Source organism: Lithobates pipiens, unplaced genomic scaffold (genome assembly GCF_037356315.1).
Source record: "Lithobates pipiens isolate NorthernLeopardFrog02 unplaced genomic scaffold, aLitPip1_a1.2 Scaffold_3, whole genome shotgun sequence".
In the NCBI taxonomy this organism is placed as follows: Eukaryota; Metazoa; Chordata; class Amphibia; order Anura; family Ranidae; genus Lithobates; species Lithobates pipiens.
Genome location: NW_027507790.1, coordinates 115502229 through 115646407, shown reverse-complemented (window position 1 = coordinate 115646407; position 144179 = coordinate 115502229).

Here is a 144179-nt window from a genome sequence, read left to right as displayed (position 1 = left end):
AGTATCTAAATCAAGGACAGGCAGAGATCTGTTAATATCAAATGTCAATCAAAATATCAATGTCAGTCAAAATACTAATAGGGACCAAAAGAGCAGCAGTGCAGGGAGTTCATTTTTATTCTTCATTCTTCAGCTGGCTTCTCAGTAGCTTACAAGCATTTTAAGACTCTATTAATATTTGTTTGAGTATAAAATATTTGTATACATCTTATGCCCTGTACACACGGACTTTCCGATGGAAAATGTGCGATCAGATCATGTTGTCGGAAAATCTGATTGTGTTTGGGCTCCATCTGACTTTTTCCGTCGGAATTTCCGACACACAAAGTTTGAGAGCTGGATCTAAAATTTTCCGACAACAAAATTTGATCGTTTAAATTCCGATCGTATGTAGACAATTCCGACAGACAAAATGCCACGCATGCTCAGAATAAATTACGAAACTAAAGCTATTAGCTACTTGCCTCTTTATAGTCCCGTCGTACGTGTTTTACGTCACCTCGTTCTGAACGATCAGATTTTCCGACAACTTTGTGCGACCGTGTGTATGCAACACAAGTTTGGGCCAAAATCCGTCGGAAAAAATCAGACGGATTTTGTCATCGGAATGTCCGACCGTGTGTACAGGGCATAATACAGAATTACTCAAAAATCATAAAGCACACCTTCAACCATGTAAATTATTATACAGGATTTATATAGCTGTGACAGTTTACGCAGCGCTTTGAATAATGTCCTCTCTCCTGAACCCTCCCTCTATTTAATGTAAATATCTTATTTTTTTCTTATTTCTTCACTTTTTAAATCCTCCCCTGCTATTATGTATCAGGCCACCTGCTGCCTCCTGGGAGGTCCACATTATATATCTGAAAAGGCAGTTTGCAAGATCTCCCGCATGCACAGGCAAAAACCAATGGCATAATAAGGAAAAGAACATAAGTGGCTGGGACTTTCAAGGCACTCTAAATACTACAAATTACATGCAGAATTATCTAAAATCACGAAACATCTTTATTAACCACTTAAGGACCACTGCATTTAATTATACGTCGGCAGAATGGCATGTACAGGCACAAGCACGTACCCGTACGTGCCTGCCTTCCAGCTAGTGGGGGGTCCAATTGGACCCCCTCCCACTGGCTGCGGCAGTCCGTTTAGCCTCAGGAGCGATCCAGGATGAGGGGATGGCCGTTGGTTTCTGGCCATCCCCCCTTGATCGCTCCTGGCGAATGAGAAGCTTCCCCTGCTTATGTAGTATAAACACAGGCAGGAGGAAGTGATGTCACTCTCCTCGGGGCGTTTTTTTCGACCGGATGGCGTGGAGAGAAGACATAGTAAGTGTGCACCAACACTACACTGACATGTAGGTACACATAGGCACACTGTCACCCCCCGATCACCCCCCCTCCCAGTCACAGTGTCACTGATTGCAGTGATCATTTATTTACTGATCACTGCATTTAGTGTCAGTTGTGACTGTAAAAACTGTCAGGGCAGTTAGTGTTAGGTCCAGGGTAGCCCCCTACACCCCCAATAAAGGTTTAACCCCCTGATTGCCCCTAAAGTTAAGACTTTCACCCCCTTTTGCCAGTGTCACTAAGCGATCGTTTTTCTGATCGCTGCATTAGTGTCACTGGTGCTGCTAGGTAGCTAGTTATTTTTTAGGTTCACCGCCAGGTTTTTATAGCGTTAGGTACCCCCATATATAACCTAATAAATGTTTTAACCCCCTGATTGCCCCTAGAGTTAACCCTTTCACCAGCGATCACCGTATAAGTGTCACTGGTGACGCTGGTTAGCCAGTTAGTTATTTAGGTTCCCCGTCAGGTTTTTATATAGCGTCAGGGACCCCCATATACTACATAATAAGGGTTTTAACCCCCTGATTGCCCCTAGAGTTAACCTTTTCACCCCCTTTTGCCAGTGTCACTAAGCAATCGTTTTTCTGATCGCTGCATTAGTGTCACTGGTGCCACTAGGTAGCTAGTTATTTTTTAGGTACACCGCCCGATTTTTTTATAACATTAGGTACCCCTATATACTACCCAATAAAGGTTTTAACCCCCTGATTGCCCCTAGAGTTAACCCTTTCACCAGCAATCACCGTATAAGTCTCACTGGTGACGCTGGTTAGTTATTTAGGTTCCCCGTCAGGTTTTTATATAGCATCAGGGACCCCCATATACTACATAATAAAGGTTTTAACCCCCTGATTGCCCCTAAGTAACCTTTTCACCCCCTTTTGCCAGTGTCACTAAGCGATCGTTTTTCTGATCGCTGCATTAGTGTCACTGGTGCCGCTAGGTAGCTAGTTATTTTTTAGGTTCACCGCCAGGTTTTTATAGTGTTAGGTACCCCCATATACTACCTAATAAAGATTTTAACACCCTGATTGCCCCTAGAGTTAACCCTTTCACCAGCGATCACCGTATAAGTGTCACTGGTGACGCTGGATAGCCAGTTAGTTATTTAGTTATTTAGGTTACCCGTTGTAGGGAAATTCAGCTTCTAGGACCACCCAGATAGGTTCAGGTAATGCAGGAAGACTTCCGTAGACCCCCAGGCCCGGAGATATCAATAAGTGAAACAGGAAACTGGTTTGCTATGTTCACTTGTAATATCTCTTTATTCAATACCAGATGCCGGCTTATATGCTGTCTAGGGATAACAAGGGAGGAGTTTCTGAAGTGTTACACGTATACAGAAGAAATAGCTTCAGTCAATATTTTACTTATTAGCTGATGCCATGAGCCAAATTTTTACATCATCTTTACTACAAAATATATGTATTCTTGAACAGATGTCGTTATCTTATCTAAAACAAACGTAAGCCTGAGCTAAGTCAAACTCCACAGTCTTAATATATATTTAAAAACGACCTCGAGAACATTTCCATAGATAACACTTAGAAACATGTGTGAGTTTCATATCTGAATTCAAGAGTTGTCATGTAACACATAAAATCTAATACAAAATGGAGTCTATCTTGCTATCGTTCCTTACAGTTCCCCTCTTTGAGACATTTATATGACTCACTACCTTTCACAGTTATGTAATCTTTCTTCTATCATAATACATACTAAGATAAACTCTATTTGCAGCAGCAGGATCAGGGGTTCGGGATGCCTTAACAATTATGCACATTATAAGCTTATAACAGGCATATAGGAACAAAACAAAAAGAATAATCATAGTTATAGTTATGGCAGCACTTTTTAACCATGTAAGTATTCCTATTCCAGAACTTAGGTTTGCAAAAGGATCCCATGTTTTAGCAATGTTTCTAGCTTCATCTTGTAATTTGCTTACTTCTTTCCGGTGTTGTGCAATTATATCATAGTAATCCGGTACCTCAATACTTGTGTTATGAAACCAGGTACAACACTCATAATCTTCTGTGTTTTCACATATCCCTGTTAAAGCAGCACTCATGCTTTCTATGGCTAACTCGTGTAGTTCTAATTGTTTTCTAATTGCCCTAGTTTCTATATTTAAATTAGTAATATCCTCAGAATTCTTTTCCATTACTTCATCAATGATTCCAGTGTATCTATTCAACCTTTTCATGAAGTCTATTCCCCACCCAGTCCATGAGGGGAACCAAGCCCATGCCATATCTTTTTCAAGAAATAACTCCCTTTTATTGCGGTGTTTGAGGGGGTACCTGGGATGCATGCTAGCTTCAAGGAGGTGTCTTCCCTTGCTATCTCCTACTACACCCATGATGGGGACTAGGGCTGCGAGATAACACCATCCTTGGGGTTCAGTGGGGATCCAAGGGTGACAGATTTTTTCCACAACAAATATAAATACTGTTTCCTAGAGCTAAAGATCGTTTGTTGAATATTGTCATCATTTCATCAGAAAGACTGGAAAAGGTTAAACTCGACAATAATTGTCCTACTGTGGAACCGGAACTGGAGCTAAGAAAGTTTATCAGAGTGGTGTTTAGGTCAGATTCTGAAGTGTGAAAGAAAGGACTTTCAATTGATGTCATTGAAAAGTTAATGTTAGCTTGTTGGCAAACTTCAGCTCCGTTTGTGGAGTTTCCCAACCTAAAACACCAGTCTGGGAAATGACTTCTACCAATAATCTGGAAAGTAAGGGTATTATTTGAAAGCATTCTTGTGACAGTTGTAAGAACGACAGGAGGAGTGCCATTAAGGAGAGGGGTGAAGTTTAGAGGTACGGCCATTAAGGGGATCCTAGCCGTGCTAGGATGGAGTTTACTACATATCCAACATTTTTCAAATCCAGACTTCTGGGCGTAGCTATATTTAAACTTCAATAATAACATTTTATCGGTAAAACTTTCTGAGTATTCATTTCTCTTGTGTCTGTCATGTGTGTTATTCATATTATTCTGTTGTAGAGTGTTAGAGGCTCCACAAATACTCTTTATGGGTCCCAAATCTTCAGGATGATAAATACAGTTAGTTATCAGCAAAGTTGGCAGGAACACAATCAGGGCAGCCCAGCATAAGAGGCACAAGGCCTTCCCAGAAGTCAGTGGTGAAATAAGCAAAGTCATCTTGTTCAGAGTCTTGACTATCTGCTTCACTTCTCTGTGCTTTATCTTTGTCTTTGCCTTGCTTCTTAGGTTCCTGGTTGACCTTCTTTACACGACTTGCATGAATCCAGGCCTGTTGTCCCTCTACCAGAATAGCTGTGCGGGTAACTGCGATCACTGTGGTTGGGGGTCCAAAGGGATACTCCTGTTTCTTGGTGCGTTTCAATTGCTGGACCACCACGGTGTCACCCACCTGAAAAGGGTGTGTAGGTTCCTGTGAAGAAGAAGGAGAGGTGCGAGCAACGTTCCTTTCAACTTGATCCAAAGTTTCAATAAGTTTTTTTACATATTCTTCCTGAATAAGATCTAGGTCCCCTCTTTCTATCATAAGTGGCTGTCTGGCCCATGGGGTGGGGAATGGCCTACCCATTAAGACTTCAAAAGGAGAGTATCCTGTATTTTTAGAGGGTGTCATTCTTATCTCGGCTAGTACAGCTGGGAGGACCGTCTTCCAATTTGCATACGTACCTCCAGTGGCCTTCCTGATCTTATCCTTAATGGTTCTGTTCATCCTTTCCACTATACCTGAACTCTGGGGGTGGTAAGGAATATGAAATTTCCATTCTATTTTCAGTGTTTCCTTATCCAAAAGTTCACATGTGACTTTCCACCCTCTGTGACCTATCCCATGGTATTGTGAAATAAAAATGGGTGCGCTGGCTACAGGGATACATGGTCTCCCCTCTTGCCAGACAAGGTCAGTTTCTGGGCTTGTCTGCACACCTATTGAGTTCCATTGCTGGATGTCTTGGTCTGTGGCATATGCTTGGAGATCACGCAATGTTTGATCCAAAAGAGGAATTTCTGGTGAGAGTAATGGCATTTGTGTGTTTGCAGGCTGTGTGAATGCTGCTTCTCTTGCTGCTTTGTCAGCTAAGGCGTTGCCTTTGGCTATGTCATCCTGTTGCCCTGTATGTGCCCTACAGTGTAATATAGCTATGGACCTTGGCAATTGTATAGCTTCTAGCAAACTTGTGACAAGCGTGGAGTGTGAGATGGATTTACCATCTGCTGCTATGTAGCCCCGCCTTTTCCATATAACTCCAAAATCGTGTGCAACGCCGTAAGCGTACTTGGAGTCTGTGTAAATGTTGACATCCTGCCCTTCAAAAAGCTGACAAGCTCTAGTAAGAGCTATAAGTTCTGCAGCTTGTGCTGATTGGAATGGGACAGGGTTTGCTTCCAGTATTTTACCAGGCAGCTGAACAACAGCATACCCTGCATGGTATGTATTATCATTTGGTCTTGAACAAGACCCATCCACGAAGACATTCTGTGCTCCAAGGAGAGCAGTGGAAGACATGTCTGGTCTCGGGGATGTGTCTTGGTGGATGAGGTCCATGCATTCATGTTGAGGCACTACCTCATCTTCTTCACCTTTCAAGCCTAGCAAGGCATTTAGGATTGGAACTGGGCCAGAAGTGGGAGAGGCATATTTTATCTCAAGTTTTGGGTTAGAAAGTAAAATGACTTCATAACCGCTCAGCCTCTGGGCTGACATGTGCTGGGTATGGATGTTTTTTAGTAGGATGGATACATTGTGAGTGGTATGCAGTGTGGTGGCATGTCCTAGAGTGAATGATGTAGCCAATTCCACGACCATCGCACACGACGCAAGAGCTCTGAGACATGCGGGCATGCCCTGTACCGGCATAGGCACAACCTTTGAAAAAAACGCAATAGGGCGGAGTTTGCCCCCATGCTCCTGGGCCAGGACCCCCGCCATAGTTTTACAATTGTCCCTTGCAAACAAGTGAAACATTTTCCCATATTCAGGTAGTCCAAGTCCAGGAGCTGTGACCATTGCAGTTTTAAGATACACAAAAGCATTGTACATTTCATCATTCCATTTCACACAATCTGGCATGTCAGTACCTGTGGCTTGCCTCAGGAGATTATCATAGTAGGAACAATCAGGTATCCATTGGCGGCAGTAACCAATCATACCAAGAAAGGATAGCATGTCCTTCTTAGTAAGTGGGCGGGGCAGACCCACGAGAGCCTCAGCTCTCTTGTGACTGATTTTCCTTTCTCCTTTGGAGAGGACAAAACCAAGGTATTCAACAGTTTCCTGACACCATTGTAGCTTTTTCTTAGAAACCTTGTGACCATTGTCTGCTAACCAATTTAACAGATCTAAACCATCATTTTTACATGCTTTCTGGCTTGGACTACACAACAACAAATCATCAACATATTGAAGTAGGACGGAACCATGGCGGGGTACCCAGGACCGCAGGGTTGCTTGGAGGGCCACTGTATATACTACAGGGGAGTCTACATATCCCATTGGCATTCGACACCACGTCATTTGCCTTTTTCTGAAACTGAACGAGAAAATAGGTTGTGTCTCTTCGTCAACAGAAACTGAAAAAAATGCATTACAAAGGTCAATGACCGAAAAATACTCTGCATCGGATGGTATGGAGGTTAGGAGTGATGGCACGTCAGGCACTATGGGAGCAATGGGTATCACTAGGTTGTTTATAGCTCTGAGGTCTTGTACAAACCTGTAAGAGCCATCTGGCTTCTTTACTGGGTTAATGGGGGTGTTGTAGGGTGAGAGTATCTCTTTAAGAATTCCTTGCTGCAGGAACCTTTCTACCATTGGAGCAACTCCTTCCTCTTTTTCTTTTGAAATGGGGTATTGTTTGTGATAAACCGGCTGTGCCCACGATTTTAAAGTTGCCTTGTATGGGGTACAAGAAATAAGACCTACATCCAAGGAGCTTTTAGACCATACCGGATCATCTGGTGGAGGGAGATCACTATCCTCAGTGTAATATATTGGTATTACCTTGGAGTGTACGAAGACCCCTCCTTCAGTGGTCATTTTCAGTGTTATACCCAATCTTCCCATCAAATCTCTTCCCAAGAGGTTCACGGGACATTTTGGTATAATCCTGAAACAATGATGCAAGACTGTTGCACCTTCCCTTTCAACATCACTTACTGGTAAAGGCGGTGTTTTGTATGTTTTGGTAAGTATCCCATTAATTCCCATAGAAGGTTCAGCAATTTTGGTCTCACCTCTGTAGTAGTCCTCACTGAGGGTGCTCCGAGTCGCTCCTGAATCGGTTAAAAACGGAACAGGCCTATATTTAACATATAAGGTCACAATTGGTTGCTCATTGTAAGAGTGTGAGATCAAGGGAAATGCTGGGATACTACCTTCTGGGCAGCTTCATTTCAGTTGCTGTTGATTCCACTGTATAGGGAATCGGGGACCCTGTTGTTTTGGGGCAACTTGATTCTGTTGGCTAGATTGGGGTCCCTGTGTATGCATTTGATCTTGATCTTGAGTATTTAGGTTATTCCATTCATAAGGACATTGATTTCTCCAGTGCCCCTCCTGTCCACAGTTAAAACAACATGTGCGTGACTGCTGGGGGGGTTTGGAAAAACCATGCCCTTTCCCTCTTATTTTTCCTCTTCCTCTGCCTCTACCTCTATTTCCACTGTCCCATTGTCCACCATTAACTTGGGGAGGCTGGGCTTGCACTCCACCCTGATAATGGGTACTCACTGCTTTCTCTTTTATTACATCAAAACACCCTGCTGCTTCTTTCTGTATTAAAGTTTCCTGAAATTGGTCAATCGTCTGTGTGGTCCATTCCGATATCATCTGTTTGACCACCAAGGCGAACTGGGGTTTTAGATTATTCATATAAGTTTGAATAAACAAAGCGCCCACATCAGTAGTTGTAGCTAATCCAGCTTCTGTTGTCCAATTTTCATGAAACCTTTTCCAGAACTCAACTACAGTCTCTCCTGACTTTTGTTTGCATGCTATGGCAGTAGGGAGGGAACTTTTATTTTTAAATACTCTCATCATTTCAGTCTCTAATTCCGTCCACATGGTGTTCCTACCTGGTACTGTGTTTAACCCATATGTTCCCGCATTTCTAGTGTCAATTGTGTTTATAGTTGCAACATTTGCCCAGTTCCAGGAACTGGTGTGTCCTATGATGCCATCAATGATAAGACGCATATCTTCCTTACTTAGACATTTGGTGGGCTTTTTCTGTTTCTTATTTTCCCTCTCAAACCAATATGGGGCGTATTTTAACCAGTTCTCCCCTCCCTTTTCCATATAATCCATATCCCATTGGGGATCCCCAGGGTACCAAGGGAAAGTTCTCTTATCTCCTAAACACAATCCTTTAATCATATCCATATGAAAATTATCATTGTTACCATTCCGGGAAAAGGGGTCTACACTGTGCATGGTTTCGGTCCAGCCCGCTAAATTTGAAACCCATGGGACTATAAATTCATAATTAGTACCACAAACTCTGGCTACAAAATCTTTACATGTTTCTCCTGGGTTGGGAAGAGGGGGAGGATCTTCTTTACCTTGTTTCTGACCCATATTGACAGTGGGAGCCGACTGTTTTACCACGCAGCCTTCTGACCCACACAACAGATAATCTTAGTTACTAAGCAATAGAAAGAATAAGCAAAAGATTTTGGGGTCACCGGAGTCTATTTCCTCATTAACCTTCTCATATTTCTTCCCAAAAGAAATGTATCTATATATGTGTATGCAGTACTGCTTATCTTTGTGGATTTCCCAAAAACCCTCCAATATTAACCTCTGGCGTGATCCTATCCCCTACTAATTTACGGGTCTAGAAAAACATTAAATCAGAGCTGGGGTAAGGAATATTTTGTCAATAAAGACAAATTAAAAACTTACCCTTAAGCTGATGTTTGCTTAATGTTTTCTAATCCCGGACAACAAGCCCCCAGTTGTAGGGAAATTCAGCTTCTAGGACCACCCAGATAGGTTCAGGTAATGCAGGAAGACTTCCGTAGACCCCCAGGCCCGGAGATATCAATAAGTGAAACAGGAAACTGGTTTGCTATGTTCACTTGTAATATCTCTTTATTCAATACCAGATGCCGGCTTATATGCTGTCTAGGGATAACAAGGGAGGAGTTTCTGAAGTGTTACACGTATACAGAAGAAATAGCTTCAGTCAATATTTTACTTATTAGCTGATGCCATGAGCCAAATTTTTACATCATCTTTACTACAAAATATATGTATTCTTGAACAGATGTCGTTATCTTATCTAAAACAAACGTAAGCCTGAGCTAAGTCAAACTCCACAGTCTTAATATATATTTAAAAACGACCTCGAGAACATTTCCATAGATAACACTTAGAAACATGTGTGAGTTTCATATCTGAATTCAAGAGTTGTCATGTAACACATAAAATCTAATACAAAATGGAGTCTATCTTGCTATCGTTCCTTACACCCGTCAGGTTTTTATATAGCGTCAGGGACCCCCATATACTACCTAATAAAGGTTTTAACCCCCCGATTGCCCCTAGTTAACCCTTTCACCAGTGATCACCGTATACAGTAAGTGTTATGGGTGACTCTGGTTAGTTAGTTTGCTTTTTATAGCATCAGGGCACCCACCATTTATTACCCAATAAAGGTTTAACCCCCTGATCACCCGGCGGGTGATATCAATTAGGTTTTAGGGTCAGATATGGTCTGCGTTGCCCCAGGCAGCGCTAGGTTAGTGCCAGTACCGCTAACACCCACGCGCAAAGCATACACCTCCCGTAGTGGTATAGTATCTGAACAGATCAATAGCTCATCTGATCAGATCTATACTAGCGTCCCCAGCAGTTTAGGGTTCCAAAAAAACGCATTGTTAGCAGGATCAGCCCAGATACCTGCTAGCACCTGCATTTTGCCCCTCCGCCCAGCCCACCCAAGTGCAGTATCGATCGATCATTGTCACTTACAAAACACTAAACACATAACTGCAGCGTTCGCAGAGTCAGGCCTTATCCCTGCGATCGATAACAGTTTTTTTTTGGTAGCGTTTTATATTTAAATCCTGAAGGCGGTGCTTGGTTTTCGGGGGGCCCGTACGCGGCTAGGCTCCCAAAAAGTTCCCCACATGTGGTATCCCCGTACTCAGGAGAAGCAGCAGAATGTATTTTGGGGTATAATTTCACATATTCCCATAGCATGTGTGAGCAATATATAATTTAGTGACAACTTTGTGCAAAAAAAAAAAAAAGCTTGTAAAATTCCCGCAACTTGTGGCAAATTATAAAATATTTCATGGACTCAACATGCCTCTCAGTAAATAGCTTATGGTGTCTACTTTCCAAAATGGGGTCATTTGGGGGGGGGGGGGGGGTTGTGCTATTTTGGCATTTTATGGCCTTCGAAACTGTGATAGGTAGTGAGGAGTGAAATCAAAAATTTGCACTCTTAGAAATCCTGAAGGCAGTGATTGGTTTTCGGGGTGCGGCTAGGCTCCCAAAAAGTCCCCCACATGTGGTATCCTCATACTCAGGAGAAGCAGCAGAATTTATTTTGGGGTGTAATTTCACTTATGCCCATAGCATGTGTGAGCAATATTTAGTGACAACTTTTTGTAAACTCTTTTTTTTTTGTCATTATTCAATCACTTGGGACAAAAAAAAAATATTCAATGGGTTCAACATGCCCCTCAGCAATTTCCTTGGGGTGTCTACTTTCCAAAATGGGGTAATTTGGAGGGGGTTTGTACTGCCCTGCCATTTTAGCACCTCAAGAAATGAGATAGGCCATCATAAATTAAAAGCTGTGTAAATTCCAGAAAATGTACTCTAGTTTGTAGACGCTATAACTTTTGCGCAAACCAATAAATATAGACTTATTGCCATTTTTTTTACTAAAGACATGTGGCTGAATACATTTTGGCCTAAATGTATGACTTAAATTGAGTTTATTCGATTTTTATTATAACAAAAAGTAGAAAATATCTATTCTTTTTCAAAATTTTCAGTCTTTTTCCTTTTATATCGTAAAAAAATAAAAATCGCAGAGGCAATCAAATACCATCAAAAGATATGGGAAGAAAAGGGCGCAAATTTCGTTTGGGTACAAGATTACATGACCGCGCAATTACCAGTTAAAGCAGTGCAGTGCGAAATTGTAAAAAGACCTCTGGTCCCTAGGCTGACAATTGGTCCGGGGCTTAAGTGGTTAAACAGACATTTAAAAAAAAGACAATTATGGCTGTTCACAATCCAATATAAATAATTCTGAGAATTTAATCACTGCAGAATTCTACCACTGCTTGAGTTGGTATACAGATGGAAAGCTATAATGGTTTGTATTAAGCATAGCATATTTCACTTAAATTAAATATGCTATGCTTAATAGAATTACCGCTTTCCATCTGCATACTAACTCAAGCAGTGGTACAGTGCTGCAATAATTTAATTCTCAGAATTATTTATACTGGATTGGGAACAGCCATGTTCATCTTTTTTAATGCCTATTCAATCACTTGCCTACTGGACACTTTTACCCCTTTCTTGCCCAGGCCAATTTTCAGCTTTCAGCACTATCACACTTTGAATGACAATTGCGTGGTCATGCTACACTGTACCCATATGAAACTTTTATTATTTTTTCACACAAATAGAGCTTTATTTTTGTGGTGTTTAATCACCACTGGGTTTTTTATTTTTTCCCTAAAGAAACAAAAAAAGACCAAAAATTTTGAAAAAAACATTTTTTTTTTCATATTTTGCTAAAATAATTTGCGAACAGGTAATTTTGTTCCTACACTGATAAGCTCTGATAAGCGTGCACTAATGGGCACTGATAGGCTGCACTGATGGGCACTGAAGGGCTGCACTGATGGGCACTGATGAGGTGGCACTGATCGGAAGTGATGGGCAGCACTGATAGCTGGCACTGAGGGGCACTGGTAGGCAGCATTGATAGGCACTGTTGTGCACTGGTAGGTGGCACTAATGATAGGCAGCACTGATAGGAGACATTGATAGGGAGGCACTGATTGGCAGCATTGATGGGCACTGATTGGCAGCACTCATGAGCACTGATTGGCAGCACTGGTGGGCACTGATTGGCAACGCTGGTGGGCACTGATTGGCAGCACTGATGAGCATTGTTAGAACTGCACTGCTAATCAGGCACTGATAATCAGTGCCCCGATTATCTATGTAGATGTCCCTTTCAAACAAGCTGGTTACCGGCTCTCCTCTCCTCACACTGTCAGCATGAGGAAAGGAAGCTGACAACTGGTTTGTGTTTACATCGTGATCAGCTGTGATTTGACACAACAGACCTGGTAGTAAAGGGGTGCTGTGATTGGGCCTTTACCCCGTTCTGTGATCAGCTGTGTCCTAAGGACACAGCAAGCAAAGAGCGTGTCACCCATGCGCTGCAGCAGACATGAGGAGAGGAGCAACTTCATATGACGCCCTCCCAGAACTTGTCAACCGCTCTGTAGCTGTCATTCGGTTATAGTGCGGCTGGGAAGTGGTTAATAAAAATGTGATTTTTGTGATTTTAGATAATTTTGCACAAAATTTGTAGTATTTAGAGTACCACTTATATTGTTTCCTTATTATACTTTGGGGATGTTGCAAAAAAGAAACCCCCTTAATGGGACATTAATAGACTACCAATACCACCAAAATTGCAAGTAAAACTTATAGTTTTCTTCATTACACAATAAAAAGAGACACTCAGACACAAAGTGTCTCCAATAAAAATATACAGTCAAAGGAATATACAAAAAAACACTGATGTCCCAAACCCGACGCGTTTCCAGTCTCTGCTATTACAGAACTTTCATCAGGGGTAGAGAGCAGGAAAATAGCAATATCGTGGTAGTTCTTAGTAACAGCGCTCCTCCATGTATGTAAGGTGGGAACGCTTAACGATGCCGGGATCATATGGCCACACATTCAAGATATTTCATTGGAATAGTAACACACGGTAAAATCCTCCAGAATTGTTTCAGAATAGGGGATGTAAAATATACATCCACTTCCCCAAAGGACTATGGGTGGGTTTTTTTTATAATAAATAGCCCCTTAATGACATGTTTGTCGGCCCCAAAATGGGGTTTCCCAAGTCACCTATGGATACAAATACCAACAAAATGGGGGTGTGCGCTGCAATCTGTACTTGAGCTGTACCACCATGGGACCGCCATGCCACAGCTTTTGACACAGTGAACTTTTTGACTTTGGGGATGTTGGTACATAATAACTAGTGATAGTCCTTTATTATAGTATATAAAGATACCAATGGCATGTCTGTGCGTACGCATAATCCATACATATGCAGACACAAAGACCTGGCAGAAATCCATGGTGGTCTGAGCATGCACGGCGGGGATATGTTGCATGTGCAGACGCACCACAGCATTTTGGCAGTGCAGAAGCAGAGTAGAGCAGAGTAAGGAGATTAATTTACTGTGAGGAAGACAGCACTGAACTGGATGGACTAGTAAGTATGTTTTTTTTTTCTTTTTATCCTCATACAAAGACAAGTGTTGGAGAGATTTAAATTCCATGTAGGCTAGGTAGGGTGAAGTTCCTTTTTAAAACTTCTTTAAATGCTGGCTTTTTTTTTTCAGGGTTGCAAATTTTGAGTATCCTTTTTAGCTGAGATTTTTCAACCCCAGAAGTACTCTGTTAATGCCACGTACACGCAACCGATCTTTCCGGCAGAATAGGTCAGACGGATTCATTCCGTCGGATAATCCGATCTTGTGGGGGATAATCCGATTGTTTTTGTTTTTGTTTTTAATTCTGACGGACCTAGAAATAGAACATGTTTCAAATCTGTCCGACGGATTCAATTCCTATCGGGAAAACCGTTCGTCTGTATGCTGGTCCGACAGACCAAATACGACGCAAGGGCAGCTATTGGCTACTGGCTATTGAACTTCCTTTTCTAGTCCTGTCGTACGTCATCACGTTAAAAATAAACAGACTTTCGAACAGACTTTTGTGTGTGGGCAAGTTTGTTTGTTCGGAAGTCCGCCGTAACTCCATCGAAAGTCAGTCGGGAAGACCGTTGGACCTTTTCTGCCGGAAAGTACGGTCGTGTGTACACAGCATTAGGCATACCAGGTTAATAATGAATCTGGGCATGAATGACTGAGTGATCTGAATGTAATAACTTTACTCACAGATAGGGTTAATGGAAAGGAGATCTGTGATATGCAACAGCATGATCATAAAGCATGTTCCAGTTCATCTGATGTCAGATCTTCTGATATGGAGATATCACAAAACCTTCCTAGCTGGGCCCCCTTTCTACCCTTGGGGCCTCATAACAGCCACATGGCTTGCTCTGGCTATAGGTACACCATTGGGGATCAAATATTGCTCTAGACTACAAAACCTCTTTCCTGTGTTGTGGAAAAGAGGCTAGGTAAAAATGTTTTGTAGTTCTGTGCTAGAGTAACAATATAGGGAATGAGTGATGTCACTCTAGGACAGGAAGAGGGTTACTGGCTAGATCACTATGTGAAAATAAAGAAAAAGGGCCTGGATAAAAAAAAAAAAATTCAGCCACCTAAGATCTGGTAAACTATACAGTTTTCTTCCAGAAGGTGTATCCATCAATTACAATTGAATCTATATCATATCTGTGGCCTGTAACATATCTGTAAAAGAATTGTGTGTTTTACAAGGAAACCTAAGTGTAGTACTTGAGGTGATAAGACTATTTGGAGCCTAAAAGTATGTATGTCAGTCAATCCACTGACTACTCCACTCTCCTTCATTCAATTGTAAAATAGCAAGCTTTTGCTGGCCCCCAGGTATTTCACGAATTTGATAGTTGAAAGACAAATGCAGGGCTTACTGACACAACTGTATGAGGATTATTCTAAAAAAATAGAGAAGCTCTGTGTACAGCTTTGGCTCGAAAAAAAACATGGGGCTCCACAGGGATCATTTAAAAAAATGAACATAGGCAGACACCATACCATGTGTGCACTTCAACATTGTTGTTACCTAAAGCCCTCTGCACACTACTAGCTTCTTTTTTTTTGTTGAACAAAAAAAACTCACGTCTCAGGTCGGAGCCGCTGTACTAGCAATCTGATGTTAGTACAGTGATCTCCCTCGGTGTTGAATTGCATTCTGACAGGAGGACACCCGCCAGAACACTCTGGTCAGCCATTGGCTGAGAGTGCTGATTAGGGAAGCCGGTTGGCAGACCAATTCAGTGATGACCCTTCCTCAGAAGCTGGCCAAACTTCTTTCAGAGCTTATGTTGGGCCATCTGCCATACACACAGGCCGAATGTCGACCAGTTTCTATTGAACTGGACGATGTCACACAACATTCGGCCAACGTGTACTAAGCTTTAGGCATTTTTTAAAACAGGTTTTGTTCACTTTAAATCAATAAAGCAGTGCAAAGAGCCACAAGAATTTAGGGAGTGAAGGAACGGCAAAGACTTCTGTTATATCAACTCGTTGTAACAGTACCCCTGAAATGGCCCTCTGATTAAAGATGATCAAAAGCACAGTCACTACACTCCTCCTCATGGCAGCAACACAGCTAATGATGATGATGACCAAAGTTCCCCCCACTAGCGCAGAGGCTGCCAGCACACATGGAACACAGTTCAGGCACACTGACACAAAACAATCTAGGGGATGTTTGTTTGCGATTTTATTGTTAATAAAACTTGAAGGGGATACAGATTAGTATGGGATACCCCAGAAACACAAATGCAGCGTACACACAATCAGACTATCTGGCGGACAATCCGCTGGACTTTCCGAGCGAGTGGACTTGCCCACACACGCCCACACAAGACCAGACTTTTCCGGCGGACTAGGTCCAGCGGGCAATCTGCCGGACTATTGGCGGAGGCCGGACTTTTCAAATGAACGGACTTGCCCACACACGGAGTAAAGTCCTTCATTTTGAATGTGACTCCAGGTAGACGGGACTAGCAAAGGAAGTCAATGTTGCCACCTCCATCAGCGAGATTGACACCTCACAAGCCCCGTCACCTGGTATGGATTTAAAGGGGAACCCCTATGCCGAAAAAACAGCGTGGGGTCCCCCCAAAGTCCATACCAGACCCTTATCCGAGCACGCAGCCCGGCTGGTCAGGAAAGGGGGTGGGGACGAGTCTGGGGGGGTGGGTGCTTTGGGGAAGGGGGGCACCCCATACCAAAGCACCTTGTCCCCATGTTGATGAGGACAAGGGCCTCTTCCTGACAACCTTGGCCGTTGGTTGTCGGGGTCTGCAGGCGGGGGACTTATCGAGATCCAGGAGCCCCCTTTAATAAGGAGTCCCCCAGATCCCGGCCCCCCACCCTATGTGAATGTATGGGGTACGATGTACCTACCCTTTCACCTGGGGGGAAAAAAAGTGTAAATAAAAAGCACACAACACAGGTTTTTAAAGTAGTTTATTAGTCAGCTCCGGGGGTCTTCTTCCGACTTCGGGGACTTCTCGCCAGGCTCCTCCGCTATCTTCTGCTCTTTTGGCGTTCTTTTTCTAGAGGAGGAGCCCGGCTTTCTCCTTCGTCATCGTCGCTGTCCGGGGGACTTCTTCCGACTTTGGGGGTCTTCTTTCGACTTCGGGGGTCTTGTCCCACTCTTCGGTTCTTCTGCCGGGCCTCCTCTATCTTCTTCCAGTTCTTTTACTAGCGTTGACCCAGTCTTCTCGTTCATCGCCTTCTTCTTCTTCCCTTCTTCTCTTCTTCTCTTCTACTCTTCTTCCGATGTTAACACGATGCTCTCTCAAGCCGTAATGCCAGGGACGCGTTGCGTGGCGACTTATAAAGGCATAAGGGTGGGGTCACTGGGTGATGTCACATGGTGACCCCGCCCCTTATGATGTCACAGTCCTGGGGGATGCTGGGACTGTGACATCATATGAAGTGGGGCTTACAATTTGCCCGCCGGATAGTCCGATAGTGTGTACGCGGCATGACAGTAACCAAAGGACACACTTCTCTATGTACCATCCTCCTGTGATAGATCAGAAAAGGTTAGAGGTATGAACCCCTCAGGAGAGGAACTACTTACTCAGCTACCTATAAAATTTATATTTTATCAGAAAATATCAGAAAATATCAGAAAATATATACAAGTGCAACACTCCCCTCACTTTACAAATAATACTTTACAAATAATACAAATAATACTTAAGAACTGAAAACATTCAAAGTGCTATACTATATGATGCTTCTACACCAGCCTATATTGATGCCAATTTTACCAATCAGAACATGTGTTTTTAACTACTTTGCAATGTGCACTAAGGAGTCTTCTGTTCCTTTTGCGCTTGGCTTACTTACTACCTGAGGAAGAATATTGGCTAACTGGATAATGATTCATGCTGTTTATGACCTTCTATCAATTTGGAGGTCTGTTGCTTTGGTGAGTGCACAGCTGCACAGGTGGAATAGTGTGCAATTGATCACAAAAGATATTGAAACCTTTTTTCACAAATTTTTGAAAGGAATTTTTTTACTACAGTGATTATCTGTATTGCACAAACTGTGAACACTGTGTGAGCATTAGTAATATTTATTGATTTTTTTACTTTGAGATACATATTATTGGGCATGAATCTTTGAGTACACAGTACATAAAGTTATACATATATTCACATATTGGTGCTTTTGAAGTTTTGTTTATACATTTGCACATCGATTACACTATGGGGGTTATTTATCCACTTACCGACCAGTGCACGACGATGTACGTCCTATTTTTGAAGAGGGATATCTCAGTAACGGCAGCAGCTGCTGCCACAACTGAGATATCCATCTCTTCAGGCGTCGGTCGGCTGTACGTTAATGGTGGTCTCCGTGGCGGATCCGCCGCAAGATCACCGCTATCGGCGGTGGGAGAGGGTCCTTTCGGTAGCTGGGTATGGAGACGAGTGAGGCTAAGATGGCCCCCACTCGTCTCTATACCATAGGAGGGCGAAAGCGTCATCAAAACGTCACTTCCGCCCATACCTCTTAAAGGTATATTTTTTTTAAATGTAATTTTTTCTTATTTTTTTTGTTGCATTTTAGTCCAAATATGAGATCTGAGGACTTTTTGACCCCAGATCTCATATTTAAGAGGACCTGTCATGCTTTTTTCTATTACAAGGGATGTATATCAGAAAGTGAAGTGCTAAGGTACACCTCTATGTGACACTAGGTGTGTACAAACAATTAAAAAATATAGGTGAAATCAATCTAAGCACATAAATAAAGAATAGGTGAGATCAATCTAAGTACATGAACAACAGTGACCAGAGTTCCAGTACTGATGGATGAATGATTGTCCACTAATAACAATCAAACTCGTAAAAATTCAGATTTTCACACAGTCCAGAGTACTGCAGATTTTGCAACTGACTACTGGATAATCACTAGAAGAGGTGGATACTCTTACTGGATGGGTTGGACACAACTACCATATAGTAATGTGTCGTAAAGGCTCAGAGAGGCTCCAATGGCCCGAAAGGCAGGATTCCCGGCTAGGTGGTGTATCTCCTCAGGGTTGATCGCCACGATCCTCAGTTCTCCGCAATCCCCAGTTCTGAAAGTTGGATCAACTGTCGGGGTTCAGATGTCTATGGAGCTTGATCCGGAAAGGCTCGATACAAGTTCACCATGGAGAGGGAAGGCACAAAAAAGCGCTTTGCATAGTGAAGTTCAACCACTGAAGGTTTATTATAGAAAAATTGTATAAAAAGCGCAAAAATACGTAAAAATCACGTGATACATGAATAAAAGAAAAGCAATGTGGGGAGCAGAAAAATGCTATCCCTACGCGTTTTGACTGCAAAGTTGTCTACTGGGGCATAGTAGAATATGCCCTGCATTGGACTGAAAATCACCCGTCGCTGGATCAGATCAGCCATCGCTGGACCCCGGAAAGATGATCATCCATCGCTGGATAGCAAGAGTGGATTACCACCGCTGGAATCTTTTTTTTTTTTTTTTTTAATAAAGGAATTTTTCAAAAGTGTGTTTGTCTTATTTAACTATTTTTTACACTTTCTTTGTGAAATGGTAGGTACAAAATTTAATGGAATATTACACTTTTATTGTTTCACTTTAATCATTATTAAAATCACTGCTCCCGAAAAAACGGCCGTTTTTAAAACTTTTTTTTGCATTTATCCATGTCCCTTGGGGCAGGACCCGGGTCCCCAAACACTTTTTAGGACAGTAACTTGCATATTAGCCTTTAAAATTAGCACTTTAGATTTTGAATTTTCGAGTCCCATAGACTTTAATAGGGTTCTAAAGTTCACACGAAGTTTAGGTCTGTTCGCAGGTTCTGGTGCGAACCGAACAGGGGGTGTTCGGCTCATCCTTACTTGCAACACATCCCAGAACCCTGCACTCTGTAAATAGCTAATCCCAGAACCCTGCACTCTGTACATAGCTCACCATAGAACCCTGCACTCTGTACGTAGCTCATCCCAGATCCCTGCACTCTGTACATAGCTCATCTAAGAACCCTGCACTCTGTACATAGCTCACCATAGAACCCTGCACTCTGTACGTAGCTCATCTCAGAACCCTGCACTCTGTACATAGCTCATCTAAGAACCCTGCACTCTGTACATAGCTCATCCCAGAACCCTGCATTCTGTACATAGCTCACCCCAGAACCCCGCACTCTGTACATAGCTCATGCCAGAATCCTGCACTCTGTACATAGCTCATCCCAGATCCCTGCACTCTGTACATAGCTCATCCCAGAAACCTGCACTCTGTACATAGCTCGTCCCAGAACCCTACATTCTGTACATAGCTCATCCCAGAACCCTGCACTCTGTACATAGCTCATCCCAGAACCCTCAGTCTGCATGCAAACCCTCTTTAGTTCCAGAGTGAACTATGATAATACCGACCTTACCTCCTATTTAGAGAGGATAGACATCCCGGTTCTCACTTTTACCTATTCTGATAAATTAGATGCCCCCATCACGGTGGAGGAGATACAAAAGGCATTGGGAATGATGCAAACTGGCAAGACCCCTGGGCCTCATGGTATTCCTGTAGAATTTTACAAAGCATATGTGGAGTCATTAGCTCCTCCATTTCGTTCTATGTTGACTGAGTCATTGGAGGTGGAAGTGCTCCCAGAATCGATGAGTAAAGCAGTGATACTGGTGAATCTCAAGCCTGAGAAAGACCATTCTCTGTGCTCCTCTTACCGCTCTATTGCCCTATTGAATGTAGATGCAAAATTACTTTCTAAGATCCTAGCCAATAGGTTAAACATGGTCTTAACTGCATTGACACACCTGGACCAAATGGGGAACCTATGGGAATATTTTTGTTTGGGAAGGGGGAAACACCAGGGCTGCCTGTTATCCCCAATATTATTTGCCCTGGCCCTGGAAATGCTTGCCATCCTCCTTAAAATGGATCTGGGGTCAGGGGTATAATGGTGGGCCCACTGGAAGAAAAGTTTTCCCTTTATGCAGATGACTTATTACTCTACCTTGCAGATGCATCCTCATCTGTACGATCAGTATTGGCCCTCTTTGACCAATTTAGTCAATATTCTGGAATCTGCATTAATTGGGACAAGTCGGTGTTGTTCCCCCTACACCCGTCATTACCCTGTATAGATGCACAAGCACCTCTCCAATGGGTAGATGAGTTCCCTTATTTGGGAGTGAAGTTGAATGGTACCACAGCTGCTTACTTGGATAAAAAAGTATATCCAGTGTTGTTATAACTTACACGTAAATGTGTAGCCTGGTGCATTCTCCCACTGACACCGGTCGGTCGAGTAAATCTCCTGAAAATTATATACTTACCGAAATTTCTGTATTTATTCAGGAATACTCAATCCACATCCAAAAGTCCTTTTTCAGATGCCTGAAGGGTATTGTGACATCCTTCATATGGGCTTGGCGACCCCCACAAGTGGCAAAGAGGATCCTGTACCTCCCGCTTTTGAGTGGTGGCTTGGCGCTCCTGAATTTTCAGCTTTAATACTGGATGGCAGTGCTTGTCACTGTGAGGTGGTGGTTTTCCCAGCCTAAGCAGAATCCTGTGGTAGCCCTGGAAGCAGCTCTCTTAGGTTCATATGCAGCGCAGGGAGTTAGAGCTCATCCTTCTGCGACAGGTCCTATAAAAACTAAACTACAGGTGTGGCAATACTCTAGAGTAGCATACAAGAAATCATCTCATGTTTCCCCGCATACACCGCTATGGGCTAACCCTATACTCCCCCATCTATATACTAGCCCTGACCCTTCTGTTTGGGCCAGGAGAGGGATTACAACATTGAAATGTGATGGTGGATGGTAAAATTATGCCTTTTCAGGAGCTGCGGCATCTATACTTAGTTCCTAGATCCTTTGCATTTAGATACTGGCAACTGGACCCCATTGTCCTTGAGTCTGACTCTATTGAATGGCTCCTGATCTCCAGTGTGATGGGGAAGCTCTTATCCTCCCTTTATTTGTACCTAACTGCTACCTATGACACAAGCCAACTTGCTTGCTGAATAAGTGGAGGGTGGACATTCCAAATTTTGGGGAAGAGGAGTGAGAGTACTGTTTCTTCTTTTATCCCCTCCATGATTTTAGGTTTATACAACTTAGGTTTTTACATAAGGCATACTATACCCCACAGAGACTAGCTGGTATCTACCCCAATCTTGTCCCTAGGTGTACTAGATGCATCCTTGAACCTGGCACTTTTTGGCACATGATCTGGTCCTGTCCTAAGCTCCGTCCCTATTGGGAGGCAGTAGCCAACAACCTGAGTGACTTATGTGGCACGTTCATACCACTAGACACTATGCGCTTACTGTTGAGTTATTTGGAGGATATAGAGGGGGCAGGTAAAGCTTTGCCTTACCTTTACCTTATTTTATGCAAAAAGGGAAATCTTGTTAAAGCGGAGTTCCACCCAAAAATGGAACTTCCGCTTTTCCGGTTCCCCCCCCCCCTTTGGTGTCACATTTGGCACCTTTTAGGGGGAGCAGATACCTGTCTAATACAGGTATTTGCTCCCACTTCCGGTAAAAGATTGCCTCAGATTCCGCAGCGATCTACTCCATGTCCGTCCCCTCCTTCATCCCCCTCCATTGTCTGGGACACACATGGGTCCCAGAAGACAGCAGGCACCAGTGCAGATGAGCAGCATGACTCACGCATACGCAGTAGGGAACCAGGCTGTGAAGCCGCAAGGCTTTACTTCCTGATTCCCTTACTAAACATGCCAGCTCCTGCACCCAGGAGCCGAGGGATGGGTCGGCTTCGAGTGAGGACATTGCGGGCGCCCTGGACAGGTAAGTGTCCTAGTATTAAAAGTCAACAGCGGCAGTATTTGTAGCTGCTGGCTTTGAATTTTGTTTGGTGGAATTCCGCTTTAATATGGAAGTCGTGGAGCTCCCTATGCAAGCTTCATGGTGAAAGACTATTACTGCTGTGTTACCGTTGTATAGAATTATGTATGAGAGTAGAAATTGGTCGAATTGGATTGATGACTGTGGCTAGAGCCTAATAATATGTGTGATGTGACTATATTTACATGCACTTGCCTGAGATGTATCATCCCTTGCTCCCCTGCTCCTCCCCTCCCCTCTTTTTTTCTGGGTTGCCTGTCTCCCCCCCTTCTCCACCTACATCCTTTCACTGATCCCTTTGCTATCTGTATTGGGTAGTAGGGATGGCCGAACCGTTCGCCTGGCGGTCTGTTTGCGGCAAATTTTGCGTGTTTTTGCAACTATTGCAGCTGTTCGCCCGACGGACATATGTGTTTACAGTGTGAAAGAACTTTGACCCCCATGATGATACATCCATAAGGGGGTACAGGACAGCCAATTGAGACATTTCAGCACATGGACAATTGGACATACCCCCACCTTATAACCTGATCTGGCGGCCATTTTACATTCTGTCTTATGTTAGTGTAGGGAGAGGTTGCTGTGTGGAGCAGGGACAGACTGTAGTGACACAAATCGCTAGCTATTAGGTTCACAAAATAACTTTTAAGGACTGGTATAGGTGTAGTACAGTATATAGGGTTCAGTGCACTGCTGTGCTGGTGATTGCAGCAGCCTGTCTTTTGTCAGTGTAGGGACAGGACGCTGTGTGCAGCAGGGAGAGACTGTAGTGACACAAATCACTAGCTATTTGGTGCACAAAAGTCCTTTTGAGGACTGGTGTAGGTGTAGTACAGGATATAGGGTTCAGTGCACTGCTGTGCTTGTGATTGCAGCAGCCTGTCTTTTGTCAATGTAGGGACAGGACGCTGTGTGCAGCAGGGACAGTCAGTTTAATCACTAGATAGCTATTACTATTAGGTCAACAAAGGTCCTTGTAAGGACTGGTATAGATGTACAATATATAGGGTGCTGGTGCAGGGCTGTGATGCAGATTACTGTTGGTTTCTGCAGCAGTCTTTTATCAGTGTAGGGACTGAGGGACAGTCTGCAAATCACTAGCTACTAGATCCACAAAGGTCCTTGTAAGGACTGGTATAGGTGTACAATATATAGGGTGCTGGTGCACTGCTGCTGACTGTTGCCCTATTCTGCAGCAGTCTTTTATCAGTGTAGGGACTGAGGAACAGTCTGAAAATCACTAGCTACTAGGTCCACAAAGGTCCTTGTAAGGACTGGTATAGGTGTACAATATATAGGGTGCTGGTGCAGGGCCGTGCTGCAGATAACTGCTGGTTTCTGCAGCAGTCTTTTATCAGTGTAGGGACTGAGGAACAGTCTGAAAATCACTAGCTACTAGGTCCACAAAGGTCCTTGTAAGGACTGGTATAGGTGTACAATATATAGGGTGCTGGTGCAGGGCCGTACTGCAGATAACTGCTGGTTTCTGCAGCAGTCTTTTATCAGTGTAGGAACTGAGGTACAATCTGCAAATCACTAGCTACTAGGTCCACAAAGGTCCTTGTAAGGACTGGTATAGGTGTACAATATATAGGGTGCTGGTGCAGGGCTGTGCTGCAGATAACTGCTGGTTTCTGCAGCAGTCTTTTATCAGTGTAGGGACTGAGGAACAGTCTGAAAATCACTAGCTACTAGGTCCATAAAGGTCCTTGTAAGGACTGGTATAGGTGTACAATATATAGGGTGCTGGTGCAGGGCTGTGCTGCAGATTACTGCTGGTTTCTGCAGCAGTCTTTAATCAGTGTAGGGACTGAGGTACAGTCTGCAAATCACTAGCTACTAGGTCCACAAAGGTCCTTGTAAGGACTGGTATAGGTGTACAATATATAGGGTGCTGGTGCAGGGCTGTGCTGCAGATTACTGCTGGTTTCTGCAGCAGTCTTTTATCAGTGTAGGGACTGAGGTACAATCTGCAAATCACTAGCTACTAGGTCCACAAAGGTCCTTGTAAGGACTGGTATAGGTGTACAATATATAGGGTGCTGGTGCAGGGCTGTGCTGCAGATTACTGCTGGTTTCTGCAGCAGTCTTTTATCAGTGTAGGGACTGAGGGACAGTCTGCAAATCACTAGCTACTAGATCCACAAAGGTCCTTCTAAGGACTGGTATAGGTGTACAATATATAGGGCTGTGGTGCACTGCTGCTGACTGCTGCCCTATTCTGCAGCAGTCTTTTATCAGTGTAGGGACTGAGGTACAGTCTGCAAATCACTAGCTACTGGGTCCACAAAGGTCCTTGTAAGGACTGGTATAGGGGTACAATATATAGGGTGCTGGTGCAGGGCTGTGCTGCAGATTACTGCTGGTTTCTGCAGCAGTCTTTTATCAGTGTAGGGACTGAGGTACAGTCTGCAAATCACTAGCTACTAGGTCCACAAAGGTCCTTGTAAGGACTGGTATAGGTGTACAACATATAGGGTTGTGGTGCACGGTGCTGGTGTCAGTGCTCTATATCACAGTGCTGGTGTCAGTGCTCTATATCACTGTGCTGGTGATCATCTCCTGCACCCTCTTCATAGCCTACCCTGACCTTTCCTCTCCTCCATTTCCTTCATGCGCTCCTGAGTCCTGTATTTTCAAAATTTCACAGATAAAAAAAGAATGCTTGTAGTTGTCGATCCCAGTTTCACTTCATACATGTGTTATGTCAGTGGACATGTGGTGGGACTATGTGTGCACAGCTAGTAAGTATTTTGTGGCAGAAAATATGACCTGTAGGTTTTTAAGGTTCGCCTGCCATTGAAGTCAATGGGGCCCGGCGCAAACTTCTGTCCGCGTTCGCGGTTCGTGTTCGCGAAACGTCCCGTCGGAAGTTTATCCATCTCTGTTGGGTAGTGCACAGATAGTTATATCTTAATGCTTGAAAAGATATTCTGCTCTATTTTATATCTCTGGATACATGTTTTGTTTTGTGTAAGGTATAACATAAGTCTGGAATTTACTTCTGGAACTATCATTGTGGATTGTATTGTCATGCAATATCATTGAATTTTATTTTTTTGTTATTTTTTTTTATTGGTTGCTCAATAAATCACCTTCTGTTAAAAAAAAAGCTGACCCAAGGAGGCTGGCTGCTGCAATCTCCAACCATTAGCATAGTAAAAGTAATCTACTAATAAAAACAGGTGGGTGTTACCTTCCCACGTTTTCCTAAACCAGACAGCCTGCGGGACTCGACCTGGCCCAAGTCAAATACCGGAATGTCCAGACCGGGAGTACCATCCAATTCCATTCTGGATTTCCAACATACATTATTTTCCATCATTGATAAAGCACATGCAGATCAATTAATTACCAAAATTACCAGGGATTTTTTTTTAAGGTAAACTATCCACTTACTGCAACTTTTTATGCTCTCTTAAAAATGCTCAAAAACATTAAGTAGCCAATCAGAAGGCCAGTTGAATCTGGCATAGGATTGTTAACATATAAAGTGAACCAGTTAGTTAATGAATATCTGCGCCCTCATGTAGAGGGCATTTCTTTAAATTTGAAGGATACCATTCACCTTAACCATCCTTGAGAGTCTACATGTACAGTGCCTTGTGAAAGTATTCGGCCCCCTTGAACTTTTCAACCTTTTGTCACATTTCAGGCTTCAAACATAAAGATATAAAATTAAAATTTTTTGTGAAGAATCACCAACAAGTGGGACACAATTGTGAAGTGGAACAAAATCTATTGGATAATTTAAACTTTTTTAGCAAATAAAAAACTGAAAAGTGGTGCGTGCAAAATTATTCGGCCCCTTTACTTTCAGTGCAGCAAACTCACTCCAGAAGTTCAGCGAGGATCTCTCAATGATCCAATGTTGTCCTAAATGACTGATGGTGATAAATAGACATGTGCAGAGTAAAATATTTTGTTTCGGAATTTCGTTTTCGTCCGAAAACGTAATTTATTTAGTTACTCCCGAAAGTCGTTTTTATTTATTTTGTTTTTCGTTCAAAAATTGCATTCGTCCGAAAATCCACATGAATTACGTTCGAATCTGTCTTGGAAGGCTTATGGTGTCTGTCAATGTATAAAGAAGATTTGACGGAGCTAACTATATAGCATACTTTAGAACCCTATTAAAGTCTATGGGACTCCAACGTTCAAAATCTAAAGTGCTAATTTTAAAGGCTAATTTGCAAGTTACTGTCCTAAAAAGTGTTTGGGGACCCGGGTCCTGCCCCAGGGGACATGTATCAATGCAAAAAAAAGTTTTAAAAACGGCATTTTTTTCGGGAGCAGTGATTTTAATAATGATTAAAGTGAAACAATAAAAGTGTAATATTCCTTTAAATTTCGTAGGGGGGGGTTGTCTATAGTATGCCTGTGAAGGGGCGCATGTTTCCCGTGCTTAGAATTGTCCCTGCACAAAGTGTCATTTATGCAGGAAAAAAAGTCCTTTAAAATCACTCGCAGCTATAATGAATTGTCGGCTCCATAATACAGAGAACACTCATTGAAAGTCATTGATAAAAAAATAAATAAAAAAAAAATAAAAAAAGCGTGGGGGTCCCCCAAATTCAATTACCAGGCCCTTCAGGTCTGGTATGGATATTAAGGGGAACCCTGCCTCAAATTTAAGAAAAAATTTGACGTGGGGTTCCCCCTAAATATCCATAACCAGACCCTTCAGGTCTGGTATGGATATTAAGGGGAACCCCGTGTCAAATTTTAAAAAAAATTGACGTGGGGTTCCCCCTAAAAATCCATACCAGACCCTTTATCCGAGCACGCAACCTGGCAGGCCGCAGGAAAAGAGGGGGGGACGAGAGAGCGCCCCCCCTCCCTCCTGAACTGTACCAGGCCACATGCCCTCAACATTGGGAGGATGCTTTGGGGGTCTGTGACCCCTCAAAGCACCTTGTCCCCATGTTGATGAGGACAAGGGCCTCATCCCCACAACCCTGGCCGGTGGTTGTGGAGGTCTGCCGGCGGGGGGCTTATCAGAATCTGGAAGCCCCCTTTAACAAGGGGACCCCCAGATCCCGGCCCCCCCCTGTTTGAAATGGTAAGGGGGTACAAAAGTACCCCTACCATTTCACATAGAAAATGTAAAAAATGGTTAAATAAAACAAACACACTTTTGAAAAATTCCTTTATTAAAAATAAAAAAATAAAAAAAAGATTCCAGCGGCGATAATCCACTCTTGCTATCCAGCGACGGACGGTCATCTCTCCAGCGATGTCTCATCTCATCCAGCGCAGCGATCCATCCTTCTTCTGTCTCCTCCACGGAGACACTACAGGCATTCCGGCGGCTGACGTTTCTTATATACGGAGGGTTCCCCGTGACGTATGGGTGACCCCGCCCCCCCTCTGATGTAACGGAAACCTGCCTGTGTTACATCAGAGGGGTGCGGGTCACCCCTACGTCACAGGGAACCCCGGGTTTCCCCTTGCGTCAGAGGGGGGCGGGGTCAGGTGACGGGTGGCCCCGCCCTCCGTATATAAGAAACGTCAGTCGCCGGAATGCCTGCAGTGTCTCCGTGGAGGAGACAGAAGAAGGATGTATTTGCTGCGCTGGATGAGATGAGACATCGCTGGAGAGATGACCGTCCGTCGCTGGATAGCAAGAGTGGATTACCGCCGCTGGAATCTTTTTTTTATTTTTTTATTTTTAATAAAGGAATTTTTCAAAAGTGTGTTTGTTTTATTTAACCATTTTTTACACTTTCTTTGTGAAATGGTAGGGTACCCCCTTACCATTTCAAACAGGGGGGGGGCGGGATCTGGGGGTCCCCTTGTTAAAGGGGGCTTCCAGATTCTGATAAGCCCCCCGCCCGCAGACCTCCACAACCACCGGCCAGGGTTGTGGGGATGAGGCCTGGTACGGTTCAGGAGGGAGGGGGGCCGCTCTCTCGTCCCCCCCTCTTTTCCTGCGGCCTGCCAGGTTGCGTGCTCGGATAAAGGGTCTGGTATGGATTTTTAGGGGGAACCCCACGTCAATTTTTTTTTTAATTTGATGCGGGGTTTCCCTTAATATCCATACCAGACCTGAAGGGTCTGGTTATGGATATTTAGGGGGAACCCCACGTCAAATTTTTTCTTAAATTTGAGGCAGGGTTCCCCTTAATATCCATACCAGACCTGAAGGGCCTGGTAATTGAATTTGGAGGACCCCCACGCTTTTTTTTTTTTTTTTTTTTATCAATGACTTTCAATGAGTGTTCTCTGTATTACGGAGCCGACAATTCATTATAGCTGCGAGTGATTTTAAAGGACTTTTTTTCCTGCATAAATGACACTTTGTGCAGGGACAATTCTAAGCACGGGAAACATGCGCCCCTTCACAGGCATACTATAGACAACCCCCCCCCCCCCCCTACGAAATTTAAAGGAATATTACACTTTTATTGTTTCACTTTAATCATTATTAAAATCACTGCTCCCGAAAAAACGGCCGTTTTTAAAACTTTTTTTTGCATTGATACATGTCCCCTGGGGCAGGACCCAATCTCCTATTCTATATCGAACTGTTGTAACAATGAAAACGAACGAAAATAAAGCATTTATTTATGTTGGATCTTTCGTTTTTCGGATTTTGTGCTTTCGTTATCGTTTGTCAAAACGAAAACGAAAATAGCTGAAATTCGGACGAAAATGCATTCGGACGAAAACGAATGCACATGTCTAGTGATAAATAGAATCCACCTGTGTGTAATCAAGTCTCTGTATAAATGCACCTGCTCTGTGATAGTCTCAGGGTTCTGTTGAAAGCGCAGAGAGCATCATGAAGACCAAGGAACAAAGCAGGCAGGCCCGTAATACTGTTGTGGAGAAGTTTAAAGCCGGATTTGGATACAAAAAGATTTCCCAAGCTTTAAACATCCCAAGGAGCACTGTGCAAGCGATCATTTTGAAATGGAAGGAGTATCAGACCACTGCAAATCTACCAAGACCTGGCCGTCCCTCTAAACTTTCATCTCAGACAAGGAGAAGACTGATCAGAGATGCAGCCAAGAGGCCCATGATCACTCTGGATGAACTGCAGAGAACTATAGCTGAGGTGGGAGAGTCTGTCCATAGGACAACAATCAGTCGTACACTGCACAAATCTGGCCTTTATGGAAGAGTGGCAAGAAGAAAGCCATTTCTCAAAGATATCCATAAAATGTCTCGTCTAAAGTTTGCCACAAGCCACCTGGGAGACACACTAAACATGTGGAAGAAGGTGCTCTGGTCAGATGAAACCAAAATCGAACTTTTTGCCCACAATGCAAAACGATATGTTTGGCGTAAAAGCAACACAGCTCATCACCCTCAACACACCATCCCCACTGTCAAACATGGTGGTGGCAGCATCATGGTTTGGGCCTGCTTTTCTTCAGCAGGGACAGGGAAGATGGTTAAAATTGAGGGGAAGATGGATGCAGCCAAATACAGAACCATTCTGGATGAAAACCTGTTGGAGTCTGCAAAAGACCTGAAACTAGGACGAAGATTTATCTTCCAACAAGACAATGATCCCAAACATACAGCAAAATCTACAAAGGAATGGTTCACAAATAAACTTATCCAGGTGTTAGAATGGCCAAGTCAAAGTCCAGACCTGAATCCAATCGAGAATCTGTGGAAAGAGCTGAAAACTGCTGTTCACAAACGCTCTCCATCCAACCTCACTGAGCTCGAGCTGTTTTGCAAGGAAGAATGGGCAAGAATTTCAGTCTCTCGATGTTCAAAACTTATAGAGACATATCCCAAGCGACTTGCAGCTGTAATCGCAGCAAAAGGTGGCTCTACAAAGTATTAACGCAAGGGGGCCAAATAATTTTGCACGCTCCACTTTTCATTTTTTTATTAGTTAAAAAAGTTTCAAAAATCCAATAGATTTCGTTTCACTTCACAATTGTGTCCCACTTGTTGGTGATTCTTCACAAAAAATAAAAATGTTATATCTTTATGTTTGAAGCCTGAAATGTGGCAAAAGTTTGAAAAGTTCAAGGGGGCCGAATACTTTCGCAAGGCACTGTAAATGAGCAAATTATTCTGGTTTCAGTTGATGGGGAGACACTCACATGGGGAGAGCTTGAATACAGTTATGCCTTTTTTGCAAGAGAGGAGTGTAAACTCTAGTGATTACAATATTCCTGTTGTCCAATTATTGAAATTTCACAATGTATTTTTATTTGATGCCTCCCATTACTTCCAAGTGCAAGATGTGGCAACGGGGACAATATATGCCCCATTGTACGCAAACCTGTACCTGGAGGAGTGGGAGCAGATACATAGAATACATTATGATTTTTTTTGGAGTGGTACTAAATCTATTCTTTTTTATTTTGTGGACCTATTAGATCAGAATGTCTTTATTCGTTTACCCTAAATTGGGATTACCATACTCTTGCATTTCTGGATTTAATAATTTCCAAGAATGAGGAAGGAGTTATCGCTACAAGTCTGTTCTGTAAACTATAGCATGGCTATACACCTATAGCACCTATAGCTTAAACCGGCAGAGCACAATAACACTGCAGGAAGGATTCCCACATCAATACTGTGTTAATGAGGAAATCTAGCATTTTTTTTCCTTCCATCAGTGGTGGAAGGAAAAAAATCTAATCATCTATGGCTTGCCTAAGGGCATCCCTGTAGGTCAATATTTTTGGATTAGATGAAACTGTAGTGATGACTCGGTTTTCGAAACCCAAGCTAATGCATTGATGGATTGTTTTCTTAGTTTGGTATATTATACGTTTTTTAGAGGGCAAAGAACAGCCCACATGATTTACTATTGTTCCAAGATGATAAAAATGATCAGAAGAGGGATATGACTAAAATTTGACCCATTATTCAGTTCAATAATCAATCACATTCTATTAAGAACATTTTACATAAATACTGGCACCGTTTAACAGAGGGCCCTATTATCAAACACATGACAGATGCACAGCCCTAGGTGACCTTCTGGGGAAATAAGTAATTGAGACCAATTGGTTTGGATCCATTTCTTTAGGGAAGGCTTCAAAGACCCATGCTGATCTTGCACAAGGGGACACGTTTATAGGTGTGATTCTTTTTGTTGATTTATCAACACCTCAACATTAGTAGAAACATTTCATGCAATGTTTTGGCATTTCTTAGCTTTTGGAGGAGTGAATATTTTGTTGCATTCGAGAAAATACGTACCGGTATGCTGTTTATGGACCATTTATGGACCAGTGGGCACACTCAACAACAGTGTAACACATCATTTATAAGCTAAACGTTCATGCTGTGTTTCTTTGCTTGTGATAGGTAGCAGGTGGTGCATATAAGTTACGACTCCTATATAATTTCTACATTTTTAAATCCACAATGCCATACTCTTTGCATCAGTTTCAATTTTCTTAATTCGTTTATTTTTGTGTGGGGAATGGGCACAGATGTTTCACTGGATTTATTAACTTCTGATGTTTTGGTCCTGTCTCTATATACTCTACGCTTCACCGCAAGCATAGTGTGTTATATCCATGCAGATATTATTTTTTAACTGTATTTTTACTGAGACGGATCTATATCTAAAATATAAAAAAAATATCAGAAGCACTAGGTGTCACTGATTCCAGCGCTGGATATAAAGAAATGAATGCACTAGAGCAGCTATTATATAAATAGACAGTTGATAAAATATGCAAAGATAAAAATCAAATGAATCATCCCAGCACTAACAGCGCTAGCAGAATAACTTGAAGTAGTCAGTGCAAACAGTGCACCGTATTTAAAGCCACCTAAATAGTCAGTCGGTATACGGAAAAACGAATCCATATAGAGTTCTTATAATATATGCAATGCTTCGTATCCCCACAGAGGCAAAGAGAAAACTCCTCGTCTGAATACCTTCACCAGGAAACACCTCGTGCAAAGATAATCCCCGTTGGTAATACACACACCACAGATAAATGATAAAGAAGCCTTGTACCACCATACACTGTTGAATGATCTCCTGTCCTTAGATTCCTCCAGGAACAGTGCAGTGTCAAAAGCACTAGAGCTTGTTATCTCCTTATACTGGGGAGGACTCCTGTTCCTGGATTATATTGGTTCCTTCATAGGGCAGTTCATAAAGTGCATAATGTAAAAGAAGAAGGGAATTAGCATAGCATAATACTGTTTTTTATTTGGGAAATCTCCGGCACACACAATAACATATGCTTACAAGAAACATTCGATAAAACAGCATGTGAATAAAATGTCTGTACGGCACAGTGTATGTCACTCTCACTGCCTAGATGGTATCGACTGCGATGAGACCAGGAATGACACACACTGAAACGGACTGACAGGAGAGCCGCAAGGTCATGCCCTAGCACATTTCGTCATCACGCCTTCCTCAGAGGGCATGGCCACATGGCACGACTCGTGCTTTTGCACCATTCCTGGAGGACTCTAAGGACGGGACATCATCCAACAGTGTATGTTGGTACAAGGCTTCTTTAGCGTTTATCTGTGGTGAGTGTATTACCAACTGGGATTATCCATGCATGAGGTGTCTTCTGGTGATGGTATTCAGACGAGGAGTTTTTTCTTTGACTACGGAGCATTGGAATACGGAGCATTGCATATATTATAGGAACTTTAGATGGATTTGTTTTCCCGCATACGCACTGACTATTTAGGTGGTTTTAAATACAGTGCACTATTTGCACTGAATACTTCCAGTTATTCTGGTAGCTCTGTTAGTGCTGGGATGATTATTTAGATTTTTATCTATCTCTAAAATATGTAAAATATTGTTTGAACATTTCACCGCTTTTCCAGATTGTATGTGCTTGTGCTTTGTTTGATCTTCACAGAACAAAGGATAGATTTCCTTTAACAAGAACATAATTACACTGCTAATGATCTGTTTTAATCACAGGCCATGTCCCATAAAGAAAAAGTAATGGCATAATCTTAGAAACATTTGTGTCAGCATTCTGTAAGGTATTTTGAAAACTCTTTTAAATGAATTTGTTTTATTCCATTGTATACGGCAAATCAAGCTGGAATGATTTTTAGATTCCAATTTTGCAATTTACAGTTGCATATATAACTGCTAATTGCACAAGATTACCATTGTACAGCCTGAGAAGGGCACATCACAACAACTAACATAAACAATAATTGAACTTTCAAGCAAGCATTACTCAACTTAATACAATTGTAGGTTCTATCATTAGGCGCAATTTTTATTTAAAGTGATACTAAAGCCTTGGGTTTTTTTCATTTAAAAATAACAAACATGTTACTTACCTTCCCTGTGTAAAGGTCTTGCACAGAGCAGCCCGGATTCTCCTGTTCTCAGGTCCTTCTTCAGGCCTATCTGGTTTCTCCCCCCTGCCAAGGGCCCCCACAGAAAGCAGCTTGCTATGGGGGCTCTCAAGCTGAGCCGCAGCTCCATGTGTCTATTTAGACATGGAGCCATGGCCTGGCCCTCTCTCTCCTCATTGGTTAAACTACTTTGATTGACAACAGCAGGAGCCAATGGCAGAGGGAGAGTACCAGCCAGACGAGTCTCTTGTGCAACATCGCTGGATCGAGATGGGCTCAGGTAAGTATTAGGGGGGCTGCTGCACACAGAAGGTTTTCAACCTAATGCATTGACTGTATTAAGATAAAAAAAAAACTTTTACCTTTACAACCACTTTAAATAACATTTATATTTACACAGCTGTATTAGAAGTCTTTATAAATTCTCATACCAAAGCATAGACTGGTTTAGAAGACATTTGGTTTGATACATACAGTATGTAAAAATTTGGAAGAATCCTAAAAACCCCTCTGTTTGCTTTCTCATCTATGTAATTGTCGGTATTTACCACAGTAACCTTTATCCATTGCTGATATCAAGCCCATCTATAGAAAAACATTTGGATATTGGTATTACTCATCTATACATCTAGCCAATGGGCCCAAGTACAAAACCAATTACCGTATACTCTCCAAGAGCTCCATGAAATATATTTCCCTGTTAAATGAAAAATCTGGAGATCAAACAAGAATTGATAATAGATTAATGGCTAAGTTCACCTTTTCAGGCAGAATTTCACTTTTCATAATTGATAGAAACTTTTCTATCGTTATTTCTGGCCCAGCCATCCCAATGTGCTTATCGCTCACTTACCTCATTCATGGAAGCTTTGAAATGTCATATGTATTTGACAAATTATTTCCATCACTTCCATTCAGGAAGCTTTGAATTGCACAATGTATTGCCTTGCTGCATCACAGAAAAGGGTGTGATAGGGCGTGTTCACCACTCTGAACCACATCTCTCCTCTTCACTATACCACCTTTCACCCATTTTCTATACAATATGATTGTACAATCTCCTTTAGGCTATGCAGTGCAAGGGACTGTCTGATTTAATAAATTGAAGAGATTGTTCGGGTGGGTCCTCCTTTTACATAGTTCTAGTAAATCTAAAGAAAATTGTACAGAAATTGTAAAATCAGATTGCAATGTGTATGACCATCTTTAGGTAAGTAAATAAGAGGGAGTGGACAGAAATAGACCCCGTTTGCATCTCTGTGTAGCAGGAACTCACATTCCCACATGCATTTTTTGGCATTTTGGAGCGTTTTTTGCTTGTCTAGCATAGGGCAGCCCATTACTTTGCATGGACTGCCCTATGCACAACAATCACTCCAAACAAGCTCCAGAAGTTTTTTTTAGAGCGGAGCTCGGTGTATTTTTTAACATGCTTTTTGGTGTGTTTGCATTGCATTTCTGAAACGCAAGGCTAAGCATGCATTTCTATGCACTTTGACAAGTGTTTGGAAACACAAATGTGAAAGGAGCCTCACCTAGCATATATTGGCAAATTTTTTCTGCTACACACATAGGGCAGCTAATTGATGCTACCTTAGACGTTGCAAACTAGCTCATGGGACATTTTGGCCTGATGCAGGTTGCACATTTTGTACTGGGCATTTTGTTGCATTTGTCACTCCTTTTTTCACATTGCAAAATTTGTTTCTGCTTCAGCGATTGGTGTGCAGTTAACAATTAATAGCTCTGAAATTGCAACTAGTTAATTTTAGGTGTATAAAGGCTATACACTGTACAACCTGATTGTGCAATCTCTTTTAGATTTACCAAAACTATAGGTGGTGGACACACCACCTATCCAATCACTCTGTATCCAATCAGGCAGGCTCTTGCGCTACTCAGTTGATGGTAGATATAAAGACGATTTTACAATCAGATTGTATAGTATATGGTGAGATTTACAGAACCCAGGACATACTTCTCCTATTTTCAGTGCTACAGCTCTGAAACACATAGGCTTTTATGTGATTGTTCAGCTCCTGCCCATTTTGCCAAATGAACGATCTATGCAAAATGAACGATCTATGCATTGATTGCACCTGAGGAGGTAGTTGGAGCTGTCTCTGGGAAAGGGAAGACAGCTGGTTAGACTTGGACACCTTTCCCACCGAAAATCCTCTGGCTTACTGGGTCTTGAGGATGGATCACTGGCCAGAGCTTGCACAGTATGCAGTTGAGCTACTGGCCTGTCCTGCATCCAGTGTTCTTTCGAAACGTACATTCAGTGCTGCTGGAGGCTTTGTAACCAATCACAGGGTGCGCCAGTCCACCGACTCGGTTGATCGACTGACCTTCATAAAGATTAATCAGTCTTGGATTACCACCAGCTACCAAGCACCTAAATCTGATGTAGCTGAATATTTTTATTTGAAATGTCACATCCCTTCAAGACTGCCTATGCTGATGCTGAATGACTGTCCTGTTATGTTGCCTGACTGTCCTCTTCCTCCGCAATGATCCTGCTGATAGCTTGGAAGAACATTTTTGGTTCTGGGTGATGCCACCAGTGGCTAAGGCCAAATTTTTCAGCCCCTGTTTTGCAGCAGGGCTCATTCCTGCACTCCAACTAGAGTGTCTTGGAGATGTTGAAGTGTCGTGGCACCAGAACCAGTGCCTAAGGCTCAATTTTTCAGCCCCTGTTTAACAGGGGCATGTAATTACAATTTTTGATGCAATGCTTTGCAGCAGGGCTCATCCCTGCACTCCAACTAGAGTATCTGTGAGGGGTTGCAGGGTTGTGGCACCAGTGCCTAAGGCCCAATTTTTCAGCCCCCTTTTAACAGGTGCATGTAATTACAATTTTTGATATAATATTTCACAGCAGGGCACATTGCAGCGCCCACCAAGAGTAACTGTGAGGACTTACAGTGTTGTGGCACCAGCACTACCACCACCACAACCACCAAAGGCCCAATTTTTCTACCACTGTTCAACAATGGCATGTAATTACAATTCTTGATATAATAGTTCACAGCAGGGTGCTCCAGCGCCCACCAAGAGTCACATTGAGAGCTTACAGTGTTAACTTGTGGCAACACCAACACATTAGGGCCAAATTTCTGCAGAGCATATAGGGCAGACCCCTACTTTCAAACATCCAACTTACAAACGTCTCCTACTTGCAAACGGAAGGAGACAACAGGAAATGAGATGAAAAAAGATGGACGGCCAAAAAAATTATACAGGGGTGATAACCCTTCCCTATGTTTTCCAAAAAGCTTAAAAATAGATTTTTTGACTGGATCTACACTTTAAAAACGTACCAGTTCAAAATTACAAACAGATTCTACTTAACACAACAAAAGTACACGGTCCCTGTCTTGTTTGCACCGCCTGTATACTGCCGTTCTGAGTATGTAGGGCCTGGGGGCCCCACACCTTTCCTTTTTTTAATATGGGTACGGGGTTCCCCTTAATATCTGTACAAGACGCAAAGGGGCTGGTAATGGGCAGGGGGCTACCCAAGATTGACACCTTGCGAGCCCGTCGCCTGGTATGGGTTTTAAGGGTAATCTCTACGCTGAAAAGGGGAATGCTGGGACTGTGACATCATAAGGGATGCGGTCACCATGTGACATCACCCGTTGACCCCTTATGCCTATATAAGTTGCAGCGCAACGTGTCCCTGGCATTACAGTGGGAGAGAGTGTTGTGTCAAAATTGGAAGAAGAGTAGAAGGAAGAAGACGGTGTCAGCGAATGAGAAGACCGGGTCAAAGCTAGCAAAAGAGCTGGAAGAAGATAGCAGAGGAGCCTGGCAGAAGAACCGGAGAGTGGGAGAAGAGGCAGGAAAGTGCAGAGAAGTAGGAAGAAGACCCCCGAAGTCAGAAGAAGACACCCGAACTGCAACGAAGATAAAGTAGAAATCCAGGCGAGAAGACCCCCGAAGTCGGAAGAAGACCCACGAAGCTGCCTAATAAACTACTTTAAAAACCTGTGTTGTGTGTTTTTTTATTGACACTTTTCCCCCCAGGTGAATGAGTAGGGGTACGATGTACCCCATACTCATTCACATAGGGTGGGGGGCCGGGATCTGGGGATTCCGATAAGCCCCCTGCCTGCAGACCCCGACAACCAATGGCCAGGGTTGTCAGAAAGAGGCCCTTGTCCTCATCAACATGGGTACAAGGTGCTTCGGGGTGGGGGGCCGCAGGGCCCCCCCTTCCCCAAAGCACCTACCCCCTCATGTTGAGGGCATGCGGCCTGGTATGGTTCAGCGGGGGGGGGGGGCGCTTGCTCGTCCCCATCCCTTTTCCTGACCAGCCAGGCTGCGTGCTCAAATAAGGGTCTGGTATGGACTTTTGGGGGTCCCCACACACCGTTTTTCGGCATAGGGATTACCCTTAAAACTAATACCAGGTGACAAGGGCTCGCAAGGTGTTAATCTCGCCTTTGAAAGCGGCGACATTGACTTCCTTCTCTGGTCCCATTGTACCCGAGGTCACGTTCAAAATGAATGGACTTTAGTCCATGTGTGGACAAGTCCGTTCATTTGGAAAGTCTGACGGACCTCCGCCAAAAATCTATTCGTGTGTGTTCATGTGTGGGCAAGTCCACTCATTCGGAAAGTCCGGTGGACCTCCGCTGGAAAGTCCGGTGGATTGTCTGCCAGATAGTCCAATCGTGTGTACGGGGCAAAAGGCTTCATTACCTGATGAAACTGTGTATTTTACAGGTTGCTGTTTTCTTGTGCCACTACATTAGTATTTGAGGTTATTATGTCTTTTGAATGCAGCAATGTATTTACTTTCTTCATAAAGATCTGTCAATTCAAATCTAATGTAACATCTAGAGTGTACAATATTAAAACTTTCATTACCTGTTCATCTCAAAATGTTGTCTACGTGTTAATTTGTCCTTGTGGCCTGCAATATGTTGGCCGCACTATAAGAGCAATGAATGTTAGGATTAAGGAACATGTGGCCAACATAAAAAGAGGATTTCCCAAGCATAGTTTTTCCAGGCATCTTGAATGTCATAATAAAAATCCAGCAGGTACCCCTCTCGTTGCTATCGATAGATTCACACTTCATTGGCAAGGGAGTTTTGTGAGGGGGGAGATCCCGCACATGGAGACCGGCTGTATTTATGACTTAAAATGTTTCATCCCCTTTGGATTGAACTTTGATTTGGGCGTTAATTGTTTTATTAACAATTGTTAATAATTTTTTTTTTTTTATGAATTTTTGATACTTTTATCAATTATTTTTAATTTAGCCTGTATTGCTATTTTGATTCCTTGAACATATTGTTTGTTTTGTAAATATGGAAAGTGTCCACCGGGGGGGTGTCTTCACTTGTTGTATACTCTCCTTAAGATTTTTATTCGTTTTTGACTATTTATGCGGCATCTGAGATTTACATAAAAAGGTGTGCTTGCGTTGTAAGACCACGCCTCTGACGGTGTCCCATTGGATGAAATTTATTAGTGGGCCCTGGAGACACAAGCACACTGTATTATCCTTTCACTATATGCTCATTTTTACCTTCCCTGATGTAAGTGCAATCTTAATAAATCATTTTATCAACCTGCAAGAGCTTCACCGTGTGTTGTTTTATTATTGTTTCACTGGTGACACCATCCTCCTGGATTTCTTCAGAATAACAAAAGGTAGAAATCTGCAACAAAGTTTGTTATAATCCATGCAACGTACATAGGCTACCCAGAGGGGAAGGTTTTTTCGCAACAAAATTGGAGTTACACTTTAAATGCTATATAGGCATGCTTAATTGATTATTGGAGTTATGCTTTAACTTCTAATTTCACTGAAATTCTCTCTCTTTGCAACTTAGACATTTCTTTTGTCGAAGATGTAAGCTTCCTCCCATTGTTATCTGAAGCATGAGAAATTTTTAGCTTTGACTATATTTCTGATATTCTGGGCAGGGGCGTACTAAGTGGGGGGGCGGGGGGGCGGGCCGCCCCGGGTGCCACACACTGGGGGGGGTGTCAGGCCAGCGCCAACCCCCCCCCGCAATTGAAGTGCCAGACAGCGCCGTGCCTCGGGTTCGCAGCCCACACAGAGAGAGCCCGAGGCACTGGCAGTGGGCGGCATTGCAGGGGGGGGGGGTGCGAGCAGCACCCGAGTGGAGTGACATCAGCCGGCTCAGTGACCCGGCACAATAATCCCCTTGTCTCTGTGGTCACGTCGTGCGGCCGTTCTGATCAGTCTCGGGCAGCGGCTGTCACTCACAGCCGAGCAGAGTGAAGCCGCCTCCCCCTCCTCCATGCACAGCACTGTGTAGACAAGGAGGGGGAGGCGGCTTCACTCTGCTCGGCTGTGAGTGACAGCCGCTGCCCGAGACTGATCACAACGGCGCGACGTGAGTCACGTGACCACACAGAGAAGGGGATTATTGCGCAGGGTCCCGGATCACTGAGCCGACAGGTGACACTCCACTCGGGTGCTGCCAACACCTCCCCCCTGCAATGCCGCTGCCTTGGGCTCGATGTACACTATGGGTCCTTAGGGGAGGCTGTGCACTGTAGGGGGGTTCTTTACTGTGGTGGGTCTTGCACTGTAGGGGGTCCTGCACTGTAGGGGGGGTCCTGCACTGTAGGGGGGTCCTGCACTGTAGGGGGTTCTGCACTGTAGGGGGTCCTGCACTGTAGAAGGGGTCCTGCACTGTAGAAGGGGTCCTGCACTGTAGGGGGTCCTGCACTGTAGGGGGGTTCTGCACTGTAGGGGGTCTGCACTGTAGGGGGGTCCTGCATTGTAGAAGGGGTCCTGCACTGTAGAAGGGGTCCTGCACTGTAGGGGGGGGTCTGTACTGTAGGGGAAGATTCGGCACTGTAGGGGGGTCTGTACTGTAGGTGAGGATTCTGTACTGTAGGGGAGTCTGTACTGTAGGGGGGTCGGCGCTGTAGGGGGAGGGGTCTGTACTGTAGGAGGGTCTGCACTGTAGGGGGGGGTCTGCGCTATAGGGGAGGATTCTGTACTGTAGGGGGGTCTACACTGTAGATGGGGGTCTGTATGGTAGGGAGGGGGGTCTGCACTGTAGGGGATCTGTGTAACATGCAGAGGGTCCAGACCTGTGAGGGGCTGTGTAATGTAAAGGGGTGCAGAGGTGCAGGGTACTGTGTAATGTAAAGGGGTCCAGAGGTACAAGGGCTGTGTAATGTAAAGGGGTCCAGAGGTTCAGGGTGCTGTGTAATGTAAAGGGATCCATGGGTACAAGGGCTGTGTAATGTAAAGGGGTCAGGAGGTTCAGGGTGCTATGTTATGTAAAGGGGTCCAGAGGTACAAGAGCTATGTAATGTAAAGGGGTCCAGAGGTGCAGGCTGCTGTGTAATGTAAAGAGGTCCTTAGGTGCAAGGTCCTGTGTAATTTAAAGGGGTCCAGAGGTACAGGGCGCTGTGTAATGTAAAGGGGTCAGGAGGTTCAGGGTGCTATGTTATGTAAAGGGGTCCAGAGGTACAAGAGCTGTGTAATGTAAAGGGGTCCAGAGGTGCAGGCTGCTGTGTAATGTAAAGAGGTCCTTAGGTGCAAGGTCCTGTGTAATGTAAAGGGGTCCAGAGGTACAGGGTGCTGTGTAATGTAAAGGGGTCCAGAGGTACAGGGTGCTGTGTAATGTAAAGGGGTCCAGAGGTGCAGGGCGCTGTGTAATGTAAAGGGGTCAGGAGGTTCAGGGTGCTATGTTATGTAAAGGGGTCCAGAGGTACAAGAGCTGTGTAATGTAAAGGGGTCCAGAGGTGCAGGCTGCTGTGTAATGTAAAGGGGTCCAGAGGTGCAGGCTGCTGTGTAATGTAAAGGGGTCCAGAGGTGCAGGCTGCTGTGTAACGTAAAGGGGTCCAGAGGTGTAGGCTGCTGTGTAATGTAAAGGGGTCCAGAGGTGTAGGCTGCTGTGTAATGTAAAGGGGTCCAGAGGTGTAGGCTGCTGTGTAATGTAAAGAGGTCCTTAAGTGCAAGGTCCTGTGTAATGTAAAGGGGTCCAGAGGTGCAGGGTGCTGTGTAATTTAAAGGGGTCCAGAGGTGCAGTTGTGGAGAGGGGGGGTACACAGTAGTGACAAAAAGATATTGAAGGATGCAGAGGTATGCAGGGGACACGGTGGGTGTTTTTACATTTTATGGTGGGGGGGTGCCAGATATAGGATCCGCCCCGGGTGCCAAATGCTCTAGGTACGCCCCCGATTCTGGGTCAGTTTTCTTGTTATATCTGTATATACATCTGTTTCCTTTAATGTACATATGCGTTGTTTAACATTTCACATTGTCATTATTTGTGCACTACTATTTCCTATGACGTTTATAGACTGAAAGACCACACAAGTCTTTATTTTTTATTTCCGAGTGCTCGTACATTCTTTACAGGTTGAGATTTAAATAGTGTTAGGAATACTCCCTCCAACCTGTTAAGCGTGATCTGCATGTTTTGCTTATTGTGGTTTTTTTTTACATTGCTTATTGTGCTGTTGTTAGAATGAAATGTTTGAATTTTTGTGCCTTTGATCTTTGCAAGACACCCCACCCCTCTGGCTAGGTGCACGCCGTTGACCCGAGAAAGGTGAATGCAAGTGGCAGAGAGATGGAGTGTTAGGGTTGGACTGATTTCTGTCCGATTTAAGCCATAGCAGCGCATGTGCTGTTGAGAAGTTTTTGATGGAGGCTCTACGTTAGTGTTGTCAGCACATAGAATATCAGCAGATTACTACATGCTGCATTTTTTTTACTGAGTCCGCCGGCGGCTGCATCCTCCGCTCTCTCCTCTGGATCACAGAGCGGGCTGCCTCTGTGTTCGGCGGGCGCTCTGTAACATGGCCCCAGACCTGCTTGTGTGATAGTAGAGAGAATCAACATTCCGCCTATCACACGTGCCGATCTGGGGGGGCGGGGCCATGTTACAGAGCGACCGCCGCCGTACACAGCCAGCCAGCACTTTTATCCATAGGAGGAGATGCTGCAGGTACAGCCCGCCCTGTGTGCCACAGTGCCTGGATAGGAGGATGGGGGGGGCTGCAGGGGGTCTCCTATCCAACTTATTTTACTGTCCCCAGTTCACCTTGTGCTCCCTGCCCCCCCCCCCCAGTGCTCTCCTCCACCACACTCTCCTGCCCCCCCAGTGCTCTCCTCCACCACACTCTCCTGCCCCCCACCCAGTGCTCTCCTCCACCACACTCTCCTGCCCCCCCCAGTGCTCTCCTCCACCACACTCTCCTGCCCCCCCCCCCCAGTGCTCTCCTCCACCACACTCTCCTGCCCCCCCAGTGCTCTCCTCCACCACACTCTCCTGCCCCCCCCAGTGCTCTCCTCCACCACCACACTCTCCTGCCCCCCAGTGCTCTCCTCCACCACCACACTCTCCTGCCCCCCCAGTGCTCTCCTCCACCACACTCTCCTGCCCCCCCCCCAGTGCTCTCCTCCACCACACTCTCCTGCCCCCCCCGTGCTCTCCTCTACCACCACACTCTCCTGCCCACCCCAGTGCTCTCTTCCACCACCACACTCTCCTGCCCCCCCAGTGCTCTCCTCCACCACCACACTCTCCTGCCCCCCCCAGTGCTCTCCTCCACCACCACACTCTCCTGCCCCCCCCCAGTGCTCTCCTCCACCACCACACTCTCCTGCCCCCCAGTGCTCTCCTCCACCACCACACTCTCCTGCCTCCCCCCCAGTGCTCTCCTCCACCACACTCTCCTGCTCCCCCCCAGTGCTCTCCTCCACCACCACACTCCCCTGCCCCCCCCCAGTGCTCTCTTCCATTACCACACTCTCCTGCCCCCCCCCAGTGCTCTCCTCCACCACCACACTCTCCTGCCCCCCCTGTGCTCTCCTCCACCACCATACTCTCCTGCCCCCCCAGTGCTCTCCTCCACCACCACACTCTCCTGCCCCCCCAGTGCTCTCCTCCACCACTGAACTCTCCTGCCCCCCAGTGCTCTCCTCCACCACCACACTCTCCTGCCCCCCCAGTGCTCTCCTCCACCACCACACTCTCCTGCCCCCCCAGTTCTCTCCTGTTCTTGCTGCCCCCCTGCTCTCCCCCTCCTTCTCTAGCCCCCACCCCAGTGCTCTCCACTCCCCCCGTTCACCCCCCAGTGCCCCCTCCCACAGTGCTCTCCACTCCCCCCAGTGCTCTCCCCCTTGCCCCCCCCCCCCCAGTTTTCTCCTCCCCTGTTCTTGCTGCCTCCCGCTCTCCAGCTCTCCCCATCCTTCTCTAGCCACCATCCCAGTGCTCTCCCCCCCCGCCCCCCCCTGTCCCCCCCCAGTGCTCTCCCCCCCTGTTCCCCCCAGTGCTCTCCACTCCGCCCAGTGCTCCCCCCGTTCCCCCCCCCCACAGTTTTCTCCACTCCCCCCAGTCCTCTCCCCTCCGTGCTCTCCCCCTGTTCTCCTCCCCAGTGCTCTCCCCCCTGTTCTCCCCCCACTGCTCTCCCCCAGTGCTCTCCCCCTGTTCTTTCCCCCCCAGTGCTCTCCAACCCGTGCTCTTCACTCCCCCCAGTGATCTCCCCCCTGTTCTTTCAACCCCCCAGTGCTCTTCAGCTCTCCCCATCACTCTCCAGCCCCCCATTCTCCCCACCCCTGTTCTTTCTGCCCCCCTGGTGTTCTCCAGCCCCCCCCAGTGCTCTCTACCCTCCATGCTCTCCACCCCTGTTCTTTTTGGCTCCCCCCAGCACTCTCCACTCCCCACCCCTGTACTCACCACTCCCCCTGCATTTTGCCCCCACCCATGTGCTCTCCAACCCTACCAGTGCTCTCCACCCCCCATAGTGCTCTCCAGTCCCCCGTGCTTTCCACCCCTGTTCTTTCTGGCCCCCACTGGTGCTCTCAAGCTCCCCCCATTGCTCTCCACTCCCCCTGCTCTTTGTACCCCCCAGTACTCTCCAGCCCCTGTTCTCTCCACCCCTGTTTTTCTCCCCCCCAGTGCTCTTCCCCACCCCACACTCTTAGCCCCCCCCCAGTGCTCTCAGCCTACCGTGCTCTCTACCCCTGTTCTTATTGCCCCCCCCCCAGTGCTCTCAAGTTCCCCCCCCAGCACTCTCTGCTCCCCACCCCTGTGATCTCCACTCCCCCTCGCTCTTTGCCCCCACCCATGTGTTCTCCAACCCCGCCAGTACTCTTTGCTCCCCCTTCTTTCCAACTCCCACCCAGTGCTCTCCACTTCCCCAGGACCAGAGGATGGGCTGACTGGGGCTGGAAAATGAGGACAGCTGAAGGTCCAGGTGGCCAGGGACCACTCCATCTCACAGCAGACAGATCCTCTGGAAGGAACACAATCCCCATCCAAAATGAGAACAGACCCTGCCTGCTGCTGGCCATCATGGATATCCTGCTGGCATGCAAGGTACCGTACCAAGCATCAACAACACACCTTCCCACAGACAGGGACTGCAGACTGGGACATGGGGCACAGGAGGGGCTGTTATGATGGACACAGTGAGGCTGCATTCATGGCACAGTAAAGCTGCATTTGATGGACACAGTGAGGCTGCATTTGATGGACATAGTGAGGCTGCATTTGATGGATACAGTGAGGCTGCATTGGTGGGCACAGTGAGGCTGAATTTGGTGGGCACAGTGAGGCTGCATTTGGTGGGCACAGTGAGGCTGCATTTGATGGGCACTGGTGAGGCTGCATTGAGCTCTGGCATCAAGTCTGCAGTCTCTGACCATCTCCTGTAGCATGTCTGCAGTCTCAGAGGGAGTCTGGAGAGGAGTCAAGAGTGGGAGCACAGCCGGGATGGGGGTCATGGGAGAAGTCAGACTTGTGTGGACTGTGGACAGGAGACTATAGGATAAAGCCAGAGCCACCAAGCTGGAGCCGACAGACTGAGCCCTGCACAGTGCACCTGAGAGGAGGTCAGTGAAAGCACCGCCAGGCCAGTCGGGGAGGGGGGGGGGTCACTGATGTAAGGGGGGAGTGAATACAATAATGTAAGGGGCACTGATATAAAGGGTTTCCTCCTTATATTAGTAACCCACCCCCCTTACCTTCGAGTATTCTTTCTGCAGAAGGTGCCCCCCCCCCACGTTCTGAGTTCCTGGGGTCCCCCTTGATGATTGATCACTTACCACTATTAACTGGAAAAATGTATGGTTTTTCCCTTTCATGAACAAGAAAATAATGACGTTATGCTGTTGGGCTGGTATATTATGGTATGAGATTTTTTCCAGGGCTGGTTTTTGAAAGCATGGGCGTCCGCAAGGTTACTCAGGTGGCTGCGTACCATGCCCATATATCCTAGAGAATGTACATCTTTTTACATTGCAATACATCTGTTGTTGCCATATTTTGATCTTTATGAAAACAGTCTATACAGTGACAGTATGAGATCAAAATATGGCCACAACAGATGTATTACAATGTAAAAAGATATACATTCTCTAGGCTATATGGGCATGGTACGCAGCCACCAGAGTAACTTCCAATACAAAGTGAAGATGAATTATCTGTTATATAACACATATGTATTACCAGTGGAAAGATTTTCATGAGATTGTTGAAAAGGGGCGGAGCATGAGTGGCCTTAAAATGATGCCCCCCCTTGGAAAAAGTTCTGCGGACGCCCATGCCTCTTGCATAACTTCTTTTTTGCATCCAAAGGATGGGAAATGCCCTAGGAAAGGGCAAACTCCCAGTCCGGCCTAAGCCTCCTAAAAAGATTCTTAGAGAAGGAAACTTGTTTTGTAAACATGGTAAAATGTCAGAATCACTGCAAATCCAAATCTTGAAAATGTAACATGTAAAGAGCATGTTGCACGGACATCTCCATGGGATTATTATTATGTAAATCCTTGGTTAGCTAATCTGTCAGGGTATACTGAGTTAATGCATAGTTCCAGCCCCTTTCCCAGATGGAGTAAATGATGAGTTTCATATGAATATGGTGAAGGGTCTGTGCTGGGGAGGCAGGGAAGTTTTCCTATGGGTTGACCCTGATCCAGAATGGGATAAAAAGTATATGATGGCGGGAAGATTAAACTGGTTAAAATATGCACCAGGATATGTTCTTTCAGGACCATCCTAGTCAGATAGAAAGATCAAATAATCCTTTTCTTTTAGATACAGTGGAGCTTAATGCTCCACTCCTGCCCCCTAATTATACATGGATATACTCACAATTACTTTTGACATCACAGGTAATAGCAGAAGATGAGGATGCAGCAGTTTTCAGACTGCATGTAAATTGTCCTTGGCCCCAGCATCCCAGGACCCCGCCCCGTACAGCGGGATGGCAGGGATGGGGTTTCCCAGCAATCGGTTCAGGCAGGTAGTTCTGCAGCAGCTGCTGCCCCTTGGGTAAGGGATGAACAAAATGAGGGAGCTCAAGGAGGTATAGTAACATCCTCTACTAAGGAGGGAGGAGTGGCTGCTAGCACAGAAGGGAGACTTGTTAGTCAGGTTCCCTTAACCTCTCCTAGTACTTTGAGAAGTGGTACTTTAATTAGGCCAAGTGCTTCCACTCCCATCGCTGGGCCCAGTACCTCTTTCCCCATTGCATGACACTTCCCATCTGCAGATTTAACTGTACCTTATATCATAGTTGGAAATTATGTTATGGTTAAACCAATGGACATGCAATACTGCATGGACATTATCAAGAATTCCCCAGATCCCAGAAAAAATCCTTCAGCTACTGTGACATATTTAAAGATAGCTACAAAGGGTAGGCAGTGTTCTATAGAATAAATAAAAACAAACATAGAATCCGCTTTGCACAAGTTGACTATGTCAACATGAATATTAATAATTACCGATTTGATTATGTTTGTTCAATTTTAAATAGCAGCACCATTTTCTTTTTCTCCCTAGCTGGTTTATGTATGTGTATGCATGGGTGGGGTCCCAAGATTGGCGCCATATTGTGACAACGTTGTCATTTTTTATATGTGTTATTCATTGTTGGGTACACTGGGGGGGTGTTTCTACAACTATGCCCTCATGACATCTTTAGTGGATCTTACTTTTACACTTGAAACCTTAATAAAGCTATTTTTCAATATAATACACCATGGCTGACCCTCCCTACTGCTTCTCTGGGGCATCTTTTTGCTCCATGACCATCATTGTTTTACAGTGTTCTATAGAAGACTATAGACTAATAATAGATGGCATATTGGGATATGACATGGAATCAGGATGGAGTTGGATAATGTGGATAAATTAGCAAATTATCATTTGTAAATGTTGCCGATGTAGAAGAAATGTGGAAGCAAGTTGAGTCAGAAATGAAAAGACCATGGCAGGATACGAAATCAATTTCTACAGCCATATCCTGTAAACAAGGTCCTAAAGAGTCAGTAACTGACTTTATTAAAAGGTTTAAAAGGTGTGGAAGAAGTGGCAAAGTCCACGGAAGGTGATATGGGCATGATGTACACACAAACTATTATGCAGGCATTTAAACCAGAAGTTTGATTAATCAGCTAGTTGCTAAATGGTCTGAGGTGGATACAAAGGGATTTGAGAAGGAAGCTATGTTAAAGGATTCAGCGGATTGTTTTGATATTCCCAAAACCTTATCAAAGGCACAATTCCAGGGACTTCAGCAAGCCCAGGGAAATTTGATAATTCCTGAAATGGAAATAGAGGGGGATACAGAGGAAGGGGAGGATACAGAGGAAACAGAAGAGGAGGTTCGGGAGAGAGAAATGAGAGATGCTTAAATTGTGGGGAATTAGGTCACTGGAAGAACCAATGCCCAAGGGTGGTACTTCAGGATATAGGGTGGTACTTTAGGATATAATGCTGGAGACTACCCCCAACAAATACAGCAACTCGAGGGCAATAATGAGCAGCATACCATTAAATACCCATTACAATGGCAGGGAAAACAACAATAGGGTTGCCCGGAAGGTAGTCCCCTCATGCTCCCTCAGATATCCTCTCAAAATTCTGATCAGCCAACAATAACTTTAACAGTGGTTGGCATAATTATCCATTTTATAATAGACAAAGATGCGACCCAGTCCACCATATGATCAGAATTATATAAAGGGTACCTGTCAGAGTGTGAATATTCTGTGTCTAATAAATTCAGGAATTGACTCATACCTGGGAGACCCCACCCCTTGAGGTAAACAACCCTTATGATACTGGTAACATTTTACAATATTCATTCAGAATTATCCCAGAGTGCCCCATAAATTTACTTGGGAGGGACTTATTAGGCAAATTAGGGAGCATAATAGAGGTAGACCCTAATGGTGGCATACACATGGTGTCACTGTATTGCTTCCTAGTAGCTGGGGAACTTAATGATATAAATCCACAGGTATGGGCAAAGGACAAGTTAGACATAGGGTTCATTCCATGCACACCCTATAAAGCTACACTGAAGCCCTTCCCTTCACCAATCCTGTGTACCAGAAACAATACCATTTGTCGCAAGAGAAAATAGGGAGTTAGGCGAATCACTGAGTCATTCTTAGAACAAGGTATATTAAGGCCAGTGATATCTCCCTACAATACACCAATAAATCCAGTGAAGGAAACTGATGGCACTTATAGATTTACCCCAAGACCTTAGAACTATTAATAATTTAATAGTCCAAGTTGCACCAATTGTCCCAGATATACCATAATTGATTACCTCTATTCCCTGTACCGCTCAGTATTATACTGTGCTGGACTTGTGAAACGCCTTTTTTCCCATCCCAGTGGACAAAGAGACACAACTACTACTGAGTTTCACATTTGACGGCTGCCAGATTAACTGGAAGAGAATGCCTCAAGGCTACATAGGCTCGCCTGCCAGATACTCTTTGCCTGCCAGATACTCTTTGGCCCTCTGTGCATTCTGACAGGATTGGTCCCCACCCTATGGTTCTGTGTTGCTCCAGTATGTTGATGATATACTTTTGTTTAGCCCAAGCAGAGAGGTGTGTAGGGAGGATAGTAAATCTCTTCTAGAATAATGTGTAATGAAGGACACAATGTGTCTTTCATTACACATTACACAGAAACTTGTATGTATTTCTAAAATACAAGGAGTCCTGCAAATGGCTGAGCAGCACTCAGTCTGACTCAATTTTGTTCTGGAAGAAGAAGGGAAGTTCACATATGCTGCCAAAACACATCTCTGTATACTTTATGTAACTGATCATCAAAGTATAAATGTAGTATGACTCAGTGCTGACAGTGGCCACAGCGATTAGCAAAGGTTTTGCCCAAAAAACTATTTAAAGTGAAAGTGAATATGGAGTCTTCAACATCCTCTATGTCATGGTTTCTAGGTTTATAACAGTCTGTTATAATTGATATGGAAACTACAGTTTCTGCCTTCATTTGTCCCTCTTTTGTAGACAAATCTCTGTATCCCTCTTTCCATTGCAGTGTTCTTACTCTTTGGTCTGATGTATAGACCTCTATGAAATTGTACTGTTTAGCTTCCAAAAGTGTTATTCTGCACTAAAACTTTCATCCAAACTATATATTATTGTATTTGTTACTTTAAAGACTACTTTAAATGAAATGTAGTGGTGAAAAAAAAGCACGTGTGGGTTCAACTATCATTATTTACAAATTAATTCTTAAAATTTTTGTGTAACTGGGGGTTTGACAGGGGTGTAGCCTTTGCCTAAATACATTTTGCAGGTGTTCCTCCTTCTCAATATTTGGGAAGACTGAAGCCTAGTACAAATGGGCTTAATGTCGGGTGGCATCAGCCGGTTCAATAGAAACCACCCGACATTTAGCCTGTGTATACTACAGCCATACAGACAGAAGCCGGAAGTTCGGCCAGCTTCTGTCAATGAGTAATGACAGCAAAAGGTCTGCCGATCGGATCCTGATCACAGTTCTCAGCCAATGACTGAGAGTGCTAACACGATTGTCCTGGCTGGGGAGCAGTCCCCCTGTGAGAACAAAGTAGCACAGCAGGGGAGATCACTGTACTAACATTGGATTGTTAGTACATCGGCTCCGACCTGAGCTTTCAGGTTGTTTTTCCATTCAGCCCTACTGGGTTAAACCACAAACAAAAATAATAGTGTGTACTAGGCTTAAAGCGGGGTTCTGACAAAAAAAAAAAAATTTGTCAGCAGCTACAAATACTGCAGCTGCTGACTTTTAATAATCAGACACTTACCTGTCCCAGGGTCCAGCGATGCGGGGGAATGGCAGCCCTCTCGTCTCCCCCTCCTTTCTGCGATGCCAGCATTGTCACTGTGGGCACCTGGCTGTGGATTCACAACCGGGCACACACTGCGCATGCACAATCTGCGCTGCTCGCTGTGACGGGCTGTGAAATCATCTGGGACCTGTGACGTGTCCCAGATGATTGCCGAGAAGGAGGGGGGGAGAGGGGAACTTATTCCGGTGCTGCGGTGCCCCAGGAGAAAGTGGGAGCTGAAACCCTCTAAAAAGAGGGTTTCTGCTCCCCCACAAAAAAATGACATGCCAAATGTGACATGTCAGGGGGTCACTTTCCCTTAAAGCAGAAGTTCCATTTTTGGGTGGAACTCAGCTTTAAGTTTAGGACCGTGTGGGCTGGATCTTCTATGAAAGAGCCAGGTGTTCATGTTTGCCCCCAGTGTATAAAGTTTACAGTCCTTCCCCATGGTTGTTGTTGTCATAAATATGAGATCATCGCCAGTTGCAGTATGTCTATGTGAATTTGGCTAAAAATAGGCAACACAAATCTGGTGGAATGCACTGCAGATTAGGGTACAAATATACTTTCCATGGTCTCAAAGGGTTTAGGTTTAACAGCACTTTCTAATAATAAAATGATAAAAAATGTGGAATTTACTTGCAATGTAAAATAAATGACTTCATAGTTCAAGAACAAGGAAACCAGTAAAATGTTAAGCAGTTTCTGTCAAAGAAACAAGATACTCCTGAATCTGGCTTATTACTTAAGCGATGGAGACATTTTGAAAGGCAATATTTTCTTTAATTTGTTAAGCCAGGCGCAAGATGATACCTTTATAAACTAATTTACTTCATGCACCATGCAGAACACATTAATGCATAATGACAGAAATCATAAAGCACTTGAAGGCTTTTTCAACACTTTTGGTGAAAGAAAATATTTTCTGATAAATGATTTTACAAAGAAATAAACCAATTACTTTTTTGCAAATGTGCATTTTCCCCAGATCTTTGTCACTATCACCTGAGCATTGTGTTGTTAGGTCTCAGGCTTCACATTCAATCATGTGAACAGGTTCTCAGTTTATTAATTTTCTTCCAAAATTAAATAGATGAGAAGCAAGTCAGCTCTGGGCGAATAATAAAAGAACACCATATTACCACATTAATCAAGCACTGTGTTTGACAGAAATATAATCTTGATTTTCAGGCAAAATGCAGATGAAAAATATTACTAAGCATTGATGTATTATATTTAAACATATTTTCCTTTACACTTATTCAGTTTAAAATTGAATTAATGAGCATTTACTTAGTAAAAACACTAAATTGGTTTAAAAATACACATCAAATGCATGGATTAGAAAGCTGTAATCATCAAAGTATATCTGTTTAATTTGCTTGTGCAGCATAGGATACTGGATTAAAACCACTAAGCTTTGGGCTTGTGTTACAACCTACTATAATTAAAAATAGGTGCTTCAAAAAAACACCCCTGCCTCTGTATTTCAGGCACCCAGTGTCCTGAAAGGGGCCGGACTTATAAATAGGGGGTGGTGGCGGTGGCCGTGGATAAATTCAGCACATTTGATCACGTGCGCTCGATCAGCTGAATAAAGAGAGAGTGGGTAATTAGAACTCTTTTTCACATCGAGTTCATGTGGAGGGGTATGTTTGTGGCACGAAGACAGTTGAAGTGTTCTTGGATAAGCTGACTGTGGATGGCTGCCAGCTCGTGACAGGCTAGAAGTAACTCTGTGAAAGGCAAAGATAGGAGGAGAGCAGTGTCATCTAAGTGCAGCATTATTAAGACATTTTATTCTATAAAAGATAATTGGTAACTCACAAGATGTATGAGATGTCAGCGCATGCGGGATTAATAATGTGGTTCATATGCTCATGGGAAAGACGATCTTCTCACCGGTGAAGAGGCAGCTGATGGGTTCAGGGACGCCAGTGGTTCCCAGCGATTCCAGACACCCAGGATGACTCTCAAACAGCAGTGTATGTCCCCTCCGGTTGGAGAGAGAGTGGGGAGGAGCATGAATTCAAAGCATGCATCCTCCTTCATCAGGCTAAGTTGGCCTGATGAAGGAGCAAGCATGCTCTGAATGCACACACCTCCCCACTCTCTTTCCAACCAGGAGTGACGTGTACTGCTGTCTGTGAGCCATCCTGAGTGTCTGGAAGCACTGGGAACCACCAGCATCCCTGGACCCATCAGCTGCCTCTTCACCGGTGAGAAGATTGTCTTTTCCATGAGTGGATGAACCACATTTATTAATCCCACATGCACTGACATCTCCTACATCTTGTGAGTTACCAATTGTCTTTTATGGAATAAAATGTCTTAATGCTGCACTTAGATGGTGCCGTTCTCCTCCTGTCCATGGATAGATTCATGCTATGCGTGAATCGATCCATTAACCATATAGGGGGTGGCGTGGATAGAGGGGACGTCCCCTGGGTACCCCTAATGAACAGGCTGAAATGCAGCCAGTTCAGCAAGAACCAGACAAATTTCAATTCTTGTGTGACTGTTTCCGGTCAACAGACGTTGATCCAACTATCGACGTCTGTCAAACAGGCTTGTTGGAAACATTTTCTTGATCAGTGGCTGCAGCCAAAGGGTTGCAGTCATTGATTCGCATATTTTTAAAGTGGAGAGTCCTGTCAGAATACAGTGTCTTAGCGGGGAGGATTCCTCTATCTTCCAATGTTAATCTGCCTGCTGGTTGAACAGAAAAAAAGATCCATCTATGGCAAGCCTAAACAAAGGAAGCATCTGTGGATACATCTTGTGGCTATGTTATAGAGCACAGATGTCAAACTGGTGGCCTTCTAGCTGCTGAGGAACTACAAGTCCCATGAGGCATTGCAAGGCTGACAGTTAAAAGTATGACACCCCACATTTTGCTTACTGTTTGTGATTGACTGAAGGTGAAGAAGAATCCAAAATGTTGAGTTATCACCACAACAATAGAGGAAAAATCTTGCAAAGGGGACATTTGTACTGGTGACAGCTAACCATGTTGAAGAGATTTCCTCTAACTCTCCTCCTATTGTTTCTACAGGACAAGAAGTTAAAATGGGAGTATGGAATTATAAAAAAAAAAACATACATAGTTACCTCCATGCTGCAGAATCTATGTACCTTTACAGATGTCCCACGTTTGCTAAGACTCCAAGCAGAGAGCTGTGACTGTCCACTGTGCTCCTTCAGCAGTCACTGAAGTGCCAGGCTGGTTCCAGCTCTCAGTTACAAGCACCAATCTTCTGATTGCTGTATTTACAGTAACAGTGCAATTTAGTACCAGTGTCCTGATCACCACCAGCAACAGTGTTACCAGGTACCAGTGGGAGTCAGCATATGTGTCATTTTTTGCTACTAGTACCGGTATCACCTAGTACAAGTGTACATGACCATTGTATAACAAATGTGTCCTACTAACTCACTACTGCCACACCAATACCTCCAACTGCTACATACCCCTAAACTTAACCCCAGAAAATGAGACCACACCAATCTGGAGTAAAAATTTGCCGTAGCAGCCAATTATCTTTATTATTAAAAATTTTAATAAAATTAACATAACTGTATAAACATGTACTAAGCTACCTCCTCCATTAAATTCCACCCGTTGGTCTTTGCAGGAAAAAAAAACGAATCTTAACACCAGATCCATTCCGGCACTGTGGTACCTTAAAGCTAAAATAGGCCTCCAGCTGACATGCTAGCTCAGAGACAACAAACCACTGACTGCAGTGCACCCAATAACAGACTCTGGATATGTATATGCCATATTAGCAATAAACTGAATCACACTGTTGGGACACAAACTGTGAGATGCTAATGTCATGAACCCCAGCCACCTGTCTGTTGTGTAAATGAGTCTAGTCTGGCTTGTAAGAATATTACACACAATGTTGTTTTGCTAATTAACCCTGTGTTGCTGTTTATGGTAATATGGTAATATGTATTGAATAGTCAGTCAGTGAGCTAGGAGACATACCCTGAAAAGTCTTATCTCTCAGTCAACCATTCTGGGTCAATGATTAGATAATTAGCTCATGCTAATTAGGTTAGGTTTTAGTCATCTTGCTGTAAATATTTGTTAGAGATCTCAAATAAAAGACTATTCCTGGTGTACTCCAAGACTTGTGTTGTCTAGTTCTTGGGGGTTCCTATAGCCAGATCCATTGGACTAGTGTTCGAGGACTTGGGAAGCGGTATACTGATGGAAGCACTCAAGCGGAGTGTGGGGGATAGGTTCCGTCACATTGTTGGCAAGCAGTGGGATGCTTCCTGCAGTCTTGGACATCCAAATGTCCACCTGGATCCAAGGTCCGGATAGCAGGAGAGGAGGAGAGGTACAGATACCAGCCGCCATGTAAGAGGAATTCAGAAGGAGGTTGCGAGAGATGCAGATACAGCACAGAGGACCAGTATCAGAGCAGGTCCTGCTGGGATGGTTTGATTCTATCCGTTGCGAACTCTGGAAGGAAGCACTAGCCCATGAGCAGCGTCACCAGGGAAAAGTTCTTCCCTCCAACCAGGAAAGGTACGGGTCGTAGTATGGATTGTGTGTACTGTTTTTGGGAGAAAAACCGCACAAGGAACAGACAGCTGAATTAAGCAGGCTGGTCTGGGCAGTGATGAAGCTGGATGAGAGTTAAAGAGCCCTCCGGTGGCATGTATCCCAATCATGTCCCTGGATAGCGGATGACAGCCCAATGGAAGGCTTAAGCTACAGTGGCCTGGGACTGTTGTATGTGAAGCTGACAGGGGACTCTAACTTTGGGAGTGATTTGGAGTGGCAGTTGGACGAAATCATGGATTTCAGTAAAGGGATACTGAACATCTCGGAAGTGCACTGGGCGCTGGAAGATATAGAGTTTCTGTCCATTCAGGAATGGGAGCTGGAGATCACCTACAGACAGCTGCTAGACTCTGCTCAGTGCCAGGGCTGGGCTCCCTTTGCCTGGGACTATAAGGAAATACCAATGGACAACTCTGAAATCCTGGCTGAAGAGTCGGCAATGTAGCAGAGTAACAGTGTGCTTTGCCAACCTGCCCCTGCAGCTATGGAGGCGGAGATCTTATGGCGGATGCAGCAAGTGCTGACTGACCTTGATGAACCTGTTTCTGCATGGGATGATCTTGGATGGAGGAATGGGCCTGTCCAGCAGCATGCCAGAGAATCAGCAGTGGAAGATCTGGAGATTGCCACCCCCATAGCTGAAGTGCTGACAACAGGGCAGAGCTCTGCTAACCTCTGCTCAGCACTGATAGCATCTTCTGGGTTCCATGGACAGGAGATGGTGAACCTATATCCCCAGACACCAGTTGCAGAGACAGGGGATTTGATAGACTTTTCTGCTGAGGAAAAACAACCCGATGAGCCTCCAGCAGAAGAGCTGGTATTAGGGCCAAACGTCACTGTGCTCTGCCCAGAACCAACAGCAATATCCATGGAGTTACAAGGAACTTCCCGAGCTGAAACGCTGGTCACCGGACAGAGGGTCCAAGACCTCTGCCCCACACCTGTGGCAGTTTCGGTGGCTCAGGGTGAGAAGGTGGCAATCACTTCCCAGCAGCAGATACAGGGGGAGAAGCGAGAGGAGGTGTTTGCCCCCCCCCCCCCAACAGTTGGCCAGGGTGGAGGAAGCAGTCTTTCCTCCCCAGCAAAGATTTGTGCACCCGGGAGACAGTACCAGAGACACGTTGCCCCAGCAGCTAGATGAGGGAATGGAAAAGGAAGCAGCCAGCTCACCTCCCCAATGGCAGATAGACAGTTTGAGAGTGGAGGAAGACAGCCTCTTGCCACAATGGTTAACTGGAGCAGAGGATGTGGAGGCCCCAGCAGAAGTGCTGCCCCCGGGGCAGAGTGCTACCAACCTCTGCCCAACAACTGTGGAGTTCCAGGAAGCAGGAGGCAGTTGGCCCCTCTCTCCAGTGACAAGCTGATGTAGTGAAGCTGCTACACCCAGCTGAATCTCTGGCAACAGGGCAGAGCGCCGCTGGCCTCTGCCTAGCACCTACAGTGTCTCTACAGCTTCAGGAAGCTGGGGCAATCGGTCACACTGCCCAGCAGCAGACGGAGCCCCAAAATGATGACACCAACCCAGCTAAAGTTCTGGCAACCAGACAGAGGGTCCAAGATCTCTGCCCCACACCTGTGGCAGTTCTGGAGGCCCAGTGTGAGGAGGTGGTGGTCACTCCCGAGCAGCAGATCAGGACCCAAGGAGAGAATGCAATCTGCACTTCACAACTGCAGCTTGAGCTGATATTGGTGGATGGGACTTCAGTCTCCACTTGTATACCCAGGGATGCTGGGCGGTTGGCCCAGATCCCCAACAGCCTAATGGAGTTAGCGCAGTCACCGTCTTCTCTCCAGCGGCTGAAAAGACTCCAGGGAGAAGGGCCAGTCCAGACCTTTCCCCAGCGGCGGATATGTTCTCTGAGAGAGGCAGAGGTTGGCTGGGTGAGGAATACTCTGTTTGGAACAATTTGTTTGGGGTACTATGTGGATACTGGCATTGGGGGACTGGAACCACTGACTAACTTTGGAGTCAACCCTTCTGGGGTCTCCTCCTGTGTTAGTCTCCTGCCGAAAGGGGAGAAATGTGACAGGTCTCGTCGGGACAGAGGCTGTTGGAGGGGACTGAATGCCAGCCTCTTGCCTTGCGATTATGGACCCTGGCATTTGGGTGAACGGTGCTCTTTGTGAGCTGCATGCCTTGGGACCCCTGAGGTGTTACTTGGATTCAGGTCCGTGTCCCCCCCCCCCAAGACACACAGACTCTGGATATGTATATGCCATATTAGCAATAGACTGAATCACACTGTTGGGACACAAACTGTGAGATGCTAATGTCATGAACCCCAGCCACCTGTCTGTTGTGTAAATGAGTCTAGTCTGGCTTGTAAGAATATTCCACACAATGTTGTTGTGCTAATTAACCCTGTGTTGCTGTTTATGATAATATGGTAATTTGTTTTGAATAGTCAGTCAGTGAGCTAGGAGACGTACCATGAAAAGTCTTATCTCTCAGTCAACTAGTCTAGGTCAATAATTAGATAATTATCTCATGCTAATTAGGTTAGGTTTTAGTCATCTTGCTGTATATCTTTGTGGGTGATCTCAAATAAAAGACTATTCCTGATGTACTCCAAGACTTGTGTTGTGTAGTTCTTGGGGGTTCCTATAGCCAGATCCATTGGACTTGTGTTCCAGGACTTAGGAAGCGGTATACTGACGGAAGCACTCAAGCATAGTGTGGGGGATAGGTTCCGTCACAACCACCTTTAGCTGGAATACCTCTCACAGGTACCATACCACCGATGGGTCCCGAACTCTTCCAAATCTGGGGTTTAATCCTTCACCCGCAAAGACCAACACCACGCCGCTGCCACTACATTCACTGCTCTGTAATGGAAATCACATGGATTAATAAGCAACATAACCCCCCAATGTAAGGGAGGGAGGGTGGGAAGCTCGTTCCTCCTTGCAGACTGAGCTAGGGAGGAACCACTCGCTCTGCTCAGTGAACTCTGCTCCACCCCTCCTAAGCTTCCCCTCTAATCACCAACCCTCCTTTCTTCTTACACAGCCTTCACCACCCTGTTAACACTGCCATACCCACCCTGCGCTGATGTCTTTCTTCCTTTTGCTCCAGGCTTTCTCAAGCATCAGTATCCTAATAGCTGTCAGCACCAGTACTAGTGTTACCTAGTAACAGTGTAAGTCAGCACCAGTGTCCTGATTGCCACCAGCTCCAGATTTTCTGGTACTAGTGTACCAGAATCAGTTTCCTGATTGCCACTAAAACCAGTATTACCAAGTATGAGTGTAAGCCAGCGCCAGTCCCGATTGTTGCCAGTACCAGTGTCACCTCATACCAACGTAAATCAGAACCAGTGCCCCCAGATCACCACCAACAGCAGTGTCACCATGTAACAGTATAAGCCAATGATGACCACCAATGCTAGTACTAGTGTCACTTAGTACCAGCATAATACAAAACCATGATTCTCATGATTTACAGCCATACCAGTACCAGTGTAAATCAGCACCAGTTTCCTGATCACTGTTAGCACCAGTACAAGTGTCACCTAGTAACAGTGTAAGCAAGCACCAGGATCACCAGCCTCATCAGTACAGTGTCATTGAGTACCTGTCTGCCATTACCAGTTTCATCAAGTTCCAGTAAAGCCACTAAGGATGAGCCGAACACCCAGACCTAAACTTTGTGTGAACTTTAAGAAAAAATGGTGGTGCTGCGCTTCCAAAAAAATGGGACCTTACACGAAAATGTTATAGAGCTAATTATTCAGATGGAGATATGTCAGATGGTATATATTCAAACTACGGTAATATGGTAAAGTAGTAAGGGAGAACTCTTATCCTAATGTAGAAATTCTTCTATCAATAGTGCCTGCAACAGTGTGTACACAATAATAACTGTCACAATCCCAAGTGCAACTTATATCTCTATGATAAAAAAATAGTGCTAAGTGCAAAAACACATACAGTGGTCTAACTATAAATCAGACTTCTATGACAGAAAGTGCTGAGTGCATCATAGCAAAACCAAAGTGAGTGAAATATAAACAGTTACTGGCTACGTAAGCACAAACTAGTGACAATAATAAAGTAGAAAAAATGCAAAACTACAGTGCAAAAAATGCAAGCAAGCAAAAATAAAGTGCAAACAAATGCAAGCAAAGTGCTTAGTGTAACACAAAATATTAATAAAAAACATAATAATCGAGCTATAGAACAAAACTCCATAAACAGAAAGTGCTGAGTGCAAAAAATTGGACTATATCTAGCTGTTAATGACGTGAACACAGTCCCGTGATGATGTCACATAAACATCTAAAGTGATTCTGTGCTGGGAAATATCTCAGAGGTTCTTCCTCCACATAAGTGATTCCACGCATAAGTGTGCACACTGGGTAATTACCTTCCCGCTATATAAAATATATAGCGTATATGCAGCCTCCTCTTGGATATACCAGGAGTCCCAGGAAAGAGGGGGGCCTCAGGAGGTCACTCTCAGATCTCCGTCACAATATACTCCAGCAAGATGTTCCAATATAGCTTAGAGAATAAGTATAAGAGCAACCATAGTGTAGTAAGATTTTTTTAAAAATCACTACTTTATTAAAAGGTTAAAATTACTCACAAACAAAATGGGGTAAATAGGCAGCATTAGCAGAAAAACAATTCAAATCGACCAGAGCGGTCGATTTGAACTGTTTTGCTGCTAATGCTGCCTATTTACCCCATTTCGTTTGTGATATAGTCCAATTTCTTGCACTCAGCACTTTCTGTTTATGGAGTTTTGTTCTATAGCTCGATTACTATATGTTTTTTATTAATATTTTGTGTTACACTAAGCACTTTGCTTGCATTTGTTTGCACTTTATTTTTGCTTGCTTGCATTTTTTTTGCACTGTAGTTTTGCATTTTTTGCACTTTATTATTGTCACTAGTTTGTGCTTACGTAGCCAGTAACTGTTTATATTTCAGTCACTTTGGTTTTGCTATGATGCACTCAGCACTTTCTGTCATAGAAGTCTGATTTATAGTTAGACCACTGTATGTGTTTTTGCACTTAGCACTATTTTTATATCATAGAGATATAAGTTGCACTTGGGATTGTGACAGTTATTATTGTGTACACACTGTTGCAGGTACTATTGATAGAAGAATTTCTACATTAGGATAAGAGTTCTCCCTTACTACTTTACCATACTAGTTTGAATATATACCATCTGACATATCTCCATCTGAATAATTAGCTCTATAACATTTTCGTGTAAGGTCCCATTTTTTTTGGAAGCGCAGCACCACCATTTTTTCTTTTAGTCTATATACATATACAGCTGGTGTCTCATGAAAGTGCTTGCTGACGCAGACGCCCAAACCCCACGAACGGTTGACGGATACTTATTGGCGAGGTGAACCCCTTCCTTGTCCTCTACATCCCGCTTGCAGCTGATGTATTACCCCCCCTGCTCCCCACGACCTTGCATTGGGTCTCTGGGAGGTAGACTGACATTTATAGGCGGCTGAGTATTCCCGAGACACAAGACTTGCTCCTGAGAATGCACCCCTTAATACTTACTACAATGATATATATATAATGAAAAAGAATAGCTACACCCATCCTTTTTTGGGCATAGGGGGAATTGAATTGTTTTAAGTTCGAGCCAGAGATGTAAGCTCAAGTTCACCTCATGTCCTAACTTTGACTCAAGGCTCTGTTCAACTGTTCACTTGTATTAATGTTCTCATTGTAACTGTCTGTGATAAAGAAATGTACTGTGCTTTCTTAGTACATGAAGTTCAGCTTGTTATCATATTATTTGAAAAATGAATAAACATTTAATGGAAAAAAAAAAAAAAAAGAAAGTGCTTGCGGCATCCACTAAATAAGAGCATTTCTCACAAATCCCATTTAAGCGCAGGAGTCCATTGAATATTTACTGAGATTTGTGTGAACTTTAGAACTCTATTAAAGTCTATGGGACTCGAACGTTCAAAATCAAAAGTGCTAATTTTAAAGGTTAATATGCAAGTTATTGTCCTAAAAAGTATTTGGGGACCTGGGTCCTGCCCCAGGGGACATGTATCAATGCAAAAAAAAGTTTTAAAAACTAACGTTTTTTCGGGATCAGTGATTTTAATAATGCTTAAAGTGAAACAATAAAAGTGTAATATTCCTTTAAATTTCGTCCCTGGGGGGTATCTATAGTATGCCTGTAAAGGGGCATGCTTAGAACTGTCCCTGCACAAAGTGTCATTTCTGAAGGGAAAAAAGTCATTTAAAAGCACTCACGGCTATAATGAATTGTTGGCTCCCCGTAATATAGATAACAGTCATTGAAACTCATTGATAAAAAAAAAAAGTGTGGGGTTTCCCCAAATTCAATTACCAGGCCCTTCAGGTTTTTTTATTATTAAGGGGAACCCCGTGTCAATTTAAAAAACAAAATGATGTGGGGTTCCCCCCAAATATCCATACCAGACCCTTCAGGTCTGGTATGGATATTTCCCAAAGCATCCTCCCAATGTTGAGCCCACATGCCCTCAACATTGAGAGGATGCTTTGGGATCCCCCCAAAGAACCTTGTCCCCATGTTGATGAGGACAAGGGCAGACCCCCACGACCACTGGCCAGGGTTGTGGGGGTCTGCGGGCGGGGGGCTTATCAGAATCTGGAAAAGTATCCCTACCATTTCACAAAGAAAGTGTAAAAAGAATGTTAAAACACACACACACACCATTGCAAAAGTCCTTTATTAAAAATAAAAAAAATTTAAAAAAGATTCCAGCGGTGGTAATCCACTCTTGCTATCCAGCGATTGATGATCATCTCTCCGGGGTCCAGCGATGGGTGATTTGATCCAGCGATGGGTGATCTCTTCCTCCAGCACAGCGCATCCAACCTCTGTCTCCACCAGAGACACTGCGGGAATCCCGGCAGCCTGACACTTCTTAACTGAGGAGGGCGGGGCCACCTGTCACCTGACCCCGCCCCCTCTGATGTAAGGGGAAACCCAGGCTTCCCCAGTGACGTGTGGGTGACCCCGCCCCCTCTGATGTAATGGAAACCTGCGTTACATCAGAGGGGGCGGGTTTATTTTCAAAGCTTAATTGAACAAGCTGAAGTTAGAAGCTGATTGGTTACCATGCACAGCTGCACCAGATTTGGAGTGCACAAGTTTTAGTAAATCAACCCCAGAGTGTCCCCAATATTTGGCGTGATGGCTTTCCAAAATGTGGTCATTTTGTGGACGTTTCTACTGTCACACAACCACAGGGCCTTTGAAAATATGATAGGTAGTCAGGAAATTAGAGTGTTATCTATGCCCCTGTTAAGATTGCCAGCGCTATCACTACACTTAGGAAGATTAGCGGAATGCCCAAGCTGTGTGTTTTAGATTACAGCTTTAGACAAAAAATTACAATGCATTTCATTTTCCACAAGCATTTACCAAAAAATTAAACTTTAAAAGATTAACTATGCCTTTTAGAAGATAGCTTGGGGTGTCTGCTTTCCAAAATATGTACATTTTACAGGGGTTTCTGGCACTTTAGGGCCTCCTAAAATGTGATAGGAAGTCAAGAAATCACATGCTATTTCCCTTGAAAGACAGAAGGTGCTCATTGGATTTTGGGTCCCTCTGTGCAGCTAGACAGTGAAAAAGTCTGGCATTTGTGATTTCCTCATACTCCAGAAAGAGTAGCAGAAAGTGTTGTGGGGGTGTAATTTTAAGTATACCCCTGCTGTGTGTGAGAATTAACTTGTTAAATGGTCAATTTAGAAAAAAAATTAAATTTTCAAAATCTTTGGCCAAAGAAATACACATTCAACAGCCTCCTGGCTTACACATACAGTGCTGCTGCTCTGGCCTCACACCAACTTTATGAAGAAATTTAACTTTTTTCTTTTAATGTTTGATATTTCTTTCTTTAGTCAATAAAAATTAAAGAAAAAAAACTGTGGTGGATAAATACTACCAAAAGAAAGTTATATGTATCTCAAAAAAATAAATAAAAAATGGTTGGTTTGGTGTCTTGTGTTGCATAAATGTCAGTCAAAATATAATTATTATTCAGAATTTATATAGCACAGTTTGAGTAGCGCTTTACAAAATGAAGGCAGACAGTCTTGTTACAATGCAAATTTTAATGAGAGTAATTAGAGGGCCCTACTCTAAGGGTCAAGTGATACAAAGGGTAATAACTGTGAGGAATGAACTGATGGAGAAAGTAAAAAGACTGTTTATTAGTTAGAAGCAGGATATCGCCAGAGATCGCCTAACGATGGATAGAGTAGAACAGGGGTAGGGAACCTTTTTGGCTGAGAGAGCCATGAACGCCACATATTTAAAAATGTAATTCTGTGAGAGCCATGCAATATGTTTAAAACTAAATACAAGTAAATGTGTGCATTTTGTGTAAGACCAACACTTTTAAAGTACAATAGGTCTCTGAATTAAACAATCAGGTGTTCTTTATTAAGAGATAAATTACAGAACAAAGAAATATGGCAAAGCTGCCGAACATGACATCTCCCTCTGAACTCTTTTTAATAACGTTGTTATGCTGTTGCTAACCAATGATGAATAAAGTACTTAACATTAATGGGACTTCTGGTGCTGCATGGTTTTGCTGATGGCTTTGTAGTCTGGTTGATATGTGGTGAGGTTAAGCTTCATGCAGGCGTTGAGACTTTCATCCGTTAAACGTGATCGTAGGTTGGTCTTAATGTTCTTTAGCTGTGAGAAAGACTGCTCACATGCATACGTAGAGCCAAACATTGTCAGTACAGCAATACTCACACACTGCAGTGTGTGGTATGTGATGGGAAGCGCGTTTCAAGTTTTGACAATCAGCTGGTCCGCGGGTTGAAGTTTTTCCATTTCTGTCCACTTGTGTTTGCTGGCCAACTCTGCTTGCTGTCGTGCAAGTCTTTCCAAATCATCATTCAGTGACTTGAACGTATTCACCCACATGTCTGAGGCCTTCGGGTCAGCAGCTTGTAGCTCAAAATCTCTGACAGAGACACCAGGGATGTAACTCAGGTCGGCACTGTTAACTGCACACTCGTGTGGATAAGTGATGAACTTAAAAAGCTGAGTGCGTTCACGAAATTCTCCAAAGCGTGCTTTGAATGACTGCAGGAGATTAGATGTGAAGCCCGCTGCTGAATTTAAGATGTTGAGCAGGGTCACTTGCTGTGCATGCAGCTTTAAACTCTCCCAGTTTTTCAAAGTGTAGTAAACGACCTGTTTCAATGTCGGCGATGAAGAGTTCTAGCTTGTTTTCAAATGCAAACACTGCTTGTTGAAGGGATAAGACTGTATTTCCAACACCTTGCATTTTCACATTGAGCTGGTTCAGATGTTCAGTCATGTCCACGAGATAGTAGAACTTCAGGAGCCACTCAGTGTTAGTTAACTTAGGATGCTCAACGTTTTTCATTTCAAGAAAAGTCCTGATTTCGCTCAGACAAGATGCAAAATGGCTGAGCACCTTCCCTCTTGACAACCAACGCACATTGCTGTGCAGAAGCTGACCAGGATAATTATTCCCAGCTTCATTCAGCAGTGTTTTAAACTGGCGATCATGTAAAGCTCAGGCAACAATAAAGTTGACCACCTGAATGACCAGCGACATCACCTCACCAAGCTACTCACCACACATCTGAGCACAAAGCGCCTCCTGATGTAGGATGCAGTGAAAACTTAGGATGGGTGTCTTTTCATGTTCACGAAGAAGCGATATGAACCCTCTGTTTTTCCCCACCATGCACGGAGCACCATCAGTACACACTGAAATAAGTTTATCCATCGGTAGATTTTGTTCTTTAGCGAGCTCAGTGAAAGATTTGAATAAATCCTCCCCTCTTGTTGTCCCTTTCATAGGCAAAACAGCAAGACTTTCCTCACGTAGTGTGTCACCATCAGCACACCTTGCAATCACGCTGAACTGGGATTAATGGCTTACGTCTGTTGACTCATCCAAAGCAAGAGAAAATAATGGTGCTGCATCTTTGTCCTTCACTTGTGTTGCCTCAATTTGATTTGCCATCATGATGGTACGATCGTGAACATTTCTTGCCGACAGAGGCATGTCTTTTATTCGTTTGATTATTTTGTCTTTATCCGAAAAGTCATCAAAAAGTTAATTGGCAACATCAAGCATGAATGTTTTGGCATACTCCCCACTAGAGATGGCCTTGCGGTTCGCCCGGCGGTCGGTTCGCGACGAACTTTGCTCGTTCGAGATTCGCCAAACCGGCGGACTTATGGCGCTGTTCGTGGTGGACATATTCGTTTACATTGTGAAGAACTTCGACCCATGACACATCCATCATGGGGTACAGGACAGCCAAATGAGACATTTCAGCACATGGACATACCCCCTACCTTTTAAATAGACCTGATCTGGTGGCCATTTTACATTCTGTCTTTTATCAGTGTAGGGAAAGGACGCTGTGTGGAGCAGGGACAGTCAGTCTGTAATCACTAGCTATTACTATTAGGTACACAAAAGTCCTTTTAAGGACTGGTATAGGTGTACAGTATATAGGGTTGTAATACACTTATAATATACTTTCTTTCAAATATAGAAAGAATATTATAGTGCACCGCAGTGCTGAAGTGACCGATTCTGCAGCTGTCTGTTCTCAGTGTAGGGACAGTTTTCTGTTTGGAGCAGGGACAGTCTGTAATTCACTAGCTAGCTACTATTAGGTCCACAAAAGTCCTTTTAAGGACTGGTATAGGTGTACAGTATATAGGGTTGTAATACACTTATAATATACTTTCTTTCAAATACAGAAAGCATATTATAGTGCACTGCAGTGTTGAAGTGACCGATTCTGCAGCTGCCTGTTCTCAGTGTAGGGACAGTTTGCTGTTTGGAGCAGGGACTAGAGATGGCCTTGTGGTTCGCCCGGTAGTCGGTTCGCGGCAAATTTGGCTCCTTCGCGATTCGCCAAATCGGCGGACTTCTGGCGCTGTTTGCGGCAGACATATGCGTTTACATTGTGAAGAACTTTGACCCATGACACATCCATCATGGGGTACAGGACAGCCAATTCAGACATTTCAGCACATGGACATAACCCCTACCTTATAAATAGACCTGATCTGGAGGCCATTTTACATTCTGTCTTTTGTCAGTGTAGGGAAAGGACGCTGTGTGGAACAGGGACAGTCAGTCTAATCACTAGCTATTACTATTAGTTCCACAAAATTCCTTTTAAGGACTGGTATAGGTGTACAGTATATAGGGTTGTAATAAACTTATAATATACTTTCTTTCAAATATAGAAAGTATATTATGGTGCACTGCTGTGCTGCTGAGTGCTGACCGATTCTGCAGCTGTCTTTTATCAGTGCAGGGAGGGACAGTTTGGTGTTTGGAGCAGGGACAGTCTGCAATTCACTAGCTACTAGGTCCACAGAGGTCTTTTAAGGACTGGTATAGGTGTACAGTATATAAGTCGTAATACACGTATAATATACTCTCTTTCAAATATAGAAAGCATATTATACTGCACTGCTGTGCTGCTGAGCTGAGTGCTGACTGATTCTGCAGCTGTCTTTTCTCAGTGTAAGGAGGGACAGTTTGGTGTTTGGAGCAAGGACAGTCTGCAATTCACAAGCTACTAGCTAGCTACTACTAGGTCCACAAAGCTAATTTTAAGGACTGGTATAGGTGTACAGTATATAGGGTTGTAATACACGTATAATATACTTTCTTTCAAATATAGAAAGCATATTATACTGCACTGCTGTGCTGCTGACCGATTCTGCAGCTGTCGTTTCTCAGTGTAGGGAGGGACAGTTTGGTGTTTGAAGCAGGGACTGTCTGCAATTCACTAGCTACTAGCTAGCTACTCCTAGGTCCACAAAGGTTCTTTTAAGGACTGGAATAGGTGTACAGTATATAGGGTTGTAATACACGTATTATATACTTTCTTTCAAATATAGAAAGCATATTATAGTGCACTGCACTGCTGTGCTGCTGACCAATTCTGCAGCTGTCGTTTCTCAGTGTAGGGAGGGACAGTTTGGTTTTTGGAGCAGGGACAGTCTGCAATTCACTAGCTACTAGCTAGCTACTATTAGGTCCACAAACGTCCTTTTAAGGACTGGTATAGGTGTACTATTTGGTGTGCAGTATATAGGGGTGTAATACACGTATAAAATACTTTTAAATATAGAAAGCATAGTATAGTGCATTTCCACTGTGCAGCATTGTGACTGATGAGTGGTTCTGCAGCGATACTACAAAGAGTGACAAAAACAATTCGAAAAAATATTATAACTGGTGTGACAGACCAGTGGCCCCCCAAAACGACAGATTGAAGCAGGGTGTGTTACACCTTCTTCCACATATACTGCACTTCTCTAGAGACTTTTGTCACAGGGTTATTTAAAAAATGACAGGCAGAGGAAGAGGCATGCTCTTCCGCAGGGGTGGTAGGGGTAGGGCAGGAGCAACAGGCTTGAGCCAAAGTGGCAAATTGCAGAAGGTGCGTTCGATTACATCAAAGGACACACCAGACTTGGTTGAGTGGCTCACTCTGCCTTACGCTTCTGCACCCTCCTCATCCTCTCGATCTGCACCCTCTTCACTCTCTGCTGTGTGCACCCTCAAAGACACTACCACCAACACCACCACCACCATATACCCTCCGCTTGAGTCACAGGAATTATTTTCCGATCCATCACAAGACATTTCCGATGCACAGCCATTCTTGGCATTGGATCAGGAAGAGGAGGTAGCAACAACTGCTACTCAGCAGTCTGACGACAGTACCCAGATCAGCCCAATGAGGTTGGTCCCCGCTGTTGCTGCCTACTCCGAGATCTCTAATTATGCTGGTGTCAGTGCTCGCTATCTCGGTGCTGGTGTCAGTGCTCTCTATCACGGTGCTGGTGTCTGTTATCTCTATCACGGTGCTGGTGTAAGTGCTCTCTATCACGATGCTGGTGTCAGTGCTCTCTATCTCGGTGCTGGTGTCAGTGCTCTCTATCTCGGTGCTGGTGTCAGTGCTCTCTTTCACGGTGCTGGTGTCAGTGCTCTCTATCACGGTGCTGGTGTCAGTGCTCTCTATCACGGTGCTGGTGTCAGTACTCTCTATCTCTGTACTGGTGTCAGTGCTCTCTATCACAGTGCTGGTGTCAGTGCTCCCTATCTCGGTGCTGGTGTCAGTGCTCTCTATCTCGGTGCTAGTGTCAGTGCTCAGTCTCTATCGCAGTGCTGGTGTCAGTGTTCTATTCAGTGCTGGTGTCAGTGAGGGAGATAGCAGCAGAGAAGCCAATCAGCAGGCAGTGCCAGCACCATGGCCGAGGATCAGCACTGGACTGGCACCTCCGGACCACCGCAGTGGAGCCCTGCATAGGTGGGGGTAAGGGCCGGGCAGAGGGAGGGGTCAGGGACTCAAGCACAGGTTGGCACACTGGGACACTGGCACAGGACTGCGCTACCCTGACTGTGGCACTGATCATCTCCTGCACCCCCTTCATAGCCTGGCCTGACCTTGCCTCTCCTCCATGGCCTTCATGGGTTCCTGATTTGACAAAATTTCACAGATAAAAAAAGAATGCTTGTCGTTGTCGATCCCAGATTCACTTAATACTTCTGGTATGTCAGTGTCCATGTTGTGAGACTATATGTGCACAGCTAGTAAGTATTTTGTGGCTGAAAATATGACCTAGAGGTGTTTAAGGTTCGCCTGCCATTAAAGTGAATGGGGTCTGCCGCGAACCTGGGGTTTGCGAACATTTGGGCACGTTCGCGGATTGCGTTCACGAAACGTCCCGTCGGAAGTTCTTCCATCACTACTCCCCACCTGTGAATGGCTTTCCGTTTCTCACAATTGCTAAAGCACCAGCAAAGCTAGCCAAATTCCAGTCACCTTTTTGGGTCCAAACACGGAGTTGCTGCTGACTAGCTTGCACTCTGCACAGTAGCTCTTGACATGCTTTCTTCCTGCTGTCCCCCGCAGGATATTTAGATGCAAATGTAGTATGGAGTGTGTCGAAGTGCCGCTTTATATTGGACCGTTTCATCGATGCAATTTTATCATTGCATATTAGACACACTGCATAACCTGCTCTCTCCACAAAGGCGAATTCCTCTGTCCATTCCTGCTAAAAAGTACGATACTTCTCATCTTTTTATCTTTTAGCCATGTTCTTCAATAAAAGGGGTTTCTGCAATTACCTAGCTGACTACTTGATTAAAAGGAGGGAAGTTTACTTCCTGACCTCACAACGACCCATGCAAGTTACGCATCCCTAAAAAATGTGGTGTTGTCTCGGAAGACAGCTGCGATTGGGTCCAGCCCCCTGCAACCATGAACATGAGCAGTAGGAAATTAATGGATTAAAATACATGAGAAGGTTTTATATTTTTAATAGGGCTGTCACTTATTAAAATTTTAAAGTTCGATTAATCATTTTTTTTTTAAATCAATTAAATCGTCTAATTTTGATTAAATATAACTGTAATGTTGTCATCTCCCCCACTGTAATATCCACATCTCCCCTCACTGTAATATCCACATCTCCCCCACTGTAATATTCATGTCATCTCCCCAACTGTAATATCCACGTCATCTCCCCCCACTGTAATATCCACATCATCTCCCCCACTGTAATATCCACGTCATCTACCCCACTGTAATATCCATGTCATCTCCCCCACTGTAATATCCACTTCATCTCCCTCCCCCACTGTAATATCCACATCTTCCCACATCTCTCCCACTGTAATATGCACATCTCCCCCACTGTAATATGTACATCTCCCCCACTGTAATATCCACGTCATCTCCCCCACTGAAATATCCACATCTCCTCCCCCACTATAATATGCACATCTCCCCCACTGTAATATGCACATCTCCCACACTGTAATATCCACATCATCTCCCCCACTGTAATATCCACATCTCCTCCCCCACTATAATATGCACTTCTCCCCCACTGTAATATGCACTTCTCCCTATGCCTGACTCTGTTTGCTTACCACTAGCAGGCAGATCCAGGAGCAGATGAGGCGGGCGGTGATGATAACATCAGCGGACCATTCACCTAGGCTACCGCCGGGTGTACCAAGATGGGCGTGGCTCCGGAGCTAGGCCTAAGCCGCAGCCTTTCTTATGGGTTCAATCCGCGGAACGACATGCCATGCGATCCGCGGATTGAGAGGCGAGAGCCAGATGTAGCCATCAAAAGAGCCACATCTGGCTCGCGAGCCATAGGTTCCCAACCTGGGGTAAGGCATTCCAGAGGATGGGAGAGGCTCTGGAGAAGTCCTGGAAACAAGCATGGGAGAAAGTGATGAGGGAGCTAGAGATTAGGAGATCTTGTGAAAAAATATGACAGCTCTGAAAATGCCCTTGCCTGGACATGATGGTGACTTAACATATTGGTCTTTAGTGGTTTAAATTGGGAAATATTTAAAAGCATTAAAAGCATTATACATGTTCAATGTGTGTTTGTGGGAATTTGCAGAATTAAGAGAAAACTGTAAGTGTAAATGTGGGCAGCAACACATTTTATTTTCTTTCAGTGGAATCCATAGCTCTACTTTAACTTTACAAGAACATTATTATTAATATTATTATACACGATTTATATAGCACCAACAGTTTACGCAGAGCTTTACAATGTACAGGGGGGGCAGCACAATTACAGTACAGTTCAATACAGAAGACTGCTGCTCGTAGAGCTTACATTCTAAAAGGGAGGGGGTGGTGGTACAAAAGGTAATACATGCGGGGAATGATTGGATGGGGGTGACTCGGGGTCAGTTGTTAGACGGGGGTGAGATAGGCTTTCCTGAATAAGTGAGTTTTCAGGAATCTCTTAAAGATGGACAGGTTAGGGGCTGATCGGATATACCGGGGCAGGGAGTTCCAGAGGACATGTACCACAAAGTATTTGTTTTTTTAAGTGTTTGGGGGCAACCTTTTTTGGCTTTTCCTCTTTACTTAACCCAATAGCATTCACCCTACTAAAAGATCCACTCCATTTCACTCCATCTTCCATCATGGTGAAATCCAAATGAATACAACAAGTTCTTCCTGCAATCTTCCTCTGGTTATAAATGAGAATATTGTGGTAATTTCACTATACAACTAGATTTTGTAATTTAATCATAGTTTATTTTTTTATTTTTGTCGGCTTTGTTAAATTGAAGTACATCTTTAAAAGGTGTGTGAAGGCCGATTTGTGCATTAATTGTCACCAATGGACTGCTTCAATTAGACTGCAGTCTTCCTTTACTTAACTTTAAAGGAGTGTCGCGTAGGGATGAGCCAAATGCCCCCCCGGTTCGGTTTGCAGCAGAACATGCGAACAGGCAAAAAAATTTGTTCGAACACGCGAACTGTTAAAGTCTATAGGACACGAACTTGAAAAGTCAAAAGTGCTAATTTTAAGGGTTAACCACTTCGCGCCCGTGCTCTAGCCAAAAGACGGCTACAGCGTGGACGCTATCTGCCGGGAGGGCGTCCCTGGACATCCTCCCTTTAACTTCCACTCTGCGTGCTGCCACGGGCGCGCATCGGGGAAGTTCTGTGCTGGCTGTGTCCCCCGGACACAGCCAGTCACAGATTGCTGTTAACGGCCAATCACAGCGGCCGTTTACAGCGTGATCGGCGTGCCCAATGAGAGATGATCTCATATGTAAACATATGAGATCATCTCTCATCGCCGGCTTTCCCTCCTCACACAGACAGCGTGTGAGGAGGGAGAGATGAACCACTGCAGAGATGCAGTGGTTAGTGTAAAAAATAAATAAATAAAATGAAAATAAAGTGCCCATCTGTCCCCACTGCCCCCACTGCCATCTGCCCACACTGCCACCTGTCAGTGCCATCTGTCCCCAGTGCCACCTGTCATCAGTGCCATCTGTCCCCAGTGACACCTGTCATCAGTGCCACTTGTCCCCAGTGCCACCTGTCCCCAGTGCCCTCTGTCTCCAGTGCCACGTATAAGTGCCACCTGTCATCAGTGCCACATAGTGCCATCTGTCATCAGTGCCACATCAGTGCCACATGTCATCAGTGCCACATAGTGCCACCTGCCATCAGTGCCATATCAGTGTCACGTGTCATCAGTGCCACATATTAGTGCCATCTGTCATCAGTGCCACGTATCAGTGCCATCTGTCATCAGTGCCACCTGTCAGTGTCACGTGCCATCTGTTATCAGTGTCATGTGTCATCAATGCCAGGTATCAGTGCCATCTGTCATCAGTGTCACGTGTCATCAGTGCCACGTATTAGCGCCATGTCATCAGTGCCATGTCATCAGTGCTACATGTGTCATCAGTGCCACGTGTCATTAGTGCCACATATAAGTGCCATCTGTCATCAGTGCCAGATATTAGTGTCATCTGCCAGTGTCATGTGTCATCAGTGCCACATATTAGTGGCATCTGTCATCAGTGCCACGTATCAGTGCCACGTATCAGTGCCATCTGTCACCAGTGCCACGTCGGTGTCACGTGTCATTGTCCTGGTGCTCCAAGGCCTTCAAAACTGTAATAGGTAGTCAACAAGTTAGATGTGTAATTTATGCTCCTAGAGCACGTGACGGTGCTCCCTGCATGTTGGGCCTCTCTATGTGGCCAGGCTGTGGAAAAGTCCCACACATGTGGTATCATTATACTCAGGAGGAGTAGCAGAATTTATTTTGGGGCATTATTTGTGGTATACACATGCCATGTGAGAGAAATAACCTATTACAATGACAATTTTGTGGAAAAATTTAAATAAAATAAAAAATCTTAATTTTGCAAAGAATTGTGGGAAAAAATGACAAGATCAAAAAGCTCACCATTCCTCTTACTAAATACCTTGGAATATCTACTTTCAAAAAAGGGGTGTTTGTACTTTCCTGGCTTGTTCGGGTCGCAAGAAATGAGATCAGCCACCAGTACATCAAATGTGATCAATTTTGTGTGATTTGCACCACAGCTTGTAGACTCTCTAACTTTCACAAAGACCAAATAATATCCACTAATTTTGGTTATTTTTACCAAAGATATGTAGCAGTATAAATTGAGACCAAAATTTATGAAGAAAAATAATTTGCAAAATGTTATCACAGAAACAAAGAAAAATGTTTTTTTTTTTTCAAAATTATCAAATACCACCAAAAGAAAGCTCTATTTGTGGGAAAAAAAGGACAAAAAAATCACTTGGGTACAGTGTTGCATGACTGAGTAATTGTCATTCAAAGTGTGAGAGCACCAAAAGCTGAAAATTGGTCTGGGCAGGAGGGGTGTTTAAGTGCCCAGTAGGCAAGTGGTTAATATGCAAGTTATTGTCATAAAAAGTGTTTGGAGACCCGGGTCCTGCCCAGGGCAAATGTATCAATGCAAAAAAAAAGTTTTAAAAATTGAAGTTTTTTCGGGAGCAGTGATTTTAATAATGCTTAAAGTAAAATAATAAAAGGGAAATATTCCTTTCAATTTGGTACCTGGGGAGTGTCTATAGTATGCCTGTAAAGTGGCGCATGTTTCCCGTGTTTAGAACAGTCCCTGCACAAATTGACATTTCTAAAGGAAAAAAAGTAATTTAAACAGAGGTCCACCCTAAAATAAAAAATTCATTAACATTCTACAAAAAATATATAAAAAAATAGAATTTTTTTTTTCCTTACCTGAAATGCCTGTTGCTAGGTAGTCTTCCTAATCTGCCTCTTCCTATTTCGTGGCTTCCTCCTCTTCAGCGAGCTGCCCCATTGTCTTCTGGGACATGTGTGTGTCCCAGAAAATGACAGGGCCATTCTCAAAGCACCGCAGTAGGAAACAGGCAGTGAAGCCGCGAGCCTCCACTGCCTGTTTCCCTTGGTTAGGATGATGGCACCGGCACTCGATCCGATGGACGAATCGGCCTTGGGGGGGCCGACATCACGGGCTCGCTGGACAGGTAAGTGCCCTTATTAAAAGTTAGCAGCTACAGTGTTTGTAGTTGCTGACTTTAAAAAAAAAAATGGCTGGAACACCACTTTAAAACTACTAGCAGCTATAATGAATTTTTTATGGAAGAAAAATGTGCCACTTTACAGGCAAACTATAGACACCGTCCCGATATGAAATTTAACCACTTGCTTACTGGGCACTTAAACCCCCCCCAGACCAATTTTCAGCTTTCAGCGCTGATGCACTTTGAATGACAATTGCGCGGGCATACAACACTGTACCCAAATGAAATTTTTATCATTTTTTCCCACAAATAGAGCTTTCTTTTGGTGGTATTTAATTACAGCTCGGAGTTTTATTTTTTGCTAAACAAACAAAAAAAGATGCAAAAAAAAAAAAAAAAATCATGTTTAATAGCTTGTTATAAAATTTTGCAAACGGGTCATTTTTCTCCTTCATTGAAGTGCGCTGATGAGGCGGCACTGATAGGCTGCACTGGTGGGCACTGATGGGCTGCATTGGTGAGCACTGATAGGCTGTATTGGTGGGCACTGATAGGCTGCACTGGTGGGCACTGATAGGCATAGTTAAGGCGGCACTAATAGGCACAGATAAGGCGGCACCGATGGGCACAGATAAGGCGGCACTGATGGGCAAAGATGGGCACAGATAAGATGGCACGGATGGGGGGCACAGATGGGTGGCACGGATGGGTGGCACGGATGGGCACTGATAGGTACCACTGATAGATGGGACTGATGGGCACTGATAGGTGGCTCTGATAGGTGGCACTGTGGGCACTGCTGGGTGGCACTGTGGGCACTGCTGGGTGGCACTGTGGGCACTGCTGGGTGGCACTATGGGCACTGCTGGGTGGCACTGACGGAGGGCACTTACTTTTTATTAATGTGGCACTGGCAGGGGACAGGTGGGCACTAGCAGGGCTGGCCGTGATCGGGACTGATGTCCCGATCACGGCCGCCGGTGATCGGCTTTTTTTTTCTCCTCGCGCTGACAGCGCGAGGAGGAATAATAGCTGATTACCGGCTCCGTTATATCACATGATCAGCTGTCATTGGCTGACAGCTGATCACGTGATAAGGGGTCAGGATCGACCCCTTGCACGGATCGATGATCTGGCGAGTCTCATAGACTCGCCGATCACAGAGAGCGCCGCGCGCGCCCCTCAGGGGGCGCGCAGGCCGCTCGTGCACGGGACTACGTCAATAGACGTAGTCCCGGAAAAGGAGATCCGCGCTGTAGCCGTCATTCGGCAATAGCGCGGGTCTCAAGTGGTTAAAGGAATATTTCACTTTTATTGTTTCACTTTAAGCATCATTAAAATCACTGCTCTGGAAAAAACTGCAGTTTTTAAAACTTTTTTTGCATTGATACATGTCCCCTGGGGAAGGACCCGGGTCCTAAAACACTTTTTATGACAATAATTGCATCTAAGCCTTTAAAATTAACACTTTAGATTTTTCATGTTAAAGTCCCATAGACTTTAGCAGTGTTCCAGTGGCTTTCGAATTTGCCACAAACACCGCATATTGTTCGATGTTCGCAGAACATCCGAACAACCAAAGTTCGCCCCTAACTTATGCTCGCGCCGAACCGTTCGCCCATCCCTAGTGTCGCATTTGGTTTGATCAGCTGTCTTCTGCTGCTTGTGTATTCACCATATCTTTTTTTTGCACAAGACAAGGTCTGGGAGCCTGTTATTTCAAAGCTATGTTACATGCATTCATTTTACCCTAGGTAAACATAACTACATGAGCTGGCTAAAAGAAGATTTTAGTGTAATATCTATGGCAAGGACAGTAGGAGGTAAGTGGTTAATTTGTTCATTTGAGTGTGGACAGTCAAGACTGGAAATTGTATGCTGACAATTACAGGTTTTAGCAAACTTTTTTGAAGCTGTTTAAATGTACTCAGTACTGATCCTGCTTCAAGCATAGTTATTATCCACTCCAGCTCAGGTGCAGGCTCCTCCAGACTCATCTCATGCCTTCTTCGATAGAAACGAAAAACTAAGCACTGCACTGTAAGAAATGATCTTCACTCAGGCCCCTTTCACACTGGGGCGGTGGGTGCGTCAGTGGTAACGCGCTGCTATTTTTAGTAGCACTTTACTGTCAATTTCGCTGCGCTGTTCCGGCCACTAGCGGGCGCTTTTACCCCCGCTAGCAACTGAGAAAGGGTTAAAACCACCGCAAAGCGCTGCTTCAGCAGCGCTATGCCGGTGGTATAGCCGCACTGCCCATTCATTTCAATGGGCAGGAGCGGCGCAGGAGCGGTGTGTATACACCACTCCTTCACCGCTTCAAAGATGTTGCTTGCAGGAGTTTTTTTAACTTCCTGCAAGTGCACTGCTCCAGTGTGAAAGCACTCGGGCTTTCACACTGGAGAGACAGGAGCGGCATTTACAGTCGCTATGCAGGCACTATTTTTAGCGCTGTAGCGCCGGTAAAACGTCTCAGTGTGAAAGGGGTCTTAAAAAGAATTGTTCCAAACGCCTCCACACAAGCACCTCTCTCTAGCAGTGTTGCCAGCTTACCAAAATGAAATTTACTGACACAACACCCAAAATATACTGGCATAGCAATGTTTTTACTGGCTTTTCCAGAAGTTATAAAATTATAGTTTAAAGTGAAAATTTCAGTATTTAGACTACAAACAAGTACAACATGCAATTAGTAACGTGATTTATGGTAGATATTAAGGCAAAAACATATTTCTTATTTTTATTTTCAATATAATAAATAAGTAGCTTAGGGACAGGACTCAATGGGCAGGCACACACATGTGAAATTGTCTCTCACAGTGACGTAGTGTGCAACTACACAGATGATGATGACACCTCACCGACACGTCCCCTCCTGAGTCACAGTCTCTCTCTAGTCCACTCGAGTCTAAACAGCACTGAAAGTCCCGCTCCCAGCTTGTCTTGCTCCTGTCCTACAAAACCCGCTTGCAATGCTCCAGTCGCTCCACTCGGCTCCCTTGCACCATGACATCACACTATACACCCAAGCACCACCTCTGCCAGATCTGCCCCCCCCCCCCCCCCCCCCCCACTGGCGCTGCCTGAACACACTGTAACTTGGATGGTCTTGGACGTCTACGGAATGGAACTACACATGCACCGAGCGTCACAGTCATATTTTTTACTGGCAACCTTTTCCTGTCACTGACCTTTACTAGCAGAAGATAAGTGCATTTTTTTCCTGTCTGCCAGTACTTTTGGTTGGCAACACTGTCCCCAGTGGTGAAATGTGTCACAAAATTTAAATATCATCACCATGTTAAAAATGTACCTTGGGTTTAGTTTCTGTTCAATCATTTCTCCTGTCAGTTGCAGATTGGTAGGGTGATAATGCAGTCACTAGTTAGGTGAGGGGATAGGGAAAGCACACTGACCATGGTTTGCCCACAGTAAAACTGACTAAATTTAATATTGATTTTGATAAGAGATGAGGGCATGTTGATAGCTGCATTCTACTAACTCCAGGGGTTTTTGTGCACATTCCCTACTTCTTGAAATTCATAAGAAATAAAGTTCATGACATCAGAAAATATAACGGTACTTGTGTGGCTACATAAAACCCTTTAATGCCCGAGCCTATTTCTGGCATTTGTTACTCACAAGTTAAAATCCATATTTTTTGGTAGAAAATCACTTAGAACCCCTAAACATTATATACCATATTTATTGGCATATAACACGCACAGGCTTATAACATGCACCTTAATTTTAAGAGGGAAGTTTCAGGAAAAAAAATTACATTTTAGATAAAGAATTTTGAATCAAAATAAGGGTCAGTGCCCATCTATGCAGCCTTATCAATGCCCATCTGCAGCCTCACCATTGCCCATCGTTGTAGCCTGATCAATGCCCGTCTGCAGCCTTGCCATTGCCCATCTGCACCCTCACCATTGCCCATCTCTGCAGTCTGATCAGTGCCCATCATTGCATCCTTGCTCATCATTGCAGCCTGATCTGTGCCCATCTGGAGCCTTGTCCATCATTGCAGCCTGATCCGTGCCCATCTGGAGCCTTGCCCATCATTGCAGCCTAATCAGTGCCCATCTACAGCCTTGCCCATCATTGCAGTCCAATCAATGCCCAGCTGCAGCCTTGTCCATCATTGCAGCCTAAACAGTGCCCATCTGCAGCCTTGCCCATTATTACAGCCTAATCAGTGGCCATCTGCAGCCTTGCCCATCATTGCAGCCTAATCAGTGCCCATCTGCACCGTTCTCCATCATTGCAGCCTAATCAGTGCCCATCTGTAGCCTTGCCCATCATTACAGCCTAATCATTGCCCATCTGCCCATAATTTATGCCTAATAAAAGCCCATTTGCAGCCTTGCCCATCATTGTGGCCTAATCAGTGCCCATCTGCAACCTTGCCCATCATTGCAGTCTAATCAGTGCCCACCTGCAGCCTTGCCCATCATTACAGCCTAATCAGTGCCCATCCTCAGCCTTGCCCATCATTACAGCCTAATCAGTGCCCATCTGCAGCCTTGTCCAATATTGCAGCCTAATCAGTGCCCACCTGCAGCCTTGCCCATCATTACAGCCTAAACAGTGCCCATCCTCAGCCTTGCTCGTCATTACAGCCTAATCAGTGCCCATCTGCAGCCTTGTCCATAATTGTAGCCTAATCTGTGCCCATCTGCAGCCTTGCCCATCATTACAGCCTAATCAGTGCCCATCTGCAGCCTTTTCCATAACTGCAGCCTAATCTGTGCCCATCTGCACCCTTGTCATTGCCAGGAAAAGACAGAGCCGGATCTCCTGTGTACTCGGCTCGGTTCACAGTCATGCCCAGTCCCGCTCGGCTCCTATGATGGACATATGGTGGACATAACACTGGTCCAATTCTAAACACTTTTATTGCTGTCATAAGGAAAGTAAACATCCTTTGTGACAGTAATAGGTGGTGACAGATACTCTTTATGGAGGGAACAGGGGTCCCAAATCTCTCCTTTGCACTTAAAAGTATTCCGATTGCCAAAAAAGTGATTCTGAATACTGTAATTCTTTTTTAAATCTGCGCCATTGGCAGCCGAGTAAACTTCACTTCTGGTTTTACATTGGAGACTGCTTTGTTCAGGTCTCAGCCTAGGCGGCATTACCCCGGTTTAAACCCTTCAAACCATGAATGAAAATTTGCATACGGTCAGCATGGAGGGGTTAAAGATTGTAAGCCCCCCCCCTCCCTTCTGCCCTCGCATATATCCTTTTATCTGCAGATTTCTTCCCAGTCCTATCCCTCCCCCACTCCATCCCACCTGCACCTCCTCACCCCCTTCATGACACTCGTCCCCCCTCCTCCTCCCCTGTTTTCTTTCTTTCTTTCTCTATTTACCATCTATACCCTACTTTGACATATATCTTAGGATTCCACACTCCACAATACTCATCCTCACAGCCATAGTTTACCATGTGTTTCGCAATCTTTTCGTTTATATTAGGTAACATTTAAACGGATTAAGGCCCTAAGGTATTCACCAGTCCCCGTGACCTTTACGAACCCTCTATAGCCTTCAGTTGAACATGTCTCCCCTCACTTCCCAAATCATTGTGGATCTGCCTAGATCAAGCCCCCTCTGGTCTTATGTGAACAGGCTTGGACAACTTGTGCACAGTGGTAGATTCAGAGGATATACAACTGATGCCGCTTCAGGACTAGATGGCTTTCATATATTTCTCGCATATGTTTCAAGTTGCTCTTGGGGGTTATACGATCCTCATATTATTCCTTTAATTCTTAAGTGGGCTCATTATCTCGCTGTACAAATGGGTTTGTTATAATTTCTGGTTTCACCTGCTACCAGTTCCCCTTATAGTAGGAGTAAGAAATTCTATTGTTGTATTGGAATCTATGATTGAGATATATACCCTGTTTTATGTTTATGTATATGTCACTCGCTCTATGTCAATATTCTGTCTAATACTAATAAAAAATATAAAAAAAAAAATAAAAAAAAGATTGTAAGCACCACTGGTTTTCTTTTCTAGTGCTCACCACTAGGCTAAGCTCCGGTGTTGTGTCGAATACTGTCCCCCGTAGGATAGTGTCCGCCCTGTACTGCGCTTGCGGAAGACAGGGAGACGCCGAAAGTCTCCGAAGATGAATGGTGCCTGCACACTGAGTCCAGGTTCAAGCCCTACCATCCAAGTGGACATAGAGTTAGAATAAAAAATTGCCGTGCGAAGTGAGGTCGTGCAGAAGTGTGGCGAGCGGAGTGAGCCCGCGAGGAGCCCTGTTACTAAGTGCTACTAAGTGCTACCGTATGTCCACTTGGATGGTGGGGCTTGAACCTGGACTCAGTGCGCAGGCGCCGTTCATCTTCGGGACTTTTGGAGTCTCCTTGTCCTCCGTACTGCGCAAGCACTGCGCCTACGCAGTATGGGGCGGACACTATCCGATGGGGGGACAGTTTTTGGCAGAACACCGGCGTGTTTGCACACTCCATGTGCAGAGCCCACCAGCGTAGCACTGCACTAATCACAGGCAGTGAGACATTGCCCGATCTCTGCAGCCGCGCAACGGGTCAATGTCTCACTGCCTGTGATTAGCGCAGCACCGCGCCAACTTCCTGGCAGGCTTTGCACATATGTGAACATGCTGGAGCTCATCCTTACTCACCACTAACAACCTTATTTTAAGTAATACTAAACAATGTCCTGTTTTCCAATTTACTGTGTTTTCTGTCTCATTGTAATGTCCTCTGTGAACTCTTCTTTTACCTTTCACTTCCATTAGTTTGGAACAAGCAGTGTACGTTAGTTGCAATCATGTTCACTGCTTTATGCACACTACACATTCAATAGTCCATAGTCCATCTCAGGAATGAGCAATAGAGGGTGGCTATGTTCCTACATAAAGTGTGACCATGAAGAATGAACAGAGCCTCCATCTAACAGGAAGCCAGGTCAAAACAACAATGAGGACCCATTCAAACTAGGAGCTGCATCTAAATCCCACAGGATTGCCTGTTCCTGTGCCATTCACATGCAGTTATGTGCAGTGCGATTTCTGCCCATTCATCTGCCGCCTAAGCTCAGACCCGAACAAAGCCGAATTCGGCTTTGATCGGGGCTTTGTTTGGGTCTCCGATGTAAAACCGGAAGTGACGTTTACTCGGCTGCCAATAGCGCTGATTTAAAAGAAAATGACAGTATTCAGAATTGCTGATTTTGGAGATCTGAATACTTTTAAGTGCAAAGGAGGGATTTGGGATATATAGCGTTGATAATTTACACAGAGCTTTACATTTGTACAGTACATCCATATCCCTTCCCTCAAGGAGCTTACAATCTAAGGTCCCTAAATCACATTCATACATACACATACTAGGACCAATTTAGAAAGGAACCAATTATCTTACTGGCATGTCTTCGCAGTGTGGGAGTACCCAGAGGAATCCCACACAGGCATATTTTTAGAAGAGCACTAAAATCAGTGAACAAATAAATTTAAAAAAGTAATAACATGAATAGAGGAAACTGAGTTCCTCAATAAAATCATATAACAGTGAAAGCAGATAAAGTATACAATGTGCCAATGTATCCACCAAAATAGTCCAACAGGCATCAATAAAGTGTTGTCCTCAGTGATTCATGATCACTGGCATACAGGTTCAGGAACTATGATGCTGAACCAAAAAAAAAAAAACAGTCCGTGGCCCCAGAAAAAAGAGGGGTGAAGATGGATGCTTCTGGCAGCAGGGATATCGTGGGCTTCATTAGGTAAGTGTCACATAATTATGCTTTTACTTTGCAGGGGAATAAAGAGGAATTAAAATCCATCATGGTTTACTTTCTCTTTAAGGTCTCCCTCTGACCATACTGTGTACATGTGATTGCAATAATACTCAAAAGTAAAACAGAAAAAGCGCTCTCATAGTGTAGTAATGTAAAAGAACTTTAATAGCAAGGTAAGTAGTTGTAGGGGTGGGGCCCACGACTGTGACATCACGCTACTTGCTTTCGATTGGTCGGTTAGATTTTTGCCTGGAGCGGAGCCTGTAAGAATGGCACTCATGCTGTATGGATGTTCATTGAGCCTTTATACTTCATCTTTCTGTATGCCTTTCATCACAGGGCAACATTTTATTGATGCCTGTTGGACTATTTTGGTGGACTTATTAGTACATTGTATACTTCATCACCTGTTTTAACTGTTATATGATTTTATTGAGGAACTCAGTTTCCTCTCCTCATGTTATTACTTTTCGTTATTAATTTGTTCACTGATTTTAGCGCTGCACTACATTTATAGTATTTTGTTAGAGTTTTTGTATCTGGACTCTTATGTGTTAGCAGCTTTTTTAACAACTTCTTTTTCTTTCGCTTACCACATAATTAGAGGGGGTTTTCCAAAATAGCATATACAGTATATAACTATGTTTTTGTATCTTTTTGTTTTTAACAAACCATGCCTTTAATAGTTCTATATGGTAAGTTAGTACAGCTATTTTCCTTTCATTTAAACTACACACCCCAAAAACTCTTACACTTGCTCCAATGGAAATACAGAAAAAAACAGAGCACTCTTTTGTAGCAGGACTACAAATTGATATTTGAGGTCATCTGCAGCCAAGAATCAGGTCAAATTAGTTCATCTATCTGTTGGTATTGCACAGTGACCCATCATTACTAACCTGCTATATCCTCATTAACATTAAAGCTAAAGTTAAGTCAAAAAATAATTTTGCTCCTACAGCTGCAGTCATCATTTACCTATAATGAAGTATCTCCCATGTATTGCAGGCAGCTGAATCCTGTAAAACATCTTCTGTGAAATGATGACAGGTCTTGTTCCCGCTCTTCAACTTCCTGGGAGATAATCTGAGCTGCAGCAAAAAAGGTCCGCCAGGGACCTGCACCCTTCTCCCCCCATTGAGAAAAGTCTGTGCATTGATTACACTGCATGTAACATGATTGGTGAATGGGGGAGAGTCTAATAAATTACAAAATTCTCTCCCACATAGGACAGAGGACATACCATAAGTGCATCACTGATTTCTATGGAATCCAGCTGCTTGCACAACATGGGACATAATATTAGCCTCATACACACTATTTGTTTTTCTGCTGAGTTTTTCCTTCAGGTTTACCAAAACCATGTTGTGCAAGGGCCTGCCTGATTGCATACAAATTGAAACTCCTAAGGTTTGACCCCATATTATATGGTTTTGGTAAATCTGAAGGAAAAACTTAGAAAAACTGATAGTGTGTATGGGGCTTTGTGTAAGAGATGTACTGCAGCTATAAAAGCAAAAAAAATTAACATCATTATTACTCTCCCATAATTACTAAGGAAGTTATAATGATTTAGCTGTGATTTAGCTGTGATTTATTGGCAAGTGGTTAACCATAGATTGTCACCAAACATGAGGAACAAGTAAAACTGAAACCGTATATAATTTTTGAAGCTGGAAGGAAAGCGGTGACAAAATATGTAAAAAAAGGAGTTGGGGGTTACTGAGAAATTCAATAGCCTCATTGTCTTTGTGCCAAAGCCAAACAGAATGTTTGCAACTTCTGCAGTTCTGCAAGGGCTTTATTTTTTACTAAATGTGGTAAACAAATTTGACACATATCCCATGTATAGAATAGAAGAGGTCCTTGATTCATTGGGTACAGCCCAATACAGGATGACCTTTGATTTGACTCAGGACGCTAAAGAGAAAATAGGGCTTGTAACCACAGAGCGCTCCTTGACTTACAAAAATGCCCCAGCTACTTTTCAAAGATGCATGGTCCTATGCATGGTCCTATGCCCCCATCAGGCATATGCTGCTGCACATCTCAATAACATCCTCTCATACAGTGCCCAGCAACTTTATTTTCCACCTTAAACTCTCCAATTTAACCTCCACTCACAATAAAATTGAAGTAATTTGTTATGAGATCTCTTCTTTGCATATATCTACCCCACGTAACATGACATGTACACCTTCACATTCAATACTTTCCTCTTTTAACCCCGTTACTACAGAGGAGGTTGCTAAACCTTTTTTTGACACCCCCCTAACCACCTGGCATCAGAACCCCATTTTTTCTAAATTGCAACCCACTCTCTTGCTCTTTCCCACACTCTCTAACTCACATCTTTAATCTCTCATACCAATCAAGCTGTGCTTACTTTTCTTCAGTTTGTGAATGAACAGAAAGCCGCTCAGCAAAGAAGGGTCCACATGTTCTCAATAGGGTTAAGTCAGCTGAGGAAGAGGCCATGCAATTTTTATTAAATTTTTAAGGCCTTTACTGGCTAGTCACGCAGTGGAGTACTTAGATGCATGCGATGGAGGTTTCCAATAGAGCTTTCTTTTGGTAGTATTTGAGCACCTCATACATTTAGGCCAAAAAGCATTCAACCACATGTCCCAGGTAAAAAAAAAATTCAACAAGCATATATTTATTGGTTTGTGCAAAAGTTATATAAACTAGGGTCTATTTTCTGGAATTTACGCAGCTTTTAGTTTATGACTGCCTATCTCATTTCTTGAGGTGCTAAAATGGCAGGGCAGTACACCCCCCCCATGACCCCATTTTGGAAAGTAGACACCCCAGGGATTTTTATGAGAGGCTTGTTGAGCACATTGAATATTTTTAAGTGAGTGAAAAATGACAAAAAATAAAAAAATGTACACAAAGTTATCACTGAAATGATATATTGCTCGAACACCCCATGGGCATATGTGAAATGACACCTCAAAAGACATTCTGCTGATTCTCCTGAGTACGGGGATACCACATGTGTGGGACTTTTTGGCAGTCTATCCGCGTACAGGACCTCGAAATCCAAGCACCGTCTTCAGATTTTATAAGGGTGTAAATTCTTGATTTCACTCCTCACTACCTATCACAGTTTCTGAGGCCATTAAATGCCAAGACAGCATACCCCCCCCCCCCCCCAAATGACTCAATTTTGGAAATTAGACACCCCAAGCTATTTGCTAAGAGGCATGTTGAGTATTTTACAGATTTCACTTTTTGTCACAAAGTTTTGAAAATTGAAAAAAGAAAAAAAAGGAAATTTTCATTTTCTTTCTTCATTTTCAAAAACAAATGAGAGCTGCAAAATATTCACCATGTGTCCTTAGAAAATACCTTGGGGTATCTACTTTCCAAAATAGGGTCATTTGTGTGTGTGTGGGGGGGGGTCGGGTTGTGCTATCTGGAAGTTTCGGGCCTCCCTATCTATGATAGGTAGTGAGAGAAATCACCATTTTACACCCTTAGAAATCCTGAAGGAGGTGATTGGTTTCAGGGTCCTGTACGCAGCTAGACTCCCAAAAAGTCCCACATATGTGGTGTCTCCATACTCAGGAGAAGCAGCAGAATGTATTTTGGGGTGTCATTTCACATATGCCCATGGGATGTTTGAGCAATGTATCATTTAGTGACAACTTTATGGAAAAAAAAGTATTGTCATATTCCCGAAACTTGTGGCAAAATATAAAATATTCAATGGACTCAACATGCCTATCAGCAAATTGGGGTGTCTAAAGACAAAGCCCTTTCTGACACTTTTTGTTCACATGAAAAAATATTTTTCTTTTGCTAGAAAATTACTTTGAACCCCAAAACATTATGTATATATTTTTTAAAGAAAAGGCCCTACAGATTAAAATGGTGGTTGTTGCAATTTTTTTTTCACACAATATTTGAGCGATTTTTCAAATGCAATTGTTTTGGAAGAAAAACACTTTTTTGAATTGTAATGCACTAAAACACACTATTGCCCAAATGTTTGGTAAAATTTAAAATATAATCTTATGCCAAGTACATAGATAGCAAACACGACATGCTTTAAAATTGTGCACAACAGTGCAGCGGCGACAAACTACATACATTTTTAAAAGCCTTTAAAAACCTTTACAGGTTACCACTTTAGATTTACAGAGGAGGTCTACTGCTAAAATTACTGTCTTCGATCTTTTATTGTTATCACAGGGAATGTAAATATCCCTATGATAGCAATAGGTAGTGACAGGTACTCTTTTTTTTTTAAATTGGAGTCTGTTAGACTCTAGATCTCTCCTCTGCCCTCAAAGCATCTGACCACACCAAAATTGGTGTGATAAGATGCTTTCCTAATTTCCCAATGGCACTGTTTATATGCAGCGAAACCGAAGTCATGAAACGCTTCAGGTTTCTTAGGTCATAGAGATAATTGGAGCCATTCTGGTCTTCGATCAACTATATGGTCAGCTGGCGGAACCACCGGCTGCGTTCTCAGGTTCCCCGGTGGGACAGGAGAGCTGAAAAAGACCATGGAAGACGGCGGGAGGGGAGGGGAGGGGACGTACGTTCCCTCCCACTGCTTGTAATATTAGCCACTAGGATTGCTTTTACATAAAAGCTTAACACTGGCTGAAAAGAATGATACCAAGATGATATCTAAACCTGCAGACATCATTCTGGTATAACCACTCAAAGTCCAGCAAGATACCAGTACGTTTTTGGTCCTTGCCGGGCATATATTGTAATGTTCTTTTTTTCATGCAGCCTGTGGGCTGAACGAAAAAAGAGATTGATCGGTGGGTATGCCCACCATTAGAATACTGCCCTGCATCCACCCACTTTTAATGATGGGCATACATGCACCGTTTTTTTGTTTTTTTTGTAACTGTGGTGGTGAAATCACCTCCTACGGTGCTGGAGTCACTGATTTATGTATTTTTAGGAATTTATCGTTAGAGCAAACGCTGTTGCTGTCAAGATAAATAAATCAGTGCTGCAGCTGAATGGAGCAACTGAAAAGCAAACAATGGTAACAATAAAACATCAAAGTGGTTGAATAGTCATATTAACTTTTACCTTCAGGTAAGCCTATAATAAGGCTTACCTGTAGGTAAAATAATATCTCTTAAACCTGTACGGTTTAGGAGATATTCCTCTCAAAATGAGCCACTGACTTCAGCGGCGCAATTCGCTTTCTTGGCCGAAAGTCTAGCAGACACTGCCGGGAAGAAAACTCCCACGTGCATGCGCGTGAATGACCACATCGCGGCTCCGGCCACTCACAGGGCCGGAGCTGCGCTACCCGGAAGACACGCCGAGGGAACATTTCAGCTCCCTCTGCGTCTTTCTAACAACCAGCCTTAGCAGGGAGCTGTAACATCTAGCAGCAATATGACTACTACTGCTGCAGCTTGAGGTTTGGCATCCCCATTAGTTTGCCAATTCACTGAACCAGTGAACTAGTTCAGTCAAAATCTTAAGCTCATTCCAAACACAAAAGGAGTGGATAAATGAATGAGTGAGAATAGACACCCAAGGTTAAGGCCTGAAAAAAGAAAAACAAATGCAACCACCATATCTAAGGTTTGGTAAGCTGAAATATTTAAAAATATTGTTACTAAATTTAGACCAGATACACAGGGCAACATGGCATAAAAACTGGGCATACAGCATGCTGCTATAAGCCTGTCAAAATCAATGACAAGTTGCAATAAACTGAGGCTCTATATGCATACGGGAACATTTGGCCATGTACAGCCACCATGTATTGCAGCTTATCATTTATTTTCAGAGGCTGGTGGCAGCAGGCTGCAAGCTGTACCTGTGCCTGTGCTGTAGGTGCTAAAATACACCCTCACTGTAGACTCTTCAACAGCACCTTAGATACACTTTTATTTTTAACCTCACAAATTGTAATCATAATTTTCAGAACTACTTAGGGCCCAGGGATTTTCCTAAACGTATATGTGGAAGACATGTTTTAAAGTGATTGTTATTTTTATATATATATAAAAAAACGAGCCTTTACAAACATGCTCACCTGCACTGTGCAATGGATTTGCACAGAGCAGCCTGGATCCTCCTCTTCTTGAGTGCCACTTCTGTACTCCTGGCCCCTCTCTCCTGTTGAATGTCCCCACAGCAAGCAGATTGCTATGGAGGCACATGAGCCAAACCACAGCTCCTGTGTCCATTCAGACATGGAGCCATGGCCCGACCTGCCCCCTCCCTCTCCTAATTTGGCTAGCCAACTTTGATTGTCTCAGCCAATCAGGAGGGAGAGTAGCGGACTTGTGGAGACACCATTGGACAGAGATGGGGCTCAGGTAACGATTAGCGGGGCGTTGGGGGCTGCTGCACACAGAAGGTTTATTACCTTAATGCATAGAATACAATAAGATAATAAAAAACCTTCTGACTTTACAACTCCTTTAATTTTTCTCAGTAGAAAACCACTGCCTTTACTGTCCTTTCCAATCACTTCTTGACATTCTCATGGATACTATAACTTGTATTCCTGCATTGCTCTGGACACGAGTCCTAAATAGGGATGAGCACCGGCTTCCTGCACCGTATACACCTGAAGCTACCCCCAATTGCTGGTGTTGTTCTGTTTCTGTAATTAAATAAATGATACAGGGGAATCGCGCTCTATCAATTCGTCTACCCAGAGTAATCCTTTCTCTTTCCATTTTGTGAAGGAGCTATACAGGAGGAGGGTATTTAATGTTTCCACCGGAATTCTGAGGGGGGATATGGGAGACCGACATTTTATATTAGCGATTAAAAATCTCCATGCGAGTATTGATGCTTGTATGGTGGGAGGGAAACTTGTTATGTTGGAAGGTTTCCAGCTATCAGCTAAAAGTAAATGTCCAATATTTGTTACCTTGGAAAGTGCCAACTCCATGCCCACCCAATGTGGTGCGTTTTGCGGAACAAACCCTTGTTTAAGTTGATTTAATAGATTGGCCCAATAGTAGTCTTTTATATCTGGCAACCCTATACCACCCGTTTTCCTATGCTGAATGAGGTGAACGTGTGGGCAGCGTGCTCTTTTTCCCTGCCACACATATTGTCTGAGCAATTTTTGTAGTTCATTGAGATATGCCGCTTTGAGTGGAACTGGGATTGTACGAAAAATATATAAAATTTTCGGAAGAGCTAACATCTCAAAGGCTGATATCCTGCCGACCCAGGAGACCTCTATTTTTGATAGTCGAGCCAGAAGAGCTCGAATATCGTTTATAAGTGGTTTAACATTTGCCTCTGCTAATTGGGAAACTTTGGCCGTTATCTTAGTGCCTAAATAGGGAATGGCTTCTTTTGCCCAACTATATGGAAGTTGTTTTTCAAGATGGGTACGAGTGTGCGAGTTTAGGCCAAGGTCCAGAATGACCGATTTATTAAAATTTGCTTTATAAAAGGAAATATTACTGAATGTGCGGAGGACTTCATGTGCAAAGGGGAGTGACACTAGTGGGTTCGATAAGAGTAAAATAACATCATCCGCAAATAAATTTATTATATGCAAAGTATGATTCATTTTAAAGCCTGATATGTGGGGATGGGACCTGATAGTTTCAGCCAAGGGTTCCATCATCAGGTTGAAGATGGACGGTGATAACGGGCACCCTTGGCGGGTACCATTTGTGATCCGAAATTTTTTCGAAATTAGGCCGGACATAAGAACATGAGCTGTTGGACTGGAATATAGTGCTAAAATAGCAGATAAAATTTGCTCTTTAAAGCCAAACTTACATAAAACTTTTTCCATATAACCCCAATGTATTCGATCGAACGCCTTCTCTGCGTCCAAAGAAAGGAGCAGAGAAGGCGTTCTTTTGGAAGCTGCTAAATGAGTGATGTTAATAAGGCGTCTAGTGGCATCAGTAGCTTGTCGGCCTTTGGTAAAGCCCGTTTGGTCCTGATTTATAAGGGATGGTAGGATATCGTACAGCCTAATGGCTAGTGTCTTAGCGTACAGTTTAATATCGGTGTTTAGAAGGGAAATTGGGCGAAAATTCGCTGGCATGTCAGGATTTTTACCTGGTTTGGGAATGGTGGTTATATAGGCTTTTAACATCTCCTCTGGAACCTTGCCCGTTGTCATTATTTTATTAAATAATATAGTTAAGTTGGGGATTAGTGTTTGTCTAAACGTTTTATAATATGCATTAGTTAGGCCATCCGGGCCAGGGGCTTTTTTTGAGGGCGATGAAAGGATTATTTTCTCTATTTCCACTGGTGTGAACGGGGCGTTCGGTATATCTAGTTGGCTATCTGATAGAGTGGGTAGTTTTACTTTGGACAAAAATTGTTCAATGCCTTCCGAAGTGGGTTGGGGTGTGTCACTATCTGAGTTTAAATTATGTAAAGCAGAGTAGTAATCTGCAAACGCGTCGGCAATTTCTTGTGGGTTTAGTAACTTGGATGCCGTAGTAGGGTGGTATATGTGAGAAATTCGAGTCCTAGTTCTTTGAGTTTTCAACCTATTAACTAACAGTTCGCCCGCCTTATTATTGTTTGCGTAGTAACTGAGTTTCAATTTCCGTAAGTAATGGTCGTGTTGGGTGCACAGCAGTTCTCTTAGTTTGTTTCTTAAATTGGACAGGGCGAATGCTAAAAAAGGGGAAGGGCATAATTGATTTTGTGTCTCCAGTGTATGAATTTTATTAAGGAGCTCCGATAGTGAAGATGAGTACTTCCGTTTTAACCTAGCGTTGATTTTAATAAAAATGCCCCTCATGAACGCCTTATGAGCGTTCCAGTTGGTGAATGTATTGGTTGCCTCCTCCGTGTTCAGCACGAAAAATTGTTCTATGTTTTGGGAGATTTCCCTATGGAATTCCGGGTCTTGTATCACTTTGTTGTTACATCTCCAAACACGAGATTTTGCATAGGAACTCCCCCCTCAATCTGAATAGAAATTGGAGCATGGTCAGACCAGGTTATTCCCATGATCTCAGAGTTGGAAACCCTCTGCAACAATACCTTGTCCACCAAATACATGTCAATTCTCGAATATGAGTTATGTCTAGGAGAATAAAAGGTGTATGATTTATCATTAGCGTTTTTGCACCTCCACGCATCAAAGAGTTCTTCCCTGGCAAGGAGATTCCCTAATTGGGGATAATGTCTCCGTGTCAGGGAAGTGGTGTCCATATTACTGTCCATGATGGTGTTAAAATCCCCACAGATTAGTATGTTCCCCTCTCGCACCTGCTGAATTTTTTTAAAGATTTTCCTAATAAATTTGATTTGATGCGAGTTTGGATCATACACATTGGTCAAGGTTACCGGTAGGTTATCAATAATGCAAACTAAAATTATGAAACGACCCTCTGGGTCAATTACTGACCGCTTTAAAACAAAAGGTATTGAGTCCCTTATAGCCAGCATCACTCCCCTCTTCTTCCCTTGAGCTGAGGCCTGGAAAATCTGTGGAAAGTTCGGGTGGGAACATTTTGGGGTATTTAGAGCGTGGAAGTGGGTTTCCTGTATAGCCAAGACATCTGCCTTATGAGAGAAAGCTTCTTTCCAAATCGATCTTCTCTTGGCAGGGTGGTTTAGGCCTCTTGCATTTATCGATAAAACCTTAAATTTCCGCCACAATGAACCAGGTATTGTCGATCACTGTCTTCAAACTTGTCATAATGAGAGATGGAAAAGTCTGATCCAATGGGATGGCATGAGTATTCTTCGGCGTACTGCATATAAAGCTGCTAGGATGTAACAGTTCAATAAAGCTCTCCTTGTACTTCTTCGATAAGCTCCTAATGACCAATAGTTGAGGGATCCAGTTTGTGGGAACCAGCTGAGTAAATATTGTTACGGTCCCAACGGGGAACGTAAACCACTTATTAATTAGCCCAGAACGTGGGCAACTGAGAAAAAGGTAATTAAGAAAGGTCCAAAGGACAGGCATTTCTGCCTAAAACAACGGGGTCTCGGTACGGTGTTAGGTACCACAATGAGTTTGACCGCTGGGGGAATACTATTGAGTAGGTTGAATGAAACGAAGCACCACGGAACTAATCCGGGCATGTCACTTATGTCTGGATGAGGATTTGCGTTGCGGCATAACTTTCCAGTCCAGTTATATCTTCTTAGTAGTTGGTTGGTGATGCTGGAAAGCGAACGATTCCTGGTTTTGTTCAGGTATCAAAATTTGCCAGTTGTTCAATAACTTGATCCCCTCATCCAAGGAATTGGCGGTGTGATTTGCGCCTTTGTAAGAAATAATGAGCTTGGCTGGATATTTCCATCTGTAAATCAACTGATTGTTTCTCAGAGCTTTTGTGAGCATCGCCATGTTACGGCGTTGTTGTAGCGTATGCTGCGATAGGTCAGGTAAAACTTGGAGACTGGTGGCCTGGGCCGGTAGGTTCTCTGCTCTACGAAAGGCTTCTAAGACTTTTTCTTTCGCCTGAAAAAAGTGCATTCTTAGCAACACATCTCTGGGCACCTCTTGAGGAAGAAATGCAGGTTTTGGAACTCTGTGGATCCTATCGATCATGAGTTTCGTTGGAGAGAGGGATGGGACCACAGCGTGGAACATATCCTGAACAAACTGTAAGAGTTGTTGTGCAGCGATCGTTTCAGGAATTCCTCTGAGTTTTAGGTTATTCCTGCGTGAGCGATCTTTGAGGTCTGCCAGCTTGGTGAGTATTTTAGAAATCGTTTGTTGTTGAGCTGAGTGAGAATCTACAAGAGTGTTGAAAGAAGACGTAACTTGGCACATGCGGTTTTCAACCTGATGCACCCTGTCCCCAATGTCTTTTATTTCCTCTCTGCATTGCTGTATACAGGTTATCATATCTGATTGAATGGATGAGCGTAATGAGAGCAGCATCTCTTTCATAGTACTGTCCAGAAGTGGCTGGCCTGTGCTAGGAAATTGGGCCATAGGATCATATTGTGTGCTAGCAATAGGCTCCTGAGAATGTGCACCGCTCACCTCCATTGCTAATGTGGGGTCAAGGAAACCTTGTTGTAAATCAGTGTCCAGCCTGGGCTTTGATTTCACTGGGCTCCTCGTTTGAGGTGAACCAGAAGGGGAGGAGGATGTGCTGGAGTCAGTGTGTTCTAATGCGCTCTGAGTCCCCTCCGTACCCCGTGGAGTGCTTTGTAGCTCCGCCGAGCTTACCTGCGCTGCCTCTCCCTGCTTAGAGGTGACATGTCTTCCGTCGCTATATTGCTGTGGGCCGCGCTGCCGTGCTGGGAAGAAGTCCGGCAATTTCGCCGCCTGAGGGTGTTCGGGCTGTCTCTTCCCCATGCTCCGGCGATCGTGGAGTACCTCCGCGGGTGATGGAGATGAATGCCGCTCGTGATGCTTCCTAAAGCCGCCGTACACTTACAGATTTCCCCCAGCGTCTGTCGGAGCTATCTCCTATGCTGCCATCTCATTCGGCGGTCACCACGCCCCCGTGTTGTTCTGTTTCTATACCACAGGCATCCGCAGCAGTCAAAGTTGGTGTATTGTGCCTCCTGCACAGTATACACCTGAAGCTACCCCCAATTTCTGATGTTGTTCTGTTTCTATACCACAGGCATCTGCAGCAGTTAGAGTCGGTGTATTGTGCCACCTGCACAGTATACACCTGAAGCTACCCCCAATTGCTGGTGTTGTTCTGTTTCTATACCACGGGCAGCTGCAGCAGTTACAGTGGGTGTATTGGGCCTCCTGCACCGTATACACCTTAAGCTACCCCCAATTGCTGGTGTTGTTCTGTTTCTATACCACAGGCAGCTGCAGCAGTTAGAGTCGGTGTATTGTGCCACCTGCACAGTATACACCTGAAGCTACCCCAATTGCTGGTGTTCTTCAGATCCTATACCACAGGCAGGCAGCTGCAGTAATTAGAGTCAGTGTACTGTGTCATCTGCTCAGTGTGCACCTAAAGCAATTTCTGGTTGTCTCATCTCCTTGCAGGCCATTAGTATGTCTGGAAGGCCAACAAGGAGAGGCAGACAGTCACGAGCCAATAAAAGAGGCAACAGTGCTGGTCGTGGACGCGATGCATTGTCATCCGTATGTGGCCATGGGACACACTTGTCCTTATTTACCCACTATACCTTCAATCCTCTCTGAAACCTGCACTGAGAGGAATGAAGGTGTAGAATTAGGTGTGTCACAGCCAAGTACTTGCGGGCACTCTGCTAGCAGTACACCAATGTCCGATTGTACTAGGCAAATTTCCCTGCCCCAGCTGCTGGACCGTCGAAAGAAGTTCACTCCCAGCCATCCACATGCCCAGTGGTTGAATGCTAGCCTGACTAAATTGCTAGCACTTCAACTGCTGCCTTTTCAGTTGGTAGACTCTGCCCCCTTCCGTGAGTTTGTGCAATGTCCAGTTCCTCAGTGGCAGGTTCCCAAACGCCCCTTTTTCTCACGGAAGGCGATTCCCGGCTCTCTACCAGCATGTGGAAGGCAATGTCCATGCCTCGCTGGACAGGGCTGGGAGGTTACAAACTCCTGGTCCATGACAATGTGCTGCTGAGGCTTCAGTCAGTCACAGAAGGAGCAGTGGAGAAGCTGGCCATCTGACCGATGCGTTCAGACAATTTTTTAGTCCGCAGCCCCAAGGTATGATCGGTTCCAGCAACCATCGCCAGCGTCTGATTTACAGGAATACCTAGGGGCAAGGTCTGACTTGGACACCTTTCCCACCGAAAATCCTCTGGCTTACTGGGTCTTGAGGATGGATCACTGGCCAGAGCTTGCACAGTATGCAATTGAGCTATTGGCCTGTCCTGCATCCAGGGTTCTTTTGGAACGCACCTTCAGTGCTGCTGGAGGCTTTATAACCGATCACAGGGTGCGCCTGTCCACCGACTCGCTTTGATCGACTGACCTTCATAAAGATGACTCAGACTTGGATCACCACCAGCTACCAAGCACCTGAAGCTGATGTAAGCGAATAATTTTTTTTGAAATGTCACATCCCTTCAAGACTGCCTATGCTGATGCTAAGTGACTATCCTGTTATTTTCAATAAAAATATAGTGTGTATCTAACACAGGGTGGTTCTGTGGATACACTGCAAAATAAAAATTCCAAATGCCACGTCCTTTCAATAATTTGAAATAAAACAAGGGAAAAAGAAGACAGAGAAGGGGAAAACACAAATAACCTCAAAAAAAATTGTTGGTTGTGTTGGACTTTAGGCATACTACTGTGATTGAATATATAGCATAAAAAATAATAAAGAAAAAATTATATATGTATTAAGCGTAAAAAAATATTTATTTAAAAAAATAAAAAATAATTCTAAAACACATTGAGTACTGTTTTTATATAACCTGTCTATCTTCATACAATTTTACATCATATCCATATCTATTTCCATCAGATATATATACCCAGAGGGTAAACAAATGTGCATTAATACTTAATATACAGAAAAGAAGGGGGTACAGTGGACAGGGTATTAATTACAGAACCGATCTTAGATATACTCTGGCGCTCTACATGTTTCGCGTTATTACCAACGCTTCCTCAGGAGCTTTATCATTTTTTTTTCTTAATGGGAAAAGGAAAACCCAAAAACTGTTGTGCAAGGGGACAGAAATAACAAGTAAGGAAGGATTTCTCTACGCAGATAGGGCGATTTTCACATCGACATCACACTTTTATATATATAGGAGCCTGCGATTAGCATAGAGGCTTCAAATATTTGTAGTATAAAACAGCAGCGGACGATGATTTTGCACCATAATCTCTTAGCTTAGAGTGGCCAATTTCTCAATTCCTTTAGCCTTTCCAATAGAACGGGGAGTAAATCAACTTATCTCGATGGTTCAAGGTTTAAGGGAGGGGGACCATCTAGCCCCTCAAGTGTTTTCCTCCAGTCGGGAAATGGATCCGCCGTGCATTAATACTTATATAATTTTTTTCTTTATTATTTTTTATGCTATATATTCAATCACAGTAGTATGCCTAAAAAGTCCAAAACAACCAACAATTTTTTTGAGTTTTTTTTGTGTTTTCCCCTTCTCTGTCTTCTTTTTCCCTTGTTTTATTTCATATCCTGTTATTTTGACTGACTATCCTCTTCCTCCTCAATGATTCTGCTGAGAGCTTGGAAGAACATTTTTGGTTCTGTGCGCCACCACCAGTGCCTAAGGCCCAATTTTTCAGCCCCTGTTTAACAGGGGCATGTAATTAAAATTTTTGATGCAATGCTTTGCAGCAGGGCTCATTCCTGCACTCCAACTAGAGTATCTGGGAGAGGTTGCAGTGTTGTGGCACCAGTGCCTAAGGCCCAATTTTTTAACCCCTGTTTAACAGGGGCATGTAATTACAATTTTTGATGCAATGCTTTGCAGCAGGGCTCATTCCTGCTCTCCAACTAGAGTTTCTGTGAGGTGTTGCAGTGTTGTGGCACCAGTGCCTAGGGCCCAATTTTTTAGCCCCTTTTTAACAGGTGCATGTAATTACAATTTTTGATATAATATTTCACAGCAGGGCCCGTTCCTGCGCCCACCAAGAGTAACTGTGAGGATTTACAGTGTTGTGTCACCACCACCACCACCACAACCACCAAAGGCCCAATTTTTCTACCACTGTTCAACAATGGCATGTAATTACAATTCTTGATATAATAGTTCACAGCAGGATGCTCCCACCAAGAGTCACTTTGAGGGCAAATGCCGCGTACACACAATCAGAATTCAAGCCAGATGAGAGCTTTCCATCGGAAAATGCGACTGTATGTATGCTCCATCGGAATTTAGCTGTCCGAATTTCCACCAGCAAAAAATTGATAGCATGTTCTCAATTTTCCAGATGGAAAAACTTTCTATCGGTAATTTCCGATCGTGTGTATGCAATTCCGACACGCCAAAAATCACGCATGCTCAGATTCAACTATGAGACAGAAGCTATTGGCTACTGGCTATTGAAATTGCTTTTTCTAGTCTCGTCGTACGTGTTGTACGTCAACGCGTTATAAATGATCGGAATTTGATGTGACCGTATGTAGGCAAGACAGCTTGAGCCGAATTCGATCGGAATTCCGTCGGGAAAACCATCAGAGCTTTTTTCTACGAGAATTACGATCGTGTGTACGCGGCATTACAGTGGCAACACCAACACCTTAGGGACAAATTTCTGCAGAGCATATAGGGCAGGCCACTACTTTCAAACATCCAACTTACAAACGTCTCCTACTTGCAAACAGAAGGAGACAACAGGAAGCGAGATGAAAAAAGACGGACGGCCAAAAAAATTATACAGGGGTGATAACCCTTCCCTATGTTTTCCAAAAAGCTTAAAAATAGATTTTTGCACTGGAGCTACACTTTAAAAATGTACCAGTTGAAAATTACAAACAGATTCTACTTAACACAACAAACCTACACAGTCTCTGTCTTGTTTACACCGCCTGTATACTGCTGTTCAGAGTATATAGGGCCTGGGGGCCCCACGCCTTTCCTTTTTTAAATTTGGGTACGGGGTTCCCCTTAATATCCATACAAGACCCAAGGGGGCTGGTAATGGGTAGGGGGGGGCTACCCATGCCATTTTTTCTCACTGATTTTCATCCATATTGCCGGAACCAGACATTACATTAAAACCGCAAGCAGTTTTAAATGACTTTTTTTCTGTTAAATGTCATTTTGTGCAGGGGCTGTTCTAAACATGGGAAACACATGCCACTTCACAGGCATACTATAGATACCCCCAGGCACAATATTTAAAGGAATATTTCACTTTGTTTCACTTTAACCACTTGACCACTGGGCACTTAAACCCCCTTAATAACCAGACCAATTTTCAGCCTTTGGTGCTCTCACATTTTGAATGACAATTACTCAGTCACGCAACACTGTACCTATATGAATTTTTTGTCCTTTTTTCACACAAATAGAGCTTTCTTTTGGGGGTATTTAATCACCGCTGGGTTTTTTATTTTTGTGCTATAAAAGAAAAAAGACAGAAAATTCTGTAAAGAAATGAAATTTTCTTCGTTTCTTTATTTCGTTTATAAAATTAAGCAGATTAGTAATTTTTCTTCATAAATTTTGGCCAAAATTTATACTACTACATATCTTTGGTAAAAATAAGTACAAATTGGTGTATATTATTTGGTCTTTGTGAAAGTTATAGAGTCCACAAGCTATGGTGCCAATATCTGAAAATTGATCACACCTGAAGTATTGAAGTATCTCAGTTCTTGAGACCCTAACATGCCACAAAAGTACAAATACCCCAAATGACCCCTCTTTGGAAAGAAGACACTCCAAGGTATTTAGTAAGAGGCACGATGAGTTTTTTGAAGTTGTCATTTTTTCACACAATTCTTTGCAAAATCAAGATTTTTTTTCACAAAATTGTCATATTATCAGGTTATTTCTCACACACAGCATATGCATACCACAAATTACACCCCAAAACACATTCTGCTATTACTCCTGAGTACGGTAATACCACATATGTGAGACTTTTACACAGCGTGGCCACATACAAAGGCCCAACATGCTGGGAGCACCATCTGACGTTCTGGAGCACCCAGGCCAATTCTGACATTTCTCTCCTACATGTAAAAATCATCATTTATTTGCTAGAAAATTACATAGAACCCCAAAACATTATATATTTTTTTTAGCAAAGACCCTGGAGAATACAATGGTGGTCGTGGAAACTTTTTATCTTGCCTGTAATTGCGCAGCAATTTTTCGAACTCGTTTTTTTGGGGGAAAAATAACAGTTTTGTGCTAAAAAAAAACAAAACAGTAAAGTTAGTTGTTGTGAAAGATGAAGTTACGCAGAGTAAATAGATACCTAACACGTCACCCTTCAAAATTGCACACGCTCGTGGAATGGCGCCAAGCGTCGCTACTTAAAAATCCCCATAGGCGACGCTTTAAACTGTTAATTATACAAGAATGCATGCATATGATAATGTGCATAGGTGAAACAAATTGGATGAATAAAATTCTACATAAATAGTCCCAAAAAAATTGAAGATGACTTGTGCAGACAATCTGTGATTATTCCAAAGGTGGAAAGAGCTCCCGGTGCGCTTTTCGGTGCAAATAAATAATATTGCACTCACCAGATACCCTGCCCCTGCAGGGGTAGATTCGCCTCCACGGTGTAAGCCCCTGTGCCGCTCTCTGGTGTTTCCCTGGGAGCTTTGTTTCTCATCCACTTATATGTATGCCTCATTCACATATTCAATAAAAAAGAAAGGTATCCATGGTGTAGTATATTTCCATAAATAATTTATTTAAGAAAGAAAACTACTCACATGTGATAAAGATTAAAAACCGCAATGCATGTTAAACCACCGCCGGCCGCTGTTGTTTACTATGGAGAGTGTACGTCCTATGGCCACGCCCTATGCGTTTTGTCATCAAGATTTCATCTGGAGTGGCCATATTGGTGCACCTCTCCACTTATATAGGGTGCAGTGTTCCGCACATGCGCAGGATCAATCCGCGCCATCTTTGTTGGGGGAACCTATTAGTTCTTTGTACTCCTCCGATTGCCGGGAGTGTGCGTACCTCCCAAAGTGTTGTGTACTTCCACGAGTGCGCGGAAACCATGAACGCCATTTTTACTGGGGGAACAAGTATATCCATCATACTACGCAACAAAGCGAAAGTATGGGTCACTCCCAGTAATGATGAAGGGAAAAAGTATTTTTTAGTCCAGGTAACCATGCCGATTGAAGATTGGAACACTGCATCCCATACAATAATTTACATTTAATAACTTATTGGTCCACAAATTAAAAAGACCTATGCCGTAAACAAGGCACAAGCTTACACTCACTAAGTTTAAAAGAAAAAAGAAGAAAAAAACCCTATTACATTTGAATTTAAAATTGAGTAATGTGCCAGACATTAGAATGAATTAAATAAAAACTCACATCTTAATGGGTTAGAAAATGTACAAATAAAATAAATTAAAATCAGTATTGACAGAAAGTAATAATATGAGCAACACAAAATTAATGAAAATAAAACTAATAAAAAAATATAATAAAAATTGCAAATTTTAAATTTTAAAGAAAACAAATAAATTGGTGAACCCCCAGGTCCTGTCTTATTATTAGGGGTATGGTGTATGATTAGGGACCCGTCAGAGAATTTTCTCTCCTATGAATTGTTTTGGGACAGGTAAGTGGCCTTACAAATAATATTCATATATGCAGTGAAGGAAGAAACCTTCTGTGCTACGTTCATAGCGGTGATACTGAAAAAAAAGGCTTTGATCTAAAGTCTCCATATGGAGGAAGTACAAGGTATTCAACCTATGTACTTCTGATGCATGGTGTATTTTGCATCATTGTAAGGGGATGGACGAGAAAAACCATAGGGACAGGTAGGGAAATGTTTTATTTATTTTTTCCAAATATGCCAATGCAAATTTTTCATACAAAATTTTTTTTTTATGTATGCATCACCTCCGACCTATATACATCCCATGCCTAGTAAGTTCCGTAGTTGGTGGAACCTTGTTATTAAAAAAATCCCTATCCCTAATCCTAAATAAGCAAAGATCTCAGTGCTAGTGTAGTGTTTCTAAACCCCTTCTATCTTAGCCATTAATCAAAAGCAACCTATGGCTGTATGTTTTATAAGACCTACAGTGCTCATGTCCCAAAAGTGCAATGGAAACTGTACTAATCTGTTCAAACTAAAATGAGTGATTTACTGTAAAAGTAATGTGCTGTAAACTAATTAAGGTTCAGGGTTACAGCTAAAATACGTTTAAAATCATTTTACACAGCTAGAATTACTAAAATCTTTGCAACTTGAGTGGGCATTATTATATCTTCATATCCTGTGTTTTTTTTTTTTTTTTTGAGATAATGCCAGAGTGTTACATTAAAAACTGTAGTTACCACTGGTGAATGAAGGATGAGGACATTGCTCTTCACTGTTTCTCAAGAGACATTAATTAGGTTAGAAGATATTAATAATGAATCTAAAAATAAAATCTATCAACCAAGTAAAAATAAGTTCCTCCAATGCCTTTGGTTAATATGTTTAAGTGAGAAATTATAAAAGCTATAATTTGTACGAGATATTAAACAAAAACCTAATCTATAGTAATTGCTTTTCAACAGCTATCTCAATACATATAAAATAAGATTTGGACAATCTGACAAATACATCTTCGTTTTGGAAGCATTAATGTGCAGTCAGTATAATTTATGGGACAATTTGCATGGCATTGGGTAAAGTATTTGCTGCAGTGACTAGTGATGGACGAACTTCCGACGGGACGTTTCGCGAACGCGAAACGCGAACGGACACAAACGTTCGCGAAAACGACCGTTCGCCGCGGGCTCCATTGACTTCAATGGGAGGCGAATTTCGCAAACCTTTAGGTCGAATTTGCGGCCACGGGGTAATTATTAGGGGGTAGCACGTAGTCCCACCACCTGGACAATAGCATAATACATGTATGAGGTGAATTTGGGATCGATAACTACAAGCATTTTTTTTTTATTTGGGAAATTGTTCTGACAATTCAGGACTATGGAGCTAATGAAGGCAATGGAGGAGAGGGAAGGTCAGGGACCAGGGTAGGCAAACAAGAGGGTGCAGGAGATACAGAGCACTGACAGCAGCACCGTAATACAGAGCACTGACATCAGCACCGTGACATACAGCGCTGACAGCAGCTCCGTGACATACAGCGCTGACAGCAGCTCCGTGACATACAGCGCTGACAGCAGCTCCGTGACATACAGCGCTGACAGCAGCTCCGTGACATACAGCGCTGACAGCAGCTCCGTGACATACAGCGCTGACAGCAGCACCGTGACATACAGCGCTGACAGCAGCTCCGTGACATACAGCGCTGACAGCAGCTCCGTGACATACAGCGCTGACAGCAGCTCCGTGACATACAGCACTGACAGCAGCTCCGTGACATACAGCGCTGACAGCAGCTCCGTGACATACAGCGCTGACAGCAGCACCGTGACATACAGCGCTGACAGCAGCTCCGTGACATACAGCGCTGACAGCAGCTCCGTGACATACAGCGCTGACAGCAGCTCCGTGACATACAGCGCTGACAGCAGCTCCGTGACATACAGCGCTGACAGCAGCTCCGTGACATACAGCGCTGACAGCAGCTCCGTGACATACAGCGCTGACAGCAGCTCCGTGACATACAGCGCTGACAGCAGCTCCGTGACATACAGCGCTGACAGCAGCTCCGTGACATACAGCGCTGACAGCAGCTCCGTGACATACAGCGCTGACAGCAGCACCGTAAGCAGCCCCAGGAGGAAGTCAGCACAGCACAGGGATGGTGTGATCCCCTCATAATAAGAACCCCCAGGAGGAAGTCAGCACAGCACAGGGATGGTGGGAGCCCCTCATAATAAGAACACCCAGGAGGAAGTCAGCACAGCACAGGGATGGTGGGAACCCCTCATAATAAGCAGCCCCAGTAGAAATATGACACCGCTCAACCTCTTCAAAGAGGAGGGTAGGGGCATATAGTACGGTGTGCTTTTTTGGGTCAGGGAAGTGAGCCAAATGAATTAAGAAGGTCTGTGTGCTTGATTCCAAAAATTGTTTATAGACATATACATGGTCTACTGATCACATGTGTTGAATTCCTCCGAGATCCATGCCTCATTCATTTTTAGAAATGTGAGGTAGTTAACACTGTGGTGAGCTAGGCGAGTACGCTTATCGGTCACAATCCCCCCTGCTGCGCTGAACGTCCTTTCGGACAGGACACTGGATGAGGGGCAAGCCAACAGTTCGATTGCAAATTGGGCAAGCTCTGGCCAGAGGTCAAGCCTGCCCACCCAGTAGTCTAGGGGTTCATCACTCCTCAGAGCGTCCACATCGGCCGTTAACCCAATGTAGTCGGACACCTGACGGTCTAGGCGTTCCCTGATGCTGGATCCGGATGACACCTGTCGATGGGTCGGCTGAAAGAATGACCTCATATCCGAAGTCACCAACACATCTTCAAACCGGCCTCTTCTTGCAGGCGCTGTTGGATTGGTACCCGCAAATCCTTCTCTGGGAGTGGGAATTGCTCCTCTGCCAGCGCACGCAAAAGCAGAATGCAGCATTTCTCGAAGCAAGGCCTGGAAGTGCTGCATTCTGACAGCCCTCTGCGACGGCGGTAACATTTCCGCCATTTTGTGTTTGTACCGGGGGTCTAAGTACGTTGCCACCCAGTACTGGTCCTTGACCCTCATGCTTTTTATACGGGGGTCCCTATTAAAACACTGGAGCATGAAGGCCCCCATTTGCACTAAAGTGGAAGCGGTGTGGTGGCCTGGCTCCTGCTCATCATCCAGGATAATGTCGTCCTCTTCATTCTCCTCTCCCCATCCTCGCACAACAGGGATCCCAGAAAGGTTTAAAGCATGCTCTTCTTGCTCCTGCTCATCCGCCCCGGCACCATCCTCCTCTGACTCCTCATCAGACTCCTGTTGTTGACTTGTCTCAGATAGAGTAGCCCCCCCTGGGAATTCATCCAGCATTGCGACTTCCTCATCTTCCCGCTCCTGCTCCTCCACAGCCTGATCAATGACACGACGCAATGCACGCTCCAGAAAGAAGGCATAAGGTACCATGTCACTGATGGCGCCATGGCTGCGACTGACCAGTTTGGTGATCTCCTCAAATGGCCGCAGAAGTCTGCATGTGTCGCGCATGAGCAGCCACTGGCGCGGTGAAAAAAAACCCAGCTCCCCAGAACCGTTTCTTTCGCAGAGTTCATACAGGTAGACGTTAACTGCACGTTTCTGCTGGAGCAGCCTATCAAGCATATAGAAGGTTGAGTTCCATCGCGTCGGGCAATCGCAAATAAGACGTCTGACCGGCAGATGGTGTCGCCGCTGAATGTCAGCAAGGCGAGCCATGGCCGTGTAAGATCTTCTGAAATGGGCCGAGATTTTCCTTGCCTGCCGCAAGATGTCCTGGACCCCAGGGTATTTGACAAGGAATCGCTGCACGACCAAGTTTAAGACGTGTGCCATGCACGGCACGTGCGTGATTTTGCCCTGTTTCAATGCGCTAAGCAGATTGGCACCGTTGTCACACACCACTTTACCAACTGTCAAATTGAGCGGTGTTAGCCACTCATCTGCCTGTGAACGCAAAGCTGAAAGGAGTGCCGGGCCAGTGTGGCTCTTTGCTTCCAGGCACAACAGACGCAGCACGGCATGGCAACGTCTCACCTGGCATGTGGAATAGGTTCTGGGGAGCTTGGGCGGTGCAGTGGAAGAGACGCTAGCAGCGGAAAAGGAGGAGGCAGCTGAGGAGGAGAGGGAGGAGGATGGAGTAGGAGGAGGAGAAGAAGAGTCAGGCCTGCATGCAATCCGTGGCGGTAAAACCAAATCTACACGGGTGCCACGGGTTACATGCTTGACGGCCGTCAGAAGGTTCACCCAGTGGGCAGTAAAACTGATATACCTTCCCTGCCCGTGTTTGCTAGACCACGTGTCTGTGGTCAGATGTATCTTGGCACCGACACTGTGTGCCAGAGATACATTCACTTGCCGCTGAACATGGCCATATAGCTCTGGGATGCCCTTCTCTGAGAAATACTTCCTTCCTGGGACCTTCCATTGTGGTGTTCCAATGGCCACAAATTTGCGAAAGGCCTCCGAGTCCACCAGTTTATATGGCAGTAGTTGGCGGGCTATGAGTTCTGACAAGCCAGCCGCCAACCGTTGGGCAAGAGGGTTATCCGGCGTCATCATTTTTTTACGCTCAAACATTAGGCCCACGGAAGCCTGCCTTTTTGCAGAAAAATGTGAGCTTGGCGTGATGGAAGGTGGAGTGGAGGACAATTGTGAGGAGAGAGGAGAAGGAGAAGTAGAAGACGAGGCTGGACGGTGAGAGCCTGCAGTGTGGCTTTGTGTGTTCCGTTGCTCCCACTGGGCTCGGTGATGGCTGCTCATGTGCCTTCTTAAGGCGGTCGTCCCTAGGTGAGTATTGGGCTTACCGCGACTAACGCGTTGACTGCAAAGATTGCAGATGGCAACGCTATTGTCAGCAGCGGACACGTTAAAAAAAGCCCACACTGCGGAGCCATGTGCCGGTGTCCTGGGAGCGCCAGATGTGACCGTACATGGTCGATGACTCGCTCCTGATACATTTGCAGTCTGCTTTGTCCCTGCTGTGCAATGTAAGTCATTGCTGCTTCTCCTCCCTATCTGCTGGTCCATATCTCCCTCTGAACTCCCCTCCTCTTCCTCTCTTGTGGGCACCCACGTGACATCACTAGACACGTCATCATCAACGTCACCTTCCCCACCGCTATAAGTAGAGTAGGCAGCAACACCGGGGACCAACCTCCTCCTTGGGCTGATCTGGGTACTGGCGTCAGACTGCTGAGTAGCGCTTGTTGCTACCTCCTCTTCCTGATCCAATACCAAGAGTGGCTGCGCATCAGAAATGTCCTCTTGATATGGATCGGAAAATAATTCCAGTGACTCAAGCGGAAGGTATGTGGTGGTGGTGGTGGTGGTCGTGTTGTTGGTGGTAGTGTCTTTGGGGGTGCACATAGCAGAGAGTGAAGAAGAGGGTGCAGATCGAGAGGATGAGGAGGGTGCAGAAGAGTAAGGCTGAGCGAGCCACTCAACCAAGTCTGGTGCATCCTTTAAAGTAATTGAACGCACCTTCTGCAACTTCCCACTTTGGCTCAAGCCTGTTGCTCCTGCCCTACCCCTACCACCCCTGCGGAAGGGCCTGCCTCTTCCTCTGCATGTCATTTTTTAAATGACCCTGTGACAAAACTCTTAGTCCCTATACCGCTGAAGGACTGCTGCAGTATAGGTGAGCGGTCAGCAGTGGTGCACGTCAACCCTATCTATTGTGGACCGATAGCGGTCCTTACAGAACAGCAGACTGTACCGCACTCAAGCCTATGTACCGTAGCACCCTATACCAAGTTACCAGTCCTTATAAGAACTTTTGTGGACCAAGCAGGTTGTGTATTAGTGTTTAGCAGACTGTACGTCAGTCCCTATACCGCTGAAGGACTGCTGCAGTATAGGGCAGCGGTCAGCAGTGGTGCACGTCAACCCTATCTATTGTGGACCGATAGCGGTCCTTACAGAACAGCAGACTGTACCGCACTCAAGCCTATGTACCGTAGCACCCTATACCAAGTTACCAGTCCTTATAAGAACTTTTGTGGAACAAGCAGGTTGTGTGTTAGTGATTAGCAGACTGTACGTCAGTCCCTATACCGCTGAAGGACTGCTGCAGTATAGGTGAGCGGTCAGCAGTGGTGCACGTCAACCCTATCTATTGTGGACCGATAGCGGTCCTTACAGAACAGCAGACTGTACCGCACTCAAGCCTATGTACCGTAGCACCCTATACCAAGTTACCAGTCCTTATAAGAACTTTTGTGGACCAAGCAGGTTGTGTATTAGTGTTTAGCAGACTGTACGTCAGTCCCTATACCGCTGAAGGACTGCTGCAGTATAGGGCAGCGGTCAGCAGTGGTGCACGTCAACCCTATCTATTGTGGACCGATAGCGGTCCTTACAGAACAGCAGACTGTACCGCACTCAAGCCTATGTACCGTAGCACCCTATACCAAGTTACCAGTCCTTATAAGAACTTTTGTGGACCAAGCAGGTTGTGTATTAGTGTTTAGCAGACTGTACGTCAGTCCCTATACCGCTGAAGGACTGCTGCAGTATAGGGCAGCGGTCAGCAGTGGTGCACGTCAACCCTATCTATTGTGGACCGATAGCGGTCCTTACAGAACAGCAGACTGTACCGCACTCAAGCCTATGTACCGTAGCACCCTATACCAAGTTACCAGTCCTTATAAGAACTTTTGTGGAACAAGCAGGTTGTGTGTTAGTGATTAGCAGACTGTACGTCAGTCCCTATACCGCTGAAGGACTGCTGCAGTATAGGTGAGCGGTCAGCAGTGGTGCACGTCAACCCTATCTATTGTGGACCGATAGCGGTCCTTACAGAACAGCAGACTGTACCGCACTCAAGCCTATGTACCGTAGCACCCTATACCAAGTTACCAGTCCTTATAAGAACTTTTGTGGACCAAGCAGGTTGTGTATTAGTGTTTAGCAGACTGTACGTCAGTCCCTATACCGCTGAAGGACTGCTGCAGTATAGGGCAGCGGTCAGCAGTGGTGCACGTCAACCCTATCTATTGTGGACCGATAGCGGTCCTTACAGAACAGCAGACTGTACCGCACTCAAGCCTATGTACCGTAGCACCCTATACCAAGTTACCAGTCCTTATAAGAACTTTTGTGGACCAAGCAGGTTGTGTGTTAGTGTTTAGCAGACTGTACGTCAGTCCCTATACCGCTGAAGGACTGCTGCAGTATAGGGCAGCGGTCAGCAGTGGTGCACGTCAACCCTATCTATTGTGGACCGATAGCGGTCCTTACAGAACAGCAGACTGTACCGCACTCAAGCCTATGTACCGTAGCACCCTATACCAAGTTACCAGTCCTTATAAGAACTTTTGTGGAACAAGCAGGTTGTGTGTTAGTGATTAGCAGACTGTACGTCAGTCCCTATACCGCTGAAGGACTGCTGCAGTATAGGTGAGCGGTCAGCAGTGGTGCACGTCAACCCTATCTATTGTGGACCGATAGCGGTCCTTACAGAACAGCAGACTGTACCGCACTCAAGCCTATGTACCGTAGCACCCTATACCAAGTTACCAGTCCTTATAAGAACTTTTGTGGACCAAGCAGGTTGTGTATTAGTGTTTAGCAGACTGTACGTCAGTCCCTATACCGCTGAAGGACTGCTGCAGTATAGGGCAGCGGTCAGCAGTGGTGCACGTCAACCCTATCTATTGTGGACCGATAGCGGTCCTTACAGAACAGCAGACTGTACCGCACTCAAGCCTATGTACCGTAGCACCCTATACCAAGTTACCAGTCCTTATAAGAACTTTTGTGGACCAAGCAGGTTGTGTATTAGTGTTTAGCAGACTGTACGTCAGTCCCTATACCGCTGAAGGACTGCTGCAGTATAGGGCAGCGGTCAGCAGTGGTGCACGTCAACCCTATCTATTGTGGACCGATAGCGGTCCTTACAGAACAGCAGACTGTACCGCACTCAAGCCTATGTACCGTAGCACCCTATACCAAGTTACCAGTCCTTATAAGAACTTTTGTGGAACAAGCAGGTTGTGTGTTAGTGATTAGCAGACTGTACGTCAGTCCCTATACCGCTGAAGGACTGCTGCAGTATAGGGCAGCGGTCAGCAGTGGTGCACGTCAACCCTATCTATTGTGGACCGATAGCGGTCCTTACAGAACAGCAGACTGTACCGCACTCAAGCCTATGTACCGTAGCACCCTATACCAAGTTACCAGTCCTTATAAGAACTTTTGTGGAACAAGTGAGTTGTGAATGTTTAGCAGACTGCAGCAGAAGGGCAGCAGTCAAGTATAATATCCTTTCTATATTTGGAAGAAAGAATATTATACATGTACAAGCCTATTACTGTACCACTGATACCAGTCCTGAAAAGAACCTTTGTGGAACTAATAATAACAGCAAGTCTTTAAAATTACCCTCACTGCCTGACAACACTGCTTCCTTCCTGTCCCTATACAAATTGGCAAAAAAAGAGAACGATTAGTGGTTACTGGAACAGCTCTTTTGTGGACCTTGATAGTAACAGCTAATGATGATGATGATGATGATGATGATGAAAGACTAATCTGGCTGTCCCTGTAGCATACACCGTCCTTTCCCTTTCTCTAAACTAACAAAAGACACTCAGGCTGCTGCAAGAATCAGCAGCACAGCAAACCTATCAACACCTAACACCTATACCAGTCCTGAAAAGAACTTTTGTGTACCAAATAGCTAGTGGTTTATCTCTCCCTACTCCACACAGGAACCTGTCCCTATCTTAACAGAAGAAAGAATGTAAAATGGCCACCGGATCGGGTGTATTTATAGGTTAGGGGGAATGTACAAGTGTCCATGTGCTGTCATGTCTCAATTGGCTGTCCTGTATCACATGATAAACGTGTCACCAAAGGTTAAAGTTCTTGTATACATTAAACACGTAAGTCCGCCGCGGCGAACGACGGAAAAAGGCGTTCGAACGTGCGGACCGCGAATGTCGGAAATTCGCCGCGAAACGACCGCCGGGCGAACCGTTCGGCCATCACTAGCAGTGACTATCCGCATAACTTAGATCATGCTGGAGTCAGCTTTAGCTGATATTTTCTAACATCTGTCTTACAGAAGCAGATATATGCTGGCATGAAATATCCCTAAGGTTTAACATGCATAATCGTTATTATGTATCCAAAATCAGTTGCTGTAAAAGCCTAATTACTATCAAATAAATGCTTTGCTAGATTATACAGGACGTATCTTTGAACTGCATGAGAAACATACAAAGTAAACTAAAAAACAGAAAGACAAATGATCATATAATTCATTTGGGTTTTTGCAAAGGTATATAAAAAAAAATAACTCCATCCAAAACTGAAAAACAAGTGTTATACGTTCAATCAACCAGCACCTCTCCCCCCACTTACATTTACTGCGGACAGGAGGCACAGACAGGCTGAATCACATACACGTACATTGCCAGCTGATGGGCTGATGCCACTTCCGCAACTCTTGTGTCCAGTGGAGCACTTTGAGCAGCCAGGGTATCACGTGATCAATCTGTGATCACATAATCACAATGTAAACACAACTGTTATGAATAGGTTTCATGCATACAAGCTGTGTATAGCATTGTGATGCTGTGATGGGCCCACAGCTATCACATGGTATAGGGGCCAATCATAGCACCCTGTACCATATGATAGCTTTATACCAATCACAGCACACAAAAGAACTCACTGCTGTTATGAATGTAACCCATTTATGAGAGTTCAAAACAATGCCGCTACAGTCATTATTACTGTAACAGCAATCAAAGTGTCACTATTGTGACACTGAACTACTCTGATGAAATTATTTAAAAATAAAGTAATTGTTTGAAAAAAGAAAAAATTTAAAAAACAGAAACATTTTTTGAAAAAAATTTGCACCGGTGACAGTATGTTAAAAAAAAAATTGTGACTTTTTTATTTAATTTCTTCCAAAAAATTGTGACAAAAAATTGAAATTTCAAAAAACTTGCCTTGCCTCTTACTAAATACTTAAGACTGTTTACATTCTAAAAAGGGGTAATTTGGTGGTATTTGTATTGTTTTGGCATTTCAAGGGCCTCAACAAAATGAGATGTCAGGCTGTCAGTACATTAGGGCTGATCAATGTTTTATTATATACATATATACCATAGTTTGTAGGTGCTATAGCTTTCACACAAACCAATTAATGTACACTTATTGGGATTGTTTTTACCAAAGACATGTAGCAGATCACATTACATGTATGAAGACATTTGATTTTATTGACTGTTTTATAACAAAGAGTACAAAATAACCCAGTGGTGATCAAATACCAACAAAAAAAGCTCTATCTGGGTGAAAAAAATCATATACATTTCATTTGCGTACTGTGTTGCATGATCGTGCAATTGCCAGTTAAAGTATCACAATGCAAAAAAAAGCAAAAGTTGGCCTAGTCATGAAGTGGGTAAAACCTCCCGGAGGTCAAGTGGTTAAAATGCCATCATCCAATTTACTTACGTCTGTTAACTTTTACAGAACATGTGCTGGAAATGGCAGTCAAGTGCGTGAACAAGTTTAGAATTTGCTATTTTGATCCTTTGTCCAAAAAACAACAAAAGTACACAAAACAAATCACTTAACTCTATACCTCCCAACATTTTGAGATGAGAATGAGGGACACCTACTACAAAACGTATTTAGGCATAGGACATGCACCCTGCCACATTAAGGCTAGGTTCACACTATAGCGATGCGGGAACGCCGCGAATCCCCGGCGTTTTCCCGCATCGCATACCTCCCGCCGGCAGTTCACACTGCCCTATGCGGACGGCTGGGAGTGTCAATGATATGTTAATGACACCCCCAGATCCGTCCGCATATCGCAGTGCGATCTGCACACTCGCACAGGAATCGGATCGCATGGTGTGAACACCCATGCGATCCGATTCTGCTGCGGACCAAAAAAAGGGTCCCGTGCGAGTTTGCTGCGGGAGCGATGCGAATTCAGCCATACTATCTGTATGGCTGAACTCGCATCGCTACGGAGATCGGATGTGATTTGCACTGCAGTGCGGTGCGAATCACATCCGGATCCCCCCCCCCGCAGCAGTGTGAACCCAGCCTAAAGGAGAGTTAACCACAACAAAAGGTTAAATCCACAAGAGTTTTTGTTTTACCACTACTATTCCTTTATCTCGGCTTTGAAAATGTACAAATACAGCCATTTAGAATTTGTATGAAAGATTTAGCACTGGGAAACACTTTTTGAAAGATAAAAAGTGCATTTTCTATACAACTATATGGATCAGACCAAAATGAGGAACAAATAAGGGGGGGGGGGGAGGGACATTGTTATTTTTAAAAGGTGTTTTTAATCTTTGAAAGACTGCAGCATTCAGTAAAAGAATACTTGGTGTTCCTGCCATGAAGGTCTTTGTTTAGGCATTTTGCATTATAGGTGACACTTGTCTTTTAATGTTGCTCCTGTACTCCTATACTATGACCCTGTTACCTGAGCTGTGCCAGCACACATTGTTTAGGCATGTTTCACTCTTGTCGTTAACCAGAGCAATGATATGCAAACTACACCAATGAATATGCAGCCAGTGCTGGAGTACATACATGTAGATAGGGAGTTGCTGAAAGAGACTGGAGAAGAGCAGAAGTTCTACATACCTCCCAAATTTTTAATACGAGAACAAGGGACACCTCTTAGCAAAAGTATGTAGGTATAGGACACCCCCCCCGCTACACCTCCTTAAACTGAGAATTATACAAAACAAAAATGATTAGGTAAACCCACTGTTTTTTTTTTTACCACTACTATTCCTTTATAGTGGCTTTTGAAATTTTCAAATGCAGCCATTTAGAAATTGGGTGAAAGGTTTAGCACTGAAAGATAAAAAGTGCATTTTATATTTATCAACTATATAGATCAGACCACAATGAAGGACAAATGAGGAGGAAAGAGGGACAGAGGGACTTTGCTCCAAATCAGGCACAGTCCCTTGAAATCAGGGACAGTTGGGAGATATGGTTCTATCATGCATAAAAGATAAAAAAAATGTGTAAGCAGCAGTGGAGGCTGGTGCTCAATATTTTTGGGGGGCGCAAACAAACTGAAAAATTCTGAAAAAAACATCAATTGTAGCCTCAGTGTGCCCATCAAACACAGCCATTGTGCCCATCAAAAGGCAGCTACTGTGCCATCAGCCACTGTGCCCATCAATGCAGCCATTGTTCCCATCAAACGCAGCCACTGTGCCCATCAAACGCAGCCATTGTGCCCATCAAATGCCACCACTATGCCATCAAATGCAACCACTGTGCTCATCAAACGCAGCCACTGTGCCCATCAAATGCCGGCACTGTGCCTATCAAACGCAGATGCTGTGCCATCAAACGCAACCACTGTGCCCATAAAATGCCGCCACTGTGCCCATCAAACGCAGCCACTGTGCCCATCAAATGCAGCCACTGTGCCCATCAAATGCTGCCACTGTGCCCATCAAATTCAGTCATGGTTCTATCATGCATAAAGGATAAAAAAAAGTGTAAGCAGCAGTGGCGGCTGGTGCTCAATATTTTTGGGGGGCGCAAACAAACTGAAAAATTCTGAAAAAAACATCAATTGTAGCCTCACTGTGCCCATAAAAAGCAACAACTGTGCCCATCAAACGCAGCCACTGTGCCATCAAACTCAGCCACTCTGCCCATCAAACACAGCCACTGTGCCTATCAAAAGCAGCCACTGTGCCCATCAAACGCAGCCACTGTGCCCATCAAACACAGCCACTGTGCCCATCAAACACAGCCACTGTGCCCATCAAAAGCAGCCACTGTGCCATCAAACGCAACCACTGTGCCCATCAAACGCAACCACTGTGCCCATCAAATGCCACCACTGTGCCCATCAAACGCAGCTACTGTGCCACCAAATGCAGCCACTGTGCCCATCAAATGCCGCCACTGTGCCCATCAAATTCAGCCATTGTGCCCCATCAAATGCTGCCACTGTACCTCTTCAAATTCTGCCACTGTGCCTATCAAATGCAGCCACTGTGCCCATCAAATGCAGCCACTGTGCCCTATCAAATGCTGCCACTGTGCCCTATCAAATGCTGCCACTGTACCCATCAAAATTTGTCACTGTGGCCCCCGCCCGCTCGCCGTCTGCCTGGCACTTACCTATCTTTGTGGCGGGTCAGGCAGTGAGTGATGGTGGCGAGCTGTGGGACCTTGCAGCCGGTCAGACAGCAGCTTCTGTGTCCTACATGTGTCTCCTCCTGGCATCCAATTGCAGCTCCTGACCTTTCAGCCAATCGGGTGATGGGTATCAGACCCGTGCTACCTGATTGGTGGGGAGGCGGTTCAGTGTTAGAAAAGAAAATTTTCTTTTGCTTTTCCAACACACCTGGGTGGACTCAGAACGCAATGCTTTGCACTCCTAGTTCACCTTTTTTGAAGCCTATTAGAGCCTATGGCTCTAATCAGGTGCTTCAAAAATACACCCCTGCCACTGTAATTCAGGTGCCCAGCATCCTTAATGGATGCACTACCACTGGTAAGCAGTAAGTATTAAAAAATGGCAAATGTTTAAGATTCACAGTGCTTTAGCAAACTAAATGTAATTTATTTAGGGTTTACATACTGTATATTGTATGTACAGTTATACGAGGGTCCAGCAGGAATGTAGTGCCTTTCTCAGGGATGGGCAGGATATCTTTTAGATTTCATATGTTTTTAACCTATGGATCAATAAGGTTTTTGTAACATTTTACATTGAGGGTACATACTCCAGTTTAACTGAGACATGGTGCCTATGATATCAGGCATTGCCCTTCATTTGCTATTTCTATTTTTCACAACATTGCATTCCATGCTGCATTTTTTTGCAACACAAACATGGATAAATACATGTAAAGGCAACTCAGAACACGTAAATGCAAATCTGGGAACAAAAACGTGTTTTCTCCTTTAATGACCTCTAAGTCCTGTCGGTCACCATAGCAGACAGACTCAATGGAATACAAGTGTGGTGATCCCAGCACTCGTATTCTATTCACACTTCCTTGAGCTTAGCAACTGAAAGCCCATACAGAGGTACGAGCAGGGTCTCGCGAAATGCATAGGGATTTATTGATGCTTGTTTTATGCCAGTACATGCTGGGTATTATTGATGTCTGCATTATGTTTACATACTTCCCTGTCCACAATGATTGTGAGTTACCCGGCATAATAGCCAATGTACACAACACAGATGGAAATAAATATACAAAGATTTATTACAAATGTTGTACATCCATGAGCAACAATAAAACTTAAAAGTTGCTGGGTCAGTAAATACACATACACAATAAGAAAATAAAATTTACAAAAATTCAGTTGGGGACCTGGAGCCCGGAGATTCCATAGCGCTATGGGTGGGACGGAATCTTCAATCCTGGGACCGGGTTTTGGGAGCAGCCAAAAGTCTGGCTGGTTAATTGAACAGGTGGGTCCTGGGCTTATAACAAAGCAAAGACCAGGGTTCTGGGCTCCACCCTCCCAAAGAGGCTAGAATTACAAGGGAGAACCCAGAGAGTGTAAGGGTGCACTGAAATAGCCAGAGACCTGAGTCTGAGGTTGCTGACAGTAGTCAGGAGAGCTCAATGTGGGAGCCTGAGCAGTGGTGCATCTGCTGCTGAAGAGAGCCAGATGGCTCTGTATTTTTGTTTGTAATGCTGCAGGAATAAAATCAAGGGGGCTGAAGCAAAACCTGAGCAGCAGAGCTGACCATAGAGCCAGGTGACTTGTTATTTTTCGTTTATTACTGCTGTGAAATTGAAACCCCTGCGTGGGAATTCTCAATGGACATTTTCTTTCTTTAATAAAAGTGTGTCAAAAAGCCCTGACATTGAATTTCTGGTGTGGATTGGTCTTGCTAGTGGGTGCTACGCTTGAGTTAAACAACCTCCAATATCACAAGTGGTGCTTGGATGTGGACATAACTGAAGATCCTTGCATATACCAGTGAGCTATTGCCAGAAAATGTGTGCAGCAGGTGGTGTATCGGGAAGGGAGAGGCCCCTTAAAGAGATAGTGCTCTTGTTGTTGCTCTCCCCTGGAGCCCCTCAACCTGCCTGGTTGAGAACCCTGCATCCTTCTGCTGGTGTTGTACCACACTACCACAATGTATACATAAATTCCATTTTAGAACCTTATACATTAAGCGCATTTTGCAATTATGATGCCCTCTGATATATGTGCATCCTTGCAGACATTTTCCAGACATGATTTAAGGGGCTGAGTGGAGACCACAGTGAGAAATACCCCTATCCAGACCATGCTGATCCTCTGGATGTTCCCCTGTTGTGGCCTTTGTTCCGTCCCCTCAACTCCTGAGCTGGATGCACTACACGGCTGCCATTTTGATATCCAGAATTTGCAGATTTATCTCAGACCTTCGGTAAGTATGAGGTCTCTGTTTCAGACCTCTCTTGCCAATCATGCTGCCTGCCTCCATTTATTAACAACATACATTTATTGATCTTATTATTTACATTGCAGATACAACATTCATGCATCCGCCCCTGAAGAAGCGAGCAGGGTCTCGTGAAATGCATAGGGCTTTGCTGATGCTTGTTTTATGCCAGTACATGCTGGGTATTATTGATGTCTGCATTATGTTCACATACTTCCCTGTCCACATGTATAGACCATTTTATTTTCTTATTTTGTATGTGTATTTACTGACCCAGCAACTTAAGCTTTATTGTTGCTCATGGATGTACAACATTGGTAATAAATCTTTCTATATTTACTTTCATCTGTGTTGTGTACATTGGCTATTATGCCAGGTAACTCACAATCATTGTTGCCGTTCTGTTACATAACATTTTGAAACAAATACATTGACTTTGTCTCAGTGTTTGCTGTGGACATTGGCTAAACCTCTCTAACCTCATTTTAAGTCCCAGGGCTATTTTTCTTGTTTTTTGTGAAAGCAAACAAGTGCAGCACTCGTGCAAAATCACATATCAATAGTGACCAACAAAATTTACGTAAAAATACAATCCAAATCTATGTTATATAAAATAATGTGACATATAATAATGTGACAATCATAACTCAACAAAAAAGTGTCAAAGAAGATCTAAGTTGAGAAAGTCTCAAATCATATGAGCAAATAAAGTCCAGGATAGCTCCAAACAAAAGGCCAAAGAGGTGAATCAACCGGTGAGAAAATTATATATTCTAACAAATGTTGTCCAGTGGTTGAAAAATAATTGATGATCCTCCACCGTAGGTAAAGAAAGAGGCTTACTGGAACAATTAGACACAGATGGGCATATACCCACTGGGTCAATCGAGCTTAGATAATGACAATGTTCCACAGCTGCAGACTCCAGACATACCTTACAGAACTCCGAGTAGCATATATTAAAGATTTAATTGCCATGGAGGAAAAAGATAGAAGGGCACATAGCGTAACTCTATTAAAAATCCAGCTTTTTTATTAAAAAAGGAATAACACTTTGTGATGAAAAATCAAGCGCTTTACAAAGAGGCAGTAACAGTGGCATCAGCAAACCTTCCCAGTGGGTATATGTGTGTTTTTTTTATAAAGGTGAACTTAATCTTTATTTATATCTGTTGCAAGCTGTGGCCTGGCTCCCGGCTATGTCTTTGACTTACGATCTGGCATTTTACTTGACTAGCCACTTCAGCTCCAGATTTACCTTCCTACATGACCAGGCCATTTTTTTGTGATACAGCACTGCCTTACGTTAACTGACAATTTACGTCCTTTTTTTCCCACAAATAGAGCTATCTTTTGATGGTATTTGATCACCCCTGCGTTGTTATTTTTTTTTACTTTCTGCTATAAAACATATCCAATTAAAAAAAATCAAAAAAAATCTAATTTCAAATCAATTTAGACCAATATATATTCTGCTACCTATTTTTGGTACAAAAAAATCCCAATAAGCGTATATTGATTGGTTTGCGCAAAAGTCATAAGCCTCGTACACACGATCAGATTTTTGTCTGAGAATTGTGTGATGACAAACTGTGTGCCTAAAATCCGACCGTTATTATGCTCCATCAGACAATTGGTGACCTACTTTCCACTGACAAATGTTGGTTAGCAGACTAGTAAATTTTCGACGGACAACAGTTTGTTGTCAGACTTTCCTATCCTGTGTACACAAGTCCGTCACACAAAATTCCAAAGTACAAACAAGCATGCTCGGAAGCAAGGATGAGCTGGAAGCAGACAGTCTTGTAAACTTGCGTTTGTAATAGAGAATTAATATTCGTGACGTGGCAAATTATGAAATCTCGAAATTCTCTTCTTCTTTAATGATAATAATGAGGCTACTTTGCTGGTGATACTGATGGAGTTTTCAAAGGCTTTATTTTTCTAGTGATATCAAGAATGATATTATTATGATTGTTTTTTTGGCCAAGTTACCACAACACCACTATCCTGTAGTTTTTAATCTCAAAGATACAACTATTTTAACGTCCCTTGTTAATTTTACATTGTATTTTTGAAAATGTACTGGCCTACTCCCAAACTGTCATTTGAAGTAAAACACATAGCCAAGTATTATTGAACACATTTTTTTATTGTGCATTAAAAAAAGAAAACAAATAAAATTAGACATGCTATCTGCCAATAGAACGTAACCAAAAAGTGCATTCTATGCATCCACAAATATAGAAAATATAACAAATAAAATCATTATTCAAGCAAAAAATAAAATAAAAGCCTCATGCATGTGTCTTAATATAGGGGGTCAACAATGCCAAGAGTTGGTGAAAGGAGGGGTCCGTCATCTGGAGATTCTGAAAATCATCCGGATTATTTTCCTGGAGCTCCCGCAGCAAAGGCATATGACATAATTGGTCACGATTAATAAAGCAACCAATTTTTGGTCAAAGAAATCTTCCTCTTCCTGTTTCCGGACTGGACTTGAGTCAAAGCAATAACTCCAGGGCTAATAATAACACGCTATATCCTCCGATTACGCAACATGGCTGGTTGACAAACGGCTGTTCAGAAATGAACTGAAAAGCGCAAAATTAAAAGCACGAAATGAAAGGCGTGAATCAACACTCATCAAACTTCTACTAACATGAAATTAGCAGGAGTACAAAGGGTGGCGCCTGACAATTGAACGTCCTCTTTATGAGCTCGTAGTACGTCTAGTACCTCACTACGTTTTTGTTTGTTGGCCGACAATTGTGTACGGTTTGTATGCAAGACAAAATCCAGGCACACACATTGACTCTTTGTCTGAGGAAAATCCAATTGTGTGTACGAGGCTATAGAGTTTACAAACTATGGGATATATTTATGGATTTTTTTTTTTTTTTTGTAATGGTGGCAATACTTTATAAGTACCTACAACTAACACTGGAAACTATAAGGATCCAAAGCAACCAAAAACACAAGTGTTATCTACAAGGTGACAGTCTGTCACTGACAACAAGCAATGTCTTTAGCTTGCCATTTTAGCTTTGAATTTAGAAATGATCTACTGACATGTATATAAAAAAAAAAAAAGGATAAATGCAAGTATTCATACTCTCAAGGTCAGCTAATCTGTAGCATACATTTTACATTTACAAACCCATTATTCCATTAACACCAGCACAAATAACATGAGTCACAAGTATTTGCATATATAAACAATCACAATTGTATACCTCATTTGCCGCTTAATTGACTTGCTTTTTAAGAAACATGGGAAGGTATATTATACAGAACAATTACTTTTTCCACACATATTCTCTGCCACTAAATTATTCCAACTGTTCTCAAATAGCATTTACTGTATAGTTCATTTAACAACTATTTCATGTGTTCACCAGAGCTGTGCAATTTCAAAAAATTCTTTTACACAAGTTCCCAGGCACACTGATGAGCACTGCGGTGGAATGATGGGGGGCCAGGTGCCACAGTTATAATGGGAGGAAGGGAGGCGTGCAGGTGTAGTGGTGGTGGGTGGTGGGGAATGTACAGGTGTGGTAGTGATAGCAAAAAGGAAGGGAGTTCAGGTGCTAGTGGTGATGGGGGGAGTTGGTAATGGCTAAATGGTAAAAGAAGGGTTAGGGTCCTAAGAGCATCATGTGGGGCTGGATGGAAGTTGGGAGTGGAGGAAAGAGAAGCAACACATATGATGCGGATACCCACAGTCAGTAACTTGCATACTTTTACTGTGATTTGATGTAAAGATTATCCCTACACAATCAAACCCAGTGCATGCACACTGTGATTTAAAAAAGGGGAATATGCAGAATGGAGACTGTAGTACTCCTACGCCCCTGCAAGGCTACCAATCAATATGGCAGTGAGATCCGACACATGCACTGTACTGATTGGTCTGTATTGTCACTAATATACATGCACATTATTACATTATTTCTGAAACATAAACTATATTACCGTACATACATATTATCTATCACTAAGAAATCGACCAGTGCAAAACAGAACCAAGGCCGGACAAGTGCCTAATGACCCATTCCAGAAAGGAACTGAACATTTCAAAATAAGAACATGAAATGACATCGCCGTTTCTTACCTTTCTTGACGCACTCGGACATGGGATGGGCACCTCCGCAGCCCAAACACTTGTGACGGAAACAACAGGAGCCCCAGAATTTGCAAGTGCCTTCATTAAACTGCCAGCAGAACCCATTACGCTTTGTGGCCGATGGTGGAGAGGCTTGGGCACCCCGTCCACTCCATGAAAGGGGGGAGGCGCTACTCTGGCTTGTGTCATGAGCTTCATCCACAAGAAAATATCTCTGTGATCCCATCGTGATGACAGTCTCACACCCTTCCACTGACGGAACTTCTCATCGTACCGCAGCCAAACCTCGCCCCCCCCATAAACCCGTTGTGCTTTACTGATGGAATAAGTAAGTAAGTAATATAGCGCCACTTCTCTTCTTCTTCCTTTTTGCTCTCAACAAGCTTAAACTTGTCCAGGTTAAACTTTTCCAGTGGTAGTAACGAAAAGATCTCCATGTAGCCCCCCCCTTTCAAATCTTCTCCCTAACCTCCACCTTCAGGTGGGAACCCAGGGGGCCCTCGTAGCACACATAGACTTCGCACAGTGCTGCATCAGCCAGCCGTACTTGATTCGATGCTGACACCCCCAGAGTGGCCTCCATGACCGCACTCACCTGAGATGACCCCTCAACCACAAACAGAAGCCGACCTAGGCACCTTGGCAGGGGGCTGTGGAGCTGCCTGCACCATGGACGGTACTACGGGCGGGGACGTGGCGGGTGTTCGCCCCCTCCCCCCAGCCGACCAGGCCATGACTGGTGACAGAGCCACCAAGAAGTGCTGCAGCAAAGCATCCCCAGAGCCCGCCGCACCCTGGCCACCCAAACCACCCCCAGCTTCTGAAGGGGCCAGCCTGCTACCTAGAGCTCCACACCCATCCCCCAACACAATGACAGGTGCCAGGACCGACTGACCTCTCGCGTTAACCCCAGGGGAAGTACTGACAGCGGGGTCAGACACAGACACCACATTTACAGGACCAGACACAAGAAGAGGAACAGATAAGGACTTACCAGGCTACCCGGGGGAAACTGACTGACCAGCCGCTGTTCCAGATCCCTGAAGAGGTCGCGGCCGTAACGTTGCTGCCAGAGGCCCCTCTGAATATGTGTCCGACACCTCACCTTACAACCGATGGTGCTCCTGCTCACCAGGGTACGCTGCCGAGGTGGAAGGGCCTTGGCGCCCACGAGTGTCATCCTCAGCCGGCGCCCGGTGGCCCACGCATCTCTCCTCTGCTTGTTTCCCACGCTGCGCCCTCTGCCAGCCAGCAGCTGCTGCTCCCGAACTGCCGCCGGCTCCCATGGTACTTCCGCCTCCTCCTGCGATGGCTGCAGCCACCCTGGGGGAGGGGCTCACCCCAATACCTGTCGACCATCTACACTGGACCGCACCATGAGCAGGGGAAGGCCCTGCACAGCTCACCACTGATTCATGAGCCTGCGGTGAAGGAGGTTTGGAGGGGGATGTAGAAGGAACCCTCCAGACTGGGTACCGCCTGTGCTGGGGATTCCTCCCAGCCCCTGCAGTGGAAGCATGTGGGGGCTGGAGGGTCCAATATCGGGCTTCACCCTGGGGACTGGAGAGCCCGATATCTGACTCTCTGTGTGGCGGCTGACCCTAGGTGTTAGATCGGGGCTGTAGCAGGGGAAGGAGAAACAGATCCCTTCCCTGACCCCTGAAGCAATGCAGCCGGCTGTGAATTCAGCCACTGTAGACTGTCAGCTACTGCAGCTGAACGCAGCTGCCCCAGAAGCCTCTCTAAATCCTTCATATTGAGTGCAACACAAATTTAAATTCTCTGTGATGTTGCCTCTTCTCCTGCTGCCCCCTTACTGAGCCTAACCCCGCCTCCCAGGAACAATCATTACCTAAGCCTCCTAGCCCTCTATTATCCAGTGAGAATACACCCCCACCCCTTGACCTGCACATTCTTGCAGGAACTAAACTGTGCAACCTATCCAGTGCCCCCACCGGTCATGTGGGCCTTGCACCTAGGTTCCCTTTTTGTTCCAGGCCTGCTCTGGAACAAAAAGAAAATTTTAGGAAATATGGCATAGCACCTTTTATGCAGCATTCAGGACTGCCCACCGCTGAAGGAAGTAGAGAAAAGACCTGTGATATAAGGTGACTGCTCGATTTATGGCATGTGTGCAGTGTTTGTTTTTTTTTAACAATAAGAAAAATAAGATTGTGCTATGGACAAATTTACCTGTTCACTAGACAAGTTTGAAATAATTAAAGTAACTAAAATAAAGTGAACTGTGAGGGGTTAAAGCTGCCTGTGCTTGAAACCTATCCCTCTAAGTGGGAATAGGCTGGAAATCTGAAAAAGAAAATTAAGCTATGGCGCTAAAACCTTATTAGTGTACTATAAATATAAATGCTGATACTCTGCAAAATCAAACGAAACCTAATGTAGAATTTCCCAAACTCCACTATATGCGTGGTATTAAACAAATTGCGTGAGACGAAAAAATGTGAATGAAATGTGTGTCTTATCTTACAACACAAACATGCACAGGTGTAGTGAAAAATACGGTTAAACTAACACGGCTGAAAATATGGGTGCTTGAGTAAAAAAGTGCTTTTGCTCACATGTGTGAGCCAATAATTATACTCCAAAAGTGACAATCAGAAAAGCATTGTGAAAAAATATCAAATAAGAACACCAAAAAAATATTTTTTATAATGTCCAACTAAAAATATTTGTTCAAAGTCGCATCTTCTAGTTGTTATAAAAACGCATAAAACTTTTTTCTGGTAAGGAAGGTAAAGCAAGGTGACTGGTGTAAAGGGTTGGATTCCTCTCCGGTGGGCTCCAGATGACGTCGCTCTGACGAAACGCGTAGGGCGTGGCCTAGGACGTGCACCTTACACCGCTATTCAAGCAGTAACGCCGGCGCAACTAATTTCACAGCGATTTGTCTTTTTGGATTATGTGAGTAACCTGATTTTAATAAACAAGTACGTTTATACAACAGTATTGCACTATGGCTGTACTTCTATTTCCCTTTATGCATAAACGCTAAACGGACCATTCACGGAAGGAAGAGTGCAAAATATCTCCACAGCACAGCGGAGGCAGAGCCCTGCGAGAGCTGCACAGTGGCTCACACTGTGACTGCTTGGTTAACCCATTAAGGGTTTGATGTCTGGTGAGCGCATATATATATTTCTTCTCTAACACAGAGTGGCGCACCGGAGAGGAATCCAACCCTTTACACCAGTCACCTTGCTTTACCTTCCTTACCAGAAAAAAGTTTTATGCGTTTTTATAACAACTAGAAGATGCGACTTTGAACAAATATTTTTAGTTGGACATTATAAAAAATATTTTTTTGGTGTTCTTATTTGATATTTTTTCACAATGCTTTTCTGATTGTCACTTTTGGAGTATAATTATTGGCTCACACATGTGAGCAAAAGCACTTTTTTACTCAAGCACCCATATTTTCAGCCGTGTTAGTTTAACCGTATTTTTCACTACACCTGTGCATGTTTGTGTTGTAAGATAAGACACACATTTCATTCACATTTTTTCGTCTCACGCAATTTGTTTAATACCACGCATATAGTGGAGTTTGGGAAATTCTACATTAGGTTTCGTTTGATTTTGCAGAGTATCAGCATTTATATTTATAGTACACTAATAAGGTTTTAGCGCCATAGCTTAATTTTCTTTTTCTTTTGTTTTTTTTTAAGTGGGGATCATTTTTAATAGAAAGCAAAAAATAATGAAATGGTCTTTCCTGTACTATTCCTGATGCAACCTGTAGGTTTCAGCCTTCCATCTGCTAGGTCTGATTATTTTAGGCTAAAGGTTTATTTGATACAAGCTTTATTTCTATCAAATAGGTACAGAAAATATTCCTTCTATTTAAGCGAAAAAATAATTGGTGACACGTAGCGCTGAAAATGTGAATGATTATACTCACACTACCTACCTAAAACACTTATATTCACACAAGTGAAGCTAACAAAATATATAATCACATATAAATATACAATAAAGATTAAAAGTGCTAAACGTGCATTCAATATAAGGTACAGAAGGATTTATATACAAAAGAAATATATATATATATATACATATATATATATATATATATATATATATATATATATATATATATATATATATATATATATTATATATATATATATATCCTCTATATTTAAGTGTATAGTGAAACCCAAATAGCCATATGAAATAATCCAATAAGGACACCTGTAATAAATTGCATATATAACACTATACAAAAATGCACCAAAATATTGAAAAAAATATATAATAAATTAAAAAAACGAAACAAAATGTAATCAGTCCAACATAAATAGTCCACGTGAAAGTGATGCTTAGTGTCCAAAACAACTTAATTGCTCCTTCACCACACCTTCTGTGAATGTGAATCCCCCGTTGTGAGTACACTCACCAGCTAATGAGCCTCACACTCATGTGTTTGGCCAGTAAAGCTTTGAATCCTCTTACAAAGACGAACGCTATGAAGCATCAAAATAACAAAACCTATATCCCTGGATCTCTTCTGGATAGAAGTGCGTGTATATATACCCAATAGTGTAGGTTCAACAAGGAAAAGACTTCCTAAATGGAGATCCTTTAAAAACGTTTTTCTCTCCCCAGAGCACCCCACAGTCCCAAAAACCGAGTCGGGTCGATAATCCAGCAATATGGCATATGAGAAGCCACACTGAGAATGACCCCCCAACAAACAGACAGGGGTCAGACAGTGGTTGGGTCACACCTTAGGAAGTATCAGAGGACATATGTGGCTGCACCATACCACCCAATATAAAAGAGACTGTGGTCTGTGACCTAAACCGGGATTGGCCGCAAACACTGACAGGCTCGGTGGATTGGAATCCAAGAAGAGTCAACCAGTTGTGCAAGAGCTGCGTGTGCATCTGACCCTCCCAGTGTCACAGTGGCACACGCACAATAATAAGCTTTATTTCTGATTATTGGTTCAGGCTCAAGGGATTTGAGTTGAAAATATACTTTTTTGTAGACACATTGATTATAGATGTACTTTTATATAAGATAAGTGATGACAATTACTGTATCAAAACAGATACACATCATTCTACTATAAAATGACCCACTGACACATTTTCTTTTTATGTTTGTTTTTAATATGCTATAATTATAGTTGTTTAAGGATGTACAGAGACACAGGTAATTTGCTAATAGCTGCAGCCTTTTTTCCAAGCCAATTTCCGTAGTTCTTAATTGATTCATATTCTTTTTACTCTTGATTAGGGTAAATGGTATAGTAAAGATAGTGCCTTAATTTCCAGAGCAAACAGCTGCTGGTTGCTAAAACACATCTCTCAAATTTGATTTGATAACATTTTGACAAAATGGATGGGGTCTGTACAAAATAGTGCCATTATTCACATGCACCCGAGGCAGCATGCAAATGGTTACATTTCCTTTTAACCACTTCCCATCCAGGCCAATTCCAACATTTCTCTCCTACATGTAAAATTTATAATTTTTTTGCTAGAAAATTACATAGAACTCCCAAACATTATATATGTTTTTTTTAGCAAAGACCCTAGAGAATACAATGGCGGTCATTGCAACTTTTTTATCTTGCACGGTATTTGCGCAGAAATTTTTGAAACACTTTTTTTTAATGCTTTTTAAAAAAAAACCATTACAGCCCAATTTTTTTGCATAATGTGAAAGATAAAGTTTTATGCCGAGTAAATACATACCTAACATGTCATGCTTCAAAATTGCACATTTCACATTGCACAATTCAAATTGCTCGTGGAATGGCGCCAAACTTTGGTATGTAAAAATCCCCATAGGCAACGCTTTAATTTTTTCTACTGGTTGCATGTTTTGAGTTACAGAGGAAGACTACGTCTAGAATTATTGCTCTCACTCTAACGTTCTCGGCAATACCTCACATGTGTGGTTTGAACACCATTTTCATATGTGGGCGGAAATTACATATGTGTTCGCTTCTGCGTGCAAGCACACGGGGACACGGGTGCTTTGATTTTTTTTTATTGTTCATTTTATTTTTATTTATTTTAGCTTGACACTTTCAAAAAAATAATAATATTTTGATCACTTTTATTCCTATTACAAAAAATGTAAACATCCCTTGTAATAGGAATATGGCATGATCGGTCTTCTTTACAGTGAGATATGGGGTCAATAAGACCCCACATCTCACCTCTAGGCTGAGAAGCCTGAAATCAAGCACTGGAGGGAGCCAGGAGGGGGGGTCCCCTCTCGCCGCCCGTAATAACGATCAAGCGGCGGAACAGCTGCTATGATCTTTCTTATGGTGTAGGGAATAGCCAACACTAAAAGACGATATCTCAAATGTTGTCCGTAGCTGCAGGCATCATTCAGATATACCCCACAAAGTCAAGGACGTCCCTGAACGTACCTTGGGCGGGAAGTGGTTAATCTGAACATGAAATATGCTATTTAGAGACAGATTTTTGGTCATTAAGTGATACTTCACCAGTGGCATAATCCTCTTACACCTGTTGCAGTAGCAGAGGGACGTGAATAGTGTGACATAGACTGTTTGCTTAATTTCTAAATGCATGACATCTGAATTACTTACCACTTGGCTCGTTCTTGTCCACTCTTACTATGAACTTTGCAGTTTTGACAACATATAATTAACAGCAAGCCCTATTGCTGCAGCTTAAAGCCTACCCCTAGTCACGTTTGTGAGCAATTGTCAAGATTTTACAACTGCACAAGGTGGAATGAGCTACAAGACCACCAGCAAGAAGCTTGGTGAGAAGAAGACAACTGTCGGAATGATTATTTGCAAATTGAAGAAATACAAAATAACCATCAATCACTTTCTGTCTGGTGCTCCATGCAAGTTTGCATCCCACTGTATGTGCCATACATTCCAGCTTACTGCAATTGATATAGGAAGGTGTCTCATTGCCCTCGCTGGATTTCATGCTACATATAATCATTGACGTTGAAATTGTGACATTGGTTTTCATTTTGGTGATTCGACTATTGGTGAGATTCTCTGTGTACTACTGCATAGAGCAATTTTGGTTCTAGCTCTTTTTTGGTACTTGGTATAAATTTGTATACATGTGGAGCAGTACGGGCGGTAAAAACACGGCCCAAATTTTGGATCACCTCTACATCTTCTGCACTCTATAGACTCTGTTTTTCATAGCACATGAAATGTCTATATTGGTATATCCTCACTACTACCATTTATTTATGAATGGATATCCAAATATGTTCAAGTGTATATGTCTGTTTTTTCTTTCTCATTAATGTTTATGTGAATCACATGTGGCTAGAAAGAAGTCTGCAATTTAATGATCTGTATCACCTGTTGCTACATTGAATAGGTTTATATAAGGATAATAATGCTGACTTATTTTTGTAATGAATAAATGCACCCGTTAGTGTGTGAAATGCATCTACCATTTGTATTGTCTGTAACACTTGGGATGTTCTTTATTAAACAAGAATTTTGATGGATCTTGGAGTGCAGCCATTTCTTCAGTGTTGATCGTATGCGGAGGCGAGCCGAGGCAGGCACCTATGATATCATTAAACTTCCTGTCTCACCTGGAGCAGCGAGTTCTTTTGTTTGGATACTCATGTAGATGATCTGGAGGACTGACACAGGAGAAATAACATACTGATGCCTGCAGGGACACCCAGAAGTGATTCAGCAAGAAGATCTCTCACTTATTGTACAATACAAGGTACCTTCAATAACTTGATAGGAAGCCTGGTGGCCGACCCTATTGACATAGATCGGGTCCACTGCACACCTCTGTTCTGTGTAGGGTCCGTTTCTTTGAACAAGAGGAAGCCATCCTTCTTAAAGCCATAAGAAGAAGAAATTGAGACTTTAAATGAGATGCTCAAACGTAGCTGGCGATAAGTAAATAAGTAAACATTTCGTAAAAAACAGGTGAACTAATGATGCAATATGAAAGGTATAACACAGTATTTAGAGATAATTTTTAGGGAAAAGCTTGTCAAAGTATATCAAAATATTAATAATTTCAACACTCTAACCGTATTACAATGCATAAGTTGATATTACAATTGACACATGATAATGGATTTATTTAGGTTAGGAGCTATCTGTATGTGTAGATTGGTTCAAACAGTACATACATGATTAACAAAATTTCATACATAGAAACAACCACATGATTAAAATAAAAAAACATATGTATTGCATCCTAAAAGCTTGGCGCGTTGGGAGAAGATGCAATGAAAATAACTGTAAAAAAATACATTAAAAATAAACAACAACCTTGTAGTCTGTTGGTTTAACAAAGGTGGTGATGGGGAGGGGGCAACAAGAAATGTTATGCCCCAAAGAAAAATTACCCCTTCCTATTATACTCACAACACAGCTCTACATAGAACACATAGTGTTATGGACAATAGGCTATTGAGAAAACATCTGAATTTGAAGCTGTAGGGGTAAAATCTGAGAAAGCCATGGCACAAATGGGAACCTCACAACAATCGCCAATGAGTTTCCCAGTGGATAGCATCTGTCAGTAAATACCTTATACAGCCCTCTTCCTGTTTTTTGTCTGGTTAAAATCCCAGGCTTATGACATCATGCACAGCTCTCTATCACACTTTCATGAGAGTTTGCCAGGAAGGGAGGGGGGTTGAGTCATATGAGAGATGCAGGGCTGCAGAGCTGGAGGTGTGCCTTTTGTGTGTGTGTGTGTGTGTGTGTGTGTGTGTGTGTGTTTGTGTGTAAATCTAAGAAGTGAACAGGCAGCAGCTTCACTTGCCCACAATTAAAATGGATGCACCCAGACTTAGTGGAGGTAGATTTCTGCAGCATATTTGGCAAGAATCACAGAATATATAAAATAATATTAAGTGGTTGGAGAGAAGCTTCAGAATGGCAAAGATGTTTTTATTACAAATTATGTGAGCAGACTGTAGTTCCTCTTTAAATATACTAACACATTTCAGTTGAACTTTGGCTAATACTTTATAACCAGTTACAGCAAACAGTTTTATCCTTTTTGGGATTAAGGTTTTACACAAATAAAAGGTGATCGTTTTAAGCACCCCTGCCAGTCTTAAATTATATGACTAATACCTGTTACTGCAAGAGAGCTTTTCTGTTAAAAACCAACAGACTTACTGGCTGGATTACAAAATGAAAATAGAAGAAAGAAAGCCTAAAAAAGGAAAACAAATGCAGCCACCACATATAAGAATTGACAAGCTGTAATATAATAAGGCCCCTTTCACACTGAGGCGGTTTTCAGGCGCTACAGTGCTAAAAATAGCATCTGTGTAGCTCCTGAAAAAAAACGGCCCCGTTCACTCCACTGTGAACGCCAAAGGGCTTTCACACTGGAGTGGTGCACTGGCAGGATGGTGAAAAAAGTCCTGCTAGCCGCATCTTTGGAGCGATGTATTCACCGCTCCTAAACTGCTCCTACCCATTGAAATCAATGGGGCAGCACGGCTATTGTCACGTACCTGGTGGAGCTGTGCAGGGGGCTTCTCTTGCAACTGGTTCAGGATCGGGTAATCAAGCACTAGCTGAAGAGACCACTCAGCAAGTTGTGAATGTCGCTGGCAGGTTTAAATAGGCGGATTGGCACCAATGCGTGCACGCGCACCAACACGCACACATGCATGCACACATGCGCACACAACCATGCGCGCACGCTCACACATGTCTTTTCTTGAGCATCTCCTGGATTGTCCTTGCCTGCGCACCACTGTGCGCTTGTTGCCCAGGTTTCCCTTACAGCTATACCGCCAGCAAATTGGCGCTGCAGGTTTTAACCCTTTTTTGGGGGGATAAAACTGCCCCGCTAGCGGCCAGACACATCGCTAAAACAACGGTAAAGCGGCGCTAAAAATAGCACCTCTTTCCCACCGATGCCCGCACAGCCCCAGTGTGAAAGGGGCCAAAGTGTTTGTGGGTGTAATGCTGCTTTAAATATTTATTGTTAAATATATACATTTGTACATTTTCATTTACATGTATTGCATTTTTTTTGTGTGATTGTGAATTGCCTGAGGCTTCACACAAAGTTCACAAAACATTTATTTATCATCCAATTCAACACTTTTGAAAATTGATTCAGTTGTGTTCACCTGCTCAGATAAAAAAAAAATGTTTTTTTTTTTTTTTTTTTTTTTTAGCATGACTTATGTATGAAAATAATGTGACATTGCTGATTTGTTTAAAAAATATATTACCTGATCCAAGTGATAAAACCTTTACCTTAAAGATAAATGTAGTGCTGTCGATATTAGTATTCATGGAAATTCTGCACAATAAATTACTGTGTGCCCCTCAGGCGTGTAACATGAACAGATGGCGCAGAATCTGTATAATTCAGAAGTATGGTTTCAAGGAAGGCCATATGGAAAATATGAAAATGTTATGGATTGTAAAATAAAAAATTAGCTTTGCATAATAAATCTTCAATTACTTCCTGAAACTATAATGATTGCAAACAGTACTTTTGGCAATACTAATTTCAACAGAACCGTATCTGTATAGAGATTTTGATTGTTACATTGTACAAACACTGACATCCCAGTATGATGGTGCTAAATTTTGATAAAGACCCAATGTTGTTTAACATAAACTTTCAGACACCATTTTCTTGCATCCTCAATCTGTACGGAGATGCGTCCATGACACGGACTTTGGAATGCGTAACAGGTTTCTTATGAGAGAGCACAACAGTAACTTTTTCCTTTCAAACTGCAGGCATCCCAATCTGCAAAAATGTATTTCAAGGAGTTGGTAAACTCATTTCAGGGAGGTAAATGCAGCCTGCTTAGTACCAATTACAGTTTTCAGTTTTTGACATACATAGGCATTCTGTGTCTCTAATTTTTTTACTAGTAGGACTGCTTTTACACTGAGGCGCTTTACAGGCGCTATAGCGTTAAAAATAGCGCCTGTAAAGAGCCTCTCCTCTCACTCCAGTGTGCTTTCACACTGAAGCGGTGCGCTTGCAGGACAGTAAAAAAAGTTCTGCAAGCAGCATCTTTGCAGCGCTGTAGGAACGGTGTATACACTGCTCCTAAAGGGCCCCTGCCCATTGAAATCAATGAGCAGCGCCAGCAAAGCACCGCCAAATCACCGGCAAAGCGGCATTGCAGCGGTGCTTTGCGGGCAGTTTTAACCCTTTTTTGGCCGCTAGCGGGGGAGATAAAAACACTCCGCTAGGACACCCAGCTAACACTGGGAAGGGAAGCGACAGGGTATCAGCTCAGTAACATTCCACCGCTCAGGCTGCTCTGCCTTTCTGAGTGAAAGGCTCAGCCGGGAGATCGCTCGGCGCTCCAGGGTGTCCGTGATCCCGCAGCCAATTTTTGCTGTGATTTGCGGGAGACTTGGGATGTTTGAGACTGTATCTCAATAACTGAAACTCTGTAAAGATTTGCACATGGGAGAAAAGAAGAAGGACAGATTTCTTTGATTTCAAGTAGCCAGCTCGTTTAACAGCAGGTGTTTTTCAGAAAGTAAAGCAAGTTTAGCCTGGTGAACATGTGAATATGAGCCTACGTTTTCACCTGTTGGCTGGAAACAGTAAATAGAAAGTAAGTAATTTTACTTATTTAAAAATGAAACAATTAATGTTTTTTTTTTTTAGACCTTAACATAATACATAAATTGAAAAAATATATAGAACAACAATATACATTACTGTCAGGATAAAAAAAATAGGAGCTGCCACTGTTTCCTTGTTCTTGAGGGTGCATGCTCTGGGCTTTCATTTTTTATCTTTTCTTCACTGCATACAATAACCTAACTAAAAAAGTATATGAAGCGCAGATGTCAAGACATTGATTTACACATGCTTTTAAGTGACTCAGTAAGTTGAAAAATAGGATGCCAACTCCAAAATCTTCAAGAACAAGTAAGCAATGGTAGAGTTCATATTTGAAAGGTTTCCTTTAAACTTCTAAGGAGTTTTCAATGTTCTTGATTTTGGTTTCATATTGAAAAAACCTTTCTTAACCCCTTGATGTATTTAAGGTGGGTTCACACTTTTTTCGCATACGGCTCACAGCAGGGGTCCGGTGTGTCCTGGGTCACCATTTCAGGTCCAATTTCAGCCCGAATTTTTGGCTCATTTCGGGCCTGAAACAGACCAAAAGATGCACAGGGCCCCTCTGCAAATTCACACCAGAGCCACAGTGGAGATATGTGAACCGAGAGAGCCGGTCAAAATCTCCTGCTATTGTGAATTGGATGCACAGGGCCCCTCTGCAAATTCACACCAGAGCCACAGTGGAGATATGTGAACCGAGAGAGCCGGTCAAAATCTCCTGCTATTGTGAATTGGATGCGGGGAACCCACATCCAATTCGCAATAGTGTGAATCCAGACTAAAGGTTTCAATCATGTTTTCCCCCTTCTTTCCTCCAGACTGTACATTAGGGTTGAGCATAACAACCCCTGGTTTGGTTCACAGTAGAACATGAGAACAGGCAAAAAAATTATTCGAACATGCGAACACAGTTAAAGTCTATGGGACACGAATGTGAAAAATCAAAAGTGCTCATTTTAAAGGCTTATATGCATGTTATTGCCATAAAAAGTGTTTGGGACCCGGGTCCTGCCCCAGGGGACATGTATCAATGCAAAAAAAAGTTTTAGGTTTTTTCGGGAGCAGTGATTTTAATAATGCTTAAAATGAAACAATAAAAAGGAAATATTCCTTTAACGATCGGGGGGTTTTATCGTGGTGGGGGGTGTCCTTAGTACAGGGCTCGACAAAACCCGGGCGCCCGGTCGCATTTGCGACTAGAATTCCAGACCTGGCGCCTGGGGCAGCACAGCTGGGGGTATGCTGTCTCCGCGGCCCCCCCCGGCGCGATCGCGTCGGGCCGCGCCGCCGCCGGCCGGTAATTTAGCCCCCGGCTTTGAGGCCTTCTACGATCCTATGGTTCCTTCTGTAATCTGGCGCCCTCTTGTGGTGGCCGTTGGAATTACAACCAGCAATGCTAATGGATGCAATGCTAATTTTCCCTGCCTGCCATCTTCCTTCCCTTTACTCAGAACCCCTAAAAATTATATATATATTTTATTCTAACACCCTAGAGAATAAAATGGTGGTCATTGCAATACTGTCTGTCACACCGTATTTGCACAGCGGACTTACAAGCGCACTTTTTTGGGGAAAATGTATTTAATAAAAAAAAAAAAATAAGACAACAGTAAAGTTAGCCCAATTTTTTTTAATATTGTGAAAGATAATGTTGCGTAGAGTAAATCGATACCAAACATGTCATGCTTCAAAACTGCGCCCGCTCATCGAATGGCGACAAACTTTTACCCTTTAAAATCTCCATAGGCGACATTTAAAAAATTCTACAGGTTGCACTTTTTAAGTTACAGAGGAGGTCTCTTTTTTTTATTTTAACTTTTATTTTTATTTTTTTCACTGTTCTTTAAAAAAAAAAAAATGTGTCACTTTTGTTCCTATTACAAGGAATGTAAAAATCCCTTGTAATAGAAAAAAGCATGACGGGTCCTCTTGTATATGAGATCTGGGGGTCAGAGAGACCTCACATCTCAATTTACACTAAAATGCAATTTAAAAAAAAAATTGTCATTTGAAAAAAATAAATAAAATGTCCCTCTAAGAGCTATGGGGGGCAATGACTTGGAGACAGGTGAGGGGCTTGGGGCTATCTTCCCCTCACTTGTCTCCATGTCAGGCCAGGGACAGGTCCAGATCGCCGTCACGGACCTGGCTCCTAACTTTTTTAGCTGGCTCCTAGATTCCAAGCAAATTTGTCAACCCCTGCCTTAGTATGCCTGTAATGTATGCATCTTTCACATGTTTATAACAGTGACACAGCAAAATGACATTTCTGAAGGAAAAAATTTAATTTAAAACTACTGTAATGTATTGTCGGATCCAGAAAATATAGATAAAAATACCCAAAATACCCAAGAAAATAGCGTGTATGCCCCCCCCCCCCCTCAATCCACTTCAGGCCTGGTATGGAGATTAAGGAGAATTCCGCAATCAAAAACATTTTTTTTAAATGGCATGGGGGTCCCCTAGGCCCCCAGACACAATATACTCTGAACAGCAGTATATATACTATACGGCGTGTCCTATATACTCTGCAGAAAATTGGGCCTTAGGTGTTGGTGGTACCAGAACACTGTAAGCCCTCACAGTTACTCTTGTTGGGCACAGGAAAGGGCCCTGCTGTGAAATATTATATCATGAATTGTAATTACATGCCCCTGTTAAACAGGGGCAGAAAAATTTGGCCTTGGGCGGTGGTGGTGCTACAACAGTGTAAGCAATCACAGATACTCTTGTTAGGTGCAGGAACAGCCCCTGCTGTGAAATATTAGCTGTTAAACAGGGCCAGAAAAATTGGGCCTTGGTGGTGGTGGTGGTGGGGGTGGTGGTGGTGCCACAACACTGTAAACTCTCACAGATACTCTTGTTGGGCACAGGAATGGGCCCTTCTGTGAAATATTAGATCAAAACATTTAACTACATGTCCCTGTTAAACATGGGCAGAAAAATTGGGCCTTGGGTGGTGGTGGTGCCACAACACTGTAACCCCTCACAGATACTCTTGTTGGGTGCAGCAATGGGCCCTGCTGTGAAATATTAGATCAAAATTTGTAAATTAGATGCCCCTGTTAAACAGGGGCAGACAAATTGGTCCTTGGTTTGTGGTGCCCTAAACCAAAAATATTTTTTGGAAGCTAGCATCATCAAGATTGAGGAGGAATAGGATGGTCAGAAAAGGCAGTCTTCAAGTGATCCCACATCCATAGCAAATTCATTCAGTCACATCAATATCAGGTGCTTGATAGCTGCTGATCCAAGACTTTTCATTTTTTTTGAATGTGAGCCTATCAACAGAGTCTGTGGACAGGCACACTCTTTGATCCGTTACAAACCCTCCAGCAGCACTGAATGTGCATTCAGAAAGCACACTAGATGCAGGACAGGCCAGTAGCTCAATTGTATTTTGAGCAAGTTCTGTAAAGTGGTCCATCCTCAAGACCAAGTAATCCAATGGATGCTCTGTTGCAAAGGTCTCAAAGTCTGCTCTTGCCTCTAGATATCCCTGCGCTATGAATTTCAGACACTGGTGATGGTTGCTTGAACCGATCAGACCTTGGCGCTGAGGACTGAAAAATTGTTTAAAGGCATCGGTCAGCCGGCCACCTTCTCCACCGCTCTTCCTTTGATTGAACGAAGCCTCAGCAACACATGGTCCACCATCAAGAAATAGTAACCTCCCAGGGTCTGGAAATGTGTTTCACAAACCATTCTTCAAGGTCTCCTGAAGATGTCTCATCCTCTGCTCCCTCTGCGAAGGCAGGATGAGTTCTGCAACCTTACCCTTGTAATGTGGATCAAGAATGGTTGCCAGACTAGGGTCCTTTCACAGGCTTTGCAGAATCAGGGAGGCCATGCAGCCTAAGTTTGCAGAGGCATTCAATTCAGGGTCCTCTAGGTCACAAAGGATCACATGATCCGTAACTACCTCCTCCCAGCCACGTACAACTCTTTGGATTTCTGGGGACTGAAAACCATTCCTGAAAGACTGCTGCTGAGTGTCATCCTTTACTTCCATGCTGACACAATCCTCCTCCTCTTCTTTCTGTGTGTTTTTGGCAGGCCCGCAGGAATGCTATCTGGAAAAAGGTGGCCTTGAGAGGTAAGGAAGTTCTCCTCTTCCTCCCGCTGTTCTGCTGCAAGTGCCCTGTCCATGATTCCACGAAACATGTGCTCCAGCAGGAAGGCTAGAGGGACAGTGTCACTGATGCATGCATTGTCGCTGCTCACCATCCTTGCGGCCTCCTCAAATGGTGACAGGACAGTGCATACATCCTTGATCAGTAGCCACTGGCATGGTGAAAAAAAGCCAAGCTCCCTTGACCCTGTTCTGGTGCCATACACGCACAGGTACTCATTGATGTCTGTGTGTTGTCAAGAAAGGATAACTGGGAACAATAGTTCTACACAAGCTGGTGCTTGTTTGCGGGTGCCTATGCACATGCGCAAGGAGCGGGAGCGAGCGTACGCAATCCCCTGAAACTCAGCTGTTACACTGAAGCTTTGCTGCCTGATCTACAGTGGTCCCTGTGAGTTACTTGCTTATCTGATCTGTTCCTGTGATTACCCAGCTTGCCCTGTGACTACCTCTGCTATCGGCCTGCATCTGACCCTAGCCTGTCCACAACCTTGCACCTGCTTTATCCTCTGGCTCATCCATTCCTGCCTGTTACTGACCCAGTTTGTCCAGTGACTCTGCTCCTGTCTCCTGCATCTGTTCCAGTTCTGTCTGTCTGTGTGTGACCCAGCCTGCCTGACCTTCCTGTGATCTAGTCCCTGGAACCTCCTCTCTGTATGCTGTGTGGCTTCCTGACACAAGACTGTTCCAGTCTTCATCCAAGTCTTCTGTCTTCAGTCTGCTGACTCCCAGCCACAGCATCATCGGGAACTCCAGACCTACTTCCCAGCTGTTGATCCTGCCAGGCACTCGTGCTACCCTGTACTCCTGCGCCTCCTGTTCCCTCTATCAGGGGCCACAAGTTAGTGGTGTAAGAGATGCCTTCTTCTGTATATCCTGCTCATATACTGGGTACGTGACAGTATCCGACAACCATGTCTGAGCCAGGGACAGATCCAGGGGAGGCAACAGGGCAACAGGGCTCTGCCTGAGTCTCTCTATCACATCAGCTGAACTGCGGCACCGAGAGACTCATCCAGTGTTATTAAGGCTACGCCGCACTGACCAGGAGCCAGAAGAGGTGGGTGGAGCCTCTTACAGACACTCGTTGCTAGTGCCTGGGCCACCTGGTATCTAGCGACGAGTGAAGTCTCAGACAAGTGACGTCAGTGAGTCACGTCGGACTGAAGTCTCAGAGCCGACGTGACAGGAGCTGGAGGCTCAAATAGGGGAACATTTGTTCCAGCAGTTTAGAGTTTAGACAGACTAGTTAAAATGTCAAGCATCCACTGTCAGTGGCAGAGCACCACCATTCTTCCTTCTCCACCCCCAACTTGTGGCAAGTGACAGTCTGCAACGTGTGGCAGGTGACATGGCAAGTGGATAATCCACAACATGTAGCAGGTGACGTGGCAAGTGATAATCCGCAACGTGTGGCAGGTGACGTGGCGAGTGGACAATCCGCATCGCGTGGCAGGTGACGAGGCAAGTGACAATCCGCAACGTGTGGCAGGTGATGTGGCAGGTAACAATCCGCAACGTGTGGCAGGTCATGTGGCAAGTGGACAATCCGCAACATGTAGCAGGTGACTTTGCAAGTGGGAAATCTGGAACATGTGACAGGTGACGTGGCACGTGACAATCCACAATGTGTGGCTGGTGATGTGGCAAGTGACAATCCGCAACGTGTGGAAGGTGACGTGGCAAGTGACACACTCGGGGCTCCCACTGATTCTGCATTATTGGGAGTTGAACCATTTAATTTTATATTACACTGTAATAATATAAATAATGCTCTTCAATCATCCTGACGCCATAACAATCATGGTGCTGTGAAGATTGAAGCGCCAACACCAGCCATTTCTCTGATAAATTGCCCGCAAGAGAATTTATTTTCTGGCAGTGCCCCTCCCGAGACTAGACTCTGGTCGGAGCCTGAGCAAGGAACCTCCTTTATGTATATACTTTGTTTACAGGCTGTCAAGCACCTACAAGAGGGCTATACCCATTTGGAGGTACATGTTCAAGCACTCTCATCTCCTGCTGCAACCCATGTGTCATCACATCCCTCAGCCACCACAGCCAGCACACCTGCTCCACCTGCAGTAGTGATGCTACCCCTGAACCTTGTGTACCTACACCTGAAAGGTTCTCGGGAGAACGCGGCAAATTCTGGGCCTTCAGCAACTCCTGTGAACTTTATTTTGCTCTGCAGCCACGTACCTTCGCTTTAGAGGCTAACAAAGTGGGCTTTGGGATTTCCCTGCTACAGAATGAACCTCAGTCTTGGGCACAGCACCTTCTTGAACAAAAAGCAGCAGAGCTGACTAACCTGACCACGTTCTTTGATGCCATGGCTCAACTTTACAGAAATCCCCAGCTATCTGCAACTGTGGAAGCCACACTTCATACTTTACAACAAGGTCGCAGAGCAGCAGAGGACTATGTTGCAGAATTTTAGACATTGGAGTGCTGACATCAACTGGAAAGATGCTGCCTTCCACTACCAGAAAATTTGACCCCCACTTTATCTTTAAAATGACTGGTTTTAAAGTTCCTCTGAGCTTTCTTGTCCTACATATTTAACATCTAACTCATATACACACACACATATATATATATATAATATATTCATTGAAAACCCAATGTTCGTATTACTATCCTAATCAAGAAGCATTGTAGTATTAAGAACTTATATTCTTAACTAAAAATTACTTTTTCATCTTAAGAAATGTGAAACCTTTCATCTCATTTTGCATGGGAGGATGGTAAGAACAGTGGTCCCTGTGAGTTGCTTGCTTATCTGATCTGTTCCTGTGATTACCCAGCTTGCCCTGTGACTACCTCTGCTATCGGCCTGCATCTGACCCTAGCCTGTCCACAACCTTGCACCTGCTTTATCCTCTGGCTCATCCATTCCTGCCTGTTACTGACCCAGTTTGTCCAGTGACTCTGCTCCTGTCTCCTGCATCTGTTCCAGTTCTGTCTGTCTGTGTGTGACCCAGCCTGCCTGACCTTCCTGTGATTTAGTCCCTGGAACCTCCTCTCTGTATCCTGTGTGTGGCTTCCTGACATAAGCTTGTTCCAGTCTTCAGCCAAGTCTGCTGTCTCCAGTCTGCTGACTCCCAGCCACAGCATCATCCGGAACTCCAGACCTACTTCCAAGCTGTTGATCCTGCCAGGGACTCGTGCTACCCTGTACTCCATGCCTCCTGTTCATTCTATCAGGGGCCGCAAGTCAGCTGCATTAGAGAGGCCTTCCTCTGTATATTGGGCTCATCTACAAGGTACGTGACATGCCTGAGTACCTGCTCGAGAACCGCTGCACCACCAAATTTAGAATGTGTGCCAAACATGGAACATGGGTCAAGTGTCCCTGTCAGAGGGCGGAGAGAAGGTTGGTGCCATTGTCGCATACAACCATTCCTGGCTTAAGCTGGCCTGGCGTCAAGCAGGCCCCTGCAGAGCTGACAGAATCTCTGCCCCAGCGTGGCTCCTGTCCCCTAGGCACACCAACTCAAGCACTGCATGGCATCTTTTAGCCTGACTGCTTGAGTAGTACCTTGAACGCTTACAGAGCAATGCTGGTTCAGAGGACAAATCTGCAGAAGAAGCTATAGAGGAAGAAGAAGAGAAGGGGGTGGAGGAGAGACTTGTGGCAGAATCATCACTAGCATTTTGGAGACATGGTGGCAGAACAAGCTCCAACAACACTGAATCCTGTCCCGCATCCTTCCCAGCTGCCAGCAGAGTTACCCAGTGCATTGTGAAAGAAAGGTAACGTCCCTGCCCATGCCTGCTGGACTATGAGTCAGTGGTAATATGAACCTTACTGCTGACCGCCCCATCCAGCGAGTCCAAACATTGCCTTCCACATGCCAGTAGAGAGCCAGAATGAAACGAAATGGCGTTTTGGAACCTGCCACTGAGGTACAGCACATTCCAAAATTCAGGAAAGGGGGCAGAGTCTACCATCTGAATAGGCAGCAGTTGCAGTGCTAGCAATTTGGCCAAGCTATCATTTAGATGCTGAGCATGTGGATTGCTGGGACCAAATTTCTTTTTATGGTTTAGCAACTGGGGTAGGAAAATTTCCCTGCTAAAATTAAATGGTGGTATACTGCTAGCAGATTGGCAGCAAGTAATTGGGATACCAATTGTTATACCTTCATTCCTCTCAGTGCAGGTTTTTGAGAGGACTGGAGGTATAGTAGGATTAGAGATCCCAGGTGAAGAGCAAAAAGTCCGCTTTTTTTCTTTGATGTGGGACCTTCAAGTGCTGTTGCCAACGCTCTGCATGGCAGGTCGTCACATGTCTGGTCAAGCATGTGGTGCCCAAACGGCTGCTGTTCTGGCCATGCTTGATCCGCTTCAGACATAGGTTGCAAACAGCAACAGTGCAATCTGCTGCACATGTGTTGAAAAAGGCCCACACCAAGGAACTTTTAAATTCAGCGGGGAGTCAGCAGTGTCCTGCACCTGTGGAGCTCTGCAGTGTGATACAATAGGGTGGCTGCCTTAAGATGCCTCCTAGAGGACATCCTGCCTTTTTGGAGTTGTGCCCCCTCCTCCTCCTCTCTTGTCTCAGACACTAAAGTACAGTTAGTGACCTTATCATCCCCTCCCTCCTCATCACTGGGACATGTATCAATGCAATTTTTTCTTTTTTAAATGGCAGTTTTTTCAAGAGCAGTGAAATAAGATGGGTGAACTGGAGATACTGTTGTACAATGAGGATTTGGATTTTGTGGAAATTTCAGAGACCTGGTTCAACAGCTCTCATGATTGGCTGGCAACCATTTAAGGGTATACCCTTTATCGCAGGGATAGAAAGGGTAAAAAAAGGGAGGGGGTATGCCTATATATCAAGAATAATGTACAAGTAAATGTGAGCAATGACATTACTAAGGGAGCTATGGAGGAAGTGGAATCTTTATGGGTAGAGCTCCAAAGGGATGAAGCTAAGGGGAAAATATTACTGGGAGTATGCTATAGGCCCTTAACCTGAGCTAGGAGGGGGAGATGGATCTCCTATCACAAGCTGGATTAGCAGCAAGAATTATCCAGATATAGACTGGGCGGAGGGAACCACGCATCCGTCCAAGGCTTGCCAGTTCCTAAATGGCTTGCAGGACAATTTCATGGTCCAGATGATAGACATACCAACTAGAAATAAAGCGTTACTGGATCTACTGATTACCAACAATACAGACCTGATCATGGATGTGGAAATACGGGGCAATTTAGGAAACAGTGATCACAGGTCAGTTGGCTTCAGTATAAATCACACAAATAGGAAACATAAGGAGATAAAGATATTTCAAAAGAGCCAACTTCCCTAAACTACAAACCTTATTAGAAGGCATGAATTGGGATAAAATCTCAGGAACAAAGAACACAGAGAAGAGATGGGTTTGCTTTAAGAGCGTATTAAATAAGGGCATTACCCAATGCATCCCATTGGGTAATAAATTTAAAAGAACAAACAAAAGTCCTGGAAGGCTTAACTCTAATGTAAAAATGCACATAAAAGTAAAGGAGGAGGCCTTCAAAAAATACAAGGTTGAGGGAGCATCATCAGCATTCAGACTTAAGAATGCAACAAGAAATATAAGGGTGCAATTAGGGTGGCTAAGATAAACACAAAAGACCTAGCGGAGGAGAGCAAAAAAAATCCAAAGAAATTCTGTAAGTATGTAAACAGTAAAAAAGGGAGGACAGAGCATATTGGCCCCATAAAGAATGAGGAAGGAAATCTGGTTACAAAAGATGGGGAGATGGCGAATCGTGGGGCTCCAGTAACCAAAACTGCAGTGTTTATCCTTATGACACATCACAGGTAGCACCTCCATGGTTAACAGAGGACAGAACCAAAATTAGACTTGTGAAACTTAACATTAATAAATCACCAGGACCAGATGGCTTGCATCCAAGGGTACTTAGGGAACTCAGTCAAGTTATTGCCAGATCATTGTTCCTAATTTTTACAGACAGTCTACTGACTGGTATGGTACTAGGTGTTTAGAGGAAAGCCAATGTGGTACCAATATTTAAAAATACATCCCTGGGAATTACAGACCAGTTAGCCTAACATCAATAGTATGCAAGCTCTTGGAGGGGATGATAAGGCACTATATACAAGATTTTAGTAATGAGAATGGTATCATTAGCCGTAATTAGCATGGATTCATGAAGAATCATTCTTGACAAACCAAACCTTACCCATTAATCTATGAGGAGGTGAGTTGCCATCTAGATAAATGAAGGCCCGTAGACATGGTGTATCTGGATTTTGCAAAAGCATTTGGCACAGTTCCCCATAAACGTTTACTGTACAAAATAAGGTGCGTTGGCATGGACCATAGGGTGAGTACATGGAATGAAAACTGGCTACAAGGGCAAGTTCAGAGGGTGGTGATAAATGGGGAGTACTCAGAATGGTCAGAGGTGGGTAGTGGGGTCCCCCAGGGTTCTGTGCTGGGACCAATCCTATTTACTTTGTTCATAAATGACCTGGACAATGGTAAACAGTTCAATCTCTGTATTTGCAGACGATACTAAGCTAAGCAGGGCAATAACTTCTCAGCAGGATGTGGAAACCTTGCAAAAAGATCTGAACAAATAAATGGAGTGGGCAACTACATGGCAAATGAGGATTAATGTAGAAAAATGTAAAATAATGCATTTAGGTGGCAAAAATATGAATTCACTGGGGGGAGAACCTCTGGGGGAATCTATGATGGAAAAGAACCTGGGGGTCCTAGTAGACGATAGGCTAGCAAAGCAAATAGAATATTGGCATGCATTAAAAAAGGATCAACTCCAGAGATAAAATGATAATTCTCCCGCTCTACATGACTCTGGTCCAGCCGCACCTCGAGTATGCTATCCAGTTCTGGGCACCAGTCCTCGGGAAGGATGTACTGGAAATGGAGCGATTACAAATAAGGGCAGCTAAACTAATAAAGGGTCTAGAGTATATTAGTTATGAGGAATGGTTGCGAGCACTGAACTTATTCTCTCTTGAGTAGAGACACTTGAGAGGGGATATAATTTAAATTTATAAATACCGTACTGGTGACCCCACAATAGGGATAAAACTTTTTCTCGGAAGGGAGTTTAACAAGACACGTGGCCACTCATTAAAATTTGAAGAAAAGAGGTTTAACCTTAAACTACGTAGAGGGTTCTTTACTGTAAGAGCAGAAAGGATGTGGAATTCCCTTCCACAGGCAGTGGTCACACACATAGGTTGGACTTGATGGGCTTGTGTCTTTTTTCGCTTTCAATAGATTTTTATTGAAATAACAATGAAATATATAACAACAGCAGAACTGTGCTCAAAGTGATAGCTGACAACAATGAGTTTCACATAGATAGAGAGTAAAGCATAAGGTTTGCTAAATAAAGTCTAGAATAGTTGAGATGAATAAGGTAGGCATACAAACTGGTATACAAAGAGTATCACGAGAGATATCTGCAGGGGTACATAGCAACACTTGGGATTAAGAACCCATAATACTAACAGCTAAACAGTAGTGAAAGACCACTCGTGTCCGACACCCCAAATGGGATCACACTGTGTCGGACACCTGAAGGTTCAGACCCCCAAAAAAAAAAGAAAAAAGAATACCATAAGCCTGCAAATAACCTATCAACTGGTCTAGGTAGGAAAAAAAAAAAAACCCCTTTTGCCTAAGCGAGTGAAAATAACTTGTATCAGATAATTAAAGAGCTGTTAGAGTTAAAGAAAGGCAATTGCCCTGAGAAAGTCATGTAACACATTTAGCATGGTTATGTTGTACTCTTATAGAGTATAGAAACCCAATGTTGAACCTAGATACGGTATCAAAGAGAGCACTAGATATAGAAAAAACAGTAAAGAGAAAGAAAAGATGAAGAATAGAGAGGAAAAGGAAAAGTAGAGATAGTAGGGAACAGTTGAGATAGAAGAAACTATCGCAATGGACCGCTCTCACCTGGCTCACGAACGTTGCTCAGGAGAATGAAGACACTTGGTGGTGTATCTGATCCACGGATCCCATGTCGCTGAGTGTTTATCTACCTTGTCAAGGAAAATGCTCACTATCTTTTCTTGAATCATGATCCATGATATTTTCCTTTTTACCAATCCCAAGGAAACCGTGGGCTGCTTCCAGGCCCTGGCAATGGTAAGTTTGGTACCAATGAGAATAAATCTAATGAGATGTTGTGTTAATTTCGGAACCCCCTGTAGAGGGGAATTTAGAAGGGCTATTTGAGGCGTTTTGTGGATAGGAAAGGTTGTGATCTTCCGGATAATATGGAATACCTTATTCCATAGGTTTCTAATTTTGGGGCACTCCCACCAAATGTGTATCATCGAGCCAATGTGACCACATTCGCGGAAACAGAGGGGAGAAGCGTGTGGGTATATTTTGGCTAGTCTCAGAG